The 122,143-nt window shown below is 39.5% G+C and overlaps 8 protein-coding genes across 17 annotated transcripts; 5 read left to right on the top strand and 3 right to left on the bottom strand.

The window, feature by feature from the left end:
• The first annotated feature begins 6,612 nt into the window (after positions 1 to 6,612).
• Positions 6,613 to 37,975, top strand: LOC120566717 (hepatocyte cell adhesion molecule-like). Of its 5 annotated transcripts, none has more exons than XM_039813325.1 (7): positions 6,613 to 6,712; positions 6,766 to 6,813; positions 30,896 to 31,216; positions 31,835 to 32,155; positions 32,349 to 32,606; positions 37,460 to 37,673; positions 37,894 to 37,975. In XM_039813325.1, the coding sequence occupies exons 1-6, from the start codon at positions 6,709 to 6,711 to the stop codon at positions 37,636 to 37,638; spliced, it is 1,131 nt and encodes a 376-aa protein (XP_039669259.1). In that variant the 5' UTR covers positions 6,613 to 6,708; the 3' UTR covers positions 37,639 to 37,673; positions 37,894 to 37,975. The 5 variants fall into 5 exon arrangements, with proteins under 5 accessions (XP_039669259.1, XP_039669262.1, XP_039669260.1 ...); XM_039813328.1 differs by adding an exon at positions 7,722 to 7,836 and having other exon boundaries at positions 6,613 to 6,813; positions 31,098 to 31,216; XM_039813326.1 differs by having other exon boundaries at positions 6,613 to 6,813.
• Positions 37,976 to 45,165: 7,190 nt separating this feature from the next.
• Positions 45,166 to 48,420, bottom strand: cdx1a (caudal type homeobox 1a). 2 transcript variants are annotated; one of them, XM_039813320.1, is made up of 3 exons: positions 47,913 to 48,420; positions 46,692 to 46,837; positions 45,166 to 45,740 (listed from the first exon to the last, which is right to left on the bottom strand). In XM_039813320.1, exons 1-3 carry the CDS (start codon positions 48,289 to 48,291, stop codon positions 45,570 to 45,572), a joined length of 696 nt encoding a protein of 231 aa, XP_039669254.1. In that variant the 5' UTR covers positions 48,292 to 48,420; the 3' UTR covers positions 45,166 to 45,569. The 2 variants fall into 2 exon arrangements, with proteins under 2 accessions (XP_039669254.1, XP_039669255.1); XM_039813321.1 differs by having other exon boundaries at positions 47,946 to 48,420.
• Positions 48,421 to 53,947: 5,527 nt separating this feature from the next.
• Positions 53,948 to 80,802, top strand: pdgfrb (platelet-derived growth factor receptor, beta polypeptide). Of its 2 annotated transcripts, none has more exons than XM_039813820.1 (23): positions 53,948 to 54,636; positions 65,165 to 65,239; positions 65,836 to 66,150; positions 66,704 to 66,961; positions 67,656 to 67,786; positions 68,148 to 68,313; positions 69,625 to 69,805; positions 70,693 to 70,808; positions 70,991 to 71,114; positions 71,258 to 71,469; positions 71,900 to 71,994; positions 72,150 to 72,282; positions 73,427 to 73,531; positions 73,860 to 73,970; positions 74,694 to 74,850; positions 75,019 to 75,185; positions 75,650 to 75,762; positions 76,100 to 76,222; positions 76,434 to 76,545; positions 77,139 to 77,238; positions 77,337 to 77,442; positions 77,830 to 78,116; positions 79,212 to 80,802. In XM_039813820.1, the coding sequence occupies exons 2-23, from the start codon at positions 65,191 to 65,193 to the stop codon at positions 79,357 to 79,359; spliced, it is 3,309 nt and encodes a 1,102-aa protein (XP_039669754.1). In that variant the 5' UTR covers positions 53,948 to 54,636; positions 65,165 to 65,190; the 3' UTR covers positions 79,360 to 80,802. The 2 variants fall into 2 exon arrangements, with proteins under 2 accessions (XP_039669754.1, XP_039669753.1); XM_039813819.1 differs by having other exon boundaries at positions 65,162 to 65,239.
• Positions 80,803 to 81,307: 505 nt separating this feature from the next.
• Positions 81,308 to 95,301, top strand: LOC120567146 (macrophage colony-stimulating factor 1 receptor 1-like). Of its 2 annotated transcripts, none has more exons than XM_039813990.1 (22): positions 81,308 to 81,427; positions 81,693 to 81,809; positions 84,380 to 84,658; positions 84,787 to 85,074; positions 85,183 to 85,319; positions 85,411 to 85,576; positions 85,672 to 85,873; positions 86,175 to 86,290; positions 86,446 to 86,557; positions 86,702 to 86,901; positions 87,200 to 87,291; positions 88,922 to 89,048; positions 89,396 to 89,500; positions 89,634 to 89,744; positions 89,911 to 90,073; positions 90,196 to 90,269; positions 90,679 to 90,782; positions 91,198 to 91,320; positions 91,423 to 91,534; positions 91,625 to 91,724; positions 92,726 to 92,837; positions 93,193 to 95,301. In XM_039813990.1, the coding sequence occupies exons 2-22, from the start codon at positions 81,761 to 81,763 to the stop codon at positions 93,337 to 93,339; spliced, it is 2,919 nt and encodes a 972-aa protein (XP_039669924.1). In that variant the 5' UTR covers positions 81,308 to 81,427; positions 81,693 to 81,760; the 3' UTR covers positions 93,340 to 95,301. The 2 variants fall into 2 exon arrangements, with proteins under 2 accessions (XP_039669924.1, XP_039669923.1); XM_039813989.1 differs by having other exon boundaries at positions 84,377 to 84,658.
• Positions 95,302 to 96,801: 1,500 nt separating this feature from the next.
• Positions 96,802 to 110,224, bottom strand: hmgxb3 (HMG box domain containing 3). Its single transcript, XM_039813053.1, has 21 exons — positions 110,027 to 110,224; positions 109,319 to 109,471; positions 109,023 to 109,197; positions 107,770 to 108,279; positions 107,504 to 107,611; positions 106,650 to 106,784; positions 106,264 to 106,505; positions 106,134 to 106,137; positions 105,804 to 105,897; positions 105,506 to 105,588; positions 105,266 to 105,373; positions 104,989 to 105,129; positions 104,510 to 104,817; positions 104,265 to 104,392; positions 102,817 to 102,948; positions 102,486 to 102,670; positions 102,043 to 102,265; positions 99,353 to 99,486; positions 98,685 to 98,804; positions 98,302 to 98,511; positions 96,802 to 97,855 (listed from the first exon to the last, which is right to left on the bottom strand). The coding sequence occupies exons 2-21, from the start codon at positions 109,456 to 109,458 to the stop codon at positions 97,256 to 97,258; spliced, it is 3,780 nt and encodes a 1,259-aa protein (XP_039668987.1). The 5' UTR covers positions 109,459 to 109,471; positions 110,027 to 110,224; the 3' UTR covers positions 96,802 to 97,255.
• LOC120567311 (SLC35A4 upstream open reading frame protein) lies at positions 110,022 to 111,811 on the top strand. Of its 3 annotated transcripts, none has more exons than XM_039814255.1 (3): positions 110,022 to 110,104; positions 110,840 to 110,938; positions 111,161 to 111,811. In XM_039814255.1, the coding sequence occupies exons 1-3, from the start codon at positions 110,102 to 110,104 to the stop codon at positions 111,356 to 111,358; spliced, it is 300 nt and encodes a 99-aa protein (XP_039670189.1). In that variant the 5' UTR covers positions 110,022 to 110,101; the 3' UTR covers positions 111,359 to 111,811. The 3 variants fall into 3 exon arrangements, with proteins under 3 accessions (XP_039670189.1, XP_039670187.1, XP_039670186.1); XM_039814253.1 differs by lacking the exon at positions 110,022 to 110,104 and adding an exon at positions 110,308 to 110,428; XM_039814252.1 differs by lacking the exon at positions 110,022 to 110,104 and adding an exon at positions 110,460 to 110,567.
• A 90-nt stretch (positions 111,812 to 111,901) lies between these two features.
• Positions 111,902 to 113,340, top strand: slc35a4 (solute carrier family 35 member A4). The gene has a single exon (XM_039814250.1). The coding sequence runs from the start codon at positions 111,938 to 111,940 to the stop codon at positions 112,913 to 112,915; it is 978 nt and encodes a 325-aa protein (XP_039670184.1). The 5' UTR covers positions 111,902 to 111,937; the 3' UTR covers positions 112,916 to 113,340.
• On the bottom strand, positions 113,325 to 118,895 carry LOC120567307 (kinesin-like protein klp-20). Its single transcript, XM_039814249.1, has 17 exons — positions 118,824 to 118,895; positions 118,674 to 118,732; positions 118,539 to 118,589; positions 118,295 to 118,423; positions 118,146 to 118,223; positions 117,971 to 118,059; positions 117,774 to 117,884; positions 116,906 to 117,034; positions 116,168 to 116,304; positions 115,879 to 116,090; positions 115,709 to 115,774; positions 115,496 to 115,607; positions 115,292 to 115,416; positions 115,011 to 115,130; positions 114,658 to 114,825; positions 113,591 to 113,741; positions 113,325 to 113,468 (listed from the first exon to the last, which is right to left on the bottom strand). Exons 1-17 carry the CDS (start codon positions 118,888 to 118,890, stop codon positions 113,395 to 113,397), a joined length of 1,878 nt encoding a protein of 625 aa, XP_039670183.1. The 5' UTR covers positions 118,891 to 118,895; the 3' UTR covers positions 113,325 to 113,394.
• Positions 118,896 to 122,143: the final 3,248 nt, after the last annotated feature.

The following is a 122,143-nucleotide window of genomic DNA, read 5'->3' as shown; positions in this document are numbered from 1 at the left end:
GTGTGTTTCCTTCAGCTCCTGTGTCCTTTGTCCTGCTGGTCTCTGAGTGTCTGTCCCAGGGAGAGATGAGGGTGTCCTGCTCCTCTGAGGGAGGGGACAGTCCTCAGTACAGCTGGACTCTGGATGGACGCACACTGACAGACGCTGAGCTCCTCTCTGGAAATTCTGAGACTAACAGCATCACTCTGAAACAAAAGGTCTCAGGACGACTGGTCTGCTCAGTCAGGAATCAAGTCAGTAATGTCTCAGAAGAAAAGACTATATCTACATGTGGTGAGTGAGAACATTATTTGACAGTTTGAAGTTTGTGACACTGATCATTTACTGTAGATCAGTCATTGATCTGTTTCTTTCCCACAGGCTTCATACACATTAACTGCACCTTAATCAACTGGCAGAGATGTATAATAACGAAGTAGAACTACTTCACTACTGTACTTACGTACTAAAAGGCTGTATCTGTACTCTACTGGAGTATTCTTTTTTTCTCCTACTTCCACTTTTACTTGAGTACATATTTTCGATGAGTTTAATACTTTTACTCCGATAGATTTTTTATGTGCTGCATCGTTACCATGGATGTATTAATCGTTACTTGTTACTGTTGTGAATTGCTCACGCTATGGAGACTGTGTAGGTTACAGTTTGTGTAGTTACGGCTACATTAGTTACGTAAGATCGCTTCGTGTTTCTTTTCTTTTCATTACGGTTACCTGTTCAGAAGTCAGAGACAATGTAAATTTGTACTCTTTCTATTTAGCTATTGTTGCAGCAGATGAAGTTATTCCTGAGTTGTTTCAGTCTGCAGTGAGTCCTGAATGTTAACCATTTGACCCTGTGATGTGAAGCTCCTAGTTTATCTGGATGTTGCTAGCTTGCTTCCTGTTCATCACACGTTACTAGCTAGTGTGTGATACGTTTTTTGGGGCTTTAATTGTTACTGTGCTGGAGAGGATGTTCATTTGACTTGCACAGTGTGATAATTGTACATTTTATTTTTGTATTTAGTAATATTTGTTATTTTTAATATAATATAATATATTTAATATTTGTTAATTCCTTTGGCTACAGCCTTGGCTAAACATTTGGCATAATATAAACAATATAATATTCAAACTTTTGACTGCTTTCTTTAATAACTACATAACACAATACTTGTACTTTTACTTTCAGGACTTGAGTAGTAAATTTTTAAAATAAACTACTTGCAATACTTAAGTACAAACATTTTTGAATACTTTAGTACTTCTACTTAAGTGTGGTCTTAAAGAGCACTTCTACTTCTACTCAAGTCACTTTTTTGATAGAGCACTTGTACTTTTACTCAAGTATGGGTCTGTAGTATTTTATACATGTTTGCCAAAGGGACGCACATATCACAGTGGGTGATTGTAGCCAATAATACCCTGTGTATTCAGCTAAGAACAGCTCCTGCCCCAAGGACAGACACCACCGTGGGTAAGACAATTGGCATCACAGTGTTAATTAACCCCTGCCTTAATAACACATCCTCCAATTAAAAATGTGGCGCCCCCACACACACACACACATACACACACACACAGAGATGACCCATGGTACATTAGTAAGTAAAACTAACTATGCTGCAGTGGATTTATTGAAGTCATTTGCTCATGGTGAGCCGTATTTTTTTTTTTTAAATATAGACAAAAATTACAGTTTGACATCATATTAAGAGATGTGTTACTTTTTGAGGTTCAATTGACTGCATTAAACCTATGATGAGACCTATGATGTTGAAACTAACCGAAAGCTTCCTCTGGTGTAATTTCTTATTTACATATGACAATAAATTGAAGCTCCAAGATGCCAGATTTATTGTATTTCACTCAATTATGTAAAAAGGAGGACTGCAGACTCAAGCATAAATCTAATGCTAAATTATAATCATTCACAGATACATCATGTGTCACCAGAAATACAATGTATTTAATGAATAAAGAGGAGGGAAGTTTGTGTGTGAGTTGTTTAGTGAAATATTTAGCTGTCACACATTTCTTTGTGGCTATGTTGCACAAGAACATTTTCCTGTCTGCATAAAGAGAAGCATAGAGTTACAGTTCACCCATACAATTTTCAGTTTTTCAAAAGTTAACAGAATGAAATAATAATATATTATTTATCTTGTTTTTCAAACATTGTTAACAAATAAGACATTTTCTTTTTGTTTCACCATTACTTAAAATGTTAATATTCTATATGGCTTCTTCATCCAAAACACACCATAATATATATACAGTATACAATACCGGTCAAAAGTTTTAGAACACCTCAATTTTTCCAGTTTTTTATTGAATTTCATGCAGTTCAATGTCTTATTGTACTCTAAAATGGAAGAACAGAACAAATGAACAATTTAAGTTAAAAAAGAAATCATGGAATCAATTCATAAACCAAAATGTATTCTAAATTTTTGCCTCATCAAAGTAGCCCCCTTTGGCAGATATAACAGCTGAACACACTTGTGGCATTCCAGGGGGCCCCAAGCAGCCGCTTAGTTCGCTTATGCCTCGGGCCGGATTTGACTCTGTGGGTGTCACTGAGGTAAGGTGCTGTGAAAAAGAGGTGCTGGGTTCACAGGAACTGGCTGTGGTTCAAAGGGAGCTTTCAGTATTTGTCAACTTGGGTCTCTTTTTCATTTTAGTCCATCATGAATTTTGGTCATGATACAGTAACATCTACTAATTCTTTTGCAGGGATGTGAACCTATTATAGTTTTTATTTATGCATTTTTGAAGTATTTGTTTTGTAGTCAGGCTAAATGTTGTGTTTGGTCTTTTGATGTAGGACAAATTGCAGAGAAATCTGACAATAAAGTCAAATAAAAAAATCTGATTAATGCTTAAATAAAGCTCAACTGTCACCTCAAACGCGTCTTTAAGTGTGTAAACCTAAAGTACAGCAGATATCCCTGTTGTTCTTGGAGTGATCTAAATACTTCAGCTCCTGCACACAAGGAGAACTCAGCTAAACACCTGTTGCATAATGTGGTCTGAGAATTACACAACTGCACCAAACCCACTGTAGTTGGCCTTAGATCAGTATTTGCTTATGCATAAAACATTGTCATGGTAATTCATATTATAGAAATTAAAAGATCAAAATTGTCATGTTTAAATTTTTTCCCCGAAACGTTCCAGGTGTGGAAACCTACTGTGATGGCCGACAGGATGGAGCTCAGTGTTATGGAGCTTTGGGAGGAACTGTGGTCCTCCAGCTGATGGACAGCGCCTCAGAAATATTTAGATACACATGGTCAATCAAAACAACAAATACAACAACAACAATAATACTCAGCAGGAGAAAGAATGTGATTGTGTCTAATGTGATAGCAAACAGATCCTTCTTTACACCCAGTAATGGAAGATTTAGGATCAACAACCTGAGCTGGACTGATGGAGGTGAATATGAACTTGTAATCTTTGATTCAGATGGAAAGATATCAGAGCAGCGGACTCTACAGTTGACCATTCAAGGTAAATCACTCTTTTACAAATTTCGTTGTATAAATAGAAACACATATCATATTCTAATGTTGAACTACATATATATTTAATATTTTACATATATTTCTGTATATATGTCTGGCCTGTTCTGTATTAGAAAGTGTAAAATGACCAAGATTCTGTTAATATGACAAGTCATCTGAATGTGTTTCCTTCAGCTCAATCAGATCACTCCCTGCTCATATGTGGTGTGCGAGCAGCTGTGGTTGTTCTTGCATTAATTGGGATCGCCGTCTATTTTGCTTGGAAGGAAAGGAAATACAAGATGGTCCGTATAAAGATGGAACAACATGAGAACTCTGTTGTGATGGTTGAAATGAGAAGTTGAACTTTAACTCTGTGACTCCAACACCTTAGTGTCATCTGACTCTTGTCACTCCTCACTAGTTGTTGACTTGGTAAAGTGATCCTTCACATAGAATGAATTCATGTGCAAAGACTGTCTTGTTGTGAAGTGTTCAGTGTGTCACTGACTTTGGAGAGTGATAAAGCTTCCAGAGGCCCACAGCTCCACAGCACAGTTTATTCTAAAGCAACATGTGATATTGTGAACAAAGCTTATATTAACATATTAGGATATTATTGCATTATATGTTTCCATATTGTCACTGTCCAGTGAAACCATGTATCTCCAATTGTGTTGCATTTACTTTTGCATAGATACCTGACCTAGTAGCTATATGTGTATATTTTAAAAATGGTGATTTTGCATTCAGAGCATGTTTTTACCTTTGTGTGTTAAAGTCCAAACTATAATTTTACACTATATAAATTACATGCCTAATCACATATATGATTAAAGTTTTTAACTCTTAAAGATTGAATTATGTAAATAATAGTTTTGTTTTTCTTATCTTATATTTACAAATATAGTTTTTTTTGCCTCCATGTTCACAAAGAGTAATAATGTGTTAACCATTTGAAGCATTTATTAGGAAGAGCTTTAATTTAGTTGCTGTTTTGTGTTGTTATGTTTTCAAAACCTGTCAGTAAATCAGTCATGTGTCCTCAGTTAATGTAGGTTAGATAACCTTTTGTTGACATTTTGATCACAGACTGTACCTTGATGAGAATTGAATAAAACTTCCAGACTCAATTGTTGACAGAACTCTTCTGAGAGCATTGCACATATTCTCAGAACTCTCCAACTCCAAACTAACATCCACCCAGAACGAAGGCTAAACTAGAAATCTGCAAAATGAAACGCCACACTCAAAACAAGGTTATATCATATGAATGGACGTTTCTGAGAGCCAATTCAACACTGACGTGCACAATGTAAACCACTAGTATGAATGGAGACTTATTCCTTTTGCATGTCCAGTCTTAGACTTACCACGCATGTACAGTAGTCTGTTGTAAAATATCTTTGTATAATGTTTTTATACTCAAATATAAAACACACAAACATACTTTTATATAAACAAAAATTTGTTTTTATCCCCAAAACACTGTATTCATGCCACAAACACAAAGTTTGATATGTAAAGTTCAAAAGAAATAATAGAAAAATGTACTGTAATCAGTAAAAACAAACAAACAAACATATAGGATGGACCCTGTCAACCGTGAAAAGCTTGTAGAGATTTATCTACACATGCATCTTCCATAGCTTGCAGAAGAGGTAAACATGTTTGGGGATTGTGATCATAGAGCTACCTGTTTGTACTCTCTGCCCAGCCTCCCTCACTGTTAGACCATGGTTGACCAAAGTGACCTGAATCTCTCTCCTTGAGCTCACCTGTGGACCTTTTACTGTATTGCTGAAGCTGATTGCTAATTATACAATTGTGCAACATGTGTTTGCCCATGTGAGCAGTCAGAGGGGATAGAAATAAATTAGAATTTAGCATTCTGAAAGGCATTGTGTTCCATGTAAATACAAGAGATTCTATTCATAAAGATTGTGCCAAATGTAGAGAATTTTGTGTTTTGAAATGTGTGGTTTAGAAAGGCAATATAATTGCAAAGCAGGAAATGTGCTTGCATACTGTGTCTCAATTACCGGTGTTGGTATTTAGACAAATGAGAAAAACTGGTGTGAGGTTTCCCTCTACTGGTTTGGCAACATGAACACTTTTCAGAAAAACTAATTCAATAAAAGATGCTTAAGATGATTCACTTACACAGTCTGCGTCATTAATATAGCGAGTTTAAAATATGTCTGCTGGAAGTGCAATGTCAGAAATATTTTTATATTTTAGGGCAGAGAGAGAGAGAGAGAGAGAGAGAGAGAGAGAGAGAGAGAGAGAGAGAGAGATAAATTGTTCAAGTGAACTCAGACCAGGAACATTGCAGAGATTACAGAGAAGCATTATTTTTAGACCACTCTGGGCCAACAACACAGTGTGAATGTATTCTACATATTTTATTACCTTGGGATTGTATATTTGTGTTTACCTTGTGGATATACACCCCTAACTAAAGACAGAAACCTTTTGTGAGAGGAAGAAATAATTGAGTTGGAACATTTTACTTGGTCTTATATGTGAAGTATTGCCAAGACTGTGTAACCTCAAGGCAAGAATTAAAGGCAATATTTGGTCAATAATAAAGTCTCAAGCTGTATAATGTACTGTATGTAACTGTGATATAATATTGGCATAACAATCATTTCATTATTACTGCAGTATTGAAGTATTCAAAATCACATGATAAAAACTTAAATTCTTGTTGCTTAACTTATTGTATCCTAATCATTTTTAATGCATTTTTTCTTCAGTGTTGTTGATGTTTATCTGAAAATTATCTTTAAGTTGAACTGAACATTATTCTCCATTATGTAAATTCTGCAAAATTCTAGATGTTTTTAATGTCATTTCATAGACATTTATTTGTAATTTAAAATGACTTTTTTCTCTGAAGACTTCACTCTCTAAACAACAGTTTGGTGTGTAAATGTTTTGTCAGAAGTTATAAGATGGAGAGATGACAAATGTCAGCTGTCAGTCTCAAATCCTATTTCAGTGTAAAGGAGGAATGTTTCTCTCTCTTCCACTCAGTCCATCAGAGGTCGTCGTGTTGGAGGCTAAAAGGGGAAGTAAAACTGATATCACTTCCTGTTCTCCTCTCAGCCTATGAAAAGATTAATACAACAACGCTCTGGTCGGCTCAAAGTTTTCACACCTTCTCCTCTGAGGCTGATCGCTAACAGGACACATTTCAGGCTGTCCAGTGTAGGATGTTCAGGTAGAAAAGCTGCTGACTGGATCAACAGAGGCTGAACACTGAGGAGACATGGAAGCTGTGGTTGGACTGTTGCTGATGCTACTCGGAGTCTCTCATGGTGAGCTGTTTGACTGATAACACTAATAACACATTCAAATGAGAACTTGTTGTGCAGCTATTGGTTTCCGGTATAGTCGTATAGTATACATTATCCTCTGTGGTTATATTGCAGGCTAGAGACACCTGGTGGTCCTGAAGAAATTACAAATGTTATTGATAAATTAAGATATGAGAATCAACTGAAAACTGCAGCAGATTGAAAATCATACTTTATTTGAGCTTCTCTAAGGTTCAGTGGCTTTAAAAAAAAATGGCTTCTTATTTCTAAGAGCAATGGCAAATCCACATTATTGTGCATGAATAGTACAGATTATAATCATGAGCTTCTACAAATTAATCTATTCAATTTAACTTTTAGGATTAAAGCACTTCATCCCTGACAGTTCAGATATTTAATTCATCTGATGCACACTGATGTTCAATCTTAAAGTTGCTTGAAAATTTAAAATAAAACACTGTATGACATAGTACCATGTTGTTGTACTTATATTATGCTTAGTCATACTGACACTATGATTTTTTTAGACTTACTACAATACTACTTAGAGTTGAACTATTCTCTATATCTTGCCCATCATTTTAATAATTTCCCCAAACACATCTAAGTTGCTATAATTTAAAAGTTAAATTGTGTCTGCATAAAAAACCCAAACCACAGCATGAGTGTGTAATGACTTGGTGAGATTACGTCTGCTCTACCTGTTTAGCAGTCTCAGGCCTGTGGAACACTCAGCTAAACACCTGTTGCATAATGTGGTCTGAGAGTTACACAACTGCACCAAACCCACTGTAGTTGGCCTTAGATCAATATTTGCTTATGTATAAAATGGTGTCATGGTAATTCATATTATAGAAATTAAATGATCAAAACTGTCATGTTTACATTTTTTCCCCGAAACGTTCCAGGTGTGGAAACCTACTGTGATGGCCGACAGAATGGAACTCAGTGTTATGGAGCTTTGGGAGGAACTGTGGTCCTCCAGCTGATGGACAACGCCTCAGAAATATCTAGATACCAATGGTCAATCAAAACAACAATCAAAGCAAATATAACAGCAATAACAATACTCAATGGGAGAAAGAATGTGATTGTGTCTAATACGATAGCAAACAGATCCTTCTTTACTCCCAGTAATGGAACATTTAGGATCAACAACCTGAGCAGGACTGATGGAGGTGAATATACACTTCAAATCTCAGATTCAGAAGGATTGTTATCAGAGCTGCGGACTCTAAAGTTGACCATTCAAGGTAAATCACTATTTTACCTACTGGGGTATAATATTGATTGACATAAATGTCATATTTTATTGTTAAACTACATATATCTCTGTGGCCTCATCTAAACTAACGCTGCTGAAGTGCATTCATTAAAGTATTTTGCCTATTTTGTTTTTTTCTGTTTCCATAAACCAACCTGCAGTGTTTGGTAACTTAAAGCTCTGTGTGTCTCTTGTGTCTGTTATTATAGAAGCAGCAGGGTACTTGCTGATATTGGCCGGTGTACTGTCTGTGTTGGTAATTCTGTTAGTGGCTGGAGTGGCTGTCGTCTGTGCTCAGAAGAAAAAGCAGAACAACAAATCTAAAGGTACAAAAAAACAAAACTTCCTTTTTGTGACCCATAACTGCACTAACAGTTTATTTCTCTATTCTCTATTTCTCTACAAACTTCAATGATATAAATATTTGAGTATAACTCTCGGCAAGAATGTGTTTCCCAAAACGTTATAGTAAGTATTCAGACCCTGTCTTAGGCTAAGTAAAAGTCATGCATTGAAAATGTTACTTAAGTAACAATATGTAAGTATGATAAAGAAAATCAAATTTGTTTGTTTTATTTGGATCCCCATTAGCTTCAGCATAAGCTAAAAGCTATTCTTCCTGGTGTCCTACAATCTATCATGTGACAATACAATTTACAATATCATATTACACACCATACACACAAAGACATTACTTCACATTACACAACATTTGAAAATACAAATCATATTTTACAGTTAACACAATTAATCACACAAAACATAAATAAATAAATAATTAAATAAAAACACTACTCCGAATAAATCTATTTTAAACAATAAGATATAACGAAAAAGCCCTATAACGAAATCTCTCTTAAATTGATACTAAATATTGAAATCTCTTTGAAGGTAATATTTCTTAAGGGATTTTTTAAAACCACACTGAGTATTTTGTTGTTTGATAATATTTGGGAGAGAGTTCCATTCACACATTGCTCTGTACCTAACTGAACGTTGAATTGATTTGGTTTTCACTTTAGGTAAAATAAAACTACCTCCTACTGCATGCCTTGTTGGATAATGATGTGCATCAGTACTAAAAGATAATTTTGTATATAAAGTAAAAGGTGTTTAAACCATGAAAGGCTTTCATGCATTTTATCAACATTTGATCTAAACCCACATGAGAGAGCCACACGTGCCGCTTTATTCTGAATCACTTGTAGTTTTTTTTATATTAATTGCTGAAGTGCTGGACCAAACCACAGAGCAATAATCAAGGTGTGAAAAAAACAAAGCATGAAGTACTTGTTTAACGGTCTGTGGTGTAAAGTGTTTTGCACACCTTTTAATAACAGACAAAGTGTTGCTCATTTTAGTTACCAGTTTCTGAACATGTCTATCCCAACACAATCTGTTATCAATCCCAAAAGTTTAACCTCTTCTCTTTGCTCTACAGAATTTTGCTCTATGCTGAGTTCAAGTTTCGGTTTGGAACATAAAGAAAAATGAGTTCCAACCACTAAACAGGTAGTTTTAGATACATTGAGAATCAATTTGTTACTTCTTATCCAGTCCACCACTAACTGTAGCTCTCTCTGTAGTTTTATATTTAAATCGCCAATATCAGTTCCTGCTAAATATAGAGTGGAATCACCAGCAAACATTGAAATGCTTGCTTTATCTAAAAGAGATGGAAGATCATTGGTAAAGATTGTGTAGAGGAGCGGCCCAAGACAACTTCCTTGAGGCACGCCATCTTCCACAACCCTGACCTTTGAAAAGCTTCCATTAAAGTAAACTAGTTGTCTTCTGTCTGTCAAATAACTTTTCATCCATAATAATGCAGTTCGTGAAAAACCGTAATATTCCAGTTTTTTTAACAGTAAATCATAGTCAGTTATATCAAATGCTGCAGTGAAATCAAGCATTACAACACCTATTATTTTCCACTCCTCCATATCCTTGAACCAGTCATCAACCAGCTGAGTCAGGGCAGTGGCTGTTGAGTGTTTTCCTCTATATGCATGCTGAAAATGTGTAATTAAATCATTATTTTAAAATAAGACTGAATCTGTTCATAAACAATTCTTTCCATTATTTTACCGAGAATTGGTAATAAACTTATTAGTCTACTGTTTGATCCAGAAAAAGACATTTTCTTATTTGTGTGTATTGGCACAACTTTACATATTTTCCATGCTTGCAAACATATTATCCATAAAACACATTAATTATATGAGCAACAATATGAAACTATTGGCTTAAGCAACTTATGTTCAAGATAGTCAACACCAGGTGGTTTGTTTTTACAATTCATCAGAAGTAATTCCACTCTAGAACCACTGACATTCTTGTTTTACCTTCCATTATATTATTTATCAATGTATTTGATAAATATGTCTTGTGTGGCTGTGTAGTATTTTTAAGATTATTTATTTATGAAATAATCGTTAAGATGATTCGCTATATCACTTGGTTTAGTAAGAAATTCACCTTCATTTTCTAAATAAGCTGGAGTTGATTTATTATTTCCTCTTAACATATTATTCAATATATTCCATAATTGTTTTTATTTCTGTAATTTTCTTATTATAATACAATTTATTTTTCTTCTTATTTAACTTAGTTACAACATTTCTAAGTTTACGATATATTTGCCAGTCCGATTTGAATTTAGATAGGATTGCTGCTTGTTTAGCTAGATCTCTCTTTTTCATAAGATCTTTTAATTCTTGATCTAACCACGGGGTGTTGACATATTTCGAACAGTAAACTTTTTTATTGGTGCATGATTTTCTACCAATGTCATTAAAGTTTGATCAAAAAGCTAACATGCTTTCTCTGGATCCTTTTGTAAAAATACCTCTGACCAGTCTACATTTCTGACACCATCTTCATATTGTAATAGACTGAATCTTATAAATGACCTTTTCATTATTACTTTTGGACCTGATTTACGAACTTTTGTTTTCCTTACAATTGCAATAAGATTATGGTCAGTACAACCAATTGGCACAGATAAGCAATTTGAACAAAGTTCTGGTCTATTTATAAACATGTGGTCAATACAGTAAGCTGATTGAGTACCATCCCTTTTTATATATATTCTAGTTGGTTTATTAATTACCTGTGATAGTCCACATGCCGTTGCTGTGCTCATTAATTTGATTTTCCTACGACAGTCAGAATAATTCCAATCTATATTGAAGTCACCCATTAAGTAAGTTTCAAGATTCATACTACTACGATCTAGCATCATCATATACATATAATCTAATTTTTTAAAAGATGTTTCAGGCTAACTTTTAACCAAATTACTTCAATACTAGAATACATTAATTCTGTTATCACTTTGACAGGTACAGTGCCTTGTGAAAGTATTCGCCTCTTGAACTTTTCGACCTTTTGCCACATTTCAGGCCTCAAACATAAAGATATAAAACTGTAATTTTTTGTGAAGAATCAACAACAGGTGGGTCACAATCATGAAGTGGAACGAAATTTATTGGATATTTCAAACCTTTTAAACAAATAAAAACTGAAATATTGGGCGCAAAATTATTCAGCCCCCTTAAGTTAATACTTTGTAGCGCCACCTTTTGCGCGCATTACAGCTGTAAGTCGCTTGGGGGTATGTCTCTATCAGTTTTGCACATCGGAGACTGACATTTTTGCCCATTCCTCCTTGCAAAACAGCTCGCGCTCAGTGAGGTTGGATGAGAGCGCGTTTGTGAACAGCAGTTTTCAGTTCTTTCCACAGATTCTCGATTGGATTCAGGTCTGGACTTTGACTTGGCCATTCTAACACCTGGATATGTTTATTTGTGAACCATTCCATTGTAGATTTTGCTTTATGTTTTGGATCATTGTCTTGTTGGAAGACAAATTTCCGTCCCAGTCTCAGGTCTTTTGCAGACTCCATCAGGTTTTCTTCCAGAATGGTCCTGTATTTGGCTCCATCCATCTTCCCATCAATTTTAACCATCTTCCCTGTCCCTGCTGAAGAAAAGCAGGCCCAAACCATGATGCTGCCACCACCATGTTTCGACAGTGGGGATGGTGTGTTCAGGGTGATGAGCTGTGTTGCTTTTACGCCAAACATAACGTTTTGCATTGTTGCCAAAAGTTCGATTTTTGGTTTCATCTGACCACAGCACCTTCTTCCACATGTTTGGTGTGTCTCCCAGGTGGCTTTTGGCAAACTTTAAACGACACTTTTTATGGATATCTTTAAGAAATGGCTTTCTTCTTGCCACTCTTCCATAAAGGCCAGATTTGTGCAGTACACGACTGATTGTTGTCCTATGGACAGAGTCTCCCACCTCAGCTGTAGATCTCTGCAGTTCATCCAGAGTGATCATGGGCCTCTTGGCTGCATCTCTGATCAGTCTTCTAATTGTATGAGCTGAAAGTTTAGAGGGACGGCCGGGTCTTCGTGGATTTGTAGTGGTCTGATACTCCTTCCATTTCAATATTATCGCTTGCACAGTGCTCCTTGGGATGTTTAAAGCTTGGGAAATCTTTTTGTATCCAAATCCGGCTTTAAACTTCTCCACAACAGTATTTCGGACCTGCCTGGTGTGTTCCTTGTTCTTCATGATGCTCTCTGCGCTTTACACGGACCTCTGAGACTATCACAGAGCAGGTGCATTTATACGGAGACTTGATTACACACATATTTATCATCATTAGTCATTTAGGTCAACATTGGATCATTCAGAGATCCTCACTGAACTTCTGGAGAGAGTTTGCTGCACTGAAAGTAAAGGGGCTGAATAATTTTGCACGCCCACTTTTTCAGTTTTTATTTGTTAAAAAAGTTAGAAATAGCCAATGAATTTCGTTCCACTTCATAATTGGGAACTTTACCCACTTGTTGTTGATTCTTCAAAAAAACCCAAATAAATGGCAAAAGGTCGAAACGTTTCAAGGGGCCGAATACTTTCGGCAGGCACTGTATATGATGTTGAATATAGATAGCAACTCCTCCTCCATATGCATTCCTATAATTCCTAAAAATGCTGTATCCATCAATCATTAAAGTTGCATCATCAAATGTAGAGTCTAAACAAGTTTCAGACACTGCCAATATGTGCAAGTTATTTAGCTGCCGTATATCTGTTAAATCACTCAATTTATTCCTGAGACTGCATATATTAATATGGGCAATTTTAAGACCTTTCTTTGGTAGTTTATGTAACATACCAAAGATCACTATCTTTCTTTAGATTCATACTTTTAGATTCTATGTCGGAGCAAAACGATTTACAAAAAATGACTAAATTAAACCACATATATACATTCATACAAATAAATTCAAACATACAAATTTGTATTGCCACTCTAGTTGTCAAGGTTGCAATAATAAGTGAGCTAAGCTCCTCTTGAATTCCATTTCCTTAAGTTCCTACTAAACGTTGCAAAATATCTTATCTGACATACTTATAATACTAACAACTTAGGCAAAAATCAACAGCCCTTAGTGAAACGACACAGCTGTATTTTAGTTTTCACGAAACTTGGTACACATATGTACCATGTCAAGATATATAAAAAACTTCATTAGAGCCATACCCTAAACGCCACGCCCCCTTTTATAACTAATGACCTGTTTGATGTAGACCCTTGTGTGAGGTATCATTGAACTCAGCAGAGACTTCCTTCTTCATTGGTGATGGTTTGACCCGCCCCCTAAGCTTTAGCCACGCCCCCTTTTATAACTAATGACCCGTTTGATGTAGACCCTTGTGTGAGGTATCATTGAACTTAGCAGAGACTTCCTTCTTCATTGGTGATGGTTTAGCCCGCCCCCTATATTTAAGCCACGCCCCCTTTTATAACTAATGACCCGTTTGCTGTAGACCCTTGAGTGAGATATCACTGAACTCAGCAGAGAGTTCCTTTTTATGTCTGAGTGCCGCGCAAATGCACGGTCGCAAGGAGCGGCGTCCGCCGGTAACCCCGACGCGCGCAGAGGCGCGAGGGCCCGTCCATCGCTGCTCGCAGCTTTAATTAGGGCCTGAGCACCGACAGCGGCGAAGGCCCTATTGAAACTGAAGGAATTCTTATTATTTTCTGCAAAGTAATTGCCTTTTTGAGGGGCTTAACATATTCAAAAACTCACCAAATTTGGCGGTCGCATCAAGTCTGGTGAAAATTTACGTATTTTAAGGGTTTCGCGATTAGGCGCACAAAAATGGCTCACTAGCGCCCCCTACAAAGTAAAAAATGTTTAGCCCCTGCAGTGCGTTTAACGTAGACTCACGAAACTTAGTACACATATGTAACATGTCAAGCTGTACAAAAAACGTCATTACAGCCATACCCTAAACTTAACAGGAAGTCCGCCATTTTGATTTCAAAGTTCGAAATTAGTGCGATTTTGGCCATTTCCACTCCTCCTAGAGATTTCATCCGATCAACTTCAAACTCGGTCTGTGCCATCTTAAGTTGATAAAGATGAAATTTTGTTAAAAGAAAAACTTTTCGTCATAGGGCGTGGCCGTGGCGGGGCGGCCATTTTGTGCATTTCGCCGCCGAAACCGGAAGTGGGTGTAACTCGAGAGTACGTTGACCTGGCTTGAAACTTTTCAGGATTCATAAGAGTCCAACCCTGAGGACAAATAAAGGCTGATATTTACTTAAAGTCGATATTGACCCGCCCCCCTATGCTTTAGCCACGCCCCTTTTCACAGCTAATGAACCGTATCACGTAGAGTCTTGAGTGAGGTATCGTTGAACTCGGCGGGGAGTTCCCTTTTCATTGTTGACGATTTGCAGTGTCGGAGTGCTACGAAACTGCACGGTCGCAAGGAGCGGCATCCGCCGGGAACCCCAATGCGTGCCAAGGCGCAAGGGCCCGTCCATCACTGCTCGCAGCTTTAATGCTATTTGTCACTTGTTTTTTACTTATTGAGTGATGTTTGATTTTTAAAATGTTTTAAATTGTATTTGTGCTTCCTTTGGGACTGCAGATGTAATTAGCCTAAGGCTAACTCTGGTGCAATGCATCAAATGGTTACATTTATGTTTTAATTGAACATTGTCCCTTACAAATGAAATTGTAGTCTGAAGTCTATAACAAAACACGATCTTGAGCTGAAAACTAGCAGCTAAAACTGCATGTTGAATAATTGGAGTGAAGTAAAAAGTACATTATTACTTCTAAAATGTAAAGAAATGTAAAGTTAAGGTAGAAAGTGGCATAAAAAGAAAACACTCAAGTACAAGAAACTAAAAGTTATACTTAAATATAGTACTTGAGTAAATGTATTTAGTTACATTCCACCACTGAGTATATCTAGTTAAATATGATGTGTTTGTGCCACTTCTTCCATTCACTCTGCAGAAGAAGAAGACGATAATGAACTAACCTATGCTGATGTCAGGACGGTGCAGCAGCCGGGGAGGCAGGTGCAGCAAAAGGCAGGGACGGGGGTGGAGGTGGAGTACGGCCAGGTCAAGTTCTCAGAGCAACCTCAGCAGACTGTTGAACCAGCAGGAGATGAATGTGTGTACGCCAAGGTCTGTAACGACAGGTGATTCACGGCGTTTAGTGTTTTTTACAAAGACTGCACCACTGAAGACAGAGAGAGGAGGTGTTTGTGAAGATGCCCAAAGCTCTTTCACCTTCATTTGATGTGATGTTCAAAAGGACAAAATATAGATAGATATTATTTACCACATTTACTGGTTGACTGGGCTTCAAAGTATCATCGCCATCATTTGAATCACAGTGTGGCTAGTTTTCAGAGTTCGTGCTTATAATGAAAATAAATTAATCCAAGACTTTAAAGACTAGCAGGAAGTAGGCGTATTGTTTGGATGGTATTAGTTGATGCTGCAGCTGATTATATTTACCTTTAAATGTAACTTTGTGTGTTTTATTTTTTAGCCTTGATATAAGAGACATTTGTGTTTAATGTTAGTTACAGATACTTCACGGTTGTTTTCAGGACCAAAAATACAACTTTTACTGTGTATATACATATATAAAAATAGTGAAAGTAGTAGTAATGAAAATATCGAAATAACCTGTGTCTGGATTGTAATGGTGTCTTAATTGCCACACATTATTGAAAATAGACAGCTGTCACACTGTGCACATGTACTGTACATACTGTATAGTGCTAATGATTCTAACATCCGTATGTTCAACTTTCTCAAATGTCGAGGAGGATTGAATGAGCAGAACATAAGGCCTGTGCCCCAATGACAGATTCTGACAGAACCCCACACACATAGTTACATGATCCTGGACTATTATCCCTGACCATTGTGCATACAGTACAGTATATACTGTATACTGGGAACTCCCCTGATCAACATTTTTGAAAGCCTTTCTTTCTTAAACAGTTATATTGAACATATTTACATACTTTTTTTTGTATATTTTGTATTTCTGTTCTCGACTGTAGCAGTACTTGTGCTTTATTGTTTATTATCTCTTTAATATGTTTATTATTTACTGTATGCACCTATAACACACCAAAGCAAATTCCTTGCAAGAGCAAACTTGCTTGGCAATAAATCTGATTTTGATTCTGATTCTAACAGACAGGAATAATAAAATAAAAGAGAAGATATTTGTGGGAAGCTGTGTTTATGCTGTATGATGACCTTTTGTTTCACTTCCTTTATAGCTGAGAGCAATGCCAGTCTTTCCTGTGCATGGTTAAAAATAAAATTTTGGGCCCTATCTTGCACTCAGCGCAAATGCCTTAGTACACCGACGCATGTATCATTCCTATTTTGCACCCGTCGCACGGCGGACTTTTCCCTCCAAAGACGCACGTCGGTAAATTAGGGAATGTATTTGCGATCCTGGGGGCGGTTTAGCGAAAAGAGGAAGCGTGTTCCGGCGCAAACGTTATCTGGTGCTATTTTGCAGTTTCAGAAAACAATTCCGCCACTGACCAGGAAAAACCTGGTCTAAAGTCAGTGGCGCTAATCTAAAGTCAGTAGCGCGTTATTCAGATGCTATTTTAGGGGCGCATGCTTGGCCATAATGTAGCGTGGGCACAACGCGCATACACTTCTCTCATCTAAACGGACGCAGCAGTTCCCATTTTTGCAAACCATACATAATTACAAAGAAAAATATTACTGAAAATGCACTTCAGGTGTTTGGATAGATCAGGAGGCACTTTACAGTACAGTCCTCAAAAAGTAGCAGCATTCTTTGTGGCTTGTTGTGTTTTACACATTTCCATGAATCATGGATGTGTTGATGACATAAATGAGGAAATATTAGAGGACTTAAGGAGACGTGATGTTGAACTACGGTGGGACTGGACACTCCGGCGGGATCTGGTCCGGGAGTAATGCGCGATGTGCTCCTGATGGAGCGGGTGGACGGAGATAGAGTGGGGGGAGGAGGAAGGGGCACAACAGGTGCAGGTGGTGCGTTTGGAGGCCCACGCTCCATGGCTGCAGCAATCCTCTCCAGACTTGAGGAGATGCACCCGAGAGACCGCAGCAACATCGCCACCCAACCAAGACGGGCATTTATTACTTTGCCGCATCTCGGACAGCTACGCGGGCGCCAGGCAAATACCGGCCACAATAGCAATCTGCCATGGAACAAGCGCGCCTGCTCTTAAAGGGAATGTGAGATGACGCTCTGATTGGTTATTTTCACGTTACGCCCAAACCACACCTAGCTACTTCAGACCAACCCATTTTAGATTTGCGTCGGGCGCAAGACTCATTTATCCCGCCGGTATAATAGCAACAGCGCCAGAGATCCGCCCACAAAGCATTTTCAGACTCCTGTTAAAATGTTTAGTCTTCTTCTTTTTAAGGCTTTTATCACTGGTCATAACTTGTCTCAACATAAATGAGGAACAGACATGCCCAGTTGGCCACAGTTTCTGCTTCTTTTCTTATCTGAAGCTGATCACTAAGAGAAGACACATCAGGCTGCTCAGTGTAGAGTGTGTGCATGTTTTTCTGTCACATATTTGTATGTGGCTCTTTCGCACAATAACATGTTCCTGTCTGCATTAAGAGAGGCATAGAGTTACAGCACCCATACTATTTTCTTTTTAATTAACGAATTACATTTTTAAATTTGTAATGTTATGAGTTCACTCATGTTCTTTGAAATCCAGTGGACCTTAATTTTTACAAAAGATTTTCGTGAAAATTGCTAAATGTTTAAAGTACTCACAACACTGAATGCCACATTCATTTATATCATATTATTATATATATCATATGAAATAATTATTTCTCCATTTATTTTCCGATATTCAGTTTGAGCATAATTTAAAAATCTTTCCAGACTCTTGTGTAGTTTCATATATGTCAATGCATCATATTTTGAATTTATTGTATATTGTATTTATATACAATATCTATCTTAAAAGTAACTAAAATGAATGTGGTGAAGTAAAAAGTACAATACTTTCTTCTTAAATCTAGAGGAGTAGGATATAAGAAAATGCTAAAATGCTACAAGTAGCTCAAAGTTGTAATTTAGTGAATGTACTCGGTTCCATTTCACCACTGGTCACAGGTCTGTGTAATATTCAGCTGCTCAACTTCCTGTTGGCAAACTTTGGTCTGAAAGAGAAATAGATGCAACAAACTGTCCCAGGGAGAGAGGAGGGTGTCCTGCTCCTCTGAGTGAGGGGACAGTCCTCAGTACAGCTGGACTCTGGATGGACACACACTGACAGATGCTGAGCTCCTCTCTGGAAATACTAACAGCATCACTCTGAAACAAAATGTCTCAGGACGACTGGTCTGTTCAGTCAGGAATCAAGTCAGAAGACTCATCTGTGGTGAGTGAGAACATGAGTAGAAATAATTAATTTGAAATTTGTGCTGAGCATCATGAAAAATACTGCTTTAAAATAATGTCGACTTTATAATTAATAATATAAAATAAAACCCATTTCAGCCACATTACAGTTATTCTCTTTAGCACCTCCAGGACAGGACATTTGTTTCTCAAAACTCTGAGCTGAATATAGGCTACCTGATAGTATGTATTTGTAGCGCTGCAAAAACATGGCCAGAGGTACGTATATCCCGTGAGCCCAGGTTGAAAACATCAGTGTGGCCTCCATCAGCTGATTCAAACTCCTCTGAGACGTTTTAGCTGAGTTATGAGTCACTTCCTGTTTGGTGAGTTGATAAAATGTGTTCACTCTTCATCCTAAAAGAAAGCAGAAACATTTTAATGAGTTCAGGTACAAGAGAATCCTTTTGAAACAGAAAAACTGACAGACTGTGGAACAGTTTCTCTTCCAACTGACTTCTGAGGGCTCTGAAAGGTCATCTCAATATTTAAATTAAGGTTAAACTTCAGAGTCAGCTGACATCTGTAAAGCAGGTGTCAGGTTATTTAATGGATACATAAATGTATTAAACTATATTGAAGGGTTTTGATTGATTATCACCTATGTCTTGCAAAGGGTTAAAGGGGGTTTTGAAGGATTATCTGCACATTTAAGATGTTTTTAATGGATTATTTGTTTAAGAGGTTTAGGGGGCATCAGAAGGAAAAGACAAACTTTGTTTCTCTGAAGGTTGATGGAGGTGATGTTTCTTCTTTCTGATCTCCGGAGATGGTCCAGAGGGGAATGGTGCTGACTGACACTCAGGAGATGCAGGTCCAAACCCCGCCTAAGGTATGCCACACAGGAGTGTTTGTGATGGATGGATGTGGTTTCATTTGAGGTTTCCTACGTCGATTTCATCTTGCGATTTCCACCATCTAACTTGTGATTTTTCAGTTGTTATCACTTTAAATTAGTTTTAATTTACAGCGGAAATTATTAAAGTAGTTAAGTGTTAAACCCCTTAACATATACAGAATAACTTATCATGTAACAACACTTTGTGTCATGTGACCTTGAACACAGAAAGAGTGTCATGGAAATATATAAAATGGACCAACAGATCCTGTTGCTCTGGACGGAGACCAGCGATGTCTATTAGAAGCACTCTTTCGGTGATGGCTGAGCATTACTGGGAGCCTCCAACTGAGCTCGTAGACGTAGATGTGACGTGAGCAACCTGTCTGAAAGTTGGAAGTCTTCTGGTAGCTGTGCCAAGAGAAATCTCAATCATTCCCAATCTTGCAGAGATGGAGAGCGTAGGTATATGTAAGGAGATAACATGGGCACAGGCTAATTATTGCCAATTAAAATGCTAGTTAACATTAGTAATTAAACTTAAAAAGCTAATGTGAGTCGAAACTGCCTGCGAGCTTCTCCTGTACGGTAGTTTCTCTACTGTGCAACAGTAAGTTGCGTGGTTATGACACAATTGTTAGCCTATTTTTGAGAGAGGTGATGGCTTGTTAGCATCAAAATGGCGCAATAGGAGCTACGTGTTCCGAGGAGAAGCATACCCCCTTGGTCCCTCCCGAGAAACTTTCCCAGAGGTTGTTTGCAAGTGTATCTGTAATGGAAGGAGCAGGAGTCAGGATGGAGGTAAGTGAAGTTGAACTTTATTATACAAAATCCAACAGGAGGAACAGAGAGCAGGTCCACAGACAGCACTCCAACAGGTAGGAAATGAGAGCGAGTCTAAAAGTCGTGACACAAGCATATACATGGACATACCTCGACATATAGACGAACAAGACCAGACAAAGAATGAATGTGCCTCTGCTGCTTATAAAGATGGTGGACTGATGAGGTGCAGGTGGTGAACTGATGACATGGTTTAACAACATGCAGGTGTGAGTGATCAGTGCCGATGGACTGCAGGTGTGAACAATGAGTGCTGATGACAGTGAATGGGAAAACAAACTGAAAGTCCATGACAACCAACTGAAAATCCATGAAAACCAACTGAAAGTCCATGTAAACCTGACAGTATCTCGCTGCAGCCTGCGGGAAGGCATCAAGCCCCGCCCACATCCAAGTCAGCCATTTTTCTTTGCTTACGTCACTCCCCATACGCTCGAACAGACCAAGACAACCTGGTAGCATTTTTTACTATGAAGGAAATTATTTGGATAAATGCCATGTTTTCATTTTGAATCTTTTAATTTTATTTGAAAATTTTATATCCAGAAATGTAAATGATCTGAAATATTCACCAATTTAAAAATGACATGAAATTATATTTTGAAACTTTAAAATGACTGACAAATAAGAATGCCATCCGGACTCTGAACATTTACAATTAACACCTCTTTAATGTAAATTTCATACGCCCCTTTTTCGTGTATGTATGTATGAATTTTATGTTTTCAATGTGTTTGTGTATCTGTACTTGAATAATAAAGTTTTTTGGAAAAAAAGAGAGCCTGGTAGCGAAGCTAATATAGCCTCTTGTTTCACATTAGATAGAAACTGATGATGTAGGCTAAACACAAACAACATTTCATGCTGCAACAGTTAAGTTTTTATGTAGTTACTGTAATTGGTCCTGTGTACTTTTTCGTTCATTTGATTTCCGATTTTGAAACAATATCCAAATTTGAAAAATGTGTCATTTTAAAGCTTGTTAATGTTGATGACAATGTGTTCAAACGGAAAACTATTATATATTTCATTTAAGTTAGCCCTTAAAAGTAGAATGGTGTGTTGTTTCTTTGTGGACTTTCATATTAACAGCAATAATTCAGTCTCCATTACAACCATATGTTCAAAGGGGCGATTTTGCTTTATTAACAGGTGAACCAGAAGCATAGGTGAAACTCGAAAAATTTGAATATTGTGCAAAAGTTTATTTATTTCAGTAATTCAACATAAAAGGTATAACTAATACATTATATAGACTTATTACATGCAAAGCGAGCTATTTCAAGCCTGTATTTGTTATAATTTTGATGATTATGGCTTACAGTTTATGAAAACCCTCAGAAAATTAGAATATTGTGAAAAGGTTCAATATTGTAGGCTCAAAGTGTCACACTCTAATCAGCTAATTAACCCAGAACACCTGCAAAGGGTTCCTGAGCCTTTAAATGGTCTCTCAGTCTGGTTCAGTAGAATTCACAATCATGCGAGATGCTCCTCGGATATTACCTGCACAGTAACACACCAAATCTAAGTATTTCAAAAGGTTGAACACACATACAGATGTCTAGATACAGTAAAATCGCTACGTGATTACCGTCATATCCGAGGGTTGAAGTTGCATTTTAACGGAGGTAGCGCAAGTTGCTGCTGTGGTTTAGCCGAAGCTAACGCAGCCTGAGCTTTGATGTTACAATATAAAAGGTGTTGACCGGCGTTGACTTAGCTAGCACACAAACAGTTAATTTACATGTCTACGAGCATGTTTGGCAAATTACACCAAGAGACAATTACCAAGGAATATTGATAGAAAGCAGGGGAAACTAGTACTTCCATACCGTTCAATCGTAGGGTGTAGGCAAAAAAAAACAGACTGACTTGGTTGTAAAATACAGTACACTGTATAAGTTATGTAATTCAGATTCTAATCGTTCTATTTAAGATGAGGCCCTACCATGAGGCTCCAGACCACAGAGTGAGGAAAAGCATGCTGTGCATCACGCAACAAAACAGACACCTACATAATGACAGCTAGGCTACATCTCTAATACATTAGAGAGTTAATAAAAGAGCCATGTCAGTAAAAAGCAATAGGTCTTCCAAATGTCTGTGTCCATCCCTGAAATAATGATTAACTGTACATTGATCTGTTTCTTTCCCACAGGCTTCACATTCATTAACTGCACCTTTCCTGATGGGATCCGCATATCAAAGTGGGTGTTTGCAGCCAATAACAACCTGTGTATTGAGCCAACAACATACCATGATTACAGAAACTGTGGGTAAGAGACATCAAATTATCCATAAAAGCCTCCACTCACATATCACATGCTAATCAAACAGTTGCTTCCTCCAGCAGAGAGATGACCCCTATGTAATTTTATGCATATAGGTCTCTCAATCATAACCATGGATGTAGATGTATGAGAGTCATGGGAGTTGTTGTCTTTATTATTAACCACCATTGCCAATTAAAATGTATCTATTCACGGACACATTAATGTATCAAAGTTTTAAAAATCATGTTATGTTTAGTAATGTGAATAACCAGGTGGAGACGTCCAGAGGGTCTCTGTTGTGACCCGATTTCAGCGAGAGGCGGGCGCCAGCGCCTGGGGTCTGATATGTTCTGTTCCCTGACGGATCATTAAGCTCTCTGTTATTGCTGTTGTTAGCAACCAGTGCTGGGTTAGGGTTGCTGTAGTCGTTGGTTGGGGGCTAGCTGTACCTGTGTCCCTGGGGGTGCTGTCCCCTCTCATCCTGGCTAAAGTGTCTTAACGTCGGGCAGTAAGGCAGAAAGACTGGAGTGCCCTAGCTAGCTCATGGCGAATTTAATCATGGGTTAGGCCAGCGGTGTTCTCAATGGTCAAAACAATCGTACTAAAAATAACTTTTTGAGCGTTTTAAACGTTGGTGTAACTTTAGTCTGGATTAACAGAAGTACATTTCCATGATACTTGTCTGACATCCTGACATATGTTTATGGCTTTTGCTACACTTTTGGGACCAATATTACAGGATTGCTATAGACGGTTGCTATAGACAAAGTCCACACGGCAAAACACTGGAGCAAGAGCAAATTATTACTAATTTAAATAGCTCATGTTGATTAAGAGAAAAGTTACTTAATTTATTTTGTATGTGGCGTTTTCTTTTGCGGAGTGCAAATATTCCACCAAAACAAGTTCCCTCGAGACTATTTTGCAGAGGCACCGTTACTGTGTCCAGAGCTTAGCTTCGCCTAAGAGGATTGTGAACCCAGAGCATTTTGTTCTCCTATCCCAGAATGTTTGTGTGCTGGGACCAAACATTAATCCACAGCGCTGTGGAGAAAGGTCTGGCAATGCGAGACTATTGTAACCTTATAATGGTAAGGTACGTATTATCCACCAAGCATTAGATTGAACCACTTGTCAACATAGCACATTGTAGTGGAATCAGTATTAAAATATCATATCAATAAATTAAATCTCTACTGGATTACTGTGTTGCAAAGTGACATGTAATTAATGAAACATTATGTGTGGCAGAAAAATTTTGTATTACTGTTACTGACATTTTATTGCAAAACTATTACATACTTTTACGTTTCTTTATCCAATCAGATCACTCCCTGCTCATATGTGGTGTGCAAGCAGCTGTGGTGGTTCTTGCATTAATTGCAAGAACAAGTCTATTTTGTTCGGAAGGAAAGGAAATACAAGATGGTCTGTATCTGAACTTTAACTTTGTGAATCCAACACCTTAGTGTCGTCTGTCTCTTTTCACTACTCACTAGTTGTTGACTTGGTCAAAGTGGGATCCTTTACATAGAATTAATTTGAGTGGAAATACCTTCTTGTTGTGAAATGTTCAGTGTGTCACTGACTTTGGAGAGTGATAAAGCTTCTAGAGGCCCACAGCTCCACAGCACAGTTTATTCTAAAACAATATGTGATATTGTGACCAAAGCTTAGGGTAAACGTACCCATTAATCCCACCAAAATCTGAGTTCAGTTATTTTTCCTACATACTGACATAGTTTATTAACATAATCATTTGTTAAAATGTAAGATTAATCTCTCATTTGAAAATAAATTTATTTATTTGTGTATGTTTTATCATATAAAATAAAGATATTTTATGAATAAAGTCAAAAGTCTGGCATGGGCTTAATTGGTACAGTGGCACCATTTAAGCCCACATGTGTTCCAAATAAGCCCACAACAAAAATGATTGACAAAATATAAGTAATTATTATTTTACAGTTAGTGAAAACACCAAATATTTATTCAATAATATGTCTTACATTAACAAGTATCTAAAAAAAACATTTCATTTTATGTTTGGCTTGCTTTAGCCAATTTGTCACTTGAACCAATAACGACCATCATCAAACCACAAACATGACTTGAAGAGCAGCTTGTGAAAAAAGATAAGACTACAATTATTATTCTGATAAGCTACATTCATAGGTTTTATTTTTTTTTCAATATTGATAATATAACAATTTTTAAAGTAGTAAAATCACTGACACTGAGTCATTAACCTGTCTTACTTTAACATTTACTTAAGTATTTTAAAAAAAAGTTTGTTGGCATGCTTTTGCCAACTTATCATCACCTAGCCTATATTAACATATTAGAAAATTATTGCATTATATGTTTCCATATTGTCACTGTCCAGTGAAAACCATGTATCTGTGGTAACATGTGGTATTGTGGATAAAGCATATTGTCTTATTAGTCAAACTCATTTGGATTCCATTTCAAAATTATAGTGCTGTAGATTTCCACATTCCCGCTGTTCCATTCAGTTTTTCATGTAGATCAGATATTTATAAAACAAAAAAAATGTACCTGTATATATAAAACAAACTGAATTATGTGAAAAATGTGAAATCTGTAAACGTTGCTGTTTTGGAGATAAAGACTTTTCACTGTTGTATATGTTCTTGACTTAGTAGCTATGTACAATAATAGTGATTTGGCATTCAGAGCCAGTTTTTAACATTGTGTAAATGCCCTTAAAGGTGCAATATGTAATACTGACAGCTAGTGTTTAAAATAGTTACTGAGGTACAAATTAAAAATACTGGAGAGAGTCATCTCCCCCGCATACTCCTCCCCAGACTCAGGTTGCCAGGCTGAGACCGCAGCGTCCATAGTCTCGCTTTGCCAGACCCTCCTCCAAAGCGCGCTGAGGGAGCATCCACAACAATGTTGCTAGACTCTTGTCTCACATAGCCAGACATTACTTCACAGCACAGCGGAGTAGAAGCCTGTGCTCACGCACAGCTCTGTACCCAACTGACAGACAGACTTTTTCGTCTTAGAATTACGGTAGGAACTGCTTAAAATAACACTACCTTGCCGTCCTCTTCACCCGACTGAACGCACTTTATTGGTTTAGAATTACGACAATCGCTAAACACACTGCAAACTCATGGTCCTCTCTTCCCGATTTACAGCCCCACTCTCTTAGCTTAAAATAAGTCACCGTTGTCGGCTACAGCCGCTGAGGTTACATGCTGCCAGTCCGACATGCCGCCACTCTGACATGCTTCTATTGAGGCATGCCGCAGTGGTGGGACGTTTGAAAACAATGGAAGTGCCGCCACTCCGACAATTAGACGTCAATGTCGGAGTGGGGGTATGTCGGAATGGATGGCAGAACGTTGTAAACAGCCATGGCCCGCTTGCCTGGTCCACCGGTAAAGTTAGCAGTTAGCAGGGTTAGCATGGTGTTAGCCAGAACAAGTCGGGGTCACTTTACTGGCTGTCTCAATTTGTTTTTGTGAGTAACCAACTCGGCTACTCTAGCTATATAATTCAATGTGAGTACACAAATGTTGAAATGACATAAAATGCCCGTCCCTTGTAGCCGTGATAAATTAGCCTGAAGCTAATGCTTACCTGTTCAGGAGGAAATTAGCCAACTCGGCTACTAACTCTCCATCTTTCAAATACATCTCCAGTATTTACCAGGGGTTTGTTATGTCTCTGGTCACGCAACTGTTAGAAACATGCCGTTTTTTTAGGTCGGGTAGAATCTGTCTCCGTTGATCCCGTTCGTTTGTTTGCTGCTTTCATGGCTGTACTAACGTTACAGCTGTAGCGCGCTGGGTTTATGTTTTTACAGGTATATCTGGCAACCCGGCCTGGCTTTCAAACGGGACAGTTGATAACAACGCACAGGCCAAAACATAAACAGCTCCCCTCTTCCTGCTAGCTAAATGCCCGGTGTGTGTGAGTGAGAGCGCGGTCAGTGAGCTTGTTACGCAGTTAATCTTTTAATGTGTGTAATTATAATGTGTTGAGTTATTTAAACAAACAATTGGGGAAATAAACGTCGCTTGTCCGCGTGTCTCATTGATAGAGCCTGCGGCTGGATGTAGCACTATCAATGAGAGCTAGCTCCTCTTAGAATTCCTCTGAAATTCACAAATATTTATTAACTGGAAATCGGACACCGTTGTTAGCTTTATAAGACCTTTAGGGAGAAGTTGTATAAGTGGCGTGACGAAATACAAACTGTAAATATACACAAATTACGCCAAAAATTAAGCGAACTATCCGTGATTTGTAGCGAGCTACACATAGCTAGGATTGAAGGGACAGTCATAGCTAACAAAACCCCCACTGTTCACAAAAATTCATTAAATTGAAATCGGACACCGTTGTTAGCTTTATAAGACATTTAGGGAGATGTTGTATAAGTGGCATGATGAAATTCAAACTGTAAATATACACAAATTACGCCGAAAATGAAGCTAACTATCCAGGATTTGTAGCTAGCTACACATAGCTAGGATTGAAGGGACCGTCATAGCTAACGAAACCCCTAGTAGCTACTGTTCACAAAAAATAATTAACTTGAAATCGGACACCGTTGTTAGCTTTATAAGACATTTAGGGAGATGTTGTATAAGTGGCGTGACGAAATTCAAACTGTAAATATACTTTATTTATGCCGAAAATGAAGCTAACTATCCGTGATTTGTAGCTACACATAGCTAGGATTGAAGGGACAGTCATAGATAACGAAACCCCTAATCTTCACAAAAATTCATTAACTTGAAATCGGACACCGTTGTTAGCTTTATAAGACCTTTAGAGATATGTTGTATAAGTGGCGTGACAAAATTCAAACTGTAAATATAGCTACTCTAGATATACCGGCAGCTGACAGCCAGCCAAGATTAACTGGAACTGTTGTAAGAGATTGCTGGTGTAACAAGCTCGCTGACCGCGCTATCACTCTCACACACGGGCCATTTAGCTAGCAGGAAGAGGGGAGCTGCAGGCCCTGGAGCTCTGTCAGGGCAGCGGCGTTTGGTCCATTAACCCCAAAAACGGTGACTTTGCGCGGGTATGGAGTTCTGTGGGCTGCCAGTCGTGACGGAGCTCCAGCTACCTCACAGCAGGCCCGGGTCTGTGGAGGAAGGCAGGCCAGGCAGCGAGGCAGCAACACAGGCAGCACCGGCAGCTGAACTCCGACACACAGTCTTACCAAATTTGCAATAAGCCATCAATTTTCGTAAAACGTCCCATATTTGAGCTTTATATAGTTGATTTCAAGCTTAAAAAAGTCTCAGAAGTGAATTTAATAACGTAATAGCCCGACAAACAATGTATAACTTTGCAGTGAGACCTGCTGTCGAGTCTCCCATGTGTTTCTATGTAGTTTGCTCAAACCAATCAGCGCGTAGCTCATTCTGAATATTCAGGAGCATACCATATTTGGAAGAAAAGCTCTTGTTCCAAATAGAGCCATATTCACAGGGTAGTTAAGGGCCTAATAAAATAGCATTCGGGCAATTTTCAGCCCAACCAATGTTACATACCCCATTAGGAGACCTTAAGGAACAGTGTAAAATACCCTATATAATCATTCTATCATCCCTTTAATGACTGCTGAGAATTGAATTAAACGTCCAGACTCATCATCAGTATTAGTTGGTGGTTTCCCTCTACTGGTTTGCAGAGGCATTACTGTCTCTTGGGTAATTAAATAAAAAAAGATTTGCAGTAACAATAACTTACATCCTATAGCTGTTACTTCCTTGAGAGGCTTCACTAAAACAGTCTGCCTCAATAGATATTGAGTGTGAAATATGACTGATTATTGTTGTAATTGCAAGGTCAGAAATCTTTTAATGTTTTAGGGAATTCCCTTTACACTAATGAATAGTTGCCATTGAAGGGCGGCAGAGAGAGAGAGAGAGAGAGAGAGAGAGAGAGAGAGAGAGAGAGAGAGAGAGAGAGAGAGAGAGAGAGAGAGAGGAGGATGACATGATAAATTGTTGAATTGAGCTCAAACCAGGAACCTTGTTTAGCCAATATACCGCTGACAAAAGAAAGACAACTTTTGTAAGAGGAAGAAAGAGTTGAAACATCTTAGTCTTGTATTGCAAAGTCTCTCAGTAAACTAATAATACCAATAGTAAAGTCTAAAGCTGTATAGTGCTGTTCTCCTGTAATACAATATTGAGAAAACTATCATGTTATTAAAAACCACATGATAAAACTCAAATTCGTGTTAACAATGATTCAATTTGCTCTGTATTTTCAACTATTAAACAAACAAAATATTGGTGTGCACAACATGTTATAATAAAGACCTACTGGTGTGTTAGAGGGAGTTTGAGAGATTGAGACCATTTTCATTAAATGTAATATGTTATCGTTCTTTTAGAGATGTAATGCATTACATACTAATATTGTCAGTGATGATGAGATGGAGAGATGACAAATGTCAGCTGTCAGTCTCAAATCCTCTTTCAGTGTAAAGGAGGAATGTTTCCCTCTCTGATATCACTTCCTTTTCTCCTCTCTGCCTATGAGACATTTAAATACAACAATGCTCTGGTGGGTGAAAAGTTTTCACACCTTCTCCTCTGAGGCTGATCACTAACAGGACACATTTCAGGCTGTCCAGTGTAGGATGTTCAGGTAGAAAAGCTGCTGACTGGATCAACAGAGGCTGAACACTGAGGAGACATGGAAGCTGTGGTTGGACTCTTGCTGATGCTACTCGGAGTCTCTCATGGTGAGCTGTTTGACTGATAACACTAACAACAAATATTAATATTGGATTCAATATTATGTGAATGAAATACTTTGCAGCTCTATCTTTTTGTGCAGCTGTTGTGCAGGTGTAAAGTATTCATGAGTAAAGTATAGATCCTCAGTGATGCATCTCAAATACTACAGGCTGGAGACACCTGTTGGTTCTAAAGAAATTACCATTTTAATTGATAAATTAATATTTAAGAATCATCTGGCAGCAGATTTAAACTCACATTTCAGCTTCTCTAAGGTTAAACCTAAAAGATGTATTCATTTCCAACAGCAATGGCAAATCCAGAGATCAATTCCACAGTAAAGTAGAATTAATAAGCTTCTGCAGATGCATCTATTAAAATATCATTTTATTTAACAGTTTTTTTAAACCAAATTTCTCTATACTGAGTTCACTTTTTCAAAACTGTTCAGACAGTTGACTTAGGGTTAGTGCAGCTCAGCGCAACAGTTAATCTAAAATCTAAAATGCACTAATGCCACCAAATCAACTCAAATCTCAGGTTCAACTCTTACTGTTACGTACCAGTTACATCACAGTAAACTACAGGCAGCTTTTAGCATTTAAGTTTAATTTCTTTAGTGTCACTGTAATTGACTTGTGTTCAGTGTATCACTGTAAAAAGTGTTCTACAGTAGACTGTGAGGTTTACAGTGTAATACTGCAGATAGGCCTGCCAGTAATATTGTAGACGCATTCTGTAAATAACAATGCATCTTGAATAATTGTTATCCAGTACTAAGATCTTAAAATTGTCAGAACATTTTTTTATTAAAACAAATGCATATCCCTTAAAAGACCTATCACAAAATAGGATGAGACAAGTGACAGTTTTGTGGAACTCAACATTTATTACAGTAAAAGGCATTGCGTTACCAAATTAAGGTAACATAAATGTATCTAAACATAGTAATGACAGCTGCCTCTCAACCTTGTTACCAATAACATGGTTTACTGTATAATGCCTTTATATGTCCTCTATTTTGGCATCCAGGTGTCCATGCTCACAGCTCACTTAGTGATAGAGAGAGAGAAAGTTAAATGAGATTGGAGGGCACTCCATCATTCTGTTCATCATTCCAACAATTCCATCCTTTTTGTAAGACTCCAAAAAGTAGGATTAGCAATGATTATATGATTGATCAATGGTTGCATGTGGCTTCTTTTTCTCTATTAGGCTACTTCTGGTAAAATACTGCATAATGCCATCAAATCTTATGCTTACCAATTGTTCAGAGTTGCTTTTGAATGTATGTAAAAAGAACTTATGTTTCAAACTTTCCAGGTGTGGAAACCTACTGTGATGGCCGACAGGATGGAGCTCAGTGTTATGGAGTTTTGGGAGGATTATTGGTCCTCCAGCTGATGGAAAGCGCCTCAGGAATATCTAGATACCAGTGGTCAAAAAACCCAACAATAATTCTTATTGGTAGAAAGAACCAGATTGTGTTTAATGAGATAGCAAACAGATCCTTCTTTACTCCCAGTAATGGAACATTTAGGATCAACAACCTGAGCTGGACTGATGGAGGTGAATATAAACTTGTAATCTTTGGTTCAGATGGCCAGGTATCAGAGCAGCGGACTCTACAGTTGGCTATTCAAGGTAAATAATTTTTTTTTGCCTATTGAGGAATTCAGTAATATTGATTGACATACATGTCATATTCTCTTGTTAAACTACATATATCTCATATATGTCTGGCCTGTTCTGTATTATAAACTGTATATGTGTACTGTACATGTCATATTCTATTGTTATGACCTGTTTACCAAAAGTTTAAGTACTCATTTCAAGATAATATATAGATATTTGGTGATTATATTTTGTATTACCAATCTAAATTTGCAAAGTAACTATTAACTAAAATTATCAAATATATTGGGTGGAGTCAAATGTACAACTGTTGCCTCTGAAATGTAGTTGAGTAGAAGTACATATTAGCAGAATATGGAAATGCTCAAGTACAAGTACCACGAAACTGTACTTAGGTACAATACTTTAGTAAATATACATTTCACCACTGGTCACAGGTTTGTGTAATTCTCAGCTGCACAAAAATAACTGTGTTTTTAACCTGTGGTCTGAGAGGGAAACAGCTGCAGCAAACCAACTGTTTTACTACACCTCTTTGTTATTGTCCTTCATTGTGTAGAAATTGAAAGATCAAAATTGTTTTCTTTTTTTGTTTTGTTTTTACAACTTATGTTTCAAACTTTCCAGGTGTGGAAACCTACTGTGATGGCCGACAGGATGGAGCTCAGTGTTATGGAGCTTTGGGAGGAACTGTGGTCCTCCAGCTGATGGACAACGCCTCAGGAATATTTAGATACACATGGTCAAGAACAACAACAAAAATAGTCAGTGGAAGAAAGAATATGATTATGTTTAATGAGATAGAAAACAGATCCTTCTTTACTCCCAGTGATGGAACATTTAGGATCAACAACCCGAGCTGGACTGATGGAGGTGAATATAAACTTGAAATCTTTGATTCAGATGGAAAGATATCAGAGCAGCGGACTCTACAGTTGACCATTCAAGGTACATAACTATTGTATATGACCTACTGGGAAATTTAGTAATAATTGATAGACATCATGTCATATTTTATTGTTGAACTGCATATATATTTCATATTTTACATGTCTCTGTGTCTGGCCTGTTCTGTATTAGAAACTGTATAACGACCAAGATTCTGTTAATATGAAAAGTCATCTGAGTGTGTTTCCTTCAGCTCCTGTGTCCTCTGTCCTGCTGGTCTCTGAGTGTCTGTCCCAGGGAGAGATGAGGGTGTCCTGCTCCTCTGAGGGAGGGGACAGTCCTCAGTACAGCTGGACTCTGGATGGACGCACACTGACAGATGCTGAGCTCTTCTCTGGAAATACTGAGACTAACAGCATCACTCTGAAACAAAAGGTCTCAGGACGACTGGTCTGCTCAGTCAGGAATCAAGTCAGTAATGTCTCAGAAGAAAAGACAATATCTACATGTGGTGAGTGAGAACATTATTTGACAGTTTGAAGTTTGTGACACTGATGATTAACTTTACATCTGTCATTGATCTGTTTCTTTCCCACAGGCTTCATACTCATTAACTGCACCTTAACCAATGCAACTGACATGTCCCAGTGGGTGTTTGCAGCCAATAACAACCATTGTGTTGAGCATACAACTACTCCTACCACTGTGGGTAAGAGGAGTGACATCAAAGTGTCCATAAAACCCTCCGCTCACATTACACACACCAATCAAACTGTTGCTTTCCAAACAGATCACTCCGGTGTGCGAGCAGCTGTGGCGATTCTTGCATGAATTGGGATAGCCATCTACTTTGCTTGGAAGAAAAGGAAATACAAGATGGCTGAAAGCTCTGCCGTCCATCACAAGATGGAACATCAAGAGAACTCTGTTGTGATGGTTGTAATGAGAAGTTCTGCATCTGAACTTTAACTTTGTGAAATCAACACCTTAGTATCTCTTTCACCTGCTGTGATTGGCCATGTGGGTGTGGAAATAGGGTTTACAGTGGGAATTCTCTTCTGTTTTTATTCTTCTCAAATTCACTTCTGGGTCCACAGCTTAGCAGCTCATTATGAATACTTTCTTATACAAAAGGTCTCAGTGTTTTCTGTGTTTTTTATCTCTGTGGAAACTCTAATTGAACAAAGGTTACAAAATGTAATTCTAGTTCCATGTTAAGAAGTGGAGCCAAAGTCTGTAACTTCCATATAAATTATGTTCACCATACCATAAATCATCAGACCCGGTGACAGGCATGAAGAATAATTGTATAGAAAAAGCCAATCTTCTTGCTGATGGTCTTGCTTGCTTAATATAGGTCAGAGGTATCAGGGTTAAATTGTGACTGTTTCATACCCAGTTTAAAACTCCTTATAGTTGCTTTAAATATTTTAGGCCATTTGTCTTTAATCAAGAGTTGCCAGTGGAGGGTGATAGAGTCTAAACAGACCAAACAACGAGAGAGAGAGAGAGAGAGAGAGAGAGAGAGAGACCAGGAACATTGCAGAGATGACATAAGTCATGATTATGCATGATTTTTAGACCGCTTTGGGCCAACAGCATAGTGTGAATGTACATATTATAGCACCTTGGGATTGCATTTTTTATTTTTAAAGATTATTTGGGGCATTTTAGGCTTTATTTCCACAGGACAGATGAAGACATGAAAGGGTTTGAACCCGCTGCGTAGAGGAGTAAACCTCTATATGTGTGCGCCTGCTCTACCAACTGCGCTAACCCACCCACTACAGGAATTGCATATTTTTGACATTTTTACCTTGTTGATATATCTCTGACAAAAGACAAAAAAACTTTGGTCAGAGGAATAAAGAGATGGAACATTTCAGGTGATCTTATAGGTGAAGTATTGCAAATACTCTAAATACTCAATATCAACAAATAAAGGGATTCATTGGCCAATAATAAAGTCTGAAGCTGTATAATGCTATTTTACCACTCAGGCTGACATTGTGTAAAAATATAATATTGTATATAATATTGTATAAATATATTGTAAATACGATAACTATCATTTCATTATTACTGCAGTATTCAAATATTCAATATCACATGATAAAAACTTTAATTAATTGATTCCATTAATCCTTACCCCTCATTTTCAATGTTTTTCAACTAATTAACCATTTCAACTTTTATGGTTAACCTTTTATGTGTATCTGACATTTCTCTTTAAGTTGAACTGAACATGATTCTCTATTATGTAAATCACAAAATTCCAGATGTTTTAAATTTAATTTTATACATAGTTTTTTGTAATTAGAATTATTTTTTATAGGCCTATATCTAATGACATCCCTGTCTAAACAATAGTTTAAAATGCAGTTTTGTGTGTGTAAATAGTTTTATGTGCTTAACATGCTCTTATAATAAGGGTTAGTGTTAGTTATAATGATAATAACAGAGGCAGTTTGAGCAGACACATTCTGATTAAACGTAACTTGTAATCATTCATTTAGAAATGATAAATATGATTCATCATATTTCCTCAGAGATGATGAGATGGGGAGATATATAAGCGTTTATGATTAATTACTTTAAAATGTCAGCTGTCAGTCTCAAATCCTGTTTCAGTGTAAAGGAGGAATGTTTCTCTGTCTTCCACTCTGTCCATCAGAGGTTGTCGTGTTGGAGGCTAAAAGGGGAAGTAAAACTGATATCACTTCCTTTTCTCCTCTCTGCCTATAAAAAGATAAATACAACAACGCTGTAGTCGGCTCAAAGTTTTCACACCTTCCCCTCTGAGGCTGATCGCTAACAGGACACATTTCAGGCTGTCCAGTGTAGGATGTTCAGGTAGAAAAGCTGCTGACTGGATCAACGGAGACTGAACACTGAGGAGACATGGAAGCTGTGGTTGGACTGATGCTGATGCTACTCGGAGTCTCTCATGGTGAGCTGTTTGACTGATAACACTAATAACACATTCAAATGAGAACTTTTTGTGCAGCTATGGGCAGTGGTGTAGTCTAATGTATCGTAGTGGGTATACTGCACAGTATATATATATATATATATATATATATATATATATATATATAGGCCAGAATCTGCCTTTTGGGGGGTGTATCATAGTGGGGGATCTGGCTGTCCTCCCCAGGAAGTTTTGAGCATCAATGACTTCATTTCCTGTATTCGGATACACTTTTATGCACCAATTTTTTCACCAACTTTCTTAGTGGATATACTGCGTATACCTACGTATCACGTAGACTACACCACTGGCTATTGGTTTTATATTGTGTAGTACAGACATTATCCTTAGTGATGTGTAATGCAGCTCTAATGCTGAAGGTTGGAGACACCTGTTGGTTCTGAAAAATTACTTCTTTTATTAATACATTAAGATAAAAGAATCATCTGACAGTTGCATCAGATAGACACTGATATTTAACCTTTTCAAAGGTTCAGTAGGTTTAAAAAAAGATTTAGTCATTTCTAAGACCGATGGAAAATCCTGAGATTATTTCCACGTCATTGTGCATGTACAGTAAACATTACAATTATGAGGGTTTATGGATAATCTATTAAATTATAGGCTATATGTTTAAAGCATTTCCTCCCTGGTATTTCAGATATTTTATGACCCGATGAACTCTAACTTTCCCCTTGATTGCACTTGAAAGTTTAAGATACAAATCTGTATGACTTTGTATCATGACATGGCATTTATATCATGCTTATACTGAAACACTTATTTCATGGAATAATTATTTAAAAAAATACTACCTAAACCCTATTTTAGTATCTCTGGGAAAGTTGGTATTGTCGTTGGTATAATTTTAAATAATGATCTACAGGTGTGAAAAACACAGCATGAGTTCATAATGACTGGATGAGGTTAATTTAGTTAAATCAATGATAACATGTATTACAGAGAAATACTGTATGTCTGCTCGCTGAGCCTTACCTGTTACGAGTCAGGCCTATGCAACACAATACTAAATATTTTTTTTTTATATTTACTGTTTTTAAATGTCCTGGGAGTGGAAACCTACTGTGGTTGCAGACAGAATGCAAGTCTTTGTTATGCATCATATTTTGTGTTCATATATATTGTATTTATTTAGTAGAATATTAATCTGAAAAAGAACAGCAGCTGCAAGATTAATGTAGCCCAGTAAAAAGTACAGTATTTCCCTCTGATAGAGTAGTATAAAGTACCATGAAACCATGAAATGAAAGTACTCAATTACTGTACAGAACTTTAGTAAATGTACTTGCGGTAGTTACATTTCACCACTGGTCAGGTTTGGGTAATCTCTCAGCTGCACAAAAATAACTTTCTGTTTGCAAACTGGAGTCTGAGAGAGAAACAGCTGCAGCAAACCAACAGTTTCTGTTTTATACGACTCTTTGTTATGATCCTTCATTTTGTATAAATTGAAGAATCAAAATTGTTGACTTTTTTATTTTACAACTTATGTTTCAAACTTTCCAGGTGTGGGAACCTACTGTGATGGCCGACCGAATGGTACTCAGTGTTATGGAGCTTTGGGAGGAACTGTGGTCCTCCAGCTGATGGACAGCGCCTCAGAAATATTTAGATACACATGGTCAATCAAATCAACAATCAAAGTAGATACAAGAACAACAACAATACTCAGAGTGACAAAGAATGGGATTGTGTTTAATGCGATAGCAAACAGATCCTTCTTTACTCTCAGTAATGGAACATTTAGGATCAACAACCTGAGCTGGACTGATGGAGGTGAATATACACTTGAAACCTTTGATTCAGATGGAAAGATATCAGAGCAGCGGACTCTACAGTTGACCATTCAAGGTAAATCACTCTTTTGCAAATTTAGTGGTATAAATAGACACATATGTCATATTCTATTGTTGAACTACATATATATTTCATATTCTACATATATCTCTGTATGTATGTCTGGCCTGCTCTGTATTAGAAACTGTATAAAATGACCAAGATTCTGTTAATATGAAAAGTCATCTGAGTGTGTTTCCTTCAGCTCCTGTGTCCTCTGTCCTGCTGGTCTCTGAGTGTCTGTCCCAGGGAGAGATGAGGGTGTCCTGCTCCTCTGAGGGAGGGGACAGTCCTCAGTACAGCTGGACTCTGGATGGACGCACACTGACAGACGCTGAGCTCCTCTCTGGAAATACTGAGACTAACAACATCACTCTGAAACAAAAGGTCTCAGGACGACTGGTCTGCTCAGTCAGGAATCAAGTCAGTAATGTCTCAGAAGAAAAGACTATATCTACATGTGGTGAGTGAGAACATTATTTGACAGTTTGAAGTTTGTGACACTGATCAGTCATTGATCTGTTTCTTTCCCACAGGCTTCATACACATTAACTGCACCTTAACCAACGGGACACACATATCAAAGTGGGTGTTTGCAGCCAATAATACCCTGTGTCAGCCAACAACTACTCCTACCTCCACCGTGGGTAAGACGACTGGCATCACAGTGTCAATTAACCCCTGCACTAAAACACATCCTCCAATCAAAATATGACCCTCCCCTCCCCAGAGATGACCCATGGTACATTAGTAAGTAAAACTAACTCTGCTGCACTGGATTTATTAAAGTCATGTGCTCTTTTTATTTTTGTCTGTCTCCATAAAACACCTGTAGTGTTCTCATCTAAACTAAATCTGCTGCAGTGCATTCATTAAAGTATTTTGCCTATTTTGTTTTTGTCTGTCTCCATTAAAAAACCTGCAGTGTTTGGTAATTTAAAGATCTGTGTTTCTGTTATTATTGAAATAGGGTACTTGCCGATAATGGCCGGTGTACTGTCAGCGTTGGTAATTCTGTTAGTGGTCGGGGTGGCTGTCGTCTGTGCCCAGAAGAAAAAGCAAAACAACAAACCTAAAGGTACAAAAAAACAAAACTTCCTTTTTCAATCACTGCATTCACAGTTTGTTCCTCTATGTACACTGTCAGTTAGCTAAATATAAAGCTAGCAGAAGATTTGCTTTAGCAGAAATGCCCGAAGCAGAGGGAAATGGCTCACTGTGCTCTGTTTACTGGTCTAAAACTCCACATCCTGGAAATTAGAGAACTTCAGAGGCAGATTTTTTGTTAAACTAAGTTTGGATAAAAACAGGTTATCTGTTTCCCTCTGCTTCCAGTCTTTAAGACAAACTTGAGTAATAGCAATCTTTTAGTCTTACTCTCTGCAAGAATTTATTTCTAAAAGTGTCAAACTATTCTTTTAACAATCCAATGTACTCAGCAGTGGAGGAAATATTCAGATCTTTTACTTCAGGAGAAGTACTACAGTCAAGGGCGTAACTTTGGGTTCAACATTGGGGCCTATGACTACAGTAATTACATACTCTAAAAATACTCCATTACAAATAAGTCCTGCATTGCAAAAGTATGCAAGTATAATAAGGAAATACTTAAATTATTAAAAGTAAAAGTATTTGTGAGGGATCAAGCAGTAAGACACAAGGAGTCACATGTAAGCTTAAAAAAAGGAGGGGTTTGTTTACCCAAAAATAGCACAATTAAACTGTTTACAACAAAATGAAGATAAAGTTCTGGGCCCAACAGTGTGTATATGTAAATAGCGAGAAAAGCTCATCACAATTACCCAGAGTCTATAATAATACCTTCAGTGTTTGCTTTGTTCAATTAACAGTCAAAATTGAAAGATTATTAAAACTTAATTGAATGTATTACAATAATTATAAGGAGAAGCAGCAAATCTTCACATTTGTGAAGGTAAAACCATGAAATATTTGTACATCAAAAATTACAAACAATTATCAAATAGTTAATTCATTAATTTTCTTTCAGTCAACTAATTGATTAAAGCTTTAATGCTTACCTTTTTTTATATTAATGAACGTCTGTTACATTCAAGCATATAGTCGTACGCGTACCTATCAGATTTCGTCATGAGTCATTTTGTATCCACCACATTTTTTGAAAAAATTGAGCTCAATTTAGTTAAAAAAAAATAGTTCATCACACATATAATTCTTGAGCGACAGATGCCAACAAATCCACAAAAATCTCTATCCCCACAGGGCAGGCACAGACACAGCCGTTCTGCTGCTGCGCTGGCTACGCTTCTCTGTTCACAACACCGCCTGTCTAATGCTTTTTGAAAACTTAAGGCTTTCTTCTTCATAAAACGTGTTGGACATCGTCACATTTTTGTATACATTTGTATTTATTTACATTCGTAAGCTACAGGAAAGCGTCTTTCAAAACATGACCTGCGCAAAAGAGAGAGAAAAAAAAGAATGCGTGATTGTACCCAGCACTTGTGGAAATGCACTTGCGAATGCGTCTCTCTCCCCAGCACATTTCAAACCAAACTGATGCCCATGCATTCAAGGCATTGCCAAATTAGTTGATAATCTTAAAGTAAGATTATCAGCTCCACAAAACTCTCTCTGTATTTCTCAGTATGGCTATGTTCAGAAGATTGTGTCGTCCGGTGACTTTCGCGCGCTGAAACTGGAGTGAAGATAACTACCTCTTCTGAAGAGTCCATCATGTTTTTTCAATCCTCCGTGTCCTCTGTGGCTACTAGCAACTGTGTGGGGGATGGGTGGGGGCGCGTGCGCAATCACTAAGGCTTGTATCATGTGGACGCTCCGACAGCGTTGTTGTCATTACTTAGAATTCCTCATGGGGGAGACAGAAACTATGCACAATAGCTTTAATGGAGTAATTGTTTCAGCTGACTTTGTAAAAACTGTTGGGCAGTTAAGTACGAGTAGCTCAAATGTATACTTATGTACAGTACTTGAGTGAATGGGGTTAGTTACATACCACTGCAAACACTGAGTATAGTTAAATATATGTCTGTGCCACTTCTTCCATTCACTCTGCAGAAGAAGAAGACGACCAAGAACTAACCTATGCTGATGTCAGGTTCGCGCAGCGGCCAGGGAAGCAGATGCAGCGAAAGGCAGAGGTGGAGGTGGAGGTGGAGTACGGCCAGGTCAAGTTCTCCGAGCGACCTCAGCAGACTGTTGAACCAGCAGGAGATGAATGTGTGTACGCCAGGGTCCGTAAAGACAGGTGATTCACATCGTTTAGTGTTTTTCACAAAGACTGCACCACTGGAGACAGAGAGAGGAGGTGTTTGTGAAGATGCCCAAAGCTCTTTCACCTTCATTTGATGTGATGTTCAAAAGGACAAAATAGAGATAGATAGAGTATTATTATTATCAACTTTGACTTCTGGGATGAGCAAGCTTCAAAGTATCATCATCATCATTCAAATCTTAATTTCCATAATTTTTACACTCTCTCTTTGCATTTACATTATGTTCTACTTCGCTGTTTTTACTCGTTTTTAATTTATGAGCATATTTACTTTTATTTCATTGTTAAAACTGTACTGTACATTTGGCTAAGGCTAAAATTTGAAGAATAATGTTAATTGGTTGTTTTACTCCACATTGATTGGCAGACGTGGACACTCTAAAGTGCTCTGACAAGCTGTCATCTGTAGGTTTATGTTCTCTGTTTTAACTTCATATCAAAGGGATAAAGTAGGTATTTTCTTAGATTAATATATATATTTATTAAACAGACCTGGATGGATTAGTTGAGGGTCAGAGTTTCTCAAATACAGTAGCAAGCTCGTGTGTTGGTAGTGTAGAGATTTCTTAAATGTTCTATGCGGTGTGGGAGTTAATCTCACATTGACCGTGTTATCTTCCTTTGGCTCTGTTGCCATACAGTCTGATAAGTTTGTAGAGAAGTGTCTTGTGTCTCAGGAAGTTCGCAGTAACAGTAACCACGTATTTGTTTCCATCGTGTAAACACTTCTGCTTTTTCTTAGGCATGTGCTTTCATTCTTTCAAAATTGGTTTATCAGTTGCAAGGGGTGATTTTAAGACCTTACATCAACCCTGTGTCAGTTAATGGTGAAATATCCCTGTAATGTAACAATAAATATGGCTTGTGTACTTTTATTCATACTCTGAGATAAAAGTTAGTGGGGGGGGGGGGGGATTTGTCTATTTTAGTAGATGCAGTCTTAGATAATACATAGTCTAAGCAAATTATATCTCAGGATTGCCTGCAACAGTAGGCTACATGCAGGTTGCTTACTGAGTTAGCAGTAAAAGGAGGAACACCTTCTAAAGGTGTTTTTCTATTTTTCTCCTTTACTGAAACAAGAGGGGACAATGTAGTGTGAGAAAATTAACTACGTGTCAGATTCTAAGAATGCACTATTTATCTTTTAGCAACATCAGGTATTTTCTATATTTAGTTTGACACGTTTCCTGTCTTAGTCGCTTCCAGTTTTAAAGGTTTCACAACTGAAATATAGATACCTGTAGTAAAACCTTAAACATTGTGATGTTTAATACTTGTAATAACTCAGGGTTTGAGTAATTTTAGGGCTCTGACTTTCAAGTCTGGAGAATAAACTATTCTACATTGTGGATATCTATGCTCCCAGTTTGTGAGTTGAACGCATTGCTGACTTGTTATGTTTCATGATCTAATGTTAACCAGTTAGTCAACTATCTAAAAGGTTTAAAATTAAAAAAACAAACATGGCCATTTGTCTGGAATTAAATTGAACTACATGCAAACGAGGACCTAAACAGACAATAATGCACAAGAAAATTTAATTTCTTAGGTATTGGCTCTGACCCTACTCTGACTTGGAAATGATCAGTGTATTCTGACCATTAACTAATCTAAATATCCCTGACACTTTGGTTTTCCTGCCTCTTCTCAAAGACCCAATCTTTTCTAACCATTGTGCAGCTGACATGCTCCAGCCTGTAGGAGTAAGTGCTCGACTGCACAAGACGTAATAATAAACGGCGAGGGGAGAAACATATAGTTCAATACTGGAAGGCATCGGCTAGAATAAGGTCACTTGGATTAAGTTAATTTAAAGTTTGTTTAAACCTTTGCTTTTCTGAGTTGACTTCATAACTCTTAGACAGTGGATAATTTGCAAAGCAACCTATAATGGACATTTTGGAGAAATAACTTTTCATATTATCAAAGGTGCTCTTGCATCTGCTACAGTCTTTTGGTACGGACTGGGTCAGGAAGTGAAATGTCAAACCTTTGATCCTCAGGAAGAGCACCCTTCTTGTCTCAGCTCAGAATCTCCCTCTGAAACCCTTCAGGACCCAGCCTAATTTAATGCTGAAGTAGCCTGACACAGTTTATTTTACTGTTGCTTGAGTTACATTTATTTTAATCTTTTTCCTAAAAAAATCATCTATTGTCATTATATCTAAGTTTTGGTTTTATAGGTAAAACCATGTGAGTTGTTTATGTGCTGTGTATTTAATCAAAGACAGAGGTTACATGATTGGTTTGGTTTGACATATTGAGGTTAAAGATCCACTACTACCATTCAGCTGATTCACAGCTATAAATATGTGTTTATGGTTTATGATAGTTGTAAAATAAACAGCCATTTTGTTAGCTGAGCCCTCTTGTTGAAACACAGTTGAACTTCTGACTGACATAATCTACTGAGCAAATAATTAACAACACAGAAGAAGTGTAATAAAACTGCTCCAACAATCCAGTATCCTTTTGCCATTTGATCAGTCAGCCAATACTACTTTGTTCAATTTAAATTGTTTAGTTTTGTTGCAGCTACTATGTGTGTGACATAGGGACTCATGTTGCACCTTAGCTCTTGACAGGTTCGGTTGAACCACAATTACATTTTTATTTTTTTCCTCATAAAAAACTGGTGATATTGACATTGTCTGTGTCATGTGATGTTATCCTGCCATGCCAAATGTATTTATTTATAAAACCAAGACCGGTGCCAATTCTTCAATCCTGGGCACGCCAGTTTTTGACTGAAGATATAATTTTGGGTAACTTATAATTTAATATTTAAAGACAACAATTTGTAAATAAAGTAAATTTAAAGTAAAGTTTGATTATTCAGTATGTGTACAGTTACAGCTGTTGACTGTGGGACAGTGAATGCAAAGAAATGCAGTGTTGGGAGATATAAGGGATTCTGTGAAAAGTTCCTCCTGTAATGTGGCCTTTATTGTTGTATGATTCAATAACAAATTACAGTACAAAAAGAGGTCATTAAATTCATGTTTTACAGTAATTAAGTAATTTTGTGGGCTGGTAAAGCTTTAGACCATTGGTACACTTCCTCATTGGCGGCACGAACTTATGAAGAAACTTTTCTCTGTGGTAATGCTGTGGGAAAGCAGCAGAGAGACCCACAGCTTGTGACTGTGCTCAGTGCTAATGAACAGAAAAAAACAAACCAGATCGATAAACCTCTGGCCTGAGCATGCTATATTATATAATGTGCAGCAAATGTGCACCAACATAAACTTCAACTTGAACAAAATACAAATTATTTAGATTGAATTGAAAGAGAAAACAGGAATTCTTTCACAAATCAATAAATATATGAGTTGCAGAAGTCAGTGGTGCGGTGGTTTATTTTGAAAAGAAATGTATGCCAGCCTCCGCTGACTATGGTCTGTGGTACTAAAGTTACATTGCTACGTTTGCCAATTTTCCTTCCTCTTCTTTAAATTGAAACGCAAAACAGGAAGGATCTGACAGTGTGATAACACTTCTTACATGCAGTGTAGGACATCCTTTTTTTGTGCTCAAACTATGCTTATTTTCAGGTTCATAATTGTATTTAGAGGTTATATCAGAATAGGTTTACGTGGTTGCATTTTCAAAAAACACCATATTTTCGTTGTACTGCACATTGCTGCAGCTCCTCTTTTCACCCTGTGTGTTGAGCTCTCTGTTTTAGCTACCAAGTGAGGGATCACACTTCTATTCCATCTTTGTTGGGAGTCGCACATGCACAGTAGCTAGGTAAGGACTACTAGCCAGTCAGAAGCAGAGTATGAGGGCGTGCCATGCTAGCAGCTAGACGAACATTATAACGTGTGTTATAAAGTGACCACATTTGTCATGGAAATAAAGGCTGGACTACAATAGAGCTGTTTGGAGCAGTTTGTGAACAGTGTTTTCTGTTGGAGATGGTAGGTGCCTTTGGGGTGAATTTGGGGCTTTTCACTTTTTAAACCTATAACGTGCACAAAAAAGATATATAACACAATAAAGGAAAGGGAAAAAGCCAAAAAGCATAATATGAGCACTTTAAGATTATTTTTTGGGCATTTAGGCCTTTATTTTTATAGGACAGCCAAAGACATGAAAGGGGACAGAGAGAGGGGGAATGACATGCAGCAAAGGGAACCCACGGGCGCTGCGTTGAGGAGTAAACCTCTGTATATGGGCGCACGCTCTACCAGATGAGCTACCCAGACACCCTGTGTATTACATACTTTAACGTTTCATACATACAGTACTGTCAGTCCCAACAGACTAGATAAGCGGTGTCTTTTTTCACTTAAAATACTCTAAAAGCTGAATGCCTGTCTGTATTTAGCGGTACAGTGATGTCGGTAGATCATGAGTCATGTGGCAGCTGTTTTCAGGATGTGGCTAAACGCTGCTGTCTGAACATGTTTTTCCACAGTAATTTTTAAACATGCTTGCTCTCAGTTCCTTGCTGTTATCACAATGTTGTGGCTGAAAAAGATTTGTTTTTATGTAAATATGTATATATGAAAATCTATTAAACAGAAAATGCCGAATGACATCTGTGTTTTCATATCAAATAAGTACTGCTTTTCTTTTTTCTGTGCATTCACCATTTCCATTACACCATACACATCTGCCTTCATCCCTAACTAAACCCATTGGTTTATACTTATATAATCCTGCATCAATATTTCAACAGAAAAAAACGGTTGATGAACTTCGGCACCATCTTGTTTAAGTTTTTTCCTTCTTCTTTTCTTTTAGTAACAAACTTAACACTCTTCTCTCTCTAATTCCTGACAAAGCAAATGCTAATAAAGAAATATATTAGCATCATTTCACTTCTTGTTTCCATATTTTGGCAGAATCTGCATTTTTTATGTTCAAGTGTGATCTTGAGAAGCACTTCCTCGTGCCATTAAAATAAATTGGGTTAGGGTTAGACCTATTTTCTTAATAATAAAACAGATATTTGACTATAGATAAACAAACTTATTGTCATTTTTATTAACCAAGATTCAGACACATTTCAACATTGTGTTTATGTAAAAAAAAAATGAACTATTGAAATGCTTTTTTCATTGTTAGTTTACCAACTATTCTTAAAGAAGGCACGCAAAAGTTAACCTGTGATTCTTTGTCCTTTTAATCAGTATCTTGGTGCTAAAAATAATTACATTAAAGTCCTGTGATTGGCAAATTCCTACTAGAGAAGATCAGTGCAACAGACATGTAGTGCTTGTCATTGTGAAAGGCAGGAGGTGCAGCATTAACATCAAGGTGATGTGAATCATCTTCATTCATTCTGTGGCAAACTTGTAAAAACAAAATAGCTCTATGTACATATTTCATGCTGTATCAGTCTTCCATATAAAATCCACCTAGTATTCCTCTGATATCGTATCAGACATAATGTTGCTGCTGTTGGTGTCAGCGGGTCCACCCAGTGCAGGCGGTGTGGGTGTAGTTGTGGAGGCCTGCTGAGAAGGCTGCAGCTTCTTCCGGGTTATCTTTCTCTCTTTCGCACGTCTGTTCTGAAACCAGATCTTCACCTGATATATCAACATCAAAAACATATTTATAATTTAGTAAGGGCTCTTATTGGATGTTACTAAAATGTGATTAGAAATAGCAAATGATGGTGCATTATCTGTTGTCATGCTTTCCCTTGACTTATCTCTTGGCTTTTGTCTGTTATCAATTATGTTATCTTCAGTGGACGATGACTTGCATGGACGCTGATTTTTCCTTTTTTTGTGTAGATTGTCTCCCCCCCTGCCATGTCTACTTCTGCTTAAGTTTAATTTAGTTTAGTTCCCTTTTCCCCAGAATGACTTTGTTGCACTCAACTGTGGGTTCGACAAGCGGAATGAGTAGGCAAAAACATTTTTATAATACAATTTACAATAACAATAATAGCATCATGAGAGAGGAGAGAGAGAGTGAGGGTTTCACCATTAACACTACTTAATGCAAGATGTTTTGTTTGGCCACATAACATTATGGTTTATAGAGGTTTCTGCTGTTTATTCTAAAGCTGGTTTCTCCAAATGGGATTGTTGAAGAACTTTCTGCTAATGTGTGCTGTGTTAATTGCATCAGACTTAAAAACGCTTTCATACATCAATCTATCCTATTGTTAAACCAGCTACATTAAATCCAGTGCAATATCTTTTCAGGGTTGCAAGTCTCCAAGACCAAGTCTGTGTATGTTCATGTCATTTTCTGTTGTTACACATGTATTCTTTGTTTCCTTACTTGTGTGTTTATGTCATTTGTGATAATGTTTCATGTATGTCTTTTGGTGTTATTCATCTTATGTATGTCTGTATGTATGTCTATGTCCTCTTTTTTTATAAGAACTACCCAGGGATGCAAAAAGAATTTCAGCCCTGGCTGACAATAAAGTTGTATCGTATAGTAACTACTTTGTATATCCATGACAATAAGAACAATATTAAGGGTCCTAGTGCCCCCCTGCTATATTACAGTCCCAGTCTCACCTGTCTCTCCGAGAGGCTCAGTGCCATTGACAGCTCAGTCTTCCTCCTTATGGTGATGTAGCGGTTGTACTGAAACTCCTTCTCCAGCTCCAGGCGTTGATGGTCAGTGTACACCACCCTGTACTTGTCCTTAGTGCGAGTCTTTGCTATATAGTATCACACAAAATAACCCTGATTTAGTAACACAATAAATACAAGTTTGGATGACTGACTGACCTAGTGAATTTAAGTTAATAGGTGTGTTAAACATGATTATAATGTCAGATGACTAATTTGAAGACGTCTGGTGCCATGTTCAAGTTCAGGCGCCACTTAAAGCCTCATCAACTCTATTAATCACGCTAACTATAACCAATGTAAAGACTTCTCACTGCATTGCATCAGTGGTTCTTCTTATCACTGTGAGTGGTGTTTACATAGGTGTTTACACAGGCAGCTATTCATTGACACACACACACACACACACACACACCCAGAGTATTAGTAAAGAGTTAGTCAGAGTTATTGATCTAAAAAATTGACCATGTGACAGCATTGTTTGAGACACACACACACACACACACACACACACACGAACACACAGGTGAGACCTGTGGGTTTGCCATAAGAGGAGATTTGGTTTGACTTCTACAGACTTCCTGTAGTGTTCGTGTTATCTAGCCAGTTTGTCACCCTTTTGCACCCACCCAGTGGACAGAGAGGGTGGGGAATGACATTTCTGCAGACTTCACGGTTTCCACTGTTAGCTTTGCATTGACATCTCGAACCATGCTGGCGGAAGGGAGAGGCAAAAAGCTTGATGAATGTGTGTGTGCAGTCAGTCTGACTTTACTCTGTGTATATGTGGAAATGGTTCCTGTCTATAAATATCCGTTTTACCATATCTGTCATCTGTAGGCCTACACCCAGTCAACTCCTGGGGTTAAGCTTGTCATCATCTTGTAGCTATCTAATAGCAATTGAGCGTCCTTAATCATGTAGGGTAAGTGTAATCCGATGACACTTTTCCTATTAGATTCATTTATTAGCATTTAAAGTATCTGATTTCTGATCAGCCCCAAGATAGACCAGAAATAGGCTCATGTGTTTAAACAAATTCAGATACAGGTTTAATTTTTAATAAATTAGAATTATTTACAATTATATTTTAACATTGATTATTTATCGGCCAATAGGCCTATAATGATAACAGCAACCACACACACAGCCTAAATAGCTTACATGGTGCCATGGTATCCAGTATGAAAGTCCCACCTGAAACGGACGGTCTGATGGATTCATTTGGTCTCCTCCTGGAGCTGAAGGGGTCCTGTTCCGAGATGAAGTTGTACGGGGTGAACGACCCCCCTCCAGCGGCGGTGGGCGTGCTGCTCAGCTCCGGGGTGGAGAAGCTGACCTGTCCCGCGCTGGGGCTTGACCCCGGGAAGCTGTACGGATACTCCTCCCGGGGAGCGTAGACGGAGTTCCAGACACTTGTCGACGGGTCACTGACTCCCGTGACGTGATGGTAACTTGTGAAGTCATACGGAGGTGGAAAGTACTGACTGTTCAGTGGCAGTGTCTGAGCCGGGTGTCTGGCCGACTGTAAGTTGGGGTACATACCGGTGTCCTCGTCCGACAGGTAGGGTGACTCTCAGGTAGACCTCGGTGAATCAAACCACCTGGCGCATGTTAGGGCTCCTTGTTTATTCCCAGCAGACTCTGGCGCTCTGTTTCTCTTCAGTCTAAGGTCCGGCTACCTGTGCAGTAAGACTACACACACCTTTATAGATTTACTGCCGAGGAGTTCAAAAGTATCATCATGACGTCACGTTTCACCTGAGACCCACCTGCCTGCTCTTCTTGGCGACGTTAGGGCATTGACCCGAATTTACCCAATCTGCCCTGGTGGATGATTTTGATAAGGCCATCATGTAAGGCGTGCGTGAAGTGTAGGCCTACATGTGCGCGCGCCCATGCACGCACGTGTGCATGTAGATGTGAAGGGCTCATGTGATATCCAGCACGGAGACTGTAAATCAAGATACGAGTGTTGGCAAACGTTTTTAAAGAGTAATACCACAATGTACAACATATTCACAATCTTACTAGGGACTGAAGTATTATTACCAATAAGAAAAGTAAAAGTAGTATTCATTAGGGAGGTCAGCAGGGCAGTAGTCAGGAATGTCATGAATCTAAATTGCCACACCCATGTAAACAATCTATAGCCTAATTTGCACATTCATTATTTCATTTGACTTTTCAATTGTATTTTCTGTAAACATATATTTAATGTTGTTCTACACAGCCATGTATGTACAGTAGATACATTTAAAGTAGATAATTAAAACTACAGAAATATCAGAACCAGCCTTAAGAAACCAAAAATGTAAAAATATTTATGTAGTCTATATAAACTAATTTTGATGTTATGTAACCTCCCAAACTCACAGAAATATTACAGAGAACTTGCCCAAAATGGTAGCTAGGCTATGGCCCTGCCTCAGTGATATTGTATTTAAGTATTGTTATTATTACATTTATAATAGTATAAAGGGTATAAGTATAAAGGGAAGAGGTATAATATATACTCAACTAAAGTCCAAGTGCCTTATAACTGCACTTACATTACTTAAGTAAAGGTTGAATGTTGTTCACCAAGAATAGGTGTTATGGATGAATGTGTACCCCCTTTAAACAAGTGTCCCATTGATTGTTTATTTAAAACAAAAGACAACATAGCCGACTTCCTATTTTCATTCTCCAATCAAACAGGTTCATTTTAATTAAGATATTGTCTTTTTTGTTATTATTTTCCGTAATATAATAGTTAAAATGTAGGAAGACAAATTTGATATGATTTCATGATCATGATGATATGATTTATTCTTTAGGTGTTACAGTGAGGTGAAGAAACTTGGGTCACATAATTGTGTTATTTATGATTTCCCTTTGAAAAAAAAACCTATCCTCAGTACTTCCTGTAATGTAAGTTGTGGAAATGCAGAAATTGGCCATTCCGAACAAGTTTAAAGTAAAGTTTTATAGGTTTATTGTCCACTCGTCCCTGCTTAACCACCTGAGGGCAGCAAAAAACACTGAATTTGACAAGGAAATTAACCAGTTCTGGAGTCCTGCAGATATTCAAAGTTGCTGTTTCCAAACAGGCATACTTTCCACAGTCAGGTGATGTAAAGTAGGCTATACTATTGCACATGTTGAGCTTGTCTGTGGGTCCTTCTGCATCTGAGTTGACCAAACATTATAAAAGATTCATGTTAGTATCTTGGTCAGAACAGTCATTATTAGCTATAACAGCTATCAGCTGTTAGCATTAAGCAGGCTCATGTTAATGGAGAGAAAAGTGCTAAAGGCCTGAACATTAAGGAAAGTGCAACATCAAACACATTGCAAAAAGCTTCAAATGTACATCATTGCCACTAAGCAAAAACAACCTGGCTAAAAATATAGACATGTGGTTTTAGCACTTACACTATACATTAGGAAATGTGTTGATGTACAAGCTGGACCATTTGGCTTTATAGATTACCCGAAAACTGGCACTAAAAATGTTATCTGAGCTCAAAAAAGAGGTTTAGTTTAAATCTAAAGCCCTTGTCTGCTGCTGTGTGCCAAAATATGAAAACACGAGCTCTTTCAGGCTGTAAAATCTTTAATATTTATCTAAACGTGGGTTACTGTAGAGAATGATACATGTACTGTATATAGATTCACTTTAAACAGTGTTCCCACTGCTCTCCTTGTAGTCATTCCGACGTTCAAGCTCACCGAGGGTGAACTAATAAGAGGTTTGCCTCTTTTCACCAATTCTAAAAGCTCACATGTGTTAGAAAGAGAGCTGCTGTAGGTGCCCAGACACACCCAGAGCTTTCATCTACCACAGTCAGGCTTCCTTTAAGGCCTGTTCTAGTTTGTAAAAAGCCTGCAAACAGTACTTATCAAGTGCTAAACACCTACATCACGTCTGATTCTGATTCACTATGACAGTTATTTAAATGTTGTACTAGAAGCATCATGATAAACTAAACAACTGAATAAAGTCGATAGTTTACTCAGTCTGACAACTAACCACCCCAGTTTCAGTTGTTTTATTTGATCATAGAGTGTGAGGCGGTCTGTATACTGTGTGTGTGTGTGTGTGTGTGTGTGTGTGTGTTTGTGTGTGTGTGTGTTTGTGTGTGTGTGTGTCTGTGTGTGTTAAGAATTACCTCATTAACGATAAGACATGACAATGGGGGCATCATGCAGGACTGCATCAGGTTGCTGTTCTTAATGCACAGAAATTTCTTTTTGTACATTTTCATTCAATCTTGAAAAACCATATAGAAAAGTGTTTACAGTTGAATTAGATTCTGTTTAGTCTGAATGCAGCCCAACCACACTCTCCAAACAACAGTTTAAAATAGATTATAGATCAAGAAAAAGTAGCACATGAAGATTTAATTTGTGCATCTGTTGACCGTCCCCCATTTCATTTTTCTCTGTTTCAAAAGTATGTAATTTTCTGCATTTTATTAGCTGACAGGAAATGAGAGTCAAAGAGAGGAATGACATGCACCAAAGGTCCCAGGCCGGACTCAAACAAGGAATGTTGTGATTAAGTGAGCAGTGTCTAACACACACAGGTCACCAGGACGCCTTTAGTTTCTCCAATTTTACCTGTTTAGCTTTTATTCTTTTTTATGATGTTCTGTATGTAATTAATTTGTTTTTAATTATTTTTTTATTCTATCTATTTATCTATATATGGGCACCCACTCTACCAACTGAGCTATCCGGGCGCCTATTATTTAATTATTTTCTTAATTCATTTATCAAACATTGTGTCTACAAAATCTAAGAAACAGTACATATCCATCATAATTTCCTAAAGTCCTAAAGTTAAATGATGTCTTCAAATTTCTTGTTGTGTCTGAACAACAATCAAAACCCAAAGTTAGTCACTTTACTATCACATTAGACAAAGTCAAGTAGCAAAGCATCGCATGGGAGAAGAAGGGAATGATATATTTGCTTGTAAAATGACAATTAATCAATTATTAAAATATTTGCCAATTCATTTTCTGTTGTTTGGTTAGTCGTTGACTAATTAAATTAATTATTTAAGCTCTAAATTGAGTTTCTCCTGTCTTTGTCTTGCTGCTTGAATGAGGTTGTATCTTATGATGGTGATGATTGTTGTTATGTATTAGAAATGTCCTAGTGTTTTCTGAGTTTTAGATTTGGAGTTTTAGGTATTTTGGTGCCTCTGACTAATACATCCATATCGACCGAATTTATTATGGATCTGATTCCAGATCAGTCAATTTATGGCGTCGTACATTCATCTATCAGAGGTATGTTGGATTCAGCTCCAGGCCAAGGCCTCAGCCTCAGTGTTTCCTGCTTCTAGCTCCCTTCCCCCCTCCCAGGGGTCTCCAGGGGCCACTGTCTGTCAGACACAGAGAGATAACTATCCAAAATCCAGCTGAACACAAACACAGTACCAGCATATGGTGGTTGTGTTTCACATTCTGCCTGTCTGCCCCTCCCTCCGCCACATTCCCACTTTCTCAATCCCATTCATTGCCATTCTCTTGCTGTCCACCAGATGCCCTCTGACTATTTCTCCTGCACCAGTCATCTCACTCCCTCCTGCCCTGCAGTAACCCCTTTCCTTTCAGTCCCAGTCACCTGACCTTACCCGCTCACCTGTTCCCACTTCCCTCATTAACCCTGCAGATATTTAACCAGCTCCTTTCCACTCATTCTTCGCTGGATTGTCATTGTTGCTCTGCACCTTTTCTTTCAAGCCTCTGTTGCCTTTTACCCTGGAACCTTGTACATGCACATAACTGGAATCTGCATCTGCCTGCACTTTTCCCTGCCCCCTTCCTGCAATCCTGTAAACTTATGTTTAAACATGCCAGTAAGCTTATCTTGTTCATCTTTTCAATAAGTCCCTACGCTGTTCCAGTCTGTGCTGTGTTTGGGTCCTTTCTCTGTTGCTGTGCTCACACCCACTTGACAGGTTGCACAAGTTTCACTCCAGCTATGGAAACAACCCAAATCAGTGAGAGAAACCACTCTTTAGCTGTTTTGATGATTTGAATAGGCTCGGTATTGTTGTAGCAGAATGGTTCGGAGTCCGGTTCATCATGTGGTTTGCCACTTTGTCAAGCTGTATGATTAACCAGGACAGCTGCCAAATATAAAGTCATAGACACCCCATTGTGATCTCTTTCTCCACCACTCCATTGTAATAACATGCTAAAATTATAGTTGATAACAAAATGCCACATTAGACATGTCTGTCTTGTCCTGTTAGAGCTGCAGGATGTTTAGACAGTGTGTGTGTGTCTTATCTTCAGCTGATAAAGGGATTGCGTGCATTGCATAATGTTAATGTCATGTATTATTGCTGCATTATTATCTAGTATCTCTTGTAAACAGTTTTAATTGACATCACAAGCATTAAAACGTACAAAAATAGATTCATTGGGCTAAGTCCCTGGATTTGGGGCAGATTTATTGCAAGAAAGTGTTAATTACATAGTTAGAAATAGATTGATGTTAAGGTGGGACAGTCCTGTGTGGTGTTGCTCCCCTCCTATCTAATAACTGGGGGTTCACTGGCTCTCTAATTACTGCTAGCAGGGCTTTTATATTTACCCTCACAATTAGAGGAGAACATGGTAACTGTCCAACCCCCCCGTCTACCCCCATCTGCCCCCCTTGTTAGAGAGAAAAGGCCTTAGTCAGCTGCTGGGTTGCGTTATGAATTTCAAGCCATCCACTCATATCCTGGGAAAGGAAGAAATTGGGGAGAGAGCCAATGTAGAAAACAGAGGTATTTGTATGGTGTCTGCATGTGTTTGAAAGAGAGGCTGAAAGAGAAGAGACAGAAGGGGGGTGAGGACAGACGGCCAGAGGGAGGTGTTGAGCTATTTTATGTGGGATAAATGGAAAAAGAAATTATGTCAAAAAGACAGAAGAGGAGATGCATGTAAGAAAGGGGGTTCACTCAATCTAAAAGTACCCTATGTGTTTAACCTCTTTTATACCTGATTCTTGCAGTGTGATTATGTAAGTGGATCTGTGTTGTTGAGAAACTGAGACTTCCATGTTTGTTTCCAAAGCAGGCCACCATGAGCTCTGCCAAAACCTTTTTTTTTTCCAGCTTGGACCTCTTTCTCGCTCACTCTCTCAGTCTTTTTCTTCCTTTTTATTGTGTTTGTTGTTTTATAGAGGGGTTAGATGTGGTCCAGATTGCTGTTGCCAATAGAGACTGTCTCAGTTTACCTCCAGTTGCTCGCCAGTCCATTCATAAACAAATCACTCCAGCCCTGGACCTCTGAGCTGCTACCTAAGAACAACAAACAGAACTCAACCTGTATTTTGAAGTTTTCTCCCTCTGTCTTTTCTCTTTCTTCCTTCACTCCCCTTTTTTTTTTTAAAACTTCCCTCTATTGCTTTTTACTCAACTCCCACTCACAATTCCCTCCTCTCCTCCCTCTCCAACTCAATCTTACTCTAGCTTCACCAGGGCCGGACCACTGGCTCCCTCCTCTGTGTGAATCTGAATGTGAGTCAGGGAAGCCGTGTGTAGTGTGTGTGTCTCCATTGGGAACACTTCTTTTTAAACTTACAGCACTCTTTGGGAACGGTGGGCAGACTTGTCCAGAGTGTGAGAGAGGAGAGGAGAACCCCATGGTGCTGTGATTTGACTAAACAAACAGCTTGGCTCAGAGCGGTACCTCCTCCAGCGCACTCCCGGGACAGCAGAGATTAACCTCAGACTCTGAACATCTGAGGGATCTATACATCTGAGGCAGCAGCCCCCGGAGAGACAACCAGCTGGACGTCTCTCCTCTGATTTCAGAAGGAGGAGACCGACTGCTGGCCGGCAACCTCCTCGGACAGAAAGGGAAGACTTGTCGATGCTTCTAGGATCACTCTGAAGGTAAGAGGTCTTACTTCTCTGTCGCTGTCAAGGATTTTACTTTTAGCCATGGCTGCTTGGCAGCTGTTGACAGAAGTGAAGATGAACTGTACAAAGTGGTGAAAATTCACTTAGCCTGCACGGGAAGCCCACTGTGTCTGATTCAATTTCATAGATGTCTGCCAGAGAGACAATGCACTTACAACACTGGATGTTGGTTCGTATAACTTTGACCTGCTAAATAATCTAATTTTAGACAAAGAAAAGTCTGGTTTTAGATTAGTTTAGATTCGATTCAACTTTATTGTCATTACACAAGTAAGGACAACCAGTACAACGAAATGCGGTAAAATACATAAAACACAGAATGCAGTATGATCATGTTAGTCCATTATTAAAGTGCATTAGCAAATGAAGTGCATAGAGTTCTGAGAAGTCAGACAGTCCATAGTCCATATAATAGTAGAGACAGAATGCAGTGTGATCATATATAGTGTTGAGTTGCAGTTGAGTCTGTTTTTGTTGTGTGATGTTGTTGCTAGTTGGTAATGTGTCACTTTTGGTGGTGTTTGTTACTCACATACTTTCATGTGTACACACTAGGACTTACAATGTGAGGGAGTGTAAGCAACCTGTTCAAACATCAACATGGTGATGGCTTGCATCTCTGTACATAGACACCTTTTCATTCTTTACATGGTGCAACTTTAACAATGTTTATCTTCTCACTAAGAGAATACGTTTGACATGGTATCCCAGGGTCTTACACACACACACACACACACACACACACACACACACACACACACACACACACACACACACACACACACACACACACACACACACTGGGCTTTATAGCACAAGCTGTTTGTACTGTATGTGCTTCACTGCTAAAGGGCTTGTTTATACAGCTCTCATTCAGTCACCCTGAGTGAACCGGTGGTCCTCACCGCTAGACCATCAGCCGCTTTCCTCCCCTGTGAATGGCCCTAACAAAATCAATCTTCTCTGCATTGCTACATGGAGAAGCTCATTGAAAAGCCGTGGCTGTGATATCAGACCCATCACTGTCACCAGCATCCTCTGTATCTGTGGATGGATCTCCTCTTAGAGATTACGCATACCAGCGTGAATTTACAAGCTCAATGCCTGGGCCACCCTTTTTATGAATGTATATCTCTCAAAAAGCTGTGATTCGGTCTCGTCTGAGAAACGCGGAGCCAAGCAGACATAAACAATCAGTTGAATCATCTCCTCTCATTTATCACAGGAGAAGGTTTTAGTACCTGGAATGAGTTACATTACAGCAATGTGAGCTATTTCATTGCAGACACATGTGGCATGCATGTCTTTTCGCTCTAATCCGCCATATGTTTTACACCTGAAAGCCCTCCCACTTCCCTGCTATGTGCGGCTGCTGTGGTGTTAAGCTGTTGGGTTGGTTAACTGCACATCCATCTCCTTTGTACAGATGACCTTTCTGATATAGGGGCATCTGAATTAGCATAAGCTGTAATCAAAACAATGTTGGCTTGTGTTTTTGTGTCTGCTGCTCTCCTCCTCTACATTTAGGAGTTTACTTTTGAAGTTTTTGATCTTCTCTGGCTCTGTCTGTGGCTATTTCGGTCCACGCATTGTCTCATACTGTTGTTGCAGATGAGCTGTTGGAAAATTGAATGCATGTCATACTTTTACCATCAATGGTATTAGAGTGTATTGCATTCATGTCATTGTTTTACCATCCGCTGGATGTCTCCTGCTGAACCTTTTACAGAACAAACTTAAAAAACAGTGGGTACACTCTGACACATCTTTATAGCATGGATTTGTTAAACATAGTTAAGTTTCATTTGTCTTCTGACCGGTGGTGATTTCTCTCCCTGTGCGTCAGGCTGCTGGTATGTACTGCAGCAGAGCTCTTCTCCCCGGCCCTGATGCAGCCAGTCGGCTCCACTCCCCTGGCCCAGACCTAATCCTTCGTCATCAGCTGTTTCCTGGCTCTCCGGCCTCTCCGCATGCCAGTCACTCAGAGAAAATGTGCTTCACATTATGACCATGCAGAAATCATGCCAGGAGTCTGATTTGGCTCACATGTGCCGATATGTAACAGCCTGAGCTCGGCAGAAAGTTTTGAAACACATTGATCCCATTCTGTCCTCATGTGATTTATCCTCCGTGAGCTGAACACACAGCTGTTCAGCAAACATGTTCTGAAAACTAGTGCAACATTTAGATCCGGATGAAGTATATAGGTAAAAAATTCATTTCCAGCACTCAGACATGTTATCACATGATTATTCCTACATGTATTGGTGAGGGCATTTTTTATATTTAGATATAGCAGTCTATAGCATCTGACTCACTCTCTGAGTCACTTATTGGCTGATTCATAATTCATCCTTCATACTGCTGAACTGAGCTGTTGTTTCTTTGGAAGAGTTTCATGCTCTTGCCATGCCTGTAGGTTACTGCTTCTTTAATGCTGTACTTAAGACACTTATTTGAATCATACAGCTTTAATGATCAGAACTAAGTGGTGCTGCGATACAGCATCCTGTACGGCTGCCCGTCCATCTGGCCTCCCCCTCGTTCCCTCCTTCTTTCCCTCCCACCCACTCACACAGAGCTGACAGGCAGCTGCATCTCATCTCCAGCCAGAGAGCCCAGTCACTCCTGCAGGACGACTCCTGGACAAAATGCTTCTTTTTGAGTTATAATACCAAACCTTTAGAAGGAAATCAGCCTTAAAATGCAAAGAGGTCATGTTCAAACATGTACTGTAACAGAGAAGCTGTACATATAGGCAGAGTGATGGAAAGTACATTTACTCAAATATGCATGTAATGTACTAGACAACAATAGTTACTTTTCAGATTAATAGTCATAAACAAAACCTACAAAACCAAATTCTCTTTATGTTTCCAGGGCACTGTCAAACAAATCTGATCATAGTTAGACTATTTATGAATGATAACTAATGATGTTTTTTAACTGCTTATTTAGTCAGTCATACATGTTTAATTTTATAGAGAAATACATGCCTACCAACACTCAAGCTCACTAATTAACATGTTATATCTAGTTTATTTCATCTGTAGTAAAACCTAAGTGTAAAAAAGACATTTTGCCAATAGTCCAGAGCTAGCTGTTTCTCCCTGTTTCTAGTCTTTGTGCTAAGCTAAGCTAACTGGCGGATGGCTCCAGCTTGATATTTACCACTCAAACATGAGAATTCCATCCTCTTTCAGCAAGAAAGCAACTTCCCAAAATATCAAACTATTCCTATACAAGATGAAACCAAAGTTTTTAGGAGCTTTAGGTACAATTTTAAACTTGGACTTGCTTGTAATAGACTATTTTTTTATATTGTGACAATACTATCTTAACCCAAGTAAAGAATTTGACTACTTCATCCGCTGCTGTATGGGTATAACATCAGAAAGATGTTACAATCTCCTCTCTGAATTTACTGCATAAGTAAAAATCCAGATTTTCAGCAGGAAGTTTTGCTCTCCAACAGATTCCTTTAAAGCATCACTCTTTTTCTTTGGTGTTTGTGCTGTCCTCAGTCCAACAAAAACATGCTGGAATTGGTGATACAGTGCAGTGAGACAAGAGGATGGAGGAAGATACAAATAGTCCACACAATGGAAAATGAGACTTATTTGTATTTCTCAGTTTGTCTAGTTTTACGCTGCTTTTCAAACATTTTTGAGTGACAGTGATACTTATCAGTGGCATTTCTTCTGATTTGTCAATAATCATGCATATAAAACAATACCCAGAAGAGCTATTCCAACATTGTTTTGCTGCGATGTCAAAGACAACATAACCAAAACTGCACAAGTAGTAAATTATCACCAAGATTGATGATTCTCTGTCACCCTTTTCCCTCCTTTTCCCCTTCCTTTTAACATTATTGCGTTTAGGGAAACCAGTGGAATTTAAAGCCAGTCAGGCCTAATTGTATTCAGCTGTTTCTTTCTTTTAGGGGGGTGTGGGTGTGTCAGAGCAGAGGGACTGGAAGTGTGTGTAGGCGTCCTCCATTTCTCACGGGGAAGGTTGAGGGGCTTATACCCTCAAGTGTTGGTGTGACGGCCGGTGTGCAGAAAAAAGGAGGGTGCAGATCTCTCAGAAGAGAAACATAGGAGAATGTGGCGCTGCTTTTGCTCTCTCTCTCTCTCTCTCTCTCTCTCTCTCTCTCTATATATATATATATATATATATATATATATATATATATATGATATCACTGTATTCCCTATGAGCAGCTTGAATTGGCTGGGGCTGGGACAAAGCATACACAAAATTACAGCCTAACTGATAGTAACTCAAAGATTTACTGCTCAAGAAACTAGAAAAATAGACGTGACTTCAATTACAGCTGCTTTAGTTTTTGACATAGGAATCATGTTTTCTCATTTGGGTTCCCTAATGAGTAGAAAATTAGATCATTAAATTGATATCAAACACTAGCCACATCTTATGCTGTCATTCTACAACCGTCAGTTTTACACAGAAGCCCTTTGCATCCCACTGCCACTACAAACAGCATTTACAACTCTGTTTGAAAGGCAGCAGACCAAAATCCACAGTTTCCCAAACATGTGTTGCCTCAGCATGAGTACAGAGTCACTTTGGTTGCTGAGGTAAGACCACTCACAGTCACTGTGTCCTAATGCTAAACTTAACGAACCCTGAGGGGGATTTTTGAGCAGGAATAAGAGTAAGGGACTTTTTTAAATGCATCAGAATCTGATAATGCTAACATGAGATGGCTTTAGTGCAGCTTCAAGCTCTAACGTTACAGGATACAAGCTGTTTTTTTTTGCTGATACAGACGTTTCCAAAATCCTGTGTCCAACTGTATAACTTCTTGTTGGGGGTCCGTGTAAGTGAGCCCAATCTATTTCTAAACTATTTCTGCCAGCCACTGCAGCTATCATAATAAACCTCTTTCTAAAGACCTCTTTTCAGCCTCAATCTGTTCTGCAAACAGTTACTCAACATTTGCCAACACTATTATGACACAGACAAGTTTCTGGAGTGTAGAAATAGGTGGTGCGTTTCTATTGTAGTGATGTATATTTTTCATTTGCTTGTAGTGATGAAACCACTGAAAATTATCACCTGACTCTGCAGCTCCCCTCAGATATACAAAGCTTTTCAGCCTCTTTTAGATCATGGAAAAGGAATTAGCATATACATCACATACATACATAAACGTCACTGAAGAGACAACAACATCAGATCTGTGTGGACTGATAAGGAGACTAGGCTTTTATGTTTTTATACCTTTTGTACAGCACTTTGGTTCCACTTGTGGTTTTGAAAGTGCTTTATAAATAAAGTTGAGTTGAGTTGAGTTGAGACTGTAACGTTCCTCAAATGAATACATAAAATAAACATTAATGATATTCCCATCACGTTTTCTACATCGTTTTCATGGCGGTGTTTTGATTACGTCATTGCGTTGCGGTGTCTTCTTCTGCAATGGTTTAATATCACACGACTGGAGAACTTGCACTGTTTATCTCGATGTGGCCGACTCCTTCAATATGCATAACAGTAGTGGACGGAAGCATTCATTTGCATTTTCTAGAAATGATGTTCAAATTTGGGCTACATTTAGATGAAAACTTGTTAAGTTGACTGCTTGTTTCCACTGCACAAAAGGCACATATATCTAATATTGCAGCTTTCAACATGCCACCGATGGTGAAAAGAGTGTTTTAACAAAACAGATCAAATCAAAGAGATTTGTGGCACTGATATTTCTACATAAACAAAGATGTCTGAGGGCTCCCAATCCTAGAAGTGTAACTGTCTTCCTCTTTTCTTTTAAAATATGAAAGATGGATTATAATGATACAAACACAGGCCCCATAAGCAGACTACACACACTTCCTGTTTACAGTAACTCACATATTCTGACAGCATGTTGATGACATGTGTGCACTCCCAACTGAAACTGCCTTTTACTCATGAGCCTGCAGTTCATCCGTCATTATTACAGCTTGGGTAATGTACAGTATGTTGGGGGACAGTTAGGCCGCCTGGGGTTGGGAGCAGTGCATCCTGGGTCTGCTGCCAAGGGACCAGAAGGTTTTCTTCAGGGGGGGTTGGTCTGTCTAAGACAAGTGATAAAAATGGAGGTTTGTTTGAACAAAGACACACTGGGGTCATTTTTTTCCCACAGAGCTCGCCAAAGTCCGGCTGTTCACAGATATGTCAAGAAAACCTGACATCCTTCTAAAAACTAAAGTACAAGCCCATGGCACGTACGTTTATTCTGCTCTATGGCTATTCTAGTGCCATGATTTCGTTTCCAGCATCGTAAGGATAGTCTGTCTTCTGTGAGCTATAATTGTTTGCATTGGAAAGAAGTGACCGCTAAATTGGAGATGTTTGTTTTACAGATCACAGCTTCCTGTACACTTCATCGGGGTAAACATCACTCTATGTGATGTAAGACTGTGTGTGTGCTCCCTCTGCTGTCTCACTCTCTGCTTTGATGTGGTGTTTCCCATAAATTGTATTCTGTATGTCTGCATGCTCCCTTTGTTGTCTTTTCCATCGTCTGGTGCTGTTTGCAGTGTTCTTGTGGTGTGTGGATGGTTTGTCCTACTTTGTCATTGGTCTGTTTTTGCATGTTGATTGTTTTTTTTCTGTTTGGTTGTTCTCTTTGGTTGTTGTTGTTTTTCCTCATTCCTGATTGGGAGTTTACATCTTTTCTGTGCAGCTTGTTATTTAAAGCAGTTTTTCTCTTTGTAGAAGTTTCATTATGTGCATTTTGTCCTCCTCTCATTGTGGTGTCTCTTGTTGTCTTCATGAGTATTTGGTTAGTGTTTGTGGTGGTCTGCTGTGTCACTGATGCATCACAGCCTTACACCCACACAACGGCCAAATTTCCCCATACAGGAAATCAGAGCTCACCAGCTGCACTTTGGCAGTCTTTTTGAACATATTTCTCTCTTTTTTTTTATAGATTACACTTTTCCCCCCATTTTTTCTAAATGCAACCTTCCCCCCACCCGGGAGACACTCAAGCAAACAATTGGCTGCAAATGTGGTTCACAAAGCAGTTCCCACCTCATCGAGGACTGCTTCATCACTGCCAGATGTTTAAATAAAACATGCAGCTATAGTATATATAGATAATCCCAGAAGTGGGATTACAGGCTGCTGTGGGGCGGTGCGTGGGCTGTGTGTGCGTCCCGCTGAGGTAGATTTTAGCATTCTTCCTCATTAGCTGGTGACACTTTGAGTGTAGCAGCGTTGTTTAAAAAAAACAACCCAGGAAGGGTCAATCAGCCACCAAATTCCCAGCATCTGTGGGAAAACTTATACAGTGGGATAACAGTTTATCTGTCATGGTGATTACTGCGCCATCACTTACATAAACACTGTTTGTTTTTGACCTCCACGATCATTTCAGGAATGGAGTATCCCATTTCAAAGATTCTAAAGACAACAATAAACATCTGTGTTGTAAAAATGTTTTTCAGATCCTTTAAATCATTTTTAAGACCCACCACAAGGTCTTCAGTTTGAGAGCCACTTGACTTGGCTTGACCTATGGATATCATGGATGTTTCTTACTGTAAATTACCTCAAACACCACTCTGTTGTCTCTATGGTTCAAACATAGAGCTATTTTTTGTTTCAGTGGTGCTACCAAGTGAGAACCAAAGTTACTATAATGCTGCCAAACCTTCTGTCCTGACCCTTTTTAACATTTGTGTATATTCCCTTTCTTGCACAAAGACCTGACCACGACAGAGATAAGCACAAAAACAGCTATGTTTTAACTGTGTGTAGAACCCTTACGTATCCCCTCACACCAAGACTACAACTTGGATGTTAGTGTTGCGTGTTCTTGAATCTTGGATAAATCTTGCTATAGAGTTCACTCTCCAAACTCTTTTGAAGTGCTCCCTTCTGGCTCTATGATCCTAGTCAGCACATCCTATCTTGAGATCAGATTCCTTCTCTGTTCAGTCCCCCCTGCCCATCGGTCAACATAAAACCTCATCGTGTTGCAGTAGCCAAACATTGTTTTTCCTTCCTTTTTCAAAGACCCCTAAAATAAGATTTAAGGACACCGAGATTCTTGTTCAGTTTTCTGCTGTTTCATCCCAGATGTAAATTCATATCCTGCTGTAGCCCTAATGTAGCACTTTGACTTGTTTTAGCAGAAATAACATTAGCAGCCAGTCACATTAAGATTTGTTAGTCCTCATGCTGCCAAGCGACACATGCCTTTGGCGTCACCGCGTTTGGCTGTTGTCGCTCAAAGTCATCGTTCCTGACACTGAGGTTACTGGTTCTCGTAAGCGCATATGTATGGCTTCCTCAGTGGACAGTCTCTCGGTGCTGGTTGCTGGGGCCCCGGGGGATAAGGTGACCCCCCCCCCCGCTCCTGCCGTCATCACAGCAGTGTCCCAAGTGTATCAGCGGTCCTGGGAAAGTTCCAGAGAAATACTGTGGGAACGTGAACTGTACACAGACACCAGTGACAAAAAAAAACGGGAATGGAAGAAGTGTGTGTGTGTGTGTGTGTGTGTGTGTGTGTGTGTGTGTGTGTGTATGTGTGTGTGTGTGTGTGTTCACCACTTCATGCAGATGGTGAAGAAGATGGAGGGGAGTTGAAGTGTTATACAGCGTGTGCCTGTGCCAGTGTGTGTGCTTCACATGCAGCATGCATTGTGTATAAATAAGGATGTATGTATGTGCGCATGTGTGGGAACTAAGAAAAGAAAAAAAGTCTCTCCCTCGCTATCCTTCACCCCTTTTTATTAGAAGCAGGAGGCCGGGGAGGAAATGGACCGGTCATGTTTTTGGAGCACCTCGAGTTTTCGTTTTGGGAGCGGAAGTGCCAAAGGCAGTTAATTTAGAGAGACAACTTGTATCTCTGGTTTGAGTTACTGGCTTTGAGTTAGTCATGGAACTTCTTGTACCTCGCCACCACTGCCAAAATGATCTTTCATCTCTTTTTGGTCTTAAAATAAAGCCATTAAAAAATCTGTAACAATCTGATACATTTTTATGGATACAGTCTTAAAGGTGCTGTTCAATTGACAAATGAAAACTAATCTGATAAGAGGGCGGAATTTAAAACATGTGATCTATTACAAAATGCGTAACTAAAGTCGAATTTCTTAAAATAGAGATTGTAAAATTGGATTGCGTTTCCGAGTAAAATTTAAATTAAATTTTTTCAAAAAATATTTTAACTTTTTTCCCCCCCTCCCCCCCCTCCCTTTTTCTCCCCCCCACCCCCTTTTTTCCCTCTCTTTTTTTCCCCTCTTTTTTTTTTTCCCCTTTTTAACTCCCCCCCCCCCTCTTCTTTTTTTATTTTTTTCTATCCTTTTTTTTCTCCTCCCTTTTTTCCCCAAAAAAAAAAAAAAAAAAAACCCCCCCCCCCCCCCTCTCCTTTTTTTTTTTTTTTTTTTTTTTCAGTGGCTAGTTTTAGCTTAATTTATAAGGGAAAGGGTTAAAAAAACACAAAACAAAATTTTCCCTCCCTCCCCCCCCCCCCCCCCCCCCCCCCCCCCCCCCCCCCCCCCCCCCCCCCCCCCCCCCCCCCCCCCCCCCCCCCCCCTCCCCCCCCCCTTCTCTTTTTCTTTCTTTTTTTTTTTTTTTCCTTTTTTCTTTTTTTTTTTTTTTTTCCCTTTTCCTAAAAAAAAAAAAAAAAAAAAAACCCCCCCCCCCCCTTTTTTCTTTTCTTTTTTTTTTTTTTTTTTTTTTTTTTTTTTTTTTTTTTTAAAAATATGCTGATGTTTATATCACATTGGTGTACAACATGAAACATCATTAGTATATCAAAACCAAAAGCAAACTCTTAAAACCCTTAATGCTCTCCTGTGTCAGCAGCTTATGTGAATGCCCTCATTTTCACTTTTGTTTACACCAAAACCAATTAATGGCTCAGCGAGGCATTAGAATAGCTTGGACGCAGCATTGTTGCCAGTGAGCGTGTTGCAAAGCTGCACACAGTGACCCGTTTGTTAGTGGGCAGAATGCTGGTGAACCAGGAACAAAAAGAGCCAGACATTGTCGCTCTGTCCTGGTGCAGCGAGGCATCAAATACCTCCAGAGTGAGCTGCATCTGCACCTCAGACTCTGTGTGCCAGAAACAATTAAAGAAAGCAGCTTGACAACACACTAAATACTTTTAGTTTGTTTCCTTTAGTATGAGCAGAGCATTTTCTTTGATTGGAAGCAGAATGTTCTGACATGCAATGTAATTTATTTTCTAAACTCTTGTTTAACCTGACCCGCAGGAGCTCATGAGGACAGGAATCAATCCATCATGATATAAAGCCTTATGAGATGTTAACTGTGGTGGTGTTGTGTCTCACTTAGGGTGAATGCAAACTAGCTTTTCATGCTATTTCTGTTTGATTTCCACTGAATTTTATTGAATATTTTGTGGACAGAATGATCCGTGTTTCTTTTTTGACCAATGTGCGAGGTACACTATTTCCAAAAAGGGTACGTGAACTTTAATCAGCATTTGTTATCTTTTCTTTTGGTCCAGCAGAACAAAGGGCATTGAAGGCTTCCACCATGAGGAGGGTGACAGCATCCACGCTCCATCTGACAGTCACAGTTACAGGTGAGAACTCAATTTCAATAAACAAACAAAAGATGAAAATCTGTAACAGGACCACAGGTTCCTTGGCAGGGAAGCAAAGAGCATAAAGCCAAGCTTAGGTGTAGTATTTTACCCTTTGTTTCTTTTTACAACATATCCAAATGAAACTTTATATGATTGAAAGCATAACTTAAAATATTAGCCTTACATACTTTGCAGGACTTGCAGTTATGACAAAGTTGTGCTTACTAAGGTGGTAGGCTATTTCAAAAGGTTTTATTTAGTGTATGTACAGTAATAAAGTTAAGGACGCTTGAAATGTAGGCACTTAAAAAATAAAGTATCTTTTAGGATTATTTATTAGCCGTCCAGCCTGTGAGATAACACTTTGATGTAAAGGACAACTGATTCATTCAAACTGACCTCTGCCATTTAAAATACATTTGTCACTGATGAGGCATCATTATCCTCCCGCATATCCACTCCAGACAACTCCTATCTTTCATCATTTAGAGATAGAACAGGATCTGGCATGTAGTGTTGATTTAACCTTTGACCTCATGCTGCTGCCTCTCCGACCTCCAACCTGACCTTTTATCTCGCTGTGCCAACTGCAGCTCTTCTGTATTTCTGCACCGAGCTCTGCTGTCTGGAGATCACACCCGATGACAAAGAGCTGGTCCTGGCTGAGGGCTCCTCGTTCATCCTCAACTGCTCCGGCTCAGGGAACACGACGTGGGAGTTCAAGAGGGACGATGTGCCGTACTTCCAAGTGGAAGTTCAAAATGGTGGTCAAAGCTACCAAATTGTGCAAAGCAGCATCACATCCAGTGCTTTGACCTTGTGGAACGTGAGCTGGAAGCACTCAGGGGTGTATCAGTGCGTTGATCAGCACACTGGAGAAACTAAGGAGGTGGCTGTTTTTGTCCCAGGTGAGGCCTGGTTTGTCATTTTACTAGTTTAGTGTCATATAGGTAAAAACTGCCTGACATCAAAGACACATTTAGATTGACTCAGTATGTCTGGTGAAGTGGGAACATTACAGTATCTCATTCATAAAATAAAAAAATACATAAAAGTTGTATGTTCACATTGGTAAAGTAATAAAATAAAGGACTGAAAGAAGTCACTATGCATGCTAAAAAAAACAGCTGGAAACATAGTGATTGAGTGTGTCGTTGATGCACATTATTATCCCACAATGCAATGCACAGCTGCAAAAAAAAAAAGTGAATAGTGAGGTGAGAGCACCAAGAAGATCTTTGGAAACAGATAAATAAGTATTAAATAATTTGAAAAACATTCTGCTTTCTCTTTGTCAAAGTCACAGTTCAACTGAGACCTTATATTATTTTCTGTTTAGAAAAAATGCTGATGTCATGTGAACTAACTGTAAAAACAAGATACTTTAAATATGAAATATAGAGTTGTACACAGCAATTGTTTGATTCACAATTGAGATAATAAAACTGTTTCTGTTCACAGACCCTGATGTGTGGTTCATAGAGAGCTCCCACGGCATGGTAACAAAGACCAGCGAGGAGACCACCGTCCCCTGTGTGGTCACCAACCCGAACATCAAAGTCACCCTGTATGAGAGGGACACTGATCTGCCCATCAGGGGACTTTATGTTCCAAGTGAGGGGTACAAGGCACGGCTGGAGGACAGGACCTATGTGTGCCGGGGAGAGCTGAACGAGGAGGTGAAAGAGTCTCAGGCCTTCTACGTCTTCAGCATTGTCGGTAGGTGTTCAGGTTAAAGAGTTCGGTGAGAGAAACAACTTTTCCCAAAATAAAAATGTGGTCATTATCGAACAACCCCCCCGTGTGTGCGGAAACTTCAGATAACTCAGGAACGCACACACACACAGAGTTGGCCACTTTTAATTCAATCTCAGCCTACACCCAAACTATTCAAGTTAATGAGTCTATCTTTTTAAAGCGCTATAAAAATGCCCATAAAATGTTCATTACTTTTCTTCAAACTGCTTATGCAGCACAATCTACAAGTTTCGTAGCCAAAGTATTGCACTTGTCAGTCCAAAAGTATAATTCATTCCCATATTATCACATATGCTTTGGTTCACAACTTCCTGCTGGAAGACTTGCTACGGAGGGTGTGCAGAGTTCTTTTTAGGAGATAATGAGGTAAATACTGACCTTATGATCTCAAAGTGCAATACTTTGGCTAGATAACATATTAAAAAGTGCTGCACAAACTGTGTGGAGACATTTTAATTTAAAATTTTGTGGAGCTGTAAAGTGTTGTTCGTTAGAGGAACCGGTGACAAGTTCAGTTCCGACTAACACTGATGAGTCAAAAATATCAATTTCAAGGTTTATTTTATGAACAATTTTGTGAATGATTATCAATGAAGGAGACTTTTTCTACATATTGTTTTCATAAATCATCACCCCCTCTTCCTCCCCGTCCCAGTCCCAGAGGCCATCGACGCCTACATCAATGCGTCAAAGACCGTCCTGAAGCAGGACGAACCGCTGACAGTAAACTGCACAGTGCACGGAGTGGAGCTCGTGTATTTTTCCTGGGATATCCCCAACAGAGAGGTGAGTAGGAGTGGAGCAGAACAAGCGCTTTTGTTCAGCTTTCCCTTTGTGATCACTCTCAGGCCTCATGACCGAGCCCAAATCGCATCAAGATGTTGAGACACACCTCCGTTTTTATCCTCCTGTGAAATTCTAGTGATAACATGTGGTGTTGGTATTGGAGTAATCGTCTCTTTTGGGTTGATGTGATTTTTGGATCATGATGAAGACAGTTTTTGCTTCAGACTTCAGATTTTTACTGAAAATAATGTAACTGAAGGAGGCAGCAAAACTCACCTATGTGTGGTATCTAGGGACATTTTGGTCATATTCAACATGATTATAAAATGCCACATCCTCATCATTTCCCTCTCTCTTCAAGGTTGGAGCGGTTAAGCCGCTGACAGACGTCCTGTCCGCCACGAGCATGCGCTCCTGCCTGATCTTCCCTCGTGCCACGGTGGCCCACAGCGGAAACTACGTCTGCTATGTCCACGAGCATGTCCAAGACCAGACTGCCTCGGCCAGCGTCAACATCACCGTGCTCGGTTAGACTAACCCACACACACACACACACACACACACACACACACACACACACACACACACACACACACACACACACACACACACACACACACACACACACACACACACACACACACAAAACTAAAACAAACTGATGCTGGACAGATTATTATTGTGTTTTGCTGACAGAGAAAAGACTGCTTATTATGTAAACCTTTACAAGTCTAGGTGAAAGAGGTGCTTCTTTTAAAGGAAATGAAGATGGCTTCTATTTATTTCTGTTCAACGTGTGAAATAAACTGCTCACATGGTGTGGATGCCATGAGTGATACCTTGAAAAACAGAGCTTAAAACCAGCAGCTCTATATTTAGACTTTTGGGAATAAACTCCAAGTACACAAAAAAATTGTCTGGAACTTTTGACGTCGACCTTTAACATATAGTTAGTCCTCCAGCATGCAGGCCAGGTGCCTTACATGCTCAATTAAAAACCCCACACGTTATAAATCACCCAGTTCCTCCGTTCTCATTACTATATTACTATCATTATATATTATTCTTCCTAACTTTTACCTCATTTCTTTGTCATGACTTATAAGCCATTGTCATTACAAACAAACCTCACCTTGCATGTCGAGTCACAACACTAGAGAAATTAAACCTCCCAGAGCAATATAAATCATTGTACTGTACTTGTCTCATGTCCTAATGCCCGTATGTTTTATCAACCAATTGTCCTATGTCTTCTTGTTATATTGTATTGCACCAATTTCCCTGTGTTTTTATAATGTCATTGGACTAATAAAAAAATAACGGAAAGTCCAGCATCTAAGCAAATATGTGATCTTGCGAGCAGCAGTTTGAGGGCCAATTAAAGCAGGAATCATCATACTGAGCTTCTCTTCCTCCTTCAGTCACTGAATGTCTGGGTCTGTGAATGCTTATTCTATCTGCAGCGAGGTGTGTTATGTTTATGAAATCCTTGAATAACTCGAACCGCCATGCTCCATGGAGACTAGGACGGATTAGTAGTGCTCTCTGGACATCTCAGTGGAAAAGATAGATTGTGTCTGGCCACAGAAGATCAGCAACAGAAGCAGTACAGTACTGTCTCTAGCCTGCCGTCCAGTGAATTAACTTGAATATAATCAATTATATAACTATAATAGTATATACTATTTTTATATTATCAATGGATAACATGACTACTTGTATATAAAGAGATCACTTGTAGTTATAGCCCTAAAGATAAATATATAATAGCTATAATAACAAGATGAAGTGTATGACATTTGCATTATGTTGCTGAGGATATTCTTTTCTTTTCTCAGAGCAAGGCTTCGTGGATGTGAAGGCTGCTCAGCAACAAAATATTTCAGCCAAGCTGCAAGAGAACGTGGAGCTGAGAGTGGAGATTGAAGCCTACCCCCCCCCTCAGGTCCGCTGGAGCAAAGATGGCATCACCATCAAAAGAGACAAAACCATCACAACCAGACAAGAGCATGAGATCAGGTGAGACATCCCACCAAACAAATTTCCCTACATACCATAGAACAATTAAAGACCTCATACAAGTTACTTTTAGATAATTAGCACCAGACCTCTGTTAGGGTGACAGCCTCCGGAGGCGTCCAGCTCTTGTCAGTCATCACCAGATAAGACCTCCGCAGAGGGAAACACAATACTCTCTAGAGGGCAGGACTCTGTCATTCATCACACGGGAACCATGAACGCAAGATACCTGTCACAACTTACAAATGTCTTCCAGTAAAATGCCAAACAATGTTGTAATTGCAGGACTATGTTTTCACATTTTTGCCAACACACATTCAGAATCAAAAAGACAAAGTGAAATATCACCCACGTGCTCGATTCCCAAATAGAGAAACAACTCCTCTGTTAACAAACCCCACCAAGCCCTTCACCACCAATAAAAAAGAAAGATTTGACCATATTTATCCTAGTAAACTTTACTGGATTTAAACAAAAAACACTTATTATATTATATTATATTATTACAACACTTAGAATAGTATATAACAACATTGTCCCAGAGTGTTTCTTTCCTTTAATGCACCCCTGGAAATGAATCTAAAAATAGTTTGAACAGAGGAAATATGTCCTCATGTTTGAATGGTACTTCACTGCATCGAGAGAGAGAGAGAGAGAGAGAGAGAGAGAGAGAGAGAGAGAGAGAGAGAGAGAGAGCATGATTCATTTTGTGCAGGGAAATCTTGAACTAAGTCTTGCTCTGTCTGTTGCATGTAAAAGTAGATTCAATCAAATATTTGGTCTCCTGCCAATCATCTCATCCCAATTCATTACTCAAATTGCATTCCTCTTTGTGACAAATACGTGGCTGCTCATACATAATTTCCTCACCTTTTCTTCTACCTCAGGTATGTCACTACTCTCACTTTGGTGAGGGTGAGGACGGAGCAGAAGGGTCTCTACACCGTCCTTGTCACTAACGGAGATGCCACAAAGGAAGTAACCTTTGACTTGGAGGTCCAAGGTAAGATGCTGTTTTAAGAATTCTCACAGCATACAGGGTGTTTTTGTACATTTGTAGTTCTTAGACCGCAGTACCTGTCTTGAAGGATAGACCATTTGAAAGTGCATCAGACAAATCGGGGACAGACTTTGTTTTTATCCATGTCAGTAATGATTAATGGCCGCTGCTCCCCCTGTGTGTAGTCCCTTCTCAGATTAAAGAACTGACTGACCACCACCTCCCTGGGAAGAGACACTTGGTGACCTGTGTAGCTGAGGGGGTCCCAACCCCAACCATCCAGTGGTACAGCTGTGACAGCATGCACAAGTAAGACACCCATTCATCACTGAACTGTCACATAACAAACACCAGGGAGCGGACCATACACAGACATTTATTTGACTTTCAAATTCTGTGCGCCTGCTCTGACTTCTTTTGACTCTGTCCGCTGATCTCATGTGCTGCTGCAGGTGTAGCAACCAGACAGCGGCGTGGCAGCCGCTGATACCAGAGCCAGAGGTGCTGAGCATCCGCAACAATGTCAGCTACATAGAGACTCGTAAAACCAGCCAGGTGCTGAGCCAGGTGACCTTCTACAAGCCCCAGCAGGTCACGGTGCGCTGTGAGACCATCAACCAAGCAGGACTCCTCGACAGAAGAGACGTCAAACTGGTGTCCAGCAGTAGGTGTCATGAGGAGAATGTCTCAATTTTACTGCTGTTTTAATATTGGAGTAAAGGACATGTATGTTTCATTTTCACTGTGTAAATGTGCAGTATACCACTTTACTATTAGATCATTATAACATATTCTATCACATTTGAGTAAAACTAAACAATCATGGTGGTCTGGTAGAAAAAAAAAAGGTCTGAAAAGTTTATATTTTAGAGACACACAGTACAAGATTTCGCTAAACAGTAAGTAATGTGTATTTGTACTTATGCTATAAATATCAGTCTAACTATGACTTTCTTTATAAAATTATTGCCAACGTGTTTATACAGTGAAGTTTTATGTCGGTTGAGAATTTGAGACAACTTGAGTAAATGTTCTCCGTTGGAATCTACAACCTTTTCTCCATCTAATACTCTGTGTCCTATCGCCTGTTGCAGCACTGTACTCCCAGGTGGCAGTATTGGCTGCCGTTTTAGCCTTAGTGGTCATCATTATCATATCTATCATCATCCTCATTGCTGTATGGAGGAAGGTGAGAAACAAAGTGACAAACTCAACCATCAGCATTTGTTTTGTCATATGCAAATACAAAGTGTAGTGAATTAAAATGTACAAAAGAAGCCTTTTGTTTTGCTCTTTCAGTTTTTTTTCTCACGTGTGTGTGTGTGTGTTTGTGTGTGTTCTCAGAAACCTCGATATGAGATCAGATGGAAGGTGATAGAGTCTGTGAGCCAGGACGGTCATGAGTACATCTATGTGGACCCCATCCACCTGCCCTATGACCTGGCCTGGGAAATGCAGCGAGACAACCTGGTGCTGGGTGAGTCCTCAGGGGCGGATGACAGTATGGAGAGGTGGGGTTGGTCAGAAAACTGATGCTAATGTGAAGCCCATTGAGACACTTTATGTGATATAATAGGCTGTACAAATGAACTTGCCTTGACTTGGATGTGCCGCCTCTGTATGGATATAACATTTATTACAAAATAAAGGCAGGTTTATTAATAGATAGACATTAATACAACATGTATTTGTGCAAACATATACATTTCAAATACTGAAATGGCAATACAATTCATCATTTGACACTGAATTGGACAACATAAAAAAGAAGTCATAAGTCAGTGCAAAATGTGTGTATACACATAATTAAAACGATTAATAATATCTACATAAACACTGATGAATAATACTTAATTAATACTTCAAATTAATTAAATAAAATTTTTGCTAAATAAGTTAAAGTCACAAATAACTGTAATGATATTTAAAAAAAAAAGAAGCAAATAACCATTGGGATTGCATTTTAAACCTGCATTGGCATGCATGAAATTACATGAATCTATTAATTCATGCAATACTGTTAATTCATGTGATCATCATGGTTTATCTTTGTTTTTTATTGCTCCCTTTTTCTATTGTTGATTTATTTATGAATTGCTTAGTAACCTTTTGCTTAGGTCTTGTGGTTGTTCATTGTAGTGGTTGTTAGTTTTAACTAAAAATGTCTCCATATCACTTGCTAATATCAGACTAAACAGACTTTCAGTCAGTCGTCTGCTAGAGAAGAGCAAAGAAACAAGTATGTAGCTCTCACCAGGTGACTTGGGGTCGTCTGGGCATAGTTGAGGCAAGAATACTAAGTGAGGTTTGTTAAACTTGTCTTGTTGGCTCTAATCCCACTTTATTTCTAAAGCTCTTTGTTTTTGTTTTTGCTTATGTGTTGTTGGTAGTCAGCTGCTCCTTACAAACAGGAAGCTTCCCAAGCCCACTCAGGCCTTCCATGGTTAGACCTCTGCTCAAGAAAGTCACCATGGACCATGGTTATAACCTGCTCAACCCAGCCACCAGAGAAATGTGTTTACATTGATGTTTTAATGAACAGAGAGGATCTTCCTTCCTTTTCAGGTCTTCCATGTGCTCCGTTCACACTCTGTCTGAATGAGCCTTTCTTTGTGTTTCAGGTCGCACTCTTGGATCAGGAGCCTTTGGCAGGGTGGTCGAGGCAACTGCCTATGGTCTCACTCATTCCCAGTCCAGCACAAAAGTGGCCGTGAAAATGCTGAAATGTAAGACCAACAATGTAAAAACACAGTTGAAAGCCATGTGCGTAATTGTGTGAACAATGTAGAGACCGCAGTAGAACCCCCCGCATACTATAGCTGTCAAATGATGTGACACCAGCAGCGTCATATTCCTGCGAGCACAGAGACAGCAACAGCCTGCTGAGCTTTAGTTTGGTTGCCAGCCTGGTTTGAGTTTTAGCCAACAGGTCTTTTAGCTGTTTGGCAAGGACGCAGTGTGTCCTGCTCTCAGTATGTTTAGTTCTCATACCTGCCTCATACTGTTCTACTTTTATACATCTCTCTCACTTTCTCTATTTTTCTCTCCATCCAGCTACAGCCAGGAGAAGTGAGACTCAGGCTCTGATGTCAGAGTTGAAGATCATGAGTCACCTGGGCCCTCACCTCAACATCGTAAACTTGCTTGGAGCTTGCACCAAAAATGGTGAGCATCACAGTGAGCACCAGTGCTATAACACACATGATAGTCAGGTCATTTTATAATACAATAATACATACTAAGGAAAAGCTCAGTGGCTGTAATTCTGCACCAAGACAGAATTATGGGAAAGAGACTTTTATTTATTATTAGGGGACCACTAAGGTCTATATAAAAGCATCCAAAGAGCACCATGTCATGGGACCTTTAACAGAACCTTAGATCAGCTGTGAGCATTTTCCTCAAAGGGAAACGGTCCTGGTGGTTTAGTTGGCGGGGGTACTTTGCAAAGGCAACAAAGACATTTATTGCTTGTTTTATCCTCCATGTCTCTTTTCTTTGTGTGTGAACTCATACAACACACAATGGAAAGATGTAAACAGATATAAACATGTTGTGCTAATGCTGCTGTCTAAATTCTGTTCGGAGAAGAAACACTTAGTAGCTCATCAAATGATCCACGCCGCCCCTGTTGTGAACACCTATGCGTGATGAGTCTTGGCGATTTAATACATGCATAGGCTACTCATTTACTTATCCCCTTTGTAGTTAATAATATTGTAAAGGCCTTCATAAATATTTAACTAACCAACATCTAGCTTAATATTTACTTTTTAATGTATATTTTTGTTCTACGAAAAGTAAATGTGCCCTGCCTTATAGTGAAATTAATGTTTTATTAGTGTTTGGTAAATCCCCAAATCTGATTTATCTTCTTCCACCAATCAGGCCCTCTGTACCTGGTGACAGAGTACTGTCGCTATGGTGACCTGGTGGACTACCTGCACAGGAACAAGCACACCCTCCTGCAGTACTATGCTGAAAAGAACCAAGACGACGGCTGCCTCATCTCTGGAGGAAGCACTCCGCTCAGCCAGAGGAAAGGGTGAGAAGAACAGACAGATATTTTGTATAATGAAATCGCTGCTGTCACATACCAAGATAAAGCCACAGATGTCTTCCTTAAATAAAGACTGATATGGTGAAGAACCATGAATAAATATGGTCCGTTTATTACATTGCATTTTTTTTCCCACTTTATGTATTCCTCCAGCTATGTGTCCTTCGGAAGTGAGAGTGATGGAGGATACATGGACATGAGTAAAGACGAGCCCACCATCTACGTGCCCATGCAGGAGCAGATGGACAGCATCAAGTATGCAGACATCCAACCCTCTCCATACGAGTCTCCCTACCAGCAGGACATCTATCAGGAACAAGGTTTGATTTGTGTGTCTGTGTATGTGAATGTATGTCTGTAGACTCTGCTGAGTATTGACAATAATTCATTTTCCAGTGTTGTAAATGCAAATAAGTATGAAGAATTCAGCACATTGAACAAAGGAAACAAGGAAGGATGAGATACACTTGAAGTACAGTATGATGTGAGGCCAACAGTGACCATTTGTCTGCTGCTTAAAATAGAGGAACTCTGGAAGAATTAACTGTATTTATGTGTGAACATGACAGTGCATATCATGAACACATGCATTGTTTTAGCCTCTTAAATCAATGAATACAGTTTGCATTCTCTCCGGTCTTTGATCAAAAAGCACTGACAAAATGACACATTTCCGCCCATGCAGTCACAGGACAGCCGGAGCTCTCCCAACAACAAGACAATGTCTTCATTCATGAGCTGTCCCTTACCTCTTCTTGTTGTCTCGCCTTGTCATCGTGTTCAGGTGGCGGCGGATTGGACCTGACCATCAGTGACTCTTCCGTTCTCACCTATGACGATCTGTTGGGCTTCAGCTACCAAGTGGCGAAGGGGATGGAGTTCCTTGCCTCAAAGAATGTAGGATATTACAAATAACTTTGCATAATATGTAGTTAATTGTGATATTTCACTCAAGCCTCTAGGTTCTGTGACTTTGTCTCCATTTAAAGGGATAGTTCCATATTTTTGGGAAATATGGTAATATGGATACCATTCTCACGACTGTACGCCAAATAATAAGCTTAGCTTAGCTTAGCATAAAGGATGGAAACAGGTAGAAACAGCTAGCCTAGCTCTGTCTGAAGATAACAAAAGCCTGTACCTCTACAACTCACTGATTAACACTTTATATGTTGTTTGTTTTAATCTGTGTTAAAACAACTATTTAATTTAATTTAACATTATTCCACCACAGTGCGTCCATCGGGACCTCGCTGCCAGGAATGTGTTGATCTGCGAGGGGAAACTGGTGAAGATCTGTGACTTTGGCCTGGCCAGAGACATCATGCATGATTCCAACTACATCTCTAAAGGCAGCGTATGTGGCAAAATCATAAAGGATAAAAAAAATTAAAAAACACATGATGATACCTGGCCCTTGTTCCGATCAAGTTTGAATGCATTTATAGAAAGTTGCTTTCACCAAAAGCAACTGCCAAATGAATGTAATGTAATGGATATAATTTAACCAAAGTTAAAAACTCGTTTTAACCCGTTTGACTGTCTAATGTCTAATTTCTTTCATTTAGACTTTCCTGCCCCTGAAGTGGATGGCACCAGAAAGTATTTTCCATAATTTGTACACCACCCTGAGCGACGTGTGGTCATATGGCATTCTTCTTTGGGAGATCTTTACATTGGGTGAGTCCAAACACAGACTTATTATGCAACTTAACACACAATAAAGCCATTAACCAAAAAATTTAATTTAGAACTGGTTTACACATAAGAGGGATTCATCTTCTTTAATTGCTTATATAGGTCACGTTGTAATTGGTTTTCGCCTGCTTGACTCCTCGTTAATTATTGGAGACATACAAAAATTCCCAGACTCCTCCTTCATTTTTCTGGTAAATTATGAAAATATGTTTTAAGGTGTCTAAAGTGGCAACCAATGTGTGTATGCCAAGCGCATTTTAAGGCACAGTTGAGCTTTGAAATCAGCACTTCCTTGTTCAGGGTAGTTTTCTTTTTTTTTTTAAACCCTCTTCCCACGACTTTTGGAAACTACCATGACCACAAAGGAGACAGTTTACTGCATATGCAGCTAAAGCCCAAGGTGGTGGAAAACAAACTTACAATCCAGCCATTATCTGCCCATTCCCATCTGTGTCTGACATTCATTGGACTTCTCAGATCCATTTTTTTTTTTTGTTTAACAGATCAGGGTCAGAACAACAAAGATAATCTGTTAGTGCCTGTGCATGACTTATGATTTGAAATGCTTTCTGCAGGAGGAACCCCCTACCCTGATTTGCCCATGAATGAGTTGTTCTACAGTGCTTTGAAGAGAGGCTACCGAATGGCCAAACCTGCCCACGCCTCTGATGAAGTGTGAGTCTCATTGTAACCTCGCAACTAATGTTACCTCACCAGTAACTCATACATGAAAATGTAGAATAACAAGTAATTGTATGTTGTTTATGTTGCAGTTATGACATCATGAAGAAGTGCTGGGACGAGAAGTTTGAGAAAAGGCCTGATTTCTCATTTCTGGTCCACAGTGTGGGGAATATGTTGACAGACAGCTATAAAAAGGTACTTTCTTTATATATTATTGCTTCATCCAGAGCTGTTAGACTGTGAGCTTAGACTTATAACTCTATACCACATATATTTGTGGTATATTTGGGGGAGGATATCTACCAGTTAATCCATCTACCCAGTCACTCACTCATTCGCTCACAGTCAGCCTATCTGCCCTCTAGTGCCTGGTTGGAGGAAAGAACAAAAACTTACAGGACAACTAGTCTACAGTACACATAGTAGACGCACTGTCCACCGGTTTGATTCCTCACTGATTCTTAAAGTAACCTTTGGTGCTCAACGTCTCATATCTGCACTCTGCAACCTCAAGCTCACAAACTATTTAATAATTGAAATCCTCATTGCTAAAATTATCAAACTATTGTCCCCTGACAACAGCAATACAGCCAAGTCAATGACAACTTCCTGAAGAGTGACCACCCGGCAGTTGCCCGCACCAAACCCAGACTCTCTTCACCCTTTCCGATCGCCAACCCAGCATTCGGCTCCCCATCCCCCCTGTACATGCCCCCGGACCCATACGGCCAGAGCCCGAGCCCCGCAGAGTTCAGACAAGAGGCAGACACACAGGAAGTCATGACTTCATACAATGAATACATCATTCCCATCCCAGACCCCAAGCCGGAGGACGTTTTCACTGACGTGCCATCAGAAAGCCCTGCAAGGTACAGTGCCACTGAAAAAAGATGCTACAATGTGTGCCAAATGCTGGGGTTGCAAGAAAGATGAGGATGTATTTGCTTAACAAGAGCAGCTTTTTTTTCACCACACACCCACTCATCCAGATGTGAGACAATAGCTGTATTATGGAGGCAGATATAAACATGCAGCCAAGCAAAGTTGGCTTTAAAGGCCATATAAATATTTTACTGTAAGAAATCCAGATATATTTACATATAATCAAATTCTTTTTTTCACAATTTATAATTAACTTGGATTTAGTTGTTTATTAATCTGTGTGTTCAAAGAAGTCAATCAGTTTGGGAGTGTTAGCAGACTCCAACCCTGTGTGTTGAACTTTGGCAGTGGGGCGGTTCTTTTGCTTACATTTGGATCATCGATTGTACCTTTAACATTGTGGTTGTGGTTTGAGAGCTTTGCCCCCCTTGAGTGCTAGAAGCAGTGTTGATCCAGGGCCACAGACTGATGTCAGTGAGGATCTCATGGACAGGCAGCATCTCAAAGCAAAAAAGGAAGAAGAAAAAAATTCACTAAGAGATGAAACAAGTCTTTTTATTTTTATTTTTAGCAACAATAAAAGTAATTTAGATGCAGCCATATTTTATGGCCTTTCAACGTTTATGCAAATTTAGTTTCAGTTATAACTTTAATTAGGCCAACTGATATTTTAAAATTTTTTATTTAGGATGTTTGACATTTGCTTCTTAACATCCTAAAGAAGTATGAAGCTCTAACAACATTAGATCAATTTGGCAGCAATGCTGCATGTGGGAGAGACATACACATAAGGCCAAGAGGTATACAGGGAGCACTAAATATGTCTCTATACAAAGAGCTGCATTGGAAATACTTTTTTAACTCTTGAAAACACTGTAGTACAAAGCATTTCAATGTTCTCAAAATGGTTGAATACATTTTTGAGTTGAAATGTGACTTGTGGGTAGCTGGAAGGAAGATAGAGAACAAGGGAAAAAGTCAGGGTCAGCAATACAAACAGACATTAATGCGGTGTGACTTTATATGACGCATACGTGACTGAGTGCACAATGTGAATTTGTGTTTTGTCTTCCCGCCCTCAGCTCTCTGGCTCTGGAGGAGGAGACCGACTCCATGTCGCAGGACACTGCTGAGACTCTCCCAGAAGAGGACAGGCTAGAGGAGACCAGCGAGAGAGACGCTCTGCTGGGCATCGCCAGGACGCCCGAGGTAGAAGACAGCTTCTTGTAGCCATATGTGGGAACCCTGAGAAAATATCACTATACTGGGAATTATCTTTTTAAACCTGTCTGAAAAAAGGGAACGTGATTAAACTAGAATGTAGCAGAATTGAGACTGAGAGGGCAATCTCTGTATTTCCACTAAGCACTCTAAATGTTTTGCCCTTCTTTTGAGTTTTCTATCAAACTTAGTACCTCTGAAACTAAAATGGTTACAAATGATGTGTATGATGTTATCATCGAGTCATCTCTTGGAAGCTGGCCATAATATAAATACGGTACTCTCCTCAAACTCTTAGAGAATCAGTTTACAGTAAATAAAGATGTGTTTACTGTATTTTCTATTGTAGCCAGAGACTTATGAGATAGGTGCATTTTTTTAGTTAGACATATTTAGCCATATGTCTTTTTGGCTCTTATTATTTTATCCCCCTCCCCCGTTACTGTTCGCATCCAGATATGTAGATGTTTTGCTTTTTAAAACTATTTTATTAGTTTTAATAATAGAAAGTGATGAACATAACAATATAAACAAACCATACACAAATATACACAAAATACTGTCCAAACAAGAACAATATGTAATTCCCATATTAGTGGAAATTATTAGCATTATGTCTTAAACCACGATCAGCCATGGAAAGTGTGTAATTAAATGTAGGTTGCATCTTTTCCTAAAGTACAACTGTATTATAATGTTTTAGTAAATGTTATCTCCAGGTCAGACTGATTCTACATGCACTGTTTTACTATGACACAACACTTTCTTTTTACTCACATATTCCATAGTGTCAGACGTTTCCTTTTTTGTTGTTGTGAAAATTATATGAAATGTATGTCATTTGTGAATTTTGAATACTTGTTTTGTATAGGTTTAATTCATAGTTCTGTGCCAGATTTGCACTTTATTTAGAAAAATGTGGATATTCATAATGAAGATATAAATATACTCTAAAATAAAGATTGAAGTTGAATAATCTTTTGACTTAAACATGTGGCTGTTACAGTAAATGAGTTTCTGGAATGACAGGTGACTCTCTCAAGTGAAAATACTAAATACAGCGTCTCACTGCCTAAGCACAAGATGGCACACATGAGTGCCTTTGTGTAGACTGACAGATTTTTGTGTTGCAGCTATTGTTGCTTGCTGATATGAAGGGCTAATGTACTCAAGAAACCTAGATATAGCCTTAAGTGTACATGTACAAATAATGCTTTTAGTCTTCTGCTGCATTGTATCGCGTTCACTCACACAATGTTTCAACCGTCAGTACTATAGTATTTACAAGTAGTCCACCATTTAAAACAACACATTTTCTGTACTAATTTAAAATGCACAAGATCACTGTATCACAAGCTATGGTACCAAAGCTCTTCTTAACGTTTACAAATGTATTTTTTATATGTGACATTTTATATGTTGTAAATGTGACAATAAATGTGTATCATTGTAGTAGCACTGGAAGTGTGAGTCTTTTAATGAATCATGTTAATTCAATGGCTATCATCTAGCTGTTCTGTCTAAAACACAAAAAAGACTTATGTTATATCATACCATACTACACTCTTATATCTCTCAGTGCCTAGGTCAGATTTCTAAGAACCCTTTGACTTCCCTTCCCTCTCCCACGAGTCCACACTTGAAAAGCCTTGTAGCCATGCTCCAGCAGTGCTGGAGGTGATTTGTCTCACCGCAATGGATGTTTCGGGAGGATCGCGCCTTTCTGTGACAAATTGGAACTGGCTCATTAATTTGTTGAGCGTGATATGCTGATCCGCCACACACACACACACACACACACACACACACACACACACACACACACACACACACACACACACACACATACACACACACTCACAAACACACACACACACACACACACACACACACACACACACAGAGTTCCCTCCACCCACCACCACTTGCTGTCTGAAAGATTTTATGTTTGCTGTGTGACTTCAGTGGTTAAGAGACTGTAAACAAGCAGAAGGGGGAAGAAGGGACTCTTGTGTATCTCTGGATGTTGGAAACATCAAACCCAGGGAAGTGATTATATCCCTCTGTTAAACTGAAGGTGAGCACTTTTGAAATAAATGAGTGATGCTTCCATAATGCATAACACGTTAGCTGTGTTTTGAGGTGTCTAGTTGTAATCATGAAAAACTTCCTCAACGTATTTTAGTCTGTTTCCTGATTTTAATGTAAATGTATTTGTGTTCTGCATAGATACATGTTTGCAGGCAAAGTTGCTTTGACCATTAGAAAAGAGAAGTTGATGAGGGGGATGAGTGATAGCAAAACTCCAAGGGAGGTTTTCTCATTTCTCTCTCCAACACCAGATCATTCAGATTGGGTTCATAGCACACAAACCTCAAGATTCAAACTGCAGGTTTGGAGTTGATCCAGGATGCAGCCCTACCTCGCTCTGCTGCTGGGGATTGTGGCCTCTGCATCAGGTAAGGGCCGACAAACACTACCTGCTAAATCTACAGCTTTAGCCAGTTATTGTATTTTCTTCTGTTTTTTGACAGCTGTGTTGGTCGAGCTACTTTGAAAGCTTTGCAAGCTGGCAATTCCTTCAGACTGGAAGAAGTTGAACTACTGTACAGCAAATCTACCCTAGGGAGAAATCTAGTTTGGTTAACTAAAGCTACTTAAGAATAAGTAGTTCAAACTACTTAAAAAAAATTGACAATGTACATGTGATACAAAATTATAACAAACAAAAAAGTCACATGCCAGCAAAAAAATGCCACTCAATTGAGTTTATTGCAAAAAGTACTTGCTTGTTCACTAAAACCAAAAGAATCAACACCACTATTCATGGAAAATTGCAAAGAATGTCAGCTTTGGTTTTTCCCTCAGTCAGACACCTGCCTCCCAGAAACTGAAGTTGGGGATTGCACCAAGCAGGATTAATCAGTTAGGCAGGTAACTTCTAAAATAGCATGCAGCAACTTCTCTGAACATTTGTTAATAAATAGCATAAACAATACGTCGGACAAATGGACACCTAATATATTCAAGTTTAGCTTTACACATTTAAAACTTTTAAAAACTATAGCCAAATATGTTTCACAGGTGAGCTGACATTCCCCTGAGACCTAAACCTGTCATTAACTAAAGTGGCTGCCTGGTGAATGCATTGCCGGCATGTCTTCACAGCAGTCAGGATGAAAGAAAAAGGGTGCGGGGCTGGTCAAAGGGTGCTCAATTACAGTAGAGGAGCAATAGTAAAATAATAATAAAAAAAAAAATCCTTTCCTTTTATGGCCCAAAATTGTAGTTTCAGTAGTAAACTAAAGAAACGGCAACAAATTAATGTACTACTTGTATCACTATGCAAATATGAATGAACTACCAGCAAGCTACTGCAAAATGTAGTTACACTACAGTTTAATAACATGTAGTGCAATTTAAATAATCTGAAATAAAACGAGAGAAAGAGAGTAGGTCAAATTTTTTAAAAGGTTTTGATTAAACCAATGTTTTGAATTAAGTTTATACTGTTTATGTTGAGTGCTTAAGCGCATGTAGTCCAGTGTAGTGGACATGTCTGTAACTTTCTGAAAAAATCATATTTAAAAAAAAAAAAAGTGAATATTTGTTTTTGTCAAGAAGAGTAAAAACACATAAAAAAAGAAAAAAATTTGACTCAGGCTTTCATAATTCATGCATCAGAGGGTTAAATCCAATTGCAATAAGATATATTCTTTAAAGGACATATTTCTATACACAACTGACAAATTATTATAAAATCCCCCAAAAATACATACTCAAACATGACTTCTCATGTATTACGCTATAATGACTTTATCAGACATTTCATGGAAAAACTCGTGGTCAGTGCAGGGGAGCTGAGAAACAGTGAGATCCAACACATGCTTTCTTTCTCTTTTTTTCCATTTTTGGTTCACTGAACGCCACATGAATATATATATGTATGTATATGTGTGTATGTATGTATAGAATATCACCACCCCAAGCATCAAATGGTGCTATTGCATGTCTTTTTGAGCACAACCACGCATCTGTTGTTTGGTTTACTCAAGGCTAATGAATTAGTTTTGCTTTCTGGTACACTGATGTATGAGGTGTGATTGGGGTCCTTTTGTGGTTGGATGAATAGTCGCATTCAGATGATTGAACAGGGACTTTGAGGCAAAGGCAACTGCTTACACCCACAATCAGGAGGTTCAGAACTAAAGTGCTGATTGGTTTCAAACTGCATTTTTATTCCTTGTTCTCTACAGTACATTATCTTGTGTGTTCTGGTGAATAGAAGAAAATGCTGAACATGGAATCTCAGTTCTGCTTCAAGCTTCAAAACCTCTGCATGGACACTTTTATAACCTTTAGCGAGACTGTATACTTAATGAGAGAAAGCTTCAGGTTAACGGGAAAGACATGTCAGTCTCTCCAAGATTTTTCACAAAAATGGTCTAACCCAAAGGAAAATCATGTTTTAACAAAAACTTCCAAATACACCACAAAGTCATCAAAGAGAGCATTGTGCTTCATCACTAAAGCTCCATCACTCCCTGAGGGGTTGGGTCTCTTTGTGCTCCCTTTAAAGATGCCTGAGAAGTATTACTCCCTTTTCCATGCTTAAGATTCTTGAATATGTGTCTTCTGTTGTTTTTGGTGTTTAACATGAGAGCCTAAGTAAAAATACAACAGTAACAGATGTGAAGCTTTTCATATTTACATGTTTTTATCTCCAGCGTTGCGATAGCGACTGTAAAAAGCAGAAGTGAGGAGGATTGAGGGATACTATCAGGGTCCAAGTCTTCAATCTGTTTCCTGAATCCGCGAGATTGTTTCTAAAATAGATTTGAATCATAGCGCAGGCGAGACAGCTCCAGGGGTTCTCCGTTTAAAAAAAAAAACTTAATCAACAAGGAAACATAATAGAGCAAAAATCACTTCAACAACAAATAATATTTTGATTAAGTTGTTCTCTCACTGTGTTTTCATTGCTGAAAAAGTCAACAAATGCATTCCTAATGTTGTTCCTTCTCAGCAGAATGGAGGAGTCCAGTGATCAAGTTCAACTCTAAGGTGGTGGAGAGTTCTGAGGTGGTGGTCAGACCTGGGACCCCTCTGGATCTGAGGTGTGAGGGTGACAGGCCTGTAAACTGGCAAACAAGGCTAGCCAAACACAGACGCTTTGTCTCCAAGGGCAATGGGAACGTCCGCACCTTGAAAGTGGAACGTCCCTCTGCAGAGTTCACTGGAACATACAAGTGTTTCTACACTGATGGGCCACCGCAACTGACCTCCTCAGTGCATGTGTATGTAAAAGGTGAGAAGAGAAGGACAATCTTCCAAATGTTAAGTTGTAAGTGCTTGGTTGGTTATACTTTTCTGTGATTGTTTATTAGATTTCCTCAGTATAAATCTCACATTATTTTCCCTTTTTTCTTTTACCAGATCCAAACCGTGTGTTCTGGACCAGCAGCACGTCCCTGCGGGTGGTGCGGAAGGAGGGTGAGGACTATCTGCTGCCCTGCCTGCTGACCGACCCAGCAGCCACAGACCTGGGCCTGCGCATGGACAACGGCACCTCCGTGCCGCCAGGGATGAACTACACAGTTTACCGGCACCGTGGTATTCTTATCCATAAGCTTCACCCCCGCTTTAATGCCGACTATGTCTGCACAGCCAAAGTCGGCAGAGTGGAGAGGACCTCCAAAGCCTTTTCCATCAACGTCATTCAGAGTGAGGCCCCCTTTGGTTGTTAGGAATGATCACCCGAAGCTGTCATAGTCATTTCAAGTGACACATGCATCAAGTCCGATACTCATTTATGATTTTCTCTTGCTCTAGAGCTTCGTTTCCCTCCATATGTCCTCTTAGAGACTGATGAATATGTGCGCATTGTTGGGGAGGAACTCAAGATTCGCTGCACAACACACAACCCCAACTTCAACTACAATGTCACCTGGACATACAGCACCAAGTCGGTCAGTATGTCAGTATGAGGCATTTCTTTTAGAAGTTTTCTTGATTGTTGTAGTAATCCTAAATTGAACTATTTCCTCTTTTTGTCTTAAGAAACCAACGATAGAGGAGAAGGTTCGCTCCAGTGGAGCAAATCGCCTGGACATACAAAGCATACTGACTATCCATGCAGCGGACCTTGCAGACACAGGAAACATTTCCTGCACTGGCACTAATGAAGCAGGGGTGAACAGTTCAACGACATACCTGCTGGTTGTAGGTAAGCCACAGAAACGATCACTCCTGCTGCTATGTCTCGTATTGAAAAGTGTGAAACATTATCAACCACTAAAACAATTTGATTCTTCTAAACAGACAAGGCCTACATCAGGCTGCTGCCCCAGCTGTCCCCTAAACTGGCCCACAAGGGTCTTTCAGTGGAGGTGAACGAGGGAGAAGATCTGGAGCTCACCGTGCTGATAGAAGCGTACCCCCAAATTACAGAGCACAGATGGCACACCCCAACATCTCCCAACACGTCCACACAGGAGCACAAGCTCATCAGATACAACAACAGGTACAACACCATGGCTATTTCATATTTTCAGCACAGTTATATTTAAAAAAAAATAATAATAAAAAGTACTATGGATTTGAAAAGGGCTGTTGGTGCATTTCAGGTGAATTTCACTGGGAACCCAAAGCTCATTATAATTCCTCAGGTCATGCTATGAGGGAAGAGTGGTGTTCTCTTTTTAACTTCTTGACGTATTTGGCGATGATACATCGGAACTGTCTGAACTCAAACCGCAGAATTAGTCACTTCGGATTCCTCTTTTTCTTAGTTTAAAGATCCTTTTTTTCTCCTTTTTTTTTAGATACCATGCTACTCTGCAGCTGAAGAGAATGAATGCACAGGAGCAGGGGCAATACACCTTCTATGCCAGGAGCGAATTGGCCAATGCATCTATCACATTCCAAGTTCAAATGTATCGTAAGTGACATAGTAAATGCAAATCAAATCAGTAAACATATCCATAGTGTTGTTGCATGGTTAAGTTCTCTTATATAAAAGGAAAATACATGTTTCTTTAAAATCTGGTGCTTGCTGTTGGTCTTTCTTTACATTCATTTTCTGCTCACTGGCAGAGAGACCCGTTGCTGTGGTCAGATGGGAAAACATAACCACACTCACTTGCACCTCATTTGGCTATCCTGCTCCCAGAATCATCTGGTACCAGTGTTTTGGGATACGGCCTACGTAAGTATCATTGCACAGGGAGCAGTAGTCAGAAGAAAGGTCATTAAGTTTGCTGTGTTGTGCTTTAACTTGAAGCCATTTAGCTGACTCTTTCACCCAACAGTGGGGCCTTTGTCTGACTGTGTATGTTCTGCAATGAGGCAGATGCAATGAAAACACCACAGGGCTACAGCTGGCGATCCCGCTCCAGGCACCCACAGTGGAGGTGCAGAGGGAGGAGTACGGGGCCGTGGAGGTGGAGAGCGTCCTCACCGTGGGGCCTTCCAGCCGGAGGATGACAGTCGAGTGTGTGGCCTTCAACCTTGTCGGCGTCAGCAGCGACACTTTTGCCATGGACGTTTCTGGTGAGCATCAGATCATTTGATTATCATCAGTTGTCTTTCACGATGTGGTCACAAGTGTACTTCTCAATTTGCTGTTGTACAGTTATATGGTGCTCAAACTAAATCCATTGTTTGGGAAATTGTGTTGTCATGGTCAGCAGATCCCTTTGTAGTTGTTTTAAAACTGCATCATTCTATTGTGTTTTTTTGTGTAACTCAACATTTCATAAACATATACAAATGCGAACAGTGTGCAAAAAAGAGGGATATTAGAGGGTGAGTTAAATCATGAGTTAATGATTTTTCTCTGATTGTGCAGACAAACTCTTCACTTCCACCTTGACTGGAGCAGCCGGCATTCTGGCCATCCTCCTTTTGCTACTGGTTTTTCTGTTATACAAATATAAGCAGGTAAGGTTTACTTATATCCTTAACCACCAACACATACACACTGTTATCCCAAATTAGTTGACTTTAATATAAATTTGTGTGGAAACCCGTTGCCTTAAACCATTCACATTTTTACACAAGGTTAAACTTAACATGTCAAGTTGTATTACCACAGAGCGGTAAGTTGATGCAGTAGACAATCCAACTGACCCCCAAGTTTACATTAGTAGTCATTACTTAAAGGGGAACTATGCAGTTTTTTTTTAGCTTAATTTACCTTAACCGAACAGCTTCGGAGTCATTGGAATGGTTATATGACTTTTTTCGAGTTGAATGGTAGTCGTCTCGCTTCCCCCTAGCGCCTGTGAGCGGAAAAACTACCCTTGCAAGACCTAGGTCTAGGCATTTCACCTCGAGTGGTTAAGGATAGGATAGCCGATTGGTCAGGGGATAGGACCTGAACAAATGGGGTTACGTTACCTTACGTTCTCATGGACGCCTGGCCAATAAATGCTATTGAAGGGCGGGTCTTGGCGTGGCCATAGTGGGATTCGTAATATCGCCGCCGTCCTCAGCGTCAGGAAGCATCACATAATATCAGGTTTCGCAATGTAACAAATTGCTTCACGGCACTGCACACATACACCCATTCAGGAACCGGCTAGCAAGGTAGCGATGGAGTTTTTCACACTATTGTTATGGCTGAGCTGACAAAAAAGAAACAGAAAGCTAGGAAAGTATTGTCGGAGGAACAGAGAAAGAGAGAACCGCAGACTGACCGAGCGAGGAGTCAGACACAAGTAAACACAGGAGCTGCCAAATATCTATTCTGAAGCTGCAAAAAGAAATGGCACAAACTGCATAGCGCCCCTTTAAAATCATTAGTAAAAGTAAGTTATATTTTTCTGGAGTCATGTTGAAACATAACAAATATAAAACATTAAGCTTTACTTAAGAAACTAAAAGGAATTACTATTCTAAATATTGTTTTGTCTTTATAACAATCTAGTTTTAAGAACAATGCATTCAACACATTAGCTCCATTTAAACAGAAAGGATGACTATACACACATAGTATTTTCCCATATAATCTGCATGGAAAACTTCACTCTAGAGATTTCAGAGATTTTAAATGTGTTTAAGTATTCTCTCACCGACCAGACCCGATCAGTCCCCACCCGGGTCTCAGTCATGGTGCAACAATAAATGTAGACAAACATGAACACTAAATCAACCATACAAAACTAAAACCCAGATATCATGAATGCGCACCCAAAACATTAACAGAACATTATTAACACTTTAACTAGGACAGAAATTTTTCAGGACATATTCTTTTCCCATGAGCCTTTGCAACGCTTCGGTGCAGAACAGTTCAAATGACCCCGCCCCTCCCATACAGAAACATAACATCCTCAGTTATCTCCGCTTAATATGATCTGTGCACTGCATACTTAAGCTGATTATTACAAACTAATGTGTTTAGAAATGAATATTAAGTATGAATATTTCAGTATGAATGAATAAGTAGTGACCGCTAAAAAGTTTAATTACAAATAAATCTGGGTTTACAGTGCAGCATGTATTCATACTTTGTTGCAGTATTTTTGTTGTTGTGGTTTCTACCATTTGCTCCTATTTTCATCTTCAGAAACCCAGGTATGAGATCCGTTGGCAGATTATTGAGGCAAGAGATGGAAACAACTACACCTTCATTGACCCCACTCAGCTGCCGTACAATGAGAAGTGGGAGTTCCCGAGAGACAAACTGAAGCTAGGTCTGCACCATTCAGATTCAGATTCAGAAAATCGTCTTGGCCTCAACATACACATACAACAAACTCTGACAGTAAACATACAAAGCTTATAAAATAATTGACACAGGATAAAAATAATACAATGTACTTGTGCAAAGTGACATAGTGTTTGTGTTATCCTAAATTGACTCAAATGCACTCACATTTTGAAAAACTTTTGAAACAATTGTGCTCGTGAAAAAGGGAATATAATAGTGAATATGAAAATAATAGAATCCGAAAGAGAATCTGAAATTTGACTGTGAATAACAGCCCTGGTTTGAGTTATACTCAAAATGTCTTCTCGTTGTTGGTTTTTGTCCAATCAGGGAAGATCCTGGGTGCAGGAGCTTTTGGAAAAGTCGTTGAGGCAACAGCCTACGGTCTGGGAAAGGAAGACAATGTGGTGCGTGTAGCTGTGAAAATGTTAAAAGGTGAGCCGATGTTAAGGCCTTGGATTGAACAGCGAGCTTGTTTTTAACATGAGCGAGTCAGAGGATATAGTGAAATCCTAAATGATTTGTTGTGCACGATTACATAGAAGGATGCTGTTTTTTTTTTCTGCAGCCAGTGCCCATTCGGATGAGAGGGAAGCTCTGATGTCTGAACTGAAGATCCTGAGCCACCTGGGACACCATCAGAACATTGTCAATCTATTGGGAGCCTGCACCTACGGAGGTCAGACAGCATCCTGTCCATTCTGTATAATGCTGGATGAAATTAGAACACTGTAAAAACACGTTTATGAAAGTCATCCAGTTGACAGAAACCTAGTAAAAGTAATTTGCATGCAACCACATTTTCTTATTTGAAAGGGTCATAACATGGTGTATCTCCTCATCAGGACCGGTGCTTGTGATCACAGAGTACTGCAGCCTCGGTGACCTCCTGAACTTCCTTCGCCTGAAGGCAGAGACGTTTGAGAACTTTGTTATGAACGTTCCAAATGTTATAGAGGACTCTATCGACTACAAGAACATCTGCAGTCAGAAACAGTTCATTCGAAGGTATGTCACCAGACGTGCAGTCTGATGAGGCCGAATTTGTGAAAAAAAAAAAACATTCAATCTCTGACATCCCACTCTGTCTTTCTTCTCTTGTCTTCTTCTTGTCTTCTCCCATCCAACAGTGACAGTGGGATATCCAGTACACCTTCAAGCAGTTACTTAGAGATGAGACCCAGCCAGGTGGAATCATCTCCAGGTAAAAAGCTTTCTTTTCCAATGCCACTTTAAACTAGAAGGGCACTCAGAAAGCAAAGACCTCCGCCAAGGCCATGCCCTGTCTTCGCAATGTTAAAAGAGTTAGAAATATATTCTGTGTATCCGCCCTGTGATTCGGATCCACTCCAAAAGGTAAAGGGTTCGTCCTTGGCCCATGCTTCACCCTTCCACCGTGTTTCATTAAAATCGGAGTTTTTACGTAATCCTGTCCACAAACAGACAAACACATTAACTAACTAAGAAACCGGACCAAAAACATAACATCCTTGGCAGATGTTATTAAAACAAACGCATCCATTATGCAGCAGCATGCTAATAAGAAGCGTCAACCTCTTTACTTCCTGACCCTGGGTGTGACTCATTTCAGTCCTGTCTGATTCTTGCCACAGACTCTGTGTGTGAGGAGACTGGTGACTGGCCGCTGGACATTGACGACTTGCTGAGGTTTTCCTTTCAAGTTGCTCAGGGCCTTGACTTTCTGGCTGCCAAAAACGTGAGTGATTTTACCACTAAAGGATCTCAGATCTCAAACAGAAAAAATATGACTGTGATAATTTACAGCAGCAGCTGCTTTGTTGTAACTAGCGAGTGGGAATTACCCACACAACAAACAAAATCCCAAATGGATTTCAGAAAAGAAACAAAACAAATTTGCATGAAAAAGTATGGCTTTTTATAGACGATGAATTAAAGTGTGAAATCATATATGAGCCATGTGATGGGACTAGCAGGGGTATTTCCCATTACATTCTTCATACTTACTCATCATCGTAGTTTGACTATGTATTTGATAATAATTCTTTATGCTACATTGAAATGCACTATTCAGTGATCTTTTCGTTTTGATGTGTGAGACTATAACCGAGACAAATTGTGCGTGTGTGTGTGTGTGTGTGTGTGGTGTTCAGTGCATTCACAGAGACGTGGCTGCTAGAAATGTCCTCTTGACCGACCACAGAGTGGCCAAGATTTGTGACTTTGGCCTGGCACGTGACATCATGAATGACTCCAACTACGTGGTGAAGGGCAACGTAAGCCCTTGAGTGGAATAGAGCTAATGTTTACTTCATATTATATATAGTTATGGACTATATTATAAAACACTTTTGATGTTTTTTACATTGTGTGTAAAGGCCCGTCTGCCAGTGAAGTGGATGGCTCCTGAGAGCATCTTTGACTGTGTGTACACGGTCCAGAGTGACGTCTGGTCCTATGGCATCCTCCTGTGGGAGATCTTCTCTTTGGGTCAGAACACATGCATATATGTACCCTACATTCACACACATTTATTTCATGACTTGCTTGCTAAACTTATAGTATATTTATTTCTATTAGGCAAGAGCCCCTACCCCAGTGTGGCTGTGGATTCCAGGTTCTACAAGATGGTTAAGCGCGGCTACCAGATGTGCCAACCAAACTTTGCCCCAGCTGAGATGTAAGCTCGACCCTCCAGCAACATAAAGTCTGGTTCACACAGATGGATCATTGCTGCTCCCCTCCCCCTTTTTAACACTTTACTTTGTCCAGCTAATGTTACTACTGTCACCTGATTATCAGTTGAGTCTTGCTGGAGTATCAAGTGACTATCAGCTGGGTTTTTACAATTGAGTTGCCTTTTTATCAGCTGGTAAAATGTTAGCACTCAGCTTATCAGACAGGAACGGTGGTAGATTTTATATAAGTTTTAACAATAACTGATTTATTAAAATAGTTGATCCCAAGTTGACTTCAATGTTGGAAATAGTGTGCTTCCCAAATGATCATCACAGCGGAACAAAGATCCCTTATTTCTTTGCCAGTCTTCCGCTCTATCTAACATCTGAATTAACTGACACATGAGGTAACCTCATGAAGTACTTTCATTATTCCTGTTATTAATTTACTTGCTTCGGGTTATCTAACCCCAAAACATATCAAGCATAAATTCCAAACTTGGCAAGCAGAAATGAGAAAATGAAAAGAGTGTTTTTCCCAGTATCTCAGAGGGCCCTAACATCTGTGTGTGCTGATTTGGCATGGCTGTCACACCACCCGGAATAGCTGTGGAAACAGAGGGGACTGAATCTGAGTCAGGGCCTAATCATCTGGTGTTCTGCTGTGTATAAGGCCTCAGTTCTGCCTGTTAGCCACATGATCTCAAAGCTAGGAAGCCATGTCACTGCTATTTCACGGCAGCAAAATAAGACTGGTAGGTCAGGGATTCTTATGAACGAGTCTCTCTTATCAAACTGCGTCACCACCTCCAAGCCTCTCCTTATTTGTCTAATTTGGCTTTGTACAGTTTCCTGATTTTACACCATAAAGTTTGAGAAGTGAAAATCGAGAACACAGTTTGAGATATAAACCCTCTTAAGATGTATACCATCATCACCATTTCTTTTGTCCAGGGAACCGAAAAAAAAAAAATCTGTTTTCTATGGTTCACTTTTGTTTCAGCTACATGATCATGAAGATGTGCTGGAATCTGGAGCCTACAGAGCGTCCAACGTTTAGCAAGATCACTCAGATGATAGAAAGACTACTCGGGGACCAACCTGAGCAGGAACTGGTGAGTAAGTGTGACGCAGAGTTCACAGACTACAATCTGGCTTTGCCAAAAACTATCCATGAAACCAAAACATGTGTCGCTCCAGCCAAAATGTCCTCAGGAATACCTCCATTTTTATTTTTAATTACCCCTAAGAAAAAACAAATTGAGCTGGGCTGTAAAACCAATTAAATTAATTGGATTTATTTTGTGATAACATCTAATGTGGGTGCTGTTCCCAAGGGATATACACACTTTCTTTGAACTGTATACAGTACATATATTGTTTGAATGCAAGATACCATAATATTCAGATGAAGCCAAGATTTGGCTTTCTTGGATCAAGTCTCACCATCCTAATGCTGCCTCTCCACAGCTAATCTACCAGAATGTGCAGCAGCAGGTCACAGAGGGTGAAGTGTGTGACGAGCCCAAGTGCTGCGACAGCCCCTGTGACCGGTCTTGTGACCACGAGGAAGAGGAGCAGCCTCTGATGAAGACCAACAACTACCAATTTTGCTGAAAGCCCTAACCGCCAATCAATCAGTAAATCAATCACTCATCAACAAGCATCAGGAAAGCGGGATCAGCTGTAGTTCGTGGCCAGAGTATACCACAGCTTGTTCTAAACCGCCAGACGGTCGCAGAGTCGCCTTCACAGCTATTTTTTGCCTGTTGTTCCTTCTCGCCAGACAGACAAGCAGCTGCAGCAAACATGTGACTTGCTTCTTTGCAGACCATGACTAGAAATTGCCACGTCTAACACCAACTGCAGACATGAAAGGAGGGAGCACGTCAACAAACTGCTCAAGCATCCAAAGCTGTACCTTATCCTAAACATTTCTCCCTCACAGACTGTTTATCACTCCTTCTGATGTGTAGCTCTTTGAGGTGTAATCTGTTATCCAAAGGATAATCTGTTGAGTGTTTTTAACAATATATTGTACACTGTTTATTACTGCCCCATGACGGTAAATGTCTTTTTTTTTCTGTAGAGGTTTCAGTCACTTTTGTCAGCAGGTTCACTTCCTTTTCATCATTTTATTGCAATTCTCAGAGGAAGCAACCTAACAGCCACATACAATAGATCCACAACAACAACAGCAACAACAACAGCTACAGTATGTGAGCTACTCATCTGTATGTGCTCTAGACAAGTTAGGTTTTATTCTCTGAACACCTCAATTGAACATCCGAACAGTGCGAGGATATGTTTTCCATGTTTTTAACACGCTAAATCGATCTGTGCTTTGGGTATGGCTGAATTTGTTGTGACACACTTAACGCATCCTTCAGTTGGTGGCAACATGTGATTGTTCCACTTCAATCTTATTAATTAAGCAGTGTTCAGTGTGATTTAGGAGCAGGAATACAACTGAACTGAGCAGGGAAATCTGTGCATCCATTATGGACCAGATGAACAATGTTTCATGTTTGACAATGTGAAAGCTTTTTTTCTTTTGTCTTTGCGTGGCACAATTTAAGTTAGAGGAGTTTTAGGATGTCAGCTTTTCTGAGGTCTATATGTAGCAGTCAGCGTACACTGCCAACTGTTTTTTAGATTTCGATTTTAAAATAACAAATAAGCTATGTGAGAGATACAGACTGCACATGTGACTTCACACACATTTCAAATGTGCTTGCATCTGAATGAGACACAAGTGGGATGTCTAATAATGTATATGTCATTATATAAATCAAGAATTATCTTTATTTTAGCTAGAATGTTGTAGAGTAGTTAGTAGTACATCAATATTTCATATATGTGTTGGGTTTTTTGTGTGCAAATGAGACAATTAATGCAAAAGCTGGAAATTAAATCACTGAAAAACTGAGGCGGAATGTAAAGTTGTTTATATACTGCGAGATTATGATGTGGTGCCAGATATTTTTAAACTTTGTTTTTCTTTGTTGTATCTCACTGGGCTACATGTGCTGCCTTTAAGTTCTTCTCCTCACTTCCCAATTTTTTATTGGAAAATGTCCAATCTGCATTTCCTCTGGAACATTTCCCACAGTATCTGTCAACATTGCACAACTCTGAAGTCTTTGTGGGGAAGTATTTTCCTCCTTTGTGTGGTTTCAACTAAAATCTGGCCACTGTCGGGCACGTTTTGGGGTGCCAGACTTTCTGAGGTACATTTTGAATAAAAGTCTTGTTCCGTTGTCCATCAAGAAACTGAGATGTTACAGAGTTTGAGAAAAGCACAATAATCACCACAGTGGTTTTGTTGCTCTGCCAGACGAGTGTCCTCTTCTATTCTTTCCTTCAGTTGCCTCAGAATTAATTTCTTCAGATCAATTGTCACTTCAATGATCTTATTAGCAACATCACAAACAAACATTCCTGGGCTTTATGTTGATGTTTATCCTCGATTAGTTTCACGTTACAGTTTAAAACATTTTCTGTTTTTCCGGAATGTAAATCATAAATAATTATCTCAATTGCACTGCTATAAAATAAGTGAAAGTTTTACCAGTAAAATGTCTGTGTTGTGTGGTTGTTCGGATTGTTTACCTTTATTAGACTGATATAAATTCAATTAAGCAGACGTTTTCAAGCCAAGTAAGTTCTTCTTTACTTGAAGTATACAAATATGTATTGGCAGCAAAATGTACTGAAGTATTTAAAAACTTAAAACTAGAGTAGTACTTGTGAAAATTTCCAGTTGTGTAATGTTGTAGCTGGTCAGGGTGGTGTTAAGCATACTATAGCACTGCATTATATTTAATGTTAATTTTGCATGCAAAACTAGAATTCTAGTGTATCCACAATTCTGAGAGCTTTGCATAAGAAAAACAAAAACACAAATTAGAAATGGTGTGATGTTAAAAATGGGTTCCTCTTACAGGACGTCTAACTCTGGATAACTATCACATTAATGACGTTTGAAGCCCTTTGTCGTGATGATATTAATGATATTAATTCTGGCGGATAGCTTCATCATTGTTAAAATCACAGAAATATTGCTCCATATTATACTCCATGTGATAGCGCAAGTGCATTAGTAATGCTATACTGGACAATTATTTTCATTAATTATTGTATATTAACTTTTATGACCGATTTTAAAGAAGTTGACCAGAGCTGCAAAACATTAACTCATTAACTTCATTATCATCATTAACTTCTTTATATTTAGTTGTTACATCAGCAGTTTCTTTTACAGGACTTAATTGTTGTAATATTTTGTATATCTACATAATATGCTGCTGTGATGTCTTCTGACCAACAGGTGTCCCTATTGAACACTTGAAGTCTTGACAAATGAACCCATATTCAATCACAGGGACATCCTCAACTCTTCATGAAAGTCTTATTAGCAATCAATCAACAAATACACATTTAGCATGACTTTTCAAAAGCAAACAGTCCAAAAGGCAAAAAGTGGCAGGGGAGAGGTGTAAAAAGATAAAGCAGAAAGTTCTCTGCACACAAAAGGGAAATAAATACAACATACTATTCATGGTTAAATATATACATTTAGGCTTAAATTAGCGGAGTTATTAAAAATCCTGTTTACAGTCTTTCAGTCACAGGAAATATCACCTTCAAGCACACTTTCACTTTTAAGTCTTGGCACCCTATTGGTAAAAAACACTGACTTTTGACTTTTATTAACTCTCACACTCACGTTTACTGTAATTACAGATGGTTAACATTTTGACCTTGTACCCTGTAATTTCTTCTTTTAGTATATTCACAGTTAAAGCTATAGTGCATAGTTTCTGTCGCCCCTATGAGGAATTCTAAGTAATGACAACAAAACTGTCGGTGCGTCCACATGATACAAGCCTTACGTGATCGCACACGCGCCCCCACCCCTCCTCCACGCAGTTGCTAGTAGCCAAGGAGGACACGGAGAATGCATGATTGAAACATGATGGACTCTTCAGAAGAGGTAATTATCGTCACTCGAGTTTCTGCGCGGGAAAGTCTTCGGATGCCACAATCTTCTGAACATAGCCATACTGAGAAATACAGAGAGAGTTGTGTGGAGCTGATAGTCTTAATTAGCTTTGTAGCAACTCATTTGTCAATGCCTTGAATGTAACGGACGTTTATTAATATCAAAAAGTTACGCACTAAAGCTTTATCACTACTGATTATTTTTCTCACTACCTACAATAAGCTCAATTTTCAGCAAAAACTTAACCCACTTTATCATTATTCAGCCTATTTCATCACATCAGTAAAACAAAGTACAGCTGAGTAAATGATCTGATGTAGAAGCTAGTCTAAGAGTAAAGTACTCTTGTCTGCAACACTGAATTGAGGATAGCACCATGTCCAAATTATCGGATCCTTCTGGTAGCACTTGGCGTCTCTCCTCATGGCTGTCCCTCTGATCATCTGCATTTCTGTTTATTTGCATGCAGCCATCTCTACATTCAGTCCATCCCTCTGCCTACATGTTAAATGTCCATCCTGAACATTTCTATTCAGGAAGCACAACCTCATAGGACTCTGTCCCTCCCTCTTGTGTCTGTCCCTCCACCCCACTTCCTTCATCTTCCTCTTTCTCTGTGTTGATCTGCGCCACTCCCAGTCGGTACAAAGCATCCCTGATCACTACCTCCCCAGGTTGGCAGGCATTCACCACTTGGTTGATCTGCTGGCTCACAATGTCTCTGCTGGTGAGGAAATCTACCAGACGGTTGTAAAGGTAGTAACAAGCTGTGTTGTTGAAAACCACAGGTTGCCGGCGTGCACGGCTTACTGAGTAACAGTCCTCCAAGTTCTCTGCAGAGTCATTCTCAGCTTGTTCCGTCTGCTCTTTCTGTTCTGCCCCCTCGTCATCCTCCCCTTCCTGCTCTTTCTCCAGCTCAGCCATCAGGCTGACGTAGGGCTCCAGATCTCTGCAGAGGGCCATTGAGTGGTGCTCTGAAGGAAGAGCAGGAGGCTCCTGGGCTACTTCAGGAGGATGAACCAGCCAGCAACAAGGTGATTTGGTGATGGGGTGGACCTGCTGGTTCTCTGCTACCAGTGACAGGTCAGGGCTGTACGGCTGGTCTTGTAGCTCAGCACATGACACAAACTAAAGAACAAAGGGGAGAGGTTGTGTTAGACAGCAACACACTTTGAGCCTTTATAAAAGAAACATGTATGTATACAGTTTTCTTGATATAAATACGTACAGTAGATGTACTGTATTACAGGCTTAATCTCTAATTTAGTATTCTGCAAACAAAAGGCTAAAGCTAAGCCAAGCACTAAAATTCAGAGATTAGCCTAAAACCTGCTTTTACAGCTGAATTGACATGTCTAATAAGCACTGAAGTTTCTACCATTTTTTTTAAGAAATACAGAAAATTCCAAATGTTCCACTTTGAAGTCACTCTTCACTCATATGTGTGAATATAGCTGTCATTTCGACAGTCAAAAAATACTGATCGGGCCCTGATTTATTTATTTTTTTTTAAATTTCAACCAGCACATGTGAGTTCCCTTAATAGATAATTTGATTGAATTTCAATCACTTACCTCTGGCTTTTCGAAAGGGTCAGAGAAGCAGCCTTGATTCCTTCCCCACATCTGGGTTGCCTGTTCTGGGTACTGCATGTCTGCACAGAGCGCCACTTTACGGGCGCAGTCACTAACATAGACTGGGGGCCAGTAGCGGGAGGACAGGAGCAGGTCTACGTGGTCTCGAGCTGTCTCTCCTCTCACCAAGTACTTAGAGCCGCACACCACCTGGACACAGGTATAGGAGAGAAATGGATGCGTAACAATAAAAACCCTTTCAAAAGTCTTAACAAATACACAGGGGATATTTGAGTTTCAATTTTCACTGTGCTTATGTAACATTTATCCGTTTTTCATATGAGACTGATTTTTGAAGAGAATGACAGGGCTGCTGTTTTTACCTTGTGGGGGCAGACCGTGGACAGCTTGCCAGCGGTGAGGTGTGGAGGGGGCTGTGGGGCCGTGGGGAGGCCACCATGGACAAGTGTGTACAAGGAGATCAGGGAGGCCAGCAGCTCATTCTAACACAGAGAGAGAGACAGAAAGGATGCTTTCATTTAAGCAAACTCCCTCACAGATAGGATTCCCCCAGAGTAAGCATAGATACGATGAACTCAAACACAAAGTAATAAGGAAACCATCTTTCAACTATATTCAACCTCCCATTACAGCAAGAAAACCAACTTACTGACATACCCTTGAGCAAGACACTAAAGTTTTACCAGCCCTAGAGTGTGGGGAGATTTCCTGTTTTTTAGGCCAAGAATTTATCACATGATTAGTTTATTTGGCCAAACAGTAACACTCATATTCTAGCGAGTATTTTAGGGTCAACATGTTTACTTCCAGTCATTACCATAAAACAGCAAAAACATGTGAGCATAATAAGCACATTTGTTTCTCCCACACTCTCTTTCTCTCTCTCACACACACACACACACACACACACACACACACACACACACACACACACACACACACACACACACACACACACACACACACACACACACACACACACACACACACACACACACACACACACACACACACACACACACACACACACCTTAGTGGAGCCTGGGGTGATGCTCGCCCCACAGCGGTCCAGTATAGTTCTCAGCTCATCCTCACTGTGATCTTCAATCTTGTCGAGTCTCAGCTGACCATCATGAATGAGACGCACCAAAACGGATGGATCTCCTAAAACAGATGATGAAAACCATTCTCTCAAAAATGTGCTCTCCTTAAGCCACTGTGACCAAAATAGATTAATAGATAGAATGGAATTAATTTGTATAAAAATGATTACTCAGAAATTATTATATAATGTAAATCTGTACTTTTTTACATGACATTTGCATCATCATGATGTTATGAGATCAGTCTAGGTCTTTTATGAGGGTGGGTGTGGTTAGCCTTTTGATGGGGTCAGTACTGACACGTCACATGGGGGGGGTGTGGTGTTGTTGATCTGATTAACCCAGCCATTGCAGGTGTGTGGAAGATTCATTCAGGAAGCTAAAAAAGGAGAAGCTGGAGGCTTCAAGCGGCAAGATACACGAGAGCTGCAAACCACACGCTGAAAGAAAGACACTTTTTGAAAGACTGTTTTGTTTTACCCACAACACGACTTTTTGTAAACACACCTTTTAAAACCTGAACTACAACACGGAGAGCAGGCTCGCCTAGTCAAAGCAGAGGTCGCTCCCAACGGCATGGACACCAATGCCAGCAGCCATCTTTCGACCGCGAACTGAAATAGTGACTGGGTGAGTCAGTTAACACAGCACAACCCCTCTAGAAGTAGGAAAGCTATACACTCATCCAGGCAAGCTCAGGTCTCATTCTCACGTTAAACGCAACACGCAGGGAGAGCAGACAATATAAAGGCTTTGACACACCAACCCGACGGCCAACCTTCGGCAGAAAAGGCAGTCGGACTTCCCGAGTTGGTCCAAAAAGTGCCTCGGAACACACCGAAGCGACGCAGAATGAGCGTACGTTCTGCGTCTCCGTAACAGCAGGCGGCGCTAATCTGTATTGTCGGCCAAAATTTAAAACCGGCAGCTGATTGGACAAACGCGTCATGTGTGTCTGGCTTCTCTGGAATTTCAAAGCCAGACCATCATGGCGGCTCCTTCGGAATACGTGTTTCTGAAAACACTTTAAGCGAAAAATAGGCCATGCAGTTGCTGAATCTGTCTTCATTTCAGATCAACAAAGGTCAGTTTAAAAGATTTTCGTCAGATTTTGAGAGACTCTAGTCACGCTCATTCTGCTCGCTATTTCCGGGTTAGCACTCCACCAATCAGATTGGTCACTGAGTCCGACTGCCCGCCTTCCGATTCAACATGTCAAATCGGCCCAAATGAAGATCGACGGCTCCTCCGACTGACGATGGCTAGGAACACACCGAACAGACTCAAGTCACTGACCTCGCCAGACTATCCGACGGCCGGCAATCGGGTTGGTGTGTCAGGACCTTAAGTAATGTTATGAGCTAGGTCAGCCTTTAGTAGTTGTTTTTTCCTTTGTTTTTACGAGCCCAGGTTAGCTTAGCATTGTAACAATTGGGAGCCATTGTCCGGGATATGAATGTCCGCGTGTGTTATTCAGGTTAGGGTTAATCAGGAGTTGTTTGTTTTGTGGCACTATTTTGAACCGTAGCATTGTGGTAAGTGGGTGTGAGTGTGGCCTATTGTTTAGGCTTTTGAAATGGTGTTTGGCTGGCTTTGTTGTTAGACTTTGGCTGTAATGTGATTGGGTTTTGCTGATTAGCTTGTGGATATTGAACATTTTGGATGGTTGCTTGTGCTTTTCAGCAAATCAATATTGTTGTTGCCATTTGGATAACATTGGTTCACATAGCCTGTCTACACATTGTTGTATCCCCACCTTTGGTGATTCAAGCACTGATAGTTGAACATGGGAGAATTTGAGCCAAAGAAGTTTCTTAAAACTGTAGTAACCCGTGCACGGGTGGTTAAGCTTGATAGACAGGAACTGTGGAAAGTCATTGAGTATTTGGAGTTAGAGGTTTCAGAGGAGGCTAAGAAGCCAGAACTCATGTTGAGTATTTTGGTTAGCTCTACTCCTGCGCTCTTACTTAGGCAGAGAGATTGTGAACGAGCACATGAGCGTCAACAGAAAGAACAAGAACGACAGGAAAAAGAGAGCGAAGCTCACTTTAGATAATAGGCGTCAGGAACAACAAGAATTTTTTATATCCATAATTAATTCCCTCTGGTGCCAAGGTTTGACCCTGAGAAAGTTGAGCTATTTTTTTAGATGTTTGCGATTGGCCTAAAGAGGAATGGGTAACTCTGATTGAAGGGTCCCTAACAGGCAAATCTCAGGAAACTTATGTTGCTCTAGACCTCGCTGAGGTTGCTGATTATGGTACAGTGCGAGGAACACATTACTGCAGCTGTCTGTGGGCACCCAGAGCAGTATAGCACCTCATTATTTGGACAGAGATCGGATGAAAAAGGAGCTTTCTTTGGGAAATGTATGGGGAAGTTGGACTATCTGGTAAGTTCTGAAATGATGTGTCTGTGGTTGTGTTTATGGAACAGCTACAATGTTAACACAGCCCTGATCGATCCAAACTCCAGAAAACAAGCATATCATGATGGAAACTAAACTTTTCTCCCTTATTTCAGACAAAAAATTATGTAACTACTGAAGATTTCCCAATCACAGGATTAAGGCATGTAAAAAGATGAAATGCCGCAGATGTTTAAAAGAATCAAGTACCTGAGGGCTGCTGTGTGTGTGACAGGACCTTGTCCTTCTCGGTGTTGATGACGGTGGGACTCCTCATCAATGGGGGAATGAAGGGAGCGATGATAGAAGCATCCACCCATGTGATAGGGATGTCAGTGGGGAAAGTTGCTTGCTCGATAGCCTCACTTTCCATGGTCAGCCAGAAGCCATCCACGTTCACCTCATCTGAGACTGAACACTTAGGCCAGGTAAACTGTCAACAGTATCAAATGTGTGTAAGCATGTGGAGAGGACACTACAGTATGCAGCATGTAGGCACACACACCTAACATCTTTACAAGATTACTTTCTTTATGTTTTATGTGGAAGACATACTGTATGATACCGTCATTGCTAAACAGCTCTCAGTATGTTGTCATGACTCTAACTTGGGCTTTAATTTGTTGACAAATTTTCTTGCATTAATCTCTCACCTCCACATTCTTTAGCTCCAGGACGTTGCTTGTGTATCGCTGTGCAATCTCCAGTTTGGGAGCAACACCACAAATGCCGCAGATCATGTCGTTATAATCGCGCACTGTCAGACACTCAAATGCCCAGTAGCCATTCAGGAGAAGCTCTTGAATTCGAGATAACTCCTCTGGACTCAAAGCATGCGCTGATGCAAAACAAGACGACATAATGAAAATCATAGAAAACATACTGTAAAAGGCAGAAGATACAAGATTGCAAATGTTAAAAATGCTAGACAAAATTAAACACAGTTGCAGAATTCATGTATGTAGAGTTAAATCCAGTGTTTACCAGGGTGATTGGGGGTGTGGTCTAGTATGGTCCTTGCTACCTGATAGGGGGGTTGGCCCAGTTTGATACTGGACCTGATCTTCAGGAATAGGTCGATACTAACAAGCAGTCTGTTGCCTATGTTGAACAAACCTGTCACAAAAAGAATTAAGATTTCAATTCACAGCTGAAAAAAGGCAACAAAAAAAAACAGTATGAAAAGCTGCAGCCAATATTGACTTACTGTTTCTTATACTAAGCCACAGAACATTCATATATATATATATATATATATATAATAAAAGCAGTGTTTCCTCTATGTTTTTGGCCCACCATGGCAAAATTTCTGCCACCACGGTATCAGAAATAGGGCTGTACAACATTTTTTGTTGCAGTTGCCTTTTAAATTATCCTGCCGCTCACATTGCATTGTTGTTCGGACAGACCTGCCCCCACTGCTAAAACAAATCCATAAGGAAACACTGTAAAAGCAGTTTTTGCATTAATTTTGCATTTTGAGATCATAATAATAACAAATGGGTCTGGGCAAAGGAGTTGAAAATGTATGACAAGTGAAAACTGCAATAAAAAAGGGGACCAGTACCATTTACTGGAATATTATCATATGGTATGCAAACATAATTAACAGTTGTGCTGCCCCCTTTTGGCCGATCAGCAAAATACTGATTGTAGTTGATTAAAAGTCTAGTCAGAAACAGTTTTGTAAATTGTGTCTCTCATACAATCACCCTGAATAAATGCAGAAGCATCCACCTTGAAGTAGGCCTGCACGAGAAATTGTTATAAAATCGCGATCTCGATTCACCCCTGTTCACGATTTAATATATAAATGACTTTGATTTTGTTTTTATTTTTTTATTGAAAGCATTTGACATTGACATGTTTTAATTATGTAAAGACATGTTCAAGGAGTTCAGATAGAGCCATATTTAATTCAATGTGTTATATGTCACTATTTTTGGTACTGTACTTAAATGGCCACTATGTACCACTGTGTATAACTGTGTTATTCATTGAAGCCTCTATGTTTACAGGCTTGTGGTGATGCACAATGTGCTACAGGTGCCAAAAAAAAATCTATGTTTGGTACTGCCAATTTCTTTTGTTTTGTCATGGTTCATGTGTGCAATAAACATTACACTTCGTGAGAAAAAAAATCGTGGCAGAGAATCGTGATCATATTTTTCCCCGACTCGTGCAGGCCTACCTTGAAGCAATCAGTGTATTTTATTTTTTTAAATTATGAAACAGAAGAGATACCCATGATTCCTAGAAGTACATCCATAATTTGATCTGTTGTGTTTGAGAGATTCTGAACAAATACAGAGTCGCTTCTGACACGATGGAGGACAACGAACCAAGAGTAAAGACAATCTGTGAGGCTTCAGTTCTGGATGCTTGATAAAAAAGTAGATGAACAATATTTTTTCGTCAGCGGTGCCGTTTACCTGGATGCAGGTCAGTGAAGCTGTGCAGAGCCAGACACTGAACGTTGAGACACACCTTGAGCTGAAGAGTGGCTGTCTGGATCAGTGTCTCAGTAAGCAGCCAGCAGTCCTCTTGTCCTGCAATGGTACTAGGATGTACAAGCACACACGTAAGAAGATACGTTAGGAAATCAACACGACATGCTGGTATTGACGTACTAAAACAAGAAGCAGATTAGATAGGATACAGAAACCCATCTTCTTACCTCTGACTTCCTTTGAAGAGAGGGTAGTTACACAGACCACAGTGAGTAGCTGCTGATTCATAGAACTGAGGCCACCCGGACTCTACCAGCGTCTCAGCCTCTACGCCGTCCTCGTGCTCCTGGCCAGTTGGTTGAACCAAGACGATCTGGAGACTATTGAGCTCCTGGATGAGGGTCAACGTTTCCTGAAGTTCAGTCTCGCTCTCGGGAATCTGAAGGGAACGGTGCAGTAACTGCAGGGTATTTTGGCGCTGGATGTCCTTCTGAGCAGGACTCAGGGCCTGGTACGGGTCGAGCAGAGTCCCAGACTGAGAAAGGAAAATAAATGTCCAGTTTTGAGGGGAGAGGTTGGCTTCAACAATCACTTAAATGAAGGGGAGTCATTAAATACAAATAACAGAAAATCGAGATTTAGGGATCCAAGGTTATGAGATACAGCTGGAAACACAAACCTACATTTGGAAGAATTAAGCTTTTACCTTTGCTCTCTTGGCGTTCTTCTGGGTCAGCTCACAGCCACATTTAGGGCAAACTGCAGGTTTGTGTCTGTTCTTATACATATAGTCACAGGACGGGTTCTTACACCGACCCCTTCCTCGTGCTGTAGACAATCCCAAATCCTAAAACAAAACGCAAGAATGATCCACAAATCAAAAAATCTGAATATCTAGAAAAGAAAATTAGATTAGAAAGTAACATTTAGTGTAATTTAATTTAAAAAAGGCTAAATTGCACAAAGAATAGTAGTATACTGACAAAGCTGGAAACGGTGTGTTGTTTGAAAGGCACGACAGACAGGATATTCACTCTCCTATCAACCAATGAAGACACAGCCTGGCTTCCATCTGCTGGGACAGAAGAATCCTACGGAAAAATGTGCAGAGGAGTTAGGATATAATCTGCATCGTTGCTGTTTGTATTTGTGTGTCTGTTTCTAAGTGTCTGTGTGTGTCTGTTTCTAAGTGTGTGTGTGTGTGTGTGTGTGTGTTTGTTAACCTGCTTGACTGCGGTTGTCGGGCCCGTCTGGCCGAGCTGCTTTAAAGTGCTAGGTTTGAGACCCGTGAAACTCTCTCGAGGCACTGTGGTTAGACAACGACCACATCAGTTGAAAGCAGTGACCTCAGAAAGTGCAGTCACTTATATACACATATCCCTTCCTCTCTGTACAATAAAATGTATTTATGCCAATAATAAGCATTGACTGAACATACAATAAAACTGTATCCAAACTACTAACTGAAAGATTACATTTAATAAGATTAAAAATTAATAAAATTAAAATAATGCACAGTACCAGTGGATGATTTATTGTTGTTTGCAGTCTGAAACTTTCCTTTGTCAGGGTGAACAGTTCTGATCTGGAACAAAGGCTGGCCTAGAAACACAAACTTATGTTAAAATCTTAATTGATTACCCGATTTAACTACCTTGCTGTATGTTTACAGCTGCAATAACAACACACACAGGTGTCATAATACTTCTGTTCCATTCATATTTTTGGGTTAACAAAAGGTTAACAATCCCACTTTTATACAGTTCAGCATTTCAAATAAACAACAACAATAAGTAACTATTTATCACGCATATAGCAAGCCAGAGTTATATACCTACTGCACTTAAGCACCAATCTGCAAATGGTGTACAGCACAGTTTTCACACAACGGTTACAGTCCACATGGTCAACACGCTAAAGTTTCCATGTAGCAAACAGAACATACTTGAAAAACTGGCATTAAAACTTCATGGGTACTCACTTTGTTAGTTCCTGCTCCTTGGTGCTGCTGCCCTCTGGTGGCTTTCCAGCTGGAACTGCACACTGCTTTCTGGAGTACTGTTTAACTTGCCCTTTTTTGCTCCCAGTGGCATTTGTTTTACGGACATCAGAATTCCCCTCCTGAGCAGGATGAGGTGTGGGTTGGCAGCTTGCATTCGTCTTGGTTTCAGCTTTCTGTGGCAATTTATTGGACACGGCTACTTTCTCTTGTGTCTTCTTTGCCTAATTTATAAATGCACCCAAAATTCAAAATTAACTGACCTGAACCGCAGGTCATAACTGGAGAATGAATCGTTCGTACTCGTGGGTGTTCATATAAGATTGAACATCCCAAACGGTTATATGCAGATATTGCTTGACACTTACAGCAGGTATCCATTTTCCACCCAAGTGGCTCCCACATTCAGGGCACGTTGGTGGCTTGTGGCGGGTGACATACACAAATGAACATCCAGGATTTAGACACCTCCCACGACCTCTCCGGGTGTATGTCTTCACAGACTGCACAAAAAGAGAAAACATGGAGGTTCATGTCTCTCCCCCCAATCATCTTAAATCTAAATAATGATATTCCTAAATATCATTTTCTGTGTGCAGACTCTGTGCTTGCCAATTTCAGTATTGACATTAGGGTTGCAAAATTCTGGGAATTTTCAAAGTTGGAAACTTTCCATGGGAATTAACAGGAATAAACAGGAATTAATGGGAATAAACTGGATATTTTTAATATTGCTTTGTTATAATACTGTTAGTCTATAACAAGGAACTTAAATGTTTGGGGTTTTTTTTTTTTTTTTTTTGGGAGATTAAAAAAGATTCACAGTATGTAAATGTAGTTACTTTTCCCATGTGATTGCAGTAGACATACAATAATTTTTTTAAATCAAAAAATATGAATCGATTTTTTGAATTCTATGAATCGGGTTTGAACCGGTAGAGCTTGAATCGCGATTTGAATGTTAATCGATTTTTTTTTGTGTGTGTTAATTGTATAGCCCACTAACCGTAGTAAATCAAAATTGGAATGTTTCCAAAATTGCCCAGCTAAACTGTCCATGGAAAGCAATATTAAAAATATCAAGTTTATTCCTGTTAATTCTCGTTAATTCCCATGAAAGTTTCCGAAAATTTACCAAAAATTTCTGCCCCTTTGCAACCCTAATTTTTATTTTTATTTTATTTTAACATTAGTTAGGTGGATGAACAATGTGGGTAATTACCATTTTATAGGAAGGAGTGGCACTTTGTTCTATGCTGGCTCCTACAGAGACCATCATCACTGGGCCCACAGAGCTGACACCTGGCAAAGACTTGGGCTCTAGCAGGTTCTGAAGTGATAGACAAATCATTTCACTGCATTAGTTAAATGCCTTTTGGTGATTAAAATGGTCAAGCAATAATAATATAATAACAATAAAAATATAATAACTAATAATATTGACTAATTCTCATTCTTCTTACTGGTAGAAGGACATTTGATTCTCACCTGGGTGGGTATGATGGCAACCACCTGTGTAGTTTCCCCCTGTATCTTCTGTACCATCGCCCCATAACCACTACCAGCAACTCTAGTCTCCTTTCCTTTCAGTGTCACTCCATTTGCTGTAAGGCCAGCAGAGCCCTGTGAGACATGGGTGTCTGTGGAGGCCGGGGCTATGCATAAGACAGAGGAGGAGGAGGAGGAAGGAGGGATTCCTCGGGGGACCGTGAGATTAGACGCCACAGTTGTTTCCTCTGCCATGTCTTCGACAACAATGGGCAGCTCAGAGAGCTCCACCTCACCGGCCAAACCAAGAGGTGTGAACTGGGGCTCTTGGGTGAGAGAGATGGAAGGCAGGCCTCTCTCCACTGGAGTGTCCAGAGACTCCACACTCATCTCTGGCTGAGAGCATTCCAGCTGCTGATTTGAGGAGCAGCCTTTAGACAAGAGAAAGTAACTGGCTCTGGGGAGGATTTTGCGGAAGCCTGGCAGGTCTCTGGAGGGGGTGAGAGACGACTGAGGAAAAAGCACAGTCACAAATATTGTTCATGGCTATCTGTCAAGACAAAGCAGGAAAAAGCTGCTCCATCTCTGCTGTGGTAATTGATGCTAATGGGTTACTTCATTCAGACTTTCTCTTTAATAAATCCAATTGACTACATGAGTGCTCTGCAGTGCATAATCATAAAGAAGGAGTCTGATATACTCAACAGCCTATACCAAATCAAGCACTCGATCATGGGCAAACCTTTTAAAAAGATTGCCTAGGGTTGTCTGGTTGGCACTATCATTAATTTACTGCTGCAGGTTTTACTGACACAACAGAATATACATTACTATCCCTGCAGGCATCAGAATGTATTAAACAGTAATAGTCATGTAACTTCTGACTTGTTTATCATAGTATGTTCCGTTTGTCATAGACTTTTCTGCAACTCATTTTGCACTTTTTGCTCATTTAGGTGATCGATGGCCCTTAAACTGTTTAAAGTTAGTTGCGTATCAGCTGAGCTTTACTTGGCATGAACCATGATTCAGATTCTCCTAAAAACAAGTGAACATCATTGAACTGCAAAGAAGCAGTACAGGTATTCTGACCATGGAAAGATATCTAAATAAACATTTCCCACACCTTCAAATTACTTTCAGAACAGTTGTTCTGATGTTATGAGAAGGTTTTATTTGTGAAATAAAAGGCTCCATGGATGCTCAGATGCACTGGTTTGTTTATAATAAAAAAAGTTGAGGATGCAGCTTACTGTGTCTATGCCCTCCTTCTCAGACTTGGCCTTCTCCAGATAGTAGGCTTTCTCAGCTACGCTGAGCCTTTTCCAGCTTTCACTGATTCTCTTGTTGATCTCTGACTGTGGTAGATTAGGAATTTCCTGTTGCATAATCTGATGAACATCAAAGTAGTATAGCAGGTAGGCAGACCTAAGACACAGACAAACAGATGGACTCCATGTCAATGGGGGAGACATTTTTAGAGGCTGGTATTCTGTTTAAGACAGGGCATAATTAGTGTCATGATATTTTTTTTTGCTATGTACATTACCTAGGTTTCTTAGGTTTTTCAACACTGTCTTCTTGAGCTTTGCTCTTCCTCTTTTTTTGGGTGGTCACCTCCATTTGGCTGTAGTAGCTCTCCACCTCCTCAGTCACTTTCACAACCTCAAACACCTCCACTTTCTCCATGATCTCCAAAGATCTAGGGCGAACATGAAAAATAGTATGAGCTTAGTTGGTTGTTCATGTTTGAACCTTGGTGAAGGTAGAGTTTATTGTTGTATCAGGCTGCATCAGTTGAGCCAAATTTAGGTTTACTAAATATATATTGCTTTGCATAATACTATGCTTTTGACAACCTAGACGATACAAAGTTTCAACGGACACGAATTGCTTAGCGTCACTCCTCTACGACATCACTGGGTTTCTGAAGTTTATTATAGCTCAGTAGGTGGCTATATCTCAGCTGATGAGATGCAAATAGGAGTACTTCGTCTAATAAAAGCCACAGAAAGTAGGATAGAGTGACTACGGGCTGCCACTTCATGCAGAGAGAATATAGCACTATAGTGTCATAATCAAATAAATATCATGGAAACTTGTCATGCATAGGGCTCTTATGGAGACTAATAAAGTGTTAACACGTTAAAAGCTCTGGTCCTTTTCCTGCTTTAAAAGTAGGTTTACTGGCGTGTGCTTATACTGCCTGCACAGTCAGTGAGTTATCCAATGAAATGCCTTCTTATTGAAGCCTTACCTACGATGGCCCGATGCTCTACAAACTGCTCTAAACAACCTTTAGTAGTCCCCGAAAAAGTCAGGCATTGTGCCGATGGTAAGTAATGCTGAAAGCTGCCTATACTTCATATTAAATCAAGGATTTGCGATGCATACATGTCTGTAAAGTAACGTTAGCTCCGTTTCTCGTCGACTTGTAAAAAAAAAACATGGCGGTTTGTTGCTATGGTCCTAAACCAATCAAATGTACGAATAAACAAGTATGGACCAATCACGGGAGACGTGTTTGACACGTTAAAGTAACGCGTGCGTCCCAAACACAACTCAGACCAAAGTAGTTGAGCCGAAGCAAAAGTAAGCTGTCCCAGGCTTGTGAGCCGATCACTGATTATCCCACTGAGCAAACATGGCGGATGACAAGGTGAGTGAGTTAACTGTGCTCTGGCTTTAAATGTGTAATAATTCAACATTAATGTCTCGTGTTTCGTCAGATGACAGCCACTGCTAGAGGAGGAGGACAAAAAATCGGTTCCTCTCAGCAGAAATTGGCCGTAAAATTAGTTACGTTACCGGGCCGATGATCGCTTGTAAATTAACTGAATCGATTATTGAACCATTAAGTTGTGTTGCTATTAGCTAGCTAACGTTAACAGTTAACCAGCTAACTTAGAGAAAATTAGCTGTTTTGTTACAGAAGCTCTTCATGGGAAATTCTGTCAGTAACTGTAACTTTAGGCTGTTGTACAGCAACTTTAGCTACCCTCAGTTACATTAACGTCGGAATTGGTAACGTTACACAGTTTCAAAATATAATGTGATGCTTTTGTTTCAGGATCCTCTGAAACGGTTGAAAGATCTGACGCAGCTCAAAAATCAGTTGGAGGAAATCCAGAGGCGAGTAGAGAACGAAGTTTCTGTAGGAATCCCTCCGGTAAGTTGTTAAAGCTGGCCCTGATACCAAACTCTTTCTTAAATGTCCTCTTATTATAATTTTGTGTTGTTATATTGTTGACAACATATGTGATGTTTTTATTGTGATGAATATGTTCTGCTTGTACTGTAAATGTGTTGAATTTTATTCACACATCTGTTTGTCCTTTTTCTGTGCTGCAACTATGCTGAAAATTCTGCTGTTATTTTCTTGTTCTTGTAGGGAGGCTCAGTGTTGGGATCTCCATTTCTGAAGGGCTTCCTGGCCGGCTATGTGGTGGCCAAGCTACGCTCCTCTGCTTTCCTGGGAGTGCTGCTGGGAACAATCACTGGCATATACGCAGCACAGAACTATCAAGTGCCCAACATCGAAAGGACCATGAAAGAGTATATGAACAGCTTGAAAAAAGGAAAGAAATAACGTGGCCTGACTGCTAGGCTTGTCAGGGACATAACGGGCACAAGAGAAAGTAATACTGTTGCAGCTGCTGGCTCGTCAGTGGCTTGTGACGGATCCGACTTAAAGAGTTCTGTTTCGACTGGACTATGGATGTCATGATATAACTGGAATTTCATTGGGGACTCAAACTAAAGGACTTACATTTTTATTTGCATTTTTGTTTCGGGTTAAATACTGCCTTGTTTTATTTACGCTTGTATCCGTTTGATGTCAACACGAAATGGAAGACTTTGTGCCAACAAGGTTTTAATGTTTGGTCCATCAGATTTTATAATTTGTCTGCTGCCTGGAGCAGGTATCTAAGCATGGTACTTTTTGAATTCGTTGTGTGTAAAATGCAAATGTCTCCTACACACTATTTATTTCTTTCAAATTACATACAGAGAATAGTGCATCTAAATATTTTATAATATACATTTAAATGGTTGAGATTTATTTATTATTTCTTTTTGAAAAATAGCCAGAAAGGGAAAGTGTGTTTGCGCTATAACTAGTATTCAAATTTGTTGGAACTTAATTGTTTATTTTGCTTAATTGAGGATGATTGTGATCCAGAATGTGGGACCCAGTTCCCTAGTAAGGATTAGGAGACTATGGACGAAAAGGATTCTGTGGGGTGTCCTCTTTGGGCTGATGGTCCTTATCTATGGCTCTCATGCACCGCTCATCACTCTCACCAAGGTAGATGGTCAAGTCCCTTTCAACCCCTCATCATGTGTTGTCATGATTGAGTTATCCAAACTCTTGATTTCTGTGGCGACTCTTGTTCTAACAGGGGGTACATCCGCCTTACGTGCTCCTCCACCTCTAGGCCGCGTGGCCCCCTATGCAGTCCCTGCCGTACTCTACGCCTTCAACAACAACCTGGTAGTTCTCATGCAGGCCTACATGGACCCAAGCTCATACCAAGTCCTTTCTAACCTGAAAATTGCCTCCACGGCCCTGCTGTACTCCCTCTGCCTAGGCAAGAGGCTCCGGCCTTCTCAGTGGTTAGCTCTGGGGCTCCTCATGGGTGCAGGGGTGTGCCACAGCTACAGCAGCCTGGATCTAGGGGACCGTGAGAGGGCTGAAGCTGAGGAAGGTCCCAGGCTTTATATCACAGCTTGGGGGCTTTTCCTTGTGCTGGTGTACTGCTGTGTTTCAGGGCTGGCAGCAGTTTATACAGAGAGGGTGCTGAAGAGCCAGAAGCTGCCCCTCAGCTTGCAGAATTTCTACCTCTATGGGTTTGGTGTGGCCATCAACGGGCTCTCATCGTTCTCCTTTGTAGCAGGCGAAAAGAGCTTTCTGGAGGGTTACTCTGGGGTGGTTTGGGCCATTATAGCAGGGCAGGCAGCTAACGGACTCCTGATGTCTGTGGTGCTCAAGCACGGCAGTGGAATCACTAGACTGTTTGTCATTTCCTGCTCCATGCTGGTTAATGCTCTGTTGTCTTGGGCCATCTTAGGGCTGCAGCTCACACCGATTTTCCTCCTATCTGTGTCTATGATTGGACTGGCAGCTTACCTTTACTACAGATAGTAAATAACTGAACCACAAGGCCCTTTGAACTCATTACAGTCTACCTGTTCTTCTGTTTCCTAGTTTCTTTTTGGTTTTTTTGATGTAATTTCTTTTCTGCCTTATCTATCTGCCTTAGGAAATCCAGAATCCAACATATTTTGATTTGTAACCGTATTATGTGTAAACATTTATGTCAGCGGAAGCCTAATTTGACAATTTACATAATATTTTAGAATTTAATATATAATTATGTTACACTGATGCAAGTTAATTCTAATAATAATGCAAATCAGGATTAGTTATATCTTGACTTCAACATTTCTGAAGACTGCTGCTATTGTCGTTTTGTTTTGTATTTCATTCTCTGCCAAGAACAATGTCCAAGATAATGTCAGTGTTGTAAAGTGTGTTAATAATTAGCAATAAATTGACAAAACATTTTATTTTTCATGATTTACATTACTGATTAATAATTCATAAGCATATTTCTGTCATATTTATTGTTGTTGGGATAACAGTTCAGCCGTAGGATCACCTCGCACAGCTAGAGTATCCTTTAACTCTCCCAGTGCTGTAAAATAAAAAAGATTTGTGAATGCTGGTGGGAGAAAGAATCACATCTGGCATTTTTCCCACATTTTACTTCAGAGGTGAAGAGAAAGTTCTATCTATAATATAGGAACATACACTGACCTTTACGGAGTTGTTTGTTGTCAGCCTGCAGCTCCTGGTTGTGGGCCGACAGGTAGACGGCATCCTGCACAGCCTCCAGCAGCACACATCTGTATCTGCCCTCTGACATCCTCCTCTGCTCCTCGCTTACCTGACGGAACGCTCTGAACACCTGGAGAGCAGTGGACACCGAACAACTGTGATGCAGGAAAAACATGCTTCTTTATCTAAACATTTTAGAATATCTTTGTACAAGTACGACATTCCAGATTGCAACCTTCAGATAAAAATAGAAATACAAAATAAGTTTTTTTTTTTTTTTAAAAGAAGGAAAAAAGTACAAATTGGTAACAATAGCAATAAGGTGAACATTGTATCACACAGCTGTAGTTCTACTGAACAGTCTGATGTAAATATAATAAAGTGGCTTGTTTTCTATAATTTTGTATGTTTTTATTAACCTTTTTGCATCTGTTAAAAATACTTTTGTTTTGATTTTGCGTAGAATCCCTGATATGAGGTGTTAACCTGCCAAAACAGAAATTGCTCTAAAAACTTTTATCAAAGTTTAAATGTGTTCCTTAAGTACTAAAATGCCCTCCCTTAAAGGTCCCTTATCATGCTCATTTTCAGGTTCATACTTGTACTGTATATTGGGTTTCTACTATAACATGTTTGCATGCATTAAAAAAATATTTCCAATCATCGTACATTTCCAAAACATGGAAGGTGTGTAGCTGCTGCCTCTGCTGCTACCTCCCAACTGACTTATGAGACTTGTCAATCTCTCTTAAATAATTTGGGAGCTAAATGAGTCAAATAATATGTGCATTATGATTAATTATATTATTAATTATATTAATTAAAATTTTGTTCTCATCATTGTCTTAGAATGATGTCCTACAAAATTTTTATTAATATAATGAGACCATGAGACCAAAAATTACACTCTTAGCGGTTTTATACATAGCAGCACATGCAAACACATGTATGTCCTACATACATACTATTGGTAAAAGAGACTATTAAAACTAGTAACAAACTAATGAAATACAAATGTAACGTTATTTTAATCAGTGTTCTCCCACCTGCAGGCTCTCTTCTCTCAGACAGTGCAGCTCTGTTTGATGTTTATGATATTGATTCTGCAGGTCTCTCTCAGCCTGCTGGGCCTCAGCGCGCAGGGCCTCTATCTGCATCACCAGGACCCGCCTCTCTCTGGTCAGCACCAGCAGCTCTCTCTCGGGGCCTTCTGTCTAGCAGAGCAATGGATGAAACCATAAAAAATGCAAGGGAATAACAGAATTAAGTTGCAAATGCAGTAGTTCCCAATGCCCACCATAAATCCAGCCTTGCATTAATTTAAACTGACTCAGCATCCTCAGCTAAGATAGATCACAACCTGAATAATGTTAAACAACAGTGTATCTCATTATCTCACCGGTAGCTGTTCCTGTGCCAAGTCTCTCTCCATCTTCTCCACCTCCTCCTGAATTAATCTCCTGTGGTCCTCCTTAAGTTGCCTCCTCTGCTCCTGTGCTTTGCTGTATTCCAGCTGAGACTTAAATTGGCAAAATAAACATCTTGAGTGTGGGTTGCTCACTCACACACACATAAATCTTGTTTCTATGGTTAATGGGGTATTCACAAAGACTTGTAAACACGTTTTACAGTCAGATGTACAGGCGTGCAATATCATATTTAATAGATAGAGTGCATTACTTGTTGACAGAGGTCAGATTTCTCAGTAGTAGCCCCGTTCTTCAGTGTCTCCTCTCTGAGAGCCTCTCTCAGCTGCTGGATTCTTGCTACTCTCTCCTGCACTTTCTCCACGTTCCCTTTACCTTCTGTGGATATGAGAAACACACACACACAATATCATTGATGTGCCTATATATAAACACATTTCCCATCACAGCAAGTTACCTCTGATATGTTCTTCCATTTCTTGTTTCAGTTGGGCTTGTAAATATTTCATTGTGCCTGTATCCTCTCTGTGATCACTGCTGTGCAAATTGGTATTTGGGGTCCGACAACTCTGCCAAATCGATGCAACACATTTCATTATGTTAGGAACACACATACTCTGTTATCATTTTGTTAAACTTGTGTGGAAATGTAAATAATTTAGGAAGGAACCTGTGTTATGCCTTTTATCTTCTTTGAGTCTTCCCTCCTCTTCTCCCAACACAGATTTTTCACAATCTGTTGGAGAGATCACAGAATGCATTTCAGCTATGAACTCATTTAGTCCCGACAGAAGATGATGAGAAAGCACTGTTTCGTCATAGGCCTATTTATTGAATTACCTGCAGGTTTTGGGTCAGCTCTGCTAGCCTGAAGGTGTTGTGAACATCACTTTCCCCCTGTGACATCATCGCGGTTCTTAGATCCGCAATGTCATCTCGGATCTTTTGCTCAGTTGCCCTTGGACACCAGCGATTAACAGTGGCCTTAGTTACCAAATTTCTCGCTTTCTGAGCCAAAGCTAAAGCAGAGGGGGTCTCGTCATCTAGAAGACCTGATGGATAAAGACAGTCATTTCTATGCTCAAAGAATGATCGGTAAGTTGGTGTGGCTGGTCCGAGGACCACTTACCTCGAGGGTGGATACAGTAGATGAGGGCCGTCCTGCTGTTTCCAGTTAATGCATCATTTAGGAGGAAAGGGAGGATCGTGTTACTTGTTGTGGCTTCACATTGGGTTTGCTCCACAACCTTCACCAGTGGGCTGACTCTGGAAAGTGTTTGTGGTAGAAATTTATGAGACATGAAGGAATTTATGATGTGTGCATTGTCATGGTTGGTATTTTAAGAGGCCGGAGTCCTTCACACTTGGCATGCTTTATGTAAGGAGGCTCTGGGTGTTTGGAGGTAAAAGATAACCTTGAAGATGTTCCCAACTCCCATGATATACATGATACACATTGTTATGCCTGGCAGACGATCGTGCAAGACTAACAAATAATAACTTGATTAATATTCCTTTTTCACAGCAGACATTTTGACTTGTCATACATTAACGTTGGCTTTGTTCTATTCATGTGTCCCAGTAAGACAGCCAGCATGCACAATCACCTTGAAACTGAAGCAGCTAAATGGAATTCAGCCATCATATATTTAATTATTTACACCAGTGTCTATTGTTTCAATAGCATACTGAACAACTTTTTTTTAAAGCATTTCCTCCTCCAGCATAACTTGCTTTGTCACTTTCTTGCAATTCATTAATTCACCAAGAAAATCCCCAATTTACAGTTCACAGATCCACAGTATCAGTTTTAGCTCCTCCGGCCAATGCAATAGATAGCTCACTGTATGTGAGTAATATGACTGACCCTCTGAGGTCAGTCCGGCTGGCTCCTCCTGCCAGTCTGAACAGCTGCAGTTTGCTGCGGCAGACCTCAGACTCCACCTCTTCTGGATGAAGTTTCTGCTCAACAGCGACAGAGAACAGGGAACTACACCTAAGGGAAGCACACATCACGAACATGTAGAGACAATAACAAGTTCATTCATTAATAAATCTCAGGACAGGGCAAGTTGAATGACAATTTGTGCAACAACCTGATGAGGAAACTTATTTAGATAAATCTGCTCCGTGACAATCCAATCACTTAACACAAGACACTTACTCTAGCTTGATTGTGTAATTAATCCATTCAAAGTAATTCAGTTAATGGATTATATAGACCACATGTGTCAAACCCAAGGCCCGCGGGCCAAATCCGGCCCCTCGCAAGTTTTGATCTGGCCCACTTACCAATTTAGGTTCACAATAGATTTGGGCCCGCCTAGTTATGCGCAGAAACCAAAAAGACGGGAAACTCTTTTCAAACTGTAATTATGCGACACTCAAAGCAGAATTTGGCAGATTTGCCGACTTTGAGATTCAGGAATTCCCACAGAAGCAGAGAGTTTTCATATTTAGGCTGTGAAACAGGTTGCTGTAAAAATATGTAATCATTGTTTTGCTTGATTTGCAAAACTCTATGATGGCTAAGGAACTTTTTTTAGGGCTTCATGTCGACATAACTGTAAGTGAGAAAGCTATATGAAACATGCAATAATACAGTCAAATATGTTTTACTTTGATTAAATAAAAGCATGTCAATAAACTAATACAAACATACTCTAGTGTGGCCCTTATTGAAGTTGAGTTTGACACCCCTGATATAGACAGAGGTTATTTGACCTGTGCTTTACCTGCTGGAAATGGAGTCTGCATTGGCCTTCAGTCTCTCGCCGCATGTTTCATACAGAGCATAGGCTTCTTCTGCTGAACACACACACACCTCACTTAAACCTCCTACGAGACTGAAAAAAAAAGACAAAGACAAAAATTTGGTTTACACTGCAGTTAAATGTACAAGTGGGGTGTAAGTCTCATCAGCTGCACTCACCTTCCAAGGATGTCATGTGCCACAAGTTTTAGAGTTTGTCTGTCTGCGTTGGGGCTCAGGAGATCCACAGCACTGCCATCTGGATAAAACTGACATTGACAAACATCAGAAGTTATCTTGCACTATATCGAGATTGATATGATTTATGGTGATGCTATTAAATATAAGGACAAACCTGAAGGTACGACACAGAGATGAACAACTCCTCTTTCCCAGCTTGCGACAACATATGACTAAACAGATCTGCCAAGACCTAAGACAAGATGAATGGTGAGAAAACATAAACTCTGCCAAAATTAAGTGTAGTTTTGTTTCGAGCTCCACCTGTTTGATGATATTGTGGTCAATCAGAGTGCTTATCTTCTCTGAGGAGGCTCCACATATCAGCAGCGCTCCATTATAACCACTGGATATTGACCCAGTGAGAGGCTGCAGAAGCTCAGGGTGGAAACTCTGCAGATTTATATTCAGACTTTTAGTTTCCAGACATGCCAGAAATGTGGTGACGGAGAGCTGTAAAGAGGCTAAGTGAAATACAGCTCAGTAACATTGGTGTAAATCAGGTCACCTGTATGTTGTCAACAGTCACAACTTGGTCAAAGGGGAAGGACTTTGCTTCCTAAGTGGAAAAGACATGACAATAGTGAGAGGTTTCAAAAAACAAATAGCTGAATGTTGGTTGAAGGAAATTCAAATGCTTTACCTCATCCTTTCCAGATTTGTAGTCCACGCCATGTCCTTCTTCATCAATAACTACACAGTCTTTCCCCAAATACACAAACAACATTTAAACACAAAACCCCAACAACATCATAGCAAATTTACAGATTTTACATGTTTGTCCTTGCTTTACCTGGCTTTTCAGTAAGTACAACTCCCACTCTCACTGTTTCAGCTCCCTCACACAACTGGAGAAACATGGAAATTCACACAAACAAGCCAGTCTTAATTCTCCTATTTTTTCTCCATCTTTACACACTAATAATAAGGTACTTACAGGTGCGTTCATGTTCACAGTGGCCATCCCATAAGTATGTGTAGCACAGCCACTGGGTTACCTGGATTTCATTACACTGTACTGAAATATTAATGAATCAGAATCTACTTTCACTCGTCTGGGTGATCAGGGTGCAGTTACCAAGATGGACAGAAATGTCGCAACTGAGGGTATCTATGAGCAGTAATAATTATGAAATAAGTAACGTCAAACATCTTTATTATGTCATATTGGAATATGGATCAGACTGATAACATTAGTAACAAGCATAAATGTATGTGATCAGTTTAAATCATGTAGATATACAAAATAATGAAATTAAAGAAGTAATTAAAGGTTATTAATGGTTTAATCATGTATAATGCTTTATAGATCAGGTATAGAGCATTAATACAAGCAAATTATGGGTTGCCAGGTTGTGAAAATCCCTTTGCCTTGTGGTAACAGTGCAGTTGGTAATTGATTAATAAATGCACACTAAGTTGTCAACAAAATGATTTTGGTGCAGATCCTCTGGGAAAGTAAGTAGTCAAATGGGATTCTTCACAATCTGTTAACCCAAAAGCTATTATAATGGCTTATAACTGATATATCAGTTTTGCACATAAGTATATTGGCCAATAATAAAGCTATTAGTTAAACCCTTTATAAATGATACCTTATTAGACAGCCTGTTCTCATTAACCATAGTTCGAAAAGCTACGAAAAGTTAAGCACTGTAATTCGTGTTTTTTTGGCTGTGTGCACCACATTGACTGCTGCTGTAAAGAACGCGGCTGGCGGTAGGTGGTCGGGGAGGATGGGTGGGCGTTAACATAGGATACAGGACTTATAGACTTACAAGCCGGGGAGCGGAGTTCGCTACCCGGGGAAGACATAATCTTTCATCTGGGAAATGCGTTTTCCTTGGGAGTGTTTTAATGCAAACCACAATCTTTTCCTGAACTTAACTAGTCGTGTTGGTGCCTAAACTTAACTTTTGTCGCAGGCTCGCAGCATAACACTCAGTTTTTCTTGCCTAAATTTAACCGTAATCTCATGGTAAACAACGAGCTACAAACTCATTTTCATCAAAATGATTCGTCCTCCAACCTGGAGAAATAACATTGGTCTCTACGAGCAGCCGGCGGTGAGACGGCAGTAAGATGAGTGGTTAGGGACCGTCTACAAATAGGCTACAACACCGAAAAGAGATACAACAAAAATATGTATTAATTAAATTATTAAATAAGGTAGTGTCCCCAAACTTACCTCAATTATAACTTGTCTCCTGCTAGTTGTACTACAGCACTTACTTTAAAAAAAAAAATCATATTCATAATTTTGGTAAATAGTTTTTGCCAAATTTTTTTTATATTTTAATCATTAAAAAGAGTGGTGTCTCTTACCTCACTAACTTACCTCACAGATAATTAGTCTTCTGCTGGTTTTACTACAGCACTCACTTTTTAAAAATAAGCATATGCATAATTTTGGGGAATATTTTTTGCTAAAAAAATTTAATGGGTTTAGTTTTTTTTCTCAGTTGACCCCAGGGGGGCTCCGTAGCACAGTCACCTATTCTAGGGTAAGACCAACAACTACCGATAACATGACAGAGCACCCCGACTGGCAGCTCGCGGTCCTCTGTACCCAGCGTACCCAACCTATTCTCGGGTAATTAGACCACCAACTACCGCTGACCCGTTCACCACGACCGGCATGTCGCGGTGCTCTACCCATCGCACAGTCACCTATTCTCAGGTAACTGTACCACCAACTACCGCTGACCTGACGTAGCACAATGCAGAGCATCGTAGTTGGCGGCATGAAGCTCTGCTCGGCTTAAACAGCTAGAAACTGCTGCTCTGTAGCACAGAGCTTTGTAGCCCATGTCACGTGACCAGTCGGAGGTCTCCTAGTTTTCTTATTATTATACGTTTTTAGTGTGCATAACTTTTTGTAACATATCATATGAACTCGTTCATGAGAATGCGTATTAGAAAGTGGTACACAAACAAGGATGCTGTCTGCTGCAAACATCAACCAAAATAAATCAGGTGTGACAATAAACCCATAAAGAGTGTCAGGCAGAGAGGAGAGCCGTGGCGTTGAATCCCACCTTTTGCCTTCACACACGTTTCAAGAGACAAACTCATTATCGGAGTTCCCTGCTGGACCGCTGGTGAGGCACACAGAAACTCTGCAGGGTAGTCCTCCACAAACACTGAGTTGTTCAGGAAGATGATGGTCTCTTTCAGGTCACAGTCACATTGATAAGGGTTACTCCCAGCATAGAGAATGGCAAGCTGCTCCAGTATGCTCAAACTGCCACCTGTCTCATTTATCAAGATAGTAAGCTGGTTACTGTCCACTTTTAGCTCCCGGAGCTGAGACAGGTTATCCAGAGAGGGGAGACGGATGAGGCGGTTATTAGACAAATGTAGCTTTTTCAGGGTCTGTGGTGGGTTGTTGAATACCTCTAGATAATTAGAACTTAGATCCAGTTCTTCCAGAGTTGTAGAGAACAACGAATCAATCTCTGTAATCCCTGAGTGGGAAAGATTGAGCATCTTGAGCGGATTCATCTCGGGGCAGTGTGGATAGTGGACGATGGAGAAATTGTTCCTGCTGACATCAAGTTCAATGAGGGCAGGGTTAAGACTCAGGATGGTGCAGAGAGACTGGAGGGAGGTGAGGTTGCTGCGTCTCAGACGAAGAGATTTCAGGTACTTGAATGAAAGAAAGGGGCAATGTGAAATATTCTGCAGGCTGGTGACAGAGATGGGGTTCTCGGAGAGATCCAGCTGAGCCTGGTTTTCTACTCTGTGAGCCCAGCTGCAGTCAATCTCAACCAGGCCAGAACGAACAAGAACGAGAGATTCCAGGGAGCCAAACAACCAGCGGTAGAGCGCCTGTAAGGAGGGATGGAAGAGAGAGGGGTCCAGTGTTACGTCTTCTAGTTCAAGAGTTTTAATTGAAGATGCTTCTGGTAATCCTTCCAGAATCAGATTTAACTGGAACAGAAGCGATATATCCGATTCACTGATAAATAAAGAGAAGATTGTGACGTTGTTGAAAATGAGTTTATCTATCTGGATTAACTGAAGAAAAGTTGCATCCAAGAATGTATACATCTCAGCTACATCCAGTTTGCCATCTCTCAGCTCCAGCTCCAAAGTCTGGGAACAACTCAG

This window comes from Perca fluviatilis, chromosome 10 (assembly GCF_010015445.1).
Source record: "Perca fluviatilis chromosome 10, GENO_Pfluv_1.0, whole genome shotgun sequence".
Classification (NCBI taxonomy): domain Eukaryota; kingdom Metazoa; phylum Chordata; class Actinopteri; order Perciformes; family Percidae; genus Perca; species Perca fluviatilis.
This window is presented reverse-complemented; position numbering and strand designations above follow the sequence as displayed.

Coding starts and splice junctions, on each gene's coding strand:
- cdx1a (XM_039813320.1), bottom strand. CDS start 48,291: ATGTACCCCAACTTACAGTCGGCCAGACACCCGGCTCAGACACTGCCA. Junction 46,838..47,912: donor ACTGGATACCATGGCACCAT/GTAAGCTATTTA, acceptor GATACTATATAG/CAAAGACTCGCACTAAGGAC. Junction 45,741..46,691: donor TGAGCCTCTCGGAGAGACAG/GTGAGACTGGGA, acceptor TTGATATATCAG/GTGAAGATCTGGTTTCAGAA.
- hmgxb3 (XM_039813053.1), bottom strand. CDS start 109,458: ATGGAGAAAGTGGAGGTGTTTGAGGTTGTGAAAGTGACTGAGGAGGTG. Junction 106,785..107,503: donor CCACTCCTTCCTATAAAATG/GTAATTACCCAC, acceptor CTTTTTGTGCAG/TCTGTGAAGACATACACCCG. Junction 105,130..105,265: donor AACACACCGTTTCCAGCTTT/GTCAGTATACTA, acceptor GTTTTGTTTTAG/GATTTGGGATTGTCTACAGC.
- LOC120567146 (XM_039813989.1), top strand. CDS start 81,761: ATGCAGCCCTACCTCGCTCTGCTGCTGGGGATTGTGGCCTCTGCATCA. Junction 85,320..85,410: donor GGACATACAGCACCAAGTCG/GTCAGTATGTCA, acceptor TTTTGTCTTAAG/AAACCAACGATAGAGGAGAA. Junction 91,725..92,725: donor AACTTTGCCCCAGCTGAGAT/GTAAGCTCGACC, acceptor CTTTTGTTTCAG/CTACATGATCATGAAGATGT.
- LOC120567311 (XM_039814252.1), top strand. CDS start 110,499: ATGACAGCCACTGCTAGAGGAGGAGGACAAAAAATCGGTTCCTCTCAG. Junction 110,568..110,839: donor AGAAATTGGCCGTAAAATTA/GTTACGTTACCG, acceptor CTTTTGTTTCAG/GATCCTCTGAAACGGTTGAA. Junction 110,939..111,160: donor TTTCTGTAGGAATCCCTCCG/GTAAGTTGTTAA, acceptor TTGTTCTTGTAG/GGAGGCTCAGTGTTGGGATC.
- pdgfrb (XM_039813820.1), top strand. CDS start 65,191: ATGAGGAGGGTGACAGCATCCACGCTCCATCTGACAGTCACAGTTACA. Junction 67,787..68,147: donor GGGATATCCCCAACAGAGAG/GTGAGTAGGAGT, acceptor TCTCTCTTCAAG/GTTGGAGCGGTTAAGCCGCT. Junction 70,809..70,990: donor CTTTGACTTGGAGGTCCAAG/GTAAGATGCTGT, acceptor CCCTGTGTGTAG/TCCCTTCTCAGATTAAAGAA.
- LOC120566717 (XM_039813325.1), top strand. Junction 6,814..30,895: donor GCTACTCGGAGTCTCTCATG/GTGAGCTGTTTG, acceptor CAAACTTTCCAG/GTGTGGAAACCTACTGTGAT. Junction 32,607..37,459: donor AAAGACAATATCTACATGTG/GTGAGTGAGAAC, acceptor TCTTTCCCACAG/GCTTCATACACATTAACTGC.
- LOC120567307 (XM_039814249.1), bottom strand. CDS start 118,890: ATGTTTCTCCAGTTGTGTGAGGGAGCTGAAACAGTGAGAGTGGGAGTT. Junction 118,224..118,294: donor ACCACAATATCATCAAACAG/GTGGAGCTCGAA, acceptor ATCTTGTCTTAG/GTCTTGGCAGATCTGTTTAG. Junction 115,775..115,878: donor AGCTGACCCAAAACCTGCAG/GTAATTCAATAA, acceptor TCTCTCCAACAG/ATTGTGAAAAATCTGTGTTG.
- slc35a4 (XM_039814250.1), top strand. CDS start 111,938: ATGATTGTGATCCAGAATGTGGGACCCAGTTCCCTAGTAAGGATTAGG.